The sequence below is a fragment of the Elaeis guineensis genome, chromosome 6 (genome assembly GCF_000442705.2).
Source record: "Elaeis guineensis isolate ETL-2024a chromosome 6, EG11, whole genome shotgun sequence".
Taxonomy (NCBI): Eukaryota; Viridiplantae; Streptophyta; class Magnoliopsida; order Arecales; family Arecaceae; genus Elaeis; species Elaeis guineensis.
Window position 1 is genome coordinate 83,132,911 of NC_025998.2, and position 144,179 is coordinate 83,277,089.

Here is a 144,179-nt window from a genome sequence, read left to right on the forward strand (position 1 = left end):
TAGCACTCCCGTGGAGGGCTGATTGGTCCGAGGGGCTTCGTGTGGACCATCCATAGAGACCGGACATTTATGAGGCTGCTCAACATCAGTGAGAACTTTATATCATGCTTACCAACAGTAGAGATTATCAACCTATGAAAAGAAGATGAGTTCTAAATTTTACCTACATAATCTAAAGGTTAGATCAAATTCTGGACATCGATATGATCGATGCAGTTTTCTATTTTATTTCAAATTTTATATATAAATTTTTTATATCATAGATCCTTAATGATAGTTTAGATCTGATCTAAGATATGTTTAGAAGATTAAAATATTTAATCTTTTACTATTTCACTATAAAATTTTAAAAATACATACTTTGAACTATCCATTTTTCCTTCATTTGATACATGACAATCATCGAAAAAAATCTAAGAGATGCTTCCACAGATGGACTCTTTAGAATATTTTTTTTTATGATTCTTTAATGCGTCACATAGCTTCTCATGGAGTAATTTTTCTCCACCACCCATCAATGACTTTTGGCCATTCAACAGCCCAAAATGAAGGCACTAACTTGCTGATGGCATGAAAAAAATCTTAAATTAAAATGTGGCATGACACTAGGATTAGAGTCCTTTACAAGTTGGACTCTTGGCCAGGCGCATGGATCAGATTGGCAAGATTTTCAACTTCCACAAATTTTCATGATTAAACCAGAAGGTGTTTTAACCTTAGAAGAATTTCTTGCACTAAAAATTAAGTAAGAAATCATTAAAAAAAATTTCATCATGGAACATTGGATAAGCTCGATGAAGGGGCATCCCATCTCATAGGATGCGAAATCTATTTCTGCGCACAAAGACTGCACCAATGCGGAAGAAAAATTCTTGATGCATGGGGACCAAGTTTCATGGCTCCAAATTTTTGGTACATGCAACTAAGGGCTTAAATTAATTCAAACTCAAAATTGGTTTGAATTAATTTTGCTTTAATTAGCCCAATCTAGAATCAATTTTGAATCCAATTTGAAACAGAGAGCTAGTTTTTGCAACATTTGCAAGCATGTCTATTTTGCAAACATGATCTAATCCAATTAGACCATTGATCAATTTTCTTTGTATGTGACCCATTAAATTTTATATCTAGCTAGTAATGGATTTGAGTGCAAGTCGATTTGATTTGATTAGAATTTACTCTAACAAATCTAGATCCAATTGAACTAATCCGATTTTAGCAATTAGAACTCTTTCTAATTGACGATCGAATTAAACTCTTTAATTCGATCAAATCCACAAGACAATATTGAAATCTAGAAATATATCATATCTATCTAAAAGATATAAAATTTTTATAAAAATACTAAAAATATGTTTCAATAAAAAGTTATCATGCAATTCAATTCTGCGATCTCTTTGCACCCCGAATATGACTCTGGATGTGGAATGATGTCAAATCTAATATCGTATTCATATCTCTCTTAATATTTAATGATGATTTGATTAATGAAATATTAGAATTTTTTTTTAATTTTTATTCTGCTTTGATCAAAGGCTTCCTGAATCATCAATCAATCAAAGTAAGTAGGATGCAATCTCCTCTTACCAAGAGTGATCGATTCCATATTGACCTACTCACAACCACCATATACATTTCACTATATCCAGAATACCCCATACATGACTAAGTCATAAATAAGTATGAATCAAAAGTATTGATTCATGTATACAAGGTTCTATGGTAGTCTCAGATCAAAGGATTACATGCACAACTCCCACTATAAGAAAACATCTTTTGATGGGTAAGTAAATTCTATAAGATATTTCTTAAGTCGGATCAATCAGTAAACTCATTCTTTAATGAGCACCCACTTCTTTATATTAGTGTCTCACACAAGTAGCTTATGAGATCAGCCACCCTCTCCATCGAGCATACATAGGAAGTGCTAGTCTATCCAAAATATTGATCCCCTACTCAATACTCTTATGACTAGAAATATTTTTGTTGGTGCAAAAATCCGCATGCGCCGGAGAAGCTGGAGTCGGGGAAGCCGCGGTCGCCGCCGGGACCTGCAAGGGAAGTCAAAACCAGAGGTGGGGTTGCTCCGGCAAGACCCTCCGACGCTCAAGTCAGTTCTCTGCCTCAACAAGAATGGAGTGCTCGAACGGAGAATTTAGCAGAGTTTTGAGATAAAGAAGAATGAGATTAAAGAATAACGTATCTGGATCCCCCTTTTATAGACGGAGGAGGCAACAGATTGATGGCGACGTTTGTAACCGCCTGGTAGTGGGCCGCCCATGGTCAGGGGAATTGATTGCGAAAGATAGTGGAGCAGGCACGTGGCCATCGTCATAGCCCGCCACGTAGGGCCTGTTGCAGGTAGTGGAGCGGTGTCCGTTGCCGCTAGTTGTCAGCGAGTAGTGGGATCGTGCAGCACCTGCCACAAGGAGCGGAGCAGCATCATAGCTGTTGGCACAGCCTGTCAGAGAGTAATGGGTCCGCCGCAGGGGGTGATGGAGCCGCACGAAATCCGCTACAGGAAGTGGAACAGGATCATGGTTGTTATCATGATCTGCGAAGGGAAGCGGATCTGTTGATCGAGGCTCGACAGTGGTCGGAGTTCGGCCTTTGTAGGAGTCCGGGAGGAGTCCCCCTTTCGGTCGAGGTCGTGGGTGGAGTCCGGCTCCAGCAGCTGATACTGAAGTCGGAGACTGAGGTCGGAGCTTGGCTCCCGTAGGAGTCCGGGTGGAACCTGGCTCCCGTAGGGATCCGGACGGAGCCGCCCTGCTGTCGATGGCAGAGCCCGGCTCCCGTAGGAGTCCGGGCGGAGCCATTCTGCTGTCGATGGTGGAGCCCGGCTCCCGTAGGAATTCGGGCGGAGCCGTTCTGCTGTCGATGGTGGAGCCCGGCTCCCGTAGGAGTCCGGGCGGAGCCGTTCTGCTGTCGATGATGGAGCCCGGCTCCCGTAGGAGTCCGGGCGGAGCCGTTCTGCTGTCGATGATGGAGCCCGGCTCCCGTAGGAGTCCGGGCGGAGCCGTTCTGCTGTCGATGATGGAGCCCAGCTCCCGTAGGAGTCCGGGCGGAGCCATTCTGCTGTCGATGATGGAGCCCGACTCCCGTAGGAGTCCGGGCGGAGCCGTTCTGCTGTCGATGGTGGAGCCCGACTCCCGTAGGAGTCCGGGCGGAGCCATTCTGCTGTCGATTTCGACTGCGGGTATTTTATAACCCAACACCAGTCCCCCTACTTTCGAGTTTGAATTTCAAGCGAAGGAAGTACACACAGAGAGAGATGCGCGCAGTCGAAATCGTCCCTTCGAACCTTGCGCACTGCTGCCCCCATTTAATGCGCGTACGTCAGAGTCTGTTTTTCGGTGAAGGTGACTTGAAAAGTTTTTTCAGAACCCCCGTTGAAATGCGATCCCAAGCGTCGCCCTACGGGAATTCGTGAGCGGTCAACCCTTGGTGGCGGTGGAGGGGATAAGCGCGCCACGTGGCACACACCAGTTGGCCCTGGAATACCCGCTGCCATAACTGCGCCAGGATCCATTGGCTATTTAAACCCCTCAGTCCCTTCGTGGTTTCATCCTGGCACTGCCCTTTCATCTGAGAGTCCTGCTTCTCTCACCCCAGTCCCTGTCTCCTTCCCTCACACCATGTTCTCTACTCGGGGGGCTGTTCTTGAGGGAATTTTTAGGGTTTGGAGGAAGGTGAGGAGGAGAATGGCGGCCGTTGAGAATTTCCATCGTTCTAAAGGGAGCTCAAGGAAGAATTCCTTCAACAACAGGGGTTTAATAACGGGGGCGGTCGGTGAAGTTATTCTGCCTGCGAATCTCGGAGTAGCAAGGCGGGGTGATACCGGTCAAGAGGGCAGAATAGCCGTCATAAGCCATGACGGGATCCTTGACGCCGTCGGGGCCGAGAGACCAGAGGCGGTCGGCGTCGACGGTGGGGTAGTAGAACTTGTTGCGGGGACGGTGGAAGTAACGCATGCCGACCTTGCCGGAGCGTCTCGGGTGGCGGCCGTCGTTGCCCCCTCCGCCCCCGGGGATCTACCCCACCCCTTTCCCGCTAAGGTTGGGACTTCGGGAACAGAATGAGGCGAGATGGGCGAGAGCTGTTACACGCACTGGAGAATGCGACTGAGAAGGATAGAGACAGAGTTCGTAGCTCGGAGCGGTCTCCGGTTCGTCCTGCCCGAACCGTGCTCGCGAGACTTGCGATGACGTGTATCTTCTTCTTTTTTTTTCCTGACCCACCGGGTCCTGTAACGTGTATTTCTGTTAAATGAAAAAGTGATTTCAGTACCTTGTTTGCATCTTGTGTTAAATAGTTGTCTGCCGAACTTCTTCATTTTCCCTTCCTTCTCTTTGTCTGTGTTACGTCGTTCCAAGGTCGTCGGCGACCTTTTCAGCTCATGTGGGGTCGTCATTCGCCGAGCTCCTTTTCGGCTTTTATGCCGTTCGGGGATACCCACTTGTCAGGTTTGCTTGGATTTTTTTTTTCTGCTGAAGTCGGGGCTAAGTTCGGCACCCTTGATAGTCCGAACGGAGAAGCCCTCCAGAAGTTGGAGTAGCTCGGTTCTCGTAAGAGTCGGGGAAAAGTTTTTCTGCAATCAAAGTCATAAATAAAGCCTAGCTTCCGTAGAAGTTCGGGTGGAGTTGTCCTGTAGCTGATGTTGACGGTAGAGCCCGACTCCCGTGGGAGTCTGGGTGAAGTCTTTTTTGCGGCGGAACCCAGCTCCCGTAAGAGTCCGGGCGAAGTCTTTTCTTTGCCGTGGGAACCCGGCTCCCGTAGGAGTCCGGGTGAAGTCTTCCTTGTCGTAGGAACCCGGCTCCCGTAGGAGTCCGGACCTTCCACTTTGCTCATGTCAGGATGAGGTTCTCCTCCTGTTCCTGACAGGGTTGTGGGGGCACATCAGGGCATTGCAAGGCCTCTCCCCCCATCCGGTCTAAAAGAATCGGGCCTTCGACTTTGCTCAAGTTAGGGCGAGGTTCTCCTCCTGTCCCTAACAGGGCTGTGGGGGCACATTAGGGCATTGTAAGGCCTCTCCCCCCATCCGGTCTAAAAGAATCGGGCCTTCGACTTTGCTCAAGTTAGGGCGAGGTTCTCCTCCTGTCCCTAACAGGGCTGTGGGGGCATATTAGGGCGTTGCAAGGCCTCTCCCCCCATCTGGTCTAAAAGAACCGGGCCTTCGACTTTGCTCAAGTTAGGGCGAGGTTCTCCTCCTGTCCCTAACAGGGCTGTGGGGGCACATTAGGGCGTTGTAAGGCCTCTCCCCCCATCCGGTCTAAAAGAACCGGGCCTTCGACTTTGCTCAAGTTAGGGCGAGGTTCTCCTCCTGTCCCTAACAGGGCTGTGGGGGCACATTAGGGCGTTGCGAGGCCTCTCCCCCCATCCGATCTAAAAGAACCGGACCTTCAACTTTTGTAAGGTTGCCCTCTCGTTTTTGATACCGTCTGCTTGAATTGTCCCAAGACAAATGGGCACGCATTTTTTGATTAGGATGAGATTACTGGTAGTACATCTGTAAGTTTTTTGAGCTCCAAGGTTGCGGGAGGTCTGCTCCTCCGAGCTCCTTAAGATAATAAGTTCCAGGCCGGACTACTTCTTTGACCTCATAGGGTCCCTCCCAGTTTGGGGCAAGCTTCCCCTGGCCCTGTGGTTGTGAGACAGCAGCTCGTCGGAGCACTAGATCCCCTGCTTTGAACGCCTTGTTCTTGACTCGGGCGTTGTAATATCGGGCAACTTTCTGTCTGTAGGCTGCCATCCGAACCTGAGCAATCTCCTGCCTTTCTTCCAGTAGGTCGAGGTTGGCTCTGAGGCTTTGCGCGTTTTGGGGTTCGTCGAATGCCACGACTCATGCCGACGGGAGTTTAAGCTCGATCGGGATGACGGCTTCCGTACCAAAGGCTAAAGCAAAGGGAGTCTCTCCTGTAGGCAACCTCTGGGTGGTCCGATAAGCCCATAGCACATGATAAAGTTCGTCTGCCCAAGTCCCTTTTGCTTTTTCGAGCCTGGTCTTAATCCCATGCAAAAGGGTTCTGTTTGTTACCTCGGTTTCGCCGTTTGCCTGAGGATGGGCCACTGATGTGAAGTTGTGGGAGATGTTTAGATCTTCACAGAATTCAGCAAATCTGACTCCCGCGAATTGCCGTCCATTATCAGTGATGAGGGTTCTAGGCAAACCGAACCTACACACGATCGATTTCCAGACGAAATCCTGCACTTTTGCTTCTGTGATTTTGGCTAGTGGCTCGGCCTCGACCCATTTGGTGAAGTAGTCGATTGCTACAAGGAGGAATTTCCTTTGACCAGATGCCATGGGAAAGGGGCCAAGAATATCCATCCCCCATTGCGCAAAAGGCCATGGGGCACTCAAGGGTGTAAGCTCGGTAGCAGGTTGTCTCTGGACATTGGCGTATCTCTGACATCGATCACACTTTTTGACATATTCGATTGAATCACGATGCATTGTTGGCTAGTAATACCCTTGGCAGAGTAGCTTGTGGGATAGAGACCTGGCACCCAAATGGCTTCCGCAGGCTCCCTCGTGTACTTCCCATAAAGCGTAGTCAGCTTCTGAGGGTCGGAGGCATCTCAAGAGAGGCAAGGAGTACGATCTTTTGTACAATTTGCCCTCATAAAGGATGTACCGGGAGGCTTGATTTCGGAGTTTCCGGTCCTCTTTCGCGTCCTGGGGGAGAATCCCATCTCTAAGATAGGTTATCAGCGGGTCGACCCAGCTGGGCTCGTGGTCGATCTCCATTACGAGTCACGGTTCCTCCATACTCGGATGCTTTAGAACTTCAAAGAGGACGCCTTTTGGCAATTCGGCCGGAGCCGATGTCGCCAGTTTGGAGAGAAGATCAGCTCTGGTGTTCTCCGACCTTGAAATTTGCCTGATGTCGAAATTGCCAAAGGCAGGGGTGAACTCCTTCACCTTCTCAAGATATTTGGCCATACTGTCCTCCCGTGCTTCGAAACTCCCACTGACTTGCCCCACCACAAGTTGGGAATCGCTGTGCACCCAGAGTTGACCTATTCCAAGCTCCTTAGCGATCCTCAATCCTGCGATCAGAGCTTCATACTCCGCTCCATTGTTTGTTGCGGGGAATTCGAAACGCAGAGCGTACTCCACAACGACTCCCTCCGGGCTGGTCAAGATTAGGCCTGCACCCATGCCTGCCATGTTGGAAGATCCATCCACATGGAGGGTCCAAAAGCTATCGGAGGAACTGGCTTCTTCGTCGGGGGAGTTCGGTTGAGTCTTCAGGTCGTCAATTTTGCTTTGCTCAGGTTCGGCCTCCTCGGGGATGGTGCATTCTACTATGAATTCCGCCAATATCTGGGCTTTTATGGCCGGTCTAGGTTTGTAGTTGATGTCGAATTCTGTGAGCTCGATTGCCCATTTCGCCATTCTCCCGGAGATATCAGCTCGGTGCAAAACCGCCTTGATCGGTTGGTCGGTGAGTAACGTCACCGTGAGCCCTTGAAAGTAAGGCCGGAGTCTCCGAGCTGCAATCAACAAGGCGTAGGTCAGTTTTTCTAATTTAGTATACCTGGTCTCGGCGTCCCTCAACACGCGACTGATGTAGTAGACCGGTCGCTGGACTTTCATCTCCTCTTTAACAAGGACAGCTGCAAGGGCCATGGGAGAGACCACCAGGTACAAAAATAATTCCTCCTTAGGCTCGGGCTTCGCCAGCAGTGGGGGCGAGCTAAGGTAGCTTTCCAATTCTTCGAATGTCTGTTGGCATTCAGGGGTCCAACAGAAGTTCTTCGGCTGCTTGAGGGTTTGAAAGAAGGGCAGACATCGTTCGGCCGACATTGCGACAAAGCGATTAAGAGCCGCAACTCTTCCTGTGAGGCATTGAACCTCCTTGATCGATCTTGAGGCAGTCATATTTTGGATGGCGCAAATTTTCTCTGGATTGGCCTCGATCCCGCGCCCTGATACCATGAAGCCCAGGAACTTTCCTGAGGTTACCCCAAAGGCACATTTGGTTGGGTTCAGCTTCATTCTATACTTTCGAAGAGCGCCAAAGGTTTCCTCGAGGTCGGCGACATGATTTCTGGAAGACCTGCTTTTCACGAGCATATCGTCCACATAAACTTCCATGTTTCGGCCGATCTGCTCCTTGAAGATTTTGTTCACCAGTCGTTGATAGGTTGCGCCCGCATTCTTGAGGCCGAACGGCATAACCCTGTAGCAGCAAAGGCCGCGATTAGTGATAAAAGTAGTCTTTTCTTCATCTTCCGATGCCATTCTAATCTGGTTATAGCCGGAGAATGCGTCCATAAAAGTAAGAAGCTCATGGCCCGAGGTAGCATCCACCAGTTGGTCGATCCTGTGAAGGGGGTAACTGTCCTTTGGGCAAGCCTTATTCAGCTTTTTGAAGTCGATACACATCCTCCACTTGCCGTTTGCTTTCTTGACCAAGACAACATTGGAGATCCACTCAGGATAATTGACCTCCTTGATGAATCCGGCCTTGAGAAGTTTATCCACTTCCTCGGCTATTGCCTTCTGCCTCTCCGGGGCATGACTCCGGATTTTTTCTTTTGTTGGCCGATGTTTAGGGTCGACCACCAGATGATGTTCCATGACTTCTGTGTCAATTCCCGGCATATCCGCCGGGACCCATGCGAAAACGTCCGCATTCCTCTGGAGGAAATCCACGAGATGCGTCCGCACCTCCTCCTCCAGGTTGGAGCCAATTAACACCACATGCTCCGCATTCCCATCATTCAAAAGAATTGGTATTAGGTCCTCGACCGGACCGCCCCTCTCTTCAGTGAGGTCATCGCGCGCATCCAACCCGTCGACTGGACAGAGGTCCGCTTGATCGCTTCTTTGCAGGGCTATATTGTAGCAGTGCCTGGCCAGCGCTTGGTCTCCCCGGACTTCTCCGATCCCCTTGTCGGTGGGGAACTTCAATTTCAAATGGTAGGTTGAAACAACGGCTCTGAGGGTGTTGAGGCCGGGTCGGCCAAGAATTGCATTGTAGGCAGATGGCGCCTTTACCACCAGAAAATTCACCAGGGCTCTGGACTGCTTTGGATGTTGACCCGCGGTCACAGTTAGGCTATCATTCCTTCCGTCGAAACGGCGTCACCAGTAAACCCTATCAAGGGGGAGAAAATCGGCCTTAGATGACCGCCAAGAGTGGCCATTCTCGAAAAGGCACTGTAGAATAAGATGTCGGCCGAACTTCCGTTGTCGACGAGAATGCGACGGACGTCATAATTTGCTATGTTCAAGGAAACTACGACCGCATCGTTATGAGGGAATTGGATTCCCTGGGCGTCTTCTTCAGTGAAGGCTATGGGCTCTTCAACTTTTTGCCGCTTGAGGGGTGCAGCTGACGTGTTGATTGCCCCCTGCCGGGATTCCCCCGAGATGACGTTGACGGAATCCGGCGAAGACTGGTCATCCGGCCACCCCTTATCGGCGACCATAGCCAGGGGTAGCCATGCAGAAACTTCGCGAGAGGGCATCGGATGGGGAAAAGAGGATTGGATGCCGGAAAAGATGGCCGAAAGCGGGTCCGTTGAGCGCTCCTTCAAGAACAAGGGTGCTACGAAGACACAAACCCCTTCTTCTAGCGCCAATCCTGTTGGTGCAAAAATCCACATGCACCGGAGAAGCTGGAGTCGGGGAAGCCGCGGTCGCTGTCGAGACCTGTAAGGGAAGTCTAAACCGGAGGTGGGGTTGCTCCAGCAAGACCCTCCGACGCTCAAGTCAGTTCTCTACCTCAATAAGAATGGAGTGCTCGAACGGAGAATTTAGCATAGTTTTGAGATAAAGAAGAATGAGCTTAAAGAATAACGTATCTGGATCCCCCTTTTATAGACGGAGGAGGCAACGGATTGATGGCGACGTTTGTAACCGCCTGGTAGTGGGCCGCCCATGGTCAGGGGAATTGATTGCGAAAGATAGTGGAGCAGGCACGTGGCCATCGTCATAGCCCGCCACGTAGGGCCTGTTGCAGGTAGTGGAGCGGCGTCCGTTGCCGCTAGTTGTCAGCGAGTAGTGGGATCGTGTAGTACCTACCGCAGGGAGCGGAGCAGCATCATAGCTGTTGGCACAGCCTGTCAGAGAGTAATGGGTCCGCCGCAGGGGGTGATGGAGCCGCACGAAATCCACTACAGGAAGTGGAACAGGATCATGGTTGTTATCGTGATCTGCGAAGGGAAGCGGATCTGTTGATCGAGGCTCGACAGTGGTCGGAGTTCGGCCTTTGTAGGAGTCCGGGAGGAGTCCCCCTTTCGGTCGAGGTCGTGGGTGGAGTCCGGCTCCAGCAGCTGATACTGAAGTCGGAGACTGAGGTCGGAGCTTGGCTCCCGTAGGAGTCCGGGTGGAGCCGTTCTGCTGTCGATGGTGGAGCCCGGCTCCCGTAGGAATCCGGGCGGAGCCATTCTGCTGTCGATGTTGGAGCCCGGCTCCCATAGGAGTCCGGGCGGAGCCGTTCTGCTGTCGATGATGGAGCCCGACTCCCGTAGGAGTCCGGGCGGAGCCGTTCTGCTGTCGATTTTGGCTGCGGGTATTTTATAACCCAATAATTTTAAATCAAGAATTTAAAGACTTTAGGTCTCATAGGTATGATCTCATCATAACCGTAAATTCATTGCCCTGATTTATAGAGTTCATCATAATCATTATAAAAGTAAGATGCAGCATATGATGAAAAATACCTTTTATTTATAAAGAGTCAATATATGAGTCTGGAAGATTATAAGAAAAATCCATCAAAATATAAATTTTGATTGACTTGTAGGGTATATTCTTTTCAATCTCTCACTTGTACTAAAACAAATTATCTTTATATTTTATCCCCATACAATCAAAGTGGCGATCAAACTGCTGCTATGGTAGAACCTTAGTGAACGGGTCTGCTATGTTGGTTTTTGTTTCTATTCATTCAATGACCACATCTTGTCTTTCGATTATTTCATGAACGAGATGAAAGTATTTTAGAATGTGCTTGGATTTATGATGAGATCTTGATTCTTTTGTTTGAGCAATTGCTCTAGTATTATCACAGTAAAGTGGTACTGAATTATCAATCTCAGAAACAACATCCAATTCAGTGATGAACTTCTTCATCCAGACAGCTTCTTTGGTGGTTTCACTTGTAGCTATGTACTCTGCCTCAGTGGTTGAGTCAGCTATAGTCTGCTAGAATTTTTTTCAACTAACAGCTCCACCATTAAAAGTAAAGATACATCCTGAACTAGACTTGCTATTATTAGGGTTTAATTAGAAACTAGAGTCAGAATAACTTTCTAGTTTTAGATTAGATCCTCCATGTACCAGAAAAATATCTTTAGTCCTTCTCAAGTACTTAAGAATATTTTTCACTACTTCTCAATGATCCTCTCCTGGATCAGCCTGAAATTTACTAACTATGCCTAAAGTATAGGCAATATCAGGCCTGGTACATAGCATAGAATACATGATCGACTCTATTACCGAAGCATAGGGAATAGAACTCATTCTATTTTTCTCTTTCAGTATTTTAGGAGACATTTTTTTAGAGAGATATATGACTTGACTCATGAATAAGTAACCTCTTTTACTCCCATCTATGCTAAACCTTTTTAGCACTAAATCTATGTATCTGGATTGGAACAAGCCCAACATCCTCTTAGATCTATCCCTATAGATCTTTATACCTAGTATATAGGATGCTTCGCCCAAATCCTTCATAGAAAACTTACTTGATAGCCATGTCTTGACTGATTGTAACATTAGGATATCATTCTCAATAAGAAGCAAGTCATCCACATATAAAACTAAGAAGATAATGGTACTCTCACTAGTCTTCTTGTACATATAAGGTTCATCTATATTTTTGATAAAGCCAAACTCTTTGACTGTAATATCAAAGTAGATGTTCCATCTCTTTGAGATCTGCTTTAATCCATAAATAGATTTTTTAAGCCTACATACCTGATTTGCTCTAACTTTTGAGACAAATCCTTCTGGCTGAGACATATAAATCTCTTCCTCAAGATAACCATTAAAGAAGGTGATCTTCACATCCATTTATCAAATCTCATAATCATGGTATGCTGCTATTACAAGCATAATCCATATAGATTTGAGCATGCCAAGAGGTGAAAATATTTCATCATAATCGATACCTTGTTTCTGTCTAAAATCTTTAGCCATCAATTTGACTTTATAGGTTTCAACTTGGCCTTCTGCTCCATTCTTTTTCTTATAGACCCATTTGTATCTAATAGGGGTCATATTCTCTGGTGCATCAATTAAAGTCCACACTTGGTTGGAGTACATAGAGTCTATTTCAGATTTCATAGCCTCTAGCCATTTGTCTAAGTCCCTACTCATGATGGTTTCCATAAAGGTCAAAGGTTCATCATTCTTAATGATGTGAGCTTCATTATTCTTAATAATGAACCCATATTTTATAGGTGCATTCTGCACTCTATCCGATCTTCAGAGAGAAGGTGTATTTTATGGTTGTACTTCATTAATAGATATTTTTGATTGAGGATCATCTTGTGCTTGCATTTGTAGGTCTTAAACTTCTCCAAATTCAATTTTCTTCTCACTGCCTCATTCTAGGATAAACTCTTTTTCCATAAAAGTAGCATGTTTACTGATAAAAAATCTTTTGTTTAGTAGGATGGTAAAAGAAGTATCCTATATCCTCTTTAGGATAACCTACAAACAAGCATTTATCTGTCCTAGCACTCAGCTTATGTCCAAAATTTTTTTTAACATAAGCTGGACAGCCCCATATCTTAAGATATTTAAGATTAGGCTTCTTTCCTCTCCATATCTTATATGGAGTGCTTGGCATAGATTTTGAAGGTACTCTATTCAGGATATAGACAGTAATTTCTAGGGCATATCTTCAGAAAAAAATAGGCAAGTCTGCAAGGTATATCATAGACTACACCATATCTAATAAATTATGATTCCTCCTTTCTGTTATACCATTTAGCTGTAGTATATAGGGAGGGATCCATTCAGAGAAAATTTTATTTTCTTTAAGATGATCTAAAAATTTATTGGATAAGTATTCTCCTCCTCGATTAGATCAAAGAATTTTAATATTTTTTTTAGTTTGTTTCTTGATCATACTTTTTGTTGGTGCAAAAATCTGCCTGCGCCGGAGAAGCTAGAGTCGAGGGAGTTGCGGTCGCCGCTGGGACCTGCAAAAGAAGTCTAAACCGGAGGTGGGGTTGCTCCAGCAAGACCCTCTGATGCTAAAGTTAGTTCTCTGCCTCAACAAGAATGGAGTGCTCGAACGGAAATTTTAGCAGAGTTTTGGGATAGAATTTTGAGCTTAGAGAATAACGTATCTGGGGTCTCCCTTTTATAGGCGGAGGGAGCAACAGACTGATAGCGATGTTTGTAACTGTCTGGCAGTGGGCTGCCCAGAGTCTGGAGGAGTTTGTTGCGAAGAGTAGTGGAGTGGAATCGTGGCTATCACCGGGACATGCCACGTGGAGTCTGTCGTAGGGAGTGGAGCGGCGTACGTTGTCGCGACTTGCCAGAGGATGGAAGAATTGCATGGTATCCATCGTAGGAAGTGGAGCAGAGTCATGGCCGTTACTGCGGTCTGCCAGGGAGTAATGGAGCTGCGTAGAATCCACCGCAGGAAGTGGAGCAGAGTCGTGGCCGTTACTGCGGCCCGCCAGGGAGTGATGGGGCCGTGCAGAATCCGTCGCAGGAAGTGGAGCAGAGTCGTGGTCGTTGCTGCGGCCCACCAGGGAGTGCAGGCCTGGCAGCCGAAGTTCGGTTGGGGTGTCTGGCGGAGAAAGGTGGTTAGCTACCTATCTGAGAGGAGCTCGGAGTCTGACTCCTATAGGAGTCCGAACGCAGTCTTCCTTCAGTCAATGTCGGGGAAGAGGTCCGGCTCCCATGGGAGTCCGGACGGAGTCTTCCCGCAGCCAGAGTCAGAGATGAGATCTGGCTCCCGTAGGAGCCCGAGCAAAGTCTACCTGCAATCAAGACCGAAGTCCGACTCCCGTAGGAGTCTGGACGAAGTCTACCTGCGATTGGAGTTGTGGGTCAAGTCCGGCTCCCGTAGGAGTCCGGACGAAGTTTACATGCAATTGGAGTCGTGGGCGGAGTCCGGCTCCCGTAGGAGTACGGACGAAGCTTGCCTGCAGCCAGAGTTGTGGGCGGAGTCTGGCTCCCGTAGGAGTCTGGATGAAGTCTGCCTGCAACCGGAGTCGGGGACGAGGCCCAGCTCCCGTAGGAGTCCGGGCGGAGTCTGCCTGCAGTCGGAGTTGGGGATGAGGCCCGGCTCCTGTAGGAGTCCGAACGAAGTCTTCCTGCAATCAAAGTCAGGGGCGAAGTTCGGCTCCCGTAGGGGTCCAGACAAAGTCTTCCCGCAACTGGAGTTGGAGACGAGATCCGGCTCCCGTAGGAGTCTGGGCGGTGCAATGGGAGTTCGCCATCTGCAGCCGAAAGCCGGAGGAGTCCTGCGAGGGTCAATCCTGTTAAGAACTTCGGCTGAGGGTATTTTATACCCAACACCAGTCCCCCTACTTCTGAGTTTGAATTTTGAATGAAGGAAGTATAGAGAGATTGGCACAACCGAAGTTGTCCCCTTGAATCCTGTGCACGATCGCCCCCAGATATTTTAGCATTAAATGCGCACGTGCTGGAGTCTTTTCGAATCGGGGCGATTCGAAGGGACCTTTTGAAATTCTCACTGGTACGTTGGCTCAGGTATGGTGCAGTAATGGCTCTGTCAACCGTCAGCAGCTTTTAGCCACCTACCGTGGCAAGTGGGACACGTGTCGAGCGCGGGCCGGTCTGGGGGGATTCGCGATCATTATGGCACCGGATCCCAGGGTCTATTTAAACCCGCCCTTCCGCCTTTAGGGGCCCTATTCTGCCCGAGAGTTCTATCGGTGTCTGCCTTTTCTTCGAGAGCCCTGACCCTCCTTGGCGTCTTCCTTGGCCCTAGGCGTCCTTCGAGTCGTCCCTATCCTCGCCCCTCTGCATCCTTCAGAGCGATCAAGGTTAGTCCCGGAACCTTTGTCTTTCTTCTTGCCATTTAGGGGCCTTTTCTCCTCCATTTTCTTCTGTCGCATTCTTCTGATTTGGTCTCCCGCAACCCCTCATTCCTTATCCCGCTTGATTTCTCTGGGATCTTTAGGGTCTTCATTTGAAATCATTCGAAATATCTTCCGGCACCTCTGCTTCCAGCGGTTCCGAGAGTTCTTCTGCCTCAGCCCCCTAGGAACCCCACTCTATAGACGAACCCACAACTGGGGCTGGGCTTCGCTCGGTTTTTGCATCGGGTGCCATTCCCTGCTCCCTGACTCCGGATGAACTCCTACTGATAAGGATTCAGTATGGAGTTCCTCCGAAGTACGACCTGGAGCTTCCTGGCCCCTCCGATCGGGCTAGCACTCCCCCACCCGATCGTTTCTGCCTGTATCAGGAGGCCTTCTGTGCTAGACTCTGGCTTCCGCTTTCGCCCTTTGTCGTCACCCTTTTCCGCTTCTTAGATATCTTCTTAGCTTTAGTTGCTCCGAATTTCTTTAGATTTTTGATAGGGTTTCTCTCCCTTTGCCATGTAGTTGAAGTTCAGCCATCCCTTTCTTTGTTTAGGTATTTTTACACCTTCAAGCATTACCCTTCGGTGAAAGACTGGTGGTATTTCTTCCTCTAGTTTGGCAAGAAGGGGTTATTGAAAGGTGCTCCCTCTTCAATCCACAACTGAAAGGGAAAGTACCTCTTCGTCCACTGCCCGACCTTGAGGCTTGGACTGCCCCCTTGGGGCTCTGAAGGACTCTATCCGTCGGGCTCCCAGCCTTGGGGAGGATGACCTCCAGGCCACCCGGAAGCTCCTTGCCTATTCCGCTCCTTCCCTTCCCAGCCTTCTGAAAGAGCAATTTTTGTTCAACATCGGCCTGAGCCCCCAGGATCCCGTGAGTATTCCATCTTTTCTTTTCTCTTCTTTTCTTCCGTCCTTCTTTTTTTTCTCTCTTTTTTATTTCGTGTGGCACTTCTTCCTTTTTCCCCCCATCACCAATTTTTGATTTGATTTTTTTTTTTTTTAGGAATGAACGTCGAGGCAGCACGGATGCTCGCCCGGGGCCTCAAGGCCCACAAAAGGAAAGGCACCGCGGCCTCCGGATCAGCAAAGAAGGCCAGAGTGGAGGAGACGAGCTCAGCTGCACCCATTCAGGTGGCCCCCACGGTCGACGTTCCTTCGGACGCCGAACCATCAGCTCCCCGGGCCTCTTCAAGGAGTCCCCCCACTGGGGCTCCTGTTTCGGGGGTCCGTTCCACAGAGGTGCCCATAGTTGAGAGGGGGAGGAGAAGGAAGTTGGTGGCCCACAAGGTGAGTAGCCATCGAGCCACCATTGATGAGTCCCTCGGTTCCGAAGAAGAGCCAGAGAATCCCTTCAATAACAGGGACTTGATCAAGCGGTTGATCGACGGCTGCATTCTGCCTAAAGTCATCGAGAGGATCGATCGCGTCGATTCTGAGCAGTGGGTTTGGGACTCCCTAGGGTCCTTTCTCGAGGTAAACAAATCTTCATTTAATTGGCTTTTCGATCCTTATTCTGATCCCCTAGCCGTCCTTGCAGATTGGGTACCAACTCCTCGCCAATATCAAGGCGACGAACCGGGCGAGGAGGGATGCCATCCAGGCGGAGGAGCATCGTTGGGCCGAGGTCGCTCACCTCAAAGAAAAGGCAGCCGAAGTAGTTACCCTCCAAGAGGCCCTGGAGAAGGAAAAGCAGGCTCGGGAGGAAAAAAAGCAGACCTCGGAGGAAATGGTGAGGAAGGCGGAGGCCGAGGTCGCCAACTTGGCGGAGCAGATTTCGATCTTGGTCTCGAAGGCCAGGGCTCTTGCAGTGGAGGAGTTCAAGGCCTCTACGGAGATGAGGGACCTGAATGTCAAGTTCGGCCAAGAAGCATTCATCAAGGGATTCGAGCTCTGCTAGGAGAAGGTGGCCAGGAAATTTCTCGAGCTCGATCTCAGCTTCTTGGGTGAAAAATCTGAAGATGAGGCCGGCTCGTCTCCTGCTGCTACTGCCACCGTAGCCCCCCTCCCAGGGACACCGAGCTCCCCAACTCCTGCTTTTGAGGTCTGAGACCTCCGACCTTGTATCTTTCTTTTACTACAATTTTTTTCTTTCCTTTTTGTCTTTAAGAAATATTCAATCAATAAAGTTGAATTTCTCATCATGGATGGCTTCTCTTCTTCTCCTTCCTCCTCCTTTTTTATTTTTCTTTCTGTAATGAGACGCGCCTTGATGCTTTTGTCTCCCGATGGCAGTGTCCTACCGAAGTGCTTCCCCTACCACAGGAGATTTCACTGAAGTCCACGATCCAGCGGCTGAAGAAGGAAGTCCTTCATTTGACAAAAAGGTCGAAGAAGATGGAAGGCGAGCTTCGCAGGTTGAGGGAGAGTCACTCTGAAGCCGCTGCAAAGACCACCCACTTTCAGAATCTCCATGTGAAGGGGATCATGGAGTACAGTCGGAGGATGGCGAACTTTGAGAAGGAGCTTGAGGAACACAAGAAGCGCGCCAGCAATCAAATTTGGGCTCAAGCTGCCAAGATCAGTTCTCTTAGGGTGGAGCTGTCGGCTGCCCAGGAGAGGATTGGCCAGCTGGAGGGAAGTTCATCCCGACTTTTGACTCGAGCCGACAGTGATCGAGAGTGGTCGAAGAAGGTCTCCGACCTCCAGCAATAGCTCCAGGATGCCGAGGCGAGCTATGATGCGTACCGGGCCGGCTGGCGCAAGCAGGTGGACAAATATAAGGGGAGGCTCTGGATGGCGACCGACGATGTTGCCCGCCTTCGAAGGCAGCTAGCTGAGGGGGCTCAATCTGCTTCCGCTCGGGATTTCGACGAACTTCAATCCCTGAGGAGGACCGCAGAAGAACTATCCATCGCTCTTGGGGAGGGGAAGGCCGAGCTGCAGCAATTGAAGATCCAACTGGTATGCGAGCAGTAGGCCGTCAAGGATGTAGAGGTGGAATTCGAGGTCCTGAGAAAAAGGTGTCGAGAGGTGGAGAATGAAAGCCAGTGATTTCATCGAAGATACATGGAGATATTAAGGAGAGAGAGGGAATTGGAAGCAGAAGTCGAATGTTTAAGGCATTCCCTGGCGAGGGTCGAAGCCGAAAGTCTGAGGTCGGAGGAAGCTGCGTCCCCCTAGGGCTTTTTTTGTCCTTTGTTCTTCTAAGTGTCCCCTTTCATCATTTGTCTGTTTGTCATCGCCGTTGTTGCTGTCGTTGTTGTTTTTGTTGTTTTGTTTTTGTTCCTTTAGCCTTCTGGGCTTTGTAGTATATATTTCGCGAATGAAATGAAAAGAAGATTTTGTGTTACCTCATCCGTGCATTGTATTAAATTGTCGCCCGCCAAACTTCTTTCGTCTTTTGACTTGTTCGACGTCGACGTTGTTTGGAGGTACCCAGTCGTCGCCACACTGATTTGCTTTTCCTGTCACCCATGGTCGTAGGCTCGAGCTTGGTGGTCCGAACTTCGTATTACCTCAAAGGAATCATTATTTTCTTGACCTGTGTCAGGAGCCTTCTTAGAGGTCGGGGATGTCTGGCAGGAACTTCTCATCTTTGTTGAGACAAGGTTCCCTAGGTCCTTGGTGTAGTTTATCTTTCATCTATTGCCGATGTAGCTCGTCGCTTTTTTTTTTAATTTTCTTCCTCTTTTCGGAGTGAGGGTCCTACCCTTGCTCTTTGTGGGGTTGCGTAGAAGTGTAGAGGTGCCATTGAGGGGACTTTTCTCCTTATCTAATTTTGTTGGGCGATGGGGTTTTTGTCATCGTCAGGATGAGGTTCTCCTTCTGTTCTTAACGTAGTCGATCTCAGCTCAGGTTAGGATAAGATTCTCCTCCTGTTCGCAACAGGGCTGTGGAGGTGCATAAGGGCCGTTGCAAGGGCCTCTCCCCCCATCCGGTCTAAAAAAACCGGGCCTTTGACTTTGTTCATGTCAGGACGAGGTTCTCCTCCTGTTCCCCAAATGGCTGTGGGGGCACATTAGGGTATTGTAGGGCCTCTCCCCCCATCCGGTCTAAAAGAACCGGGCCTTTGACTTTGCTCATGTTAGGATGAGGTTCTCCTCCTGTTCCTAACATGGCTGTGGGGGCACATTAGGGTGTTGTAGGGCCTCTCCCCCCATTCGGTCTAAAAGAACCGGGCCTTTGACTTTGCTCATGTTAGGATGAGGTTCTCCTCCTGTTCCTAACATGGCTGTGGGGGCACATTAGGGCATTGTAGGGCCTCTCCCCGCATCTGATCTAAAAGAATCTGGCCTTTGACTTTGCTCATGTTAGGACGAGGTTCTCCTCCTGTTCCTAACATGGCCATGGGGGCACCTAAGGGCCGTTATATGGGCCTCTCCTCCGATCCGATCTTAAAATAATCGGACTTTTATTTTGCTCATGTTAGGATGAGGTTCTCCTCCTGTTCCTAACATGACCTTGTTTTGATTGTTTGAAGGGGTTATCCCCCGTCGTAACAAGTCCATGCCAAAAAGGGAAAGACATGCAAAGTCGAAAGAAATTTTGATTCAAAGCAAAGTCGTTAGTAATACATTTACAGGTTTTTCGAGTCCCATGGTCGTGGAAGGTCTACTCCTCCTTGAGGTCTCCCGGTGATGGAGTTGATGGTCCCGATTGGAGGTTGATCTCCGGGCTGCTCTTCCCTCTTCGGTGGTTCAAGTGGCGGCAGGGCCCTTGGCCGATCTTCTCTACCCTCAGGCCGGCACCTAATGAACCTATCGAGTCGACCTCACCGGATGAGCTCATTGATCTCATCTCGAAGCTGGATGCATTCCTCCGTGTCGTAGCCGTGGTCGTGATGGTAGAGGTAGAACTTGTTAGGATTGCACTTCCCGGGGTGTGTGCGCATCCTCTCTGGCCTAGGGAGCTGCTCTCTGACCTTCATCAGTACTTGAGCTTTTGATGCATCGAGGGGGGCATAGTTGCGGAACCTTCCTGGGGGAGAGCCCCACCGAGCTCGACGCTCTGGGCTTCCCTGCCTGCGTGCTCGTGGAGGAGTCTGGGTGCGCTTGTGCCCGGGAGGAGTTCGAGAACGGGGCCGAGCTTCTCTCACCCCTTTTTCGACTGTGGGCTTACTCGAGTCTCCCGCCTGCCGCTCTCTCACGGTCTCCTCATCCTTCATCTTGAAGGCTTCTTCCGCTCGGGCATACCCTTCGGCTCGAGCCAACAGGTCAGCAAAATTCTTGGGGTACTTCTTCTCCAGGGAGAACAAAAGGTCATTCTTCTGAAGGCCGCTTTTCAAAGCGGCCATTGCTACCGACTGGTCCAAGTTTTGGACCTCCAGTGCGGTGACATTGAAGCGGTTGATGTAGGCCCGAATGGACTCCCCCTCCCTCTGCTTGATGTTGATGAGGGACTCCGAGCCCTTCCGGGGATGCCGGCTACTAACGAAATGAGCCACAAACTGGTGGCTCATCTGATTAAAGAAAAAGATGGTATCCGACTTCAGTGTCGAGTACCAGTTTCTCGCCGCTCCCTTCAAGGTGGATGGGAAGGCTCGGCATAAGATGGCGTCGGGGGCGCCATGAAGCAGCATCATTGTCTGGAAGGCCTCTAGGTGGTCAATCGGGTCTGAAGTCCTGTCGTAGCTTTCGAATTGAGGGAGCTTGAAGTTTGGAGGCATTGGCTCCTGCATGATCATTTGAGAAAAGGGAGGGTCAGTACTAATATCCTCACCATAAGCGGGGGGAGCATGGCGGAGTTCTTCGATCCGTCGGTTCATCTCCTGAAGCCTCCGGTCCAGGAAATCCTCTCGACTACGGGTCTCGAGGGTCCTCTGGTAGGGTGGAGGCAGAGATCTTTCAGGGGTGGAGTCGTGGTCCGATTGGGGGCTTTCCACCCTTGGATTCATCTTTCTGGGAAAGACTGGGCGGCTGACCCAAGTGGCCCGTCCCACCATCGGATTTTGGAGTTCTGGCGATGCTCTTTTCAGTCGCATTGATGCCTGCGGCTGTTGCTGCTGTTGCATGGCCTGCACAGCTTCAGTGAGGCCTCTGACCTACTGCACCAGTTGGTCGAATTGCTCTGTGCCAACTGTCATTATCGAAGGAGGAGGTAGAGGCTGGGAGATCGGAGGTGAGGCCGGAGCCTGAGACCTGGCCGCAGAGGTCGTGGATCGCCGTGTGGATGCTTTGCGGGTAGGCATCGGGCGAAGATCAAGTAGGAAAAGGAGGGGTGGATGTCGGAGAAGATGACCAGAGGCGGTCCTGTTGAGTACTCCTTTAAGAATAAGGGTACTGTGAAGACACAGCCCTTCCTCTAGTGCCAGTTCTGTTGGTGCAAAAATCTGCCTACGCCAAAGAAGCTGGAGTCGAGGGAGTCGCGGTCGCCACCGAGACCTGCAAAAGAAGTCTAAACCGGAGGTGGGGTTGCTCCGACAAGACCCTCCGACGCTCAAGTCAGTTCTCTGCCTCAACAAGAATGGAGTGCTCGAACGAAAATTTTAGCAGAGTTTTTGGATAGAATTTTGAGCTTAGAGAATAACGTATCTGGGGTCCCCCTTTTATAGGCGGAGGGAGCAACAAACTGATAGCGATGTCTGTAACCATCTGGCAGTGGGCTGCCCAGAGTCAGGAGGAGTTTGTTGCGAAGAGTAGTGGAGTAGAATCATGGCTATCAGTGGGACATGCCACGTGGAGTCTATCACGGGGAGTGGAGCGGCGTCCGTTGTCGCGACTTGCCAGAGGATGGAAGAATCGTGCGGTATCCATCGCAGGAAGTGGAGCAGAGTCATGGCCATTACTGCAGTCTGTCAGGGAGTAATGAAGTCGCACGGAATCTGCCGCAGGAAGTGGAGCAGAGTCGTGGCCGTTACTGTAGCCCACCAGGGAGTGATGGGGCCGTGCGGAATCTATCGCAGGAAGTGGAGCAGAGTCGTGGCCGTTGCTGCGGCCCGCCAGGGAGTGCAGGCCTGTCGGCCGAAGTTCGGCTGGGGTGTCTGGCGGAGAGAGGTGGTTAGCTACCCATCTGAGAGGAGCTCGGAGTCTGGCTCCCGTAGGAGTCCGGATGCAGTCTTCCTTCAGTCGAAGTCGGGGATGAGGTCTAGCTCCCGTGGGAGTCCGGACGGAGTCTTCTCGCAGTCGGAGATGAGATCTGGGTCCCGTAGGAGCTCGGGCAAAGTCTACTTGCAATCAAGGCCAGGGGCGAAGTCTGGCTCCCGTAGGAGTCTGGACGAAGTCTACCTGCGATTGAAGTTGTGGGTGAAGTCTGGCTCCCATAGGAGTCCGGACGAAGTTTACCTGCAATTGGAGTCGTGGGCAGAGTTCGGCTCCCGTAGGAGTCCGGACGAAGCCTGCCTGCAGCCGGAGTTGTGGGCGAAGTCCGGCTCCCGTAGGAGTCCGGACGAAGTCTGCCTGCAACCAGAGTCGGGGATGAGGCCTGGCTCCCGTAGGAGTCCGGGCGAAGTCTGCCTGCAGTCAGAGTTGGGGACGAGGCCCGACTCCCGTAGGAGTCCGGATGAAGTCTTCCTGCAATTAAAGTCAGGGGCGAAGTCCGACTCCCGTAGGGGTCCGAACAAAATCTTTCCACAGCTGGAGTTGGAGACGAGATCCGGCTCCCATAGGAGTCCGGGCGGTGCAATGGGAGTTCGCCATCTGCAGCCGAAAGCCGGAGGAGTCCTGTGAGGGTCAATTCTGTTAAGAACTTCGGCTGAGGGTATTTTATACCCAACACTTTTATACTCTTTAAATTTATCAAAGACTTCGAATTTATGTTTCATAAGATATACATATCCAAATCTAGATAAATCATCAGTGAATGTTATAAAATAAGAGTATCCTCTTCTAGCTTCTATTGTCATAGGACCATATACATCAGTATATACAAGTCCTAATAACTCACTTATCCTTTCTCTATGTCCACTAAATGGAATCTTAGTCATTTTTTTCATAAGACAAGATTCATAAGTTCCTAATGATTCATAATTATAAGGATCAAAAAAATTTTCTTTGTATAATTTGTTAATCTTTGTCTCACTTATATGACCAAGTTGATAATGCCAAAGTAAAGTGTTATTTATCTCTTTTTTCTTTTGCTTTCTATTTTCATCAATATGAAAAATATTGTCATTAGATAGAACCAGAAGACCATTATTAACAATGCTATGATAAAGAATTTTATTAGAAAAAGAAATTAAGCAACTATTGCTCTTTTCATTAATTTCATAACCTTGTTGCAATAGCAACGGTATAAAAATAATATTTCTAATGATTTTAGGCATATAATAACAGTTTACTAGCTCTAAGATCTTCTTAGAAGGTAACTTCAACATATATATCCCTATAGCCTCTTCTTGTATGGACTCTCCTCTAGCATCGTAGAGCTCGAAGTCATCCTTCTTCAACAATCTAATATTCTGCAGTCCCTATAATGACTTGCAGATATGAGAACCATAGGTGGTATCCAATATCCAAAAGTCTAAATTGGAAGAACTTAATGACAAAATTATATATATCTTATACATACCTTTTTGTGAGTCACTCGCACCAGCCTTAACAGTTGTAAGATATAACTTGCAATTCCTTTTCCAATATCCTGCCTTGCCGTAGTGAAAGTAGATACCCTATCTGGAGACTTTCTTCCCCTTCCTCTTCATCTTGTCACCCTTAGGGTTTAGTACTTTCTTTGAACCCTTAAAATTTGACTTCTTAGAGTTTTTACCCACAAGAAGTGGAGCCTTTTCTTTCTTTATATGACTCTTAGCTGTCTTGAGCTTATTCAATAGCTCAGGCAAGGAGGTCTTCAGTTTGTTCATGTGATAATTCATGATAAATTAAGCAAACAACTTCGAGATAGATTGCAGGATCAAATTTTGACTTAATTCTTCATCCATCACAAAACCTAGTTGACCCAATCTGGTGATCAGATCAATGACCTTCAGGACATAGTCTTGTATGGATGATCTCTCAATCATTCTATCATGAAATAACTGCTTAGATATCTCATATCTAGCAGTTCTACTCTGCTCTCCATACAACTCTTTAAGATTGAGGAGCATGGATTGAATATCCATGCTCTCATGCTGTCTCTACAACTCATTGCTTATAGAGGCCAGTATGATGTACTTGACAGTTAAACTATCATTCTTCTACATCCTGTATGTGGATACCTCCTCTTCTATGGCATCATCCCCAACCTCTTATGGTTCGAAGATATCAAGAATATAGGAAAGCTTCTCCTGAATGAGTATAATTTTTAAATTTCTCAATCAGTTCACATAATTGATATCGATCAACTTGTTGGAATCTAAAATTTTTCGTAATGATAGTAAAGATGCCATTTATAGAATTTAATCTATAACGAATAAAGAGCATTACATAAGCAAACAACTCATGTTGACTTACATAATTAAATTAGATCTTTAGATTTAATTGTACCTCCCACTATTTTATCGAATATCATAATCCTCTAATATGATGAACAAGATATATTGCATATTTATTTTAGCGGGAATGAGACCCAAATTTCTCATAATGATCTTGTATTAACACAACAAACCCTTATGAGTTCATAGGTAGAAAATTTTTTCCAATTATATCTCATGCAATTCTCAATATTATATCTTAGCCTCTAAAATATTATTAGCCTTGTGTTAACACAACGAGCTATAATATTTTAGTCAAGTAAGATCATTTCAATACAATCAAATTTGAATATAACTGCCCTTGTGTTAACACAACAAAGCAGTACATCCAAAATTACCGTAAGCATCTTCTATGCACCAAAATTATGTTATATCAATCCTTATGACAAGCCATATGGTAACATAATAAACTAGCCATAGTTCATGATGTAACATTAACCTAGCATGAAAGAAGGCCCCTAGTAGTGTTTTCAATATTAAGATTTTTCAATATCAAGATCACTTAATCAAATTGGCCAAGTAAGTAAGATAGGGGTCCCCCTGTTGCTTTTCTTAGATACCAATAAATTGATCAGATCAGATAATAAAACCAATTAAAGAATCACCTGTAGCACTTTTTTAGACATCATTTGATCAATTGATCAAGAATTGATTAACCCATAGTTGCATATCACTACCACTTAATGTAATTTTTAATGAAGACTTTTATTTGGTCTCATTCACATTCTAACTATATAATGCTAATTTATGTATTAGCATTAAAGCATTCTATATGTGCAAGTGTAACATATGGACATTCATCATCCTAGGACAACCTTACAGCATAATCCCATTATGCTAGGACAACCTTATGTCAAGATGATGAAGTGGCAAATCATATATGCATCATTTCATATCATCATATGAAAGTATAATAGATGGCATAAATTATTTTATAGCATGAATCATACAATGTGTCACATAAATATTATGTATATATGATTGAACCAATCAAGGCCGGCTCTGATACCACTGTAGGATTTCAGGATGGGTATGCACAGTGGAAGCATAAGGATTTTAAAAATTTAAATTAAAAAATTTTAAATATTAAAACCTTAAATTAATATTTTTTTGATGATTAACAATTATATATAACATATATTCAAAATTAAATTCAAGCTATAGAAGAATACTTGCAGTGCTTAATCCAAATTCTAGTAGAACCTCCACTAGGCGCCCAAGTGTTCGCCCTCCAACAGTGATCCACACAGTGCTATGATCAGGACACCAACTCTTTGAGATGATTTTTTCTCCAAAATTTTCACTCTAAAACTTTTTTTGAGCACTAGAACCTCAAGACCCTCTTCCTCTTCTCCAAGCCTTCCCATCCCTACTTTTCTTCTCTCCTAGTCTTTATTAATTCTCTTCCTAGGCTCTTATCCTAAAATTGGATTTGTCCTTACTATTTTTGAATTTATCCTAATAAGAGAAGAAAGATACTAATTGGATAATAGGGAGAGTGTATAAGAAAGAAGAGATAAGAGCAATTTTCTGAATGAATCAAATCTTCAACGCAGCCCCCTTTAAATAGTTAGAGATGAGGTGCTCTCAGATTTGATTCGCACCCTCTCCACGCACCATCTCGCTTCCATTAGAAAATCTCATACCCCCTAATAAATTTTCACACCCATCTAGAAGGTTTTGACATATGACAATTGTTGGTGCAAAAATCCGCCTGCGCCGGAGAAGCTGAAGTCGAGGGAGTCGCGGTCGCCGTCAGGACCTGCAAAAGAAGTCTAAATCAGAGGTGGGGTTGCTCCGGCAAGACTCTCCGATGCTCAAGTCAGTTCTCTATCTCAACAAGAATGGAGTGCTCGAACGAAAATTTTAGCAGAGTTTTGGGATAGAAAATAGAGCTTTGAGAATAACGTATCTGGGGTCCCCCTTTTATAGGTGGAGGGAGCGACAGACTGATAGCGATGTCTGTAACCATCTGGCAGAGGGCTGCCCAAAGTCAGGAGGAGTTTGTTGCGAAGAGTAGTGGAGTAGAATCGTGGCTATCGCTGGGACATGCCACGTGGAGTCTGTCACGGGGAGTGGAGTGGCATCCGTTGTCGTGACTTGCCAGAGGATGGGAGAATCGCACGGTATCCATCGTAGGAAGTGGAGCAGGATCATGGGCATCATTGCGATCTACTAGGGAGTAATGGAGTCATGTGAAATCCATCGCAGGAAGTGGAGCAGAGTCGTGGCCATTACTGCGGCCCGCTAGGGAGTGATGGGGCCGCGCAGAATCCGTCACAGGAAGTGGAGCAGAGTCGTGGCCGTTGCTGCGGCACGCTAGGGAGTGCAGGCCTATCGGCCGAAGTTCGACTGGAGTGCCTGGCGGAGAGAGGTGGTTAACCACCTATCTGAGAAAAGCCCAGAGTCTAGCTCCCGTAGGAGTCTGGATGAAGTCTTCCTTTAGTCGAAGTCGGGGACGAGGTCCGGCTCCCGTGGGAGTTCGGACGGAGTCTTCCCACAGTGGGAGTCGGAGATGAGATCTGGCTTCCGTAGAAGCCCGGGCGAAGTCTACCTGCAATTAAAGTCAGGGGCGAAGTCCGACTCCCATAGGAGTTTGGATGAAACTTACCGGCAGTTGAAGTTGGGGACGGAGCCCGGCTCCCGTAGGAGTCCGGACGGAGTCTACCTGCAGCCAGAGTCAGGGATGAGGTTCGGCTCCCGTGGGAGTTTGGACGGAGTCTTCCCGAAGCTAGAGTCGGAGATGAGATCTGGCTCCCGTAAAAGCCCGGGCGAAGTCTACCTGTAATTAAAGTCAGGGGCGAAGTCCGACTCCTGTAGGAGTCCGGATGAAACTTACCAGCAGTTGAAGTTGGGGACGGAGCCCAGCTCCCGTAGGAGTCCGAGCGGAGTCTACCTGCAGTTGGAGTCATGGGCGGAGTCTGGCTCCCGTAGGAGTCTGGGCGAAGCCTGCTTGCGATCAGAGTCGGGGACGAGGCCCGACTCCCGTAGGAGTCCGGGCGAAGTCTTCCTACAATTAAAGTTAGGGGTCAAGTTTGGCTCCCGTAGGAGTCCGGACGAAACTTACCAGCAATTGATGTTGGGGACGGAGCCCAGTTCCCATAGGAGTTCGGGCGAAGTCTACCTGCAGTTGGAGTCATGGGCGGAGTCCGGCTCCCGTAGGAGTCCGGGCGAAGTCTGCCTGTAGCCGGAGTCGGGGACGAGGCCCGGCTCCCGTAGGAGTCCGGGCGGAGTCTTCCTGCAATTAAAGTCAGGGGTGAAGTCCGGCACCCGTAGGAGTCCGGACGAAACTTACCAGCAGTTGAAGTTGGGGACAGAGCCCGACTCCCGTAGGAGTCCGGACGGAGTCTACCTGCAGTTGAAGTCATGGGCGGAGTCTGGCTCCCGTAGGAGTTCGGGCGAAGCCTGCCTGCGGCTGGAGTCGGGGACGAGGCCCGACTCCCGTAGGAGTCCGGGCGAAGTCTTCCTACAATTAAAGTCAGGGGCGAAGTCCGGCTCCCGTAGGAGTCCAGACGAAACTTACCAGCAGCTGAAGTTGGGGACGGAGCCCGGCTCCCGTAGGAGTCCGGGCGGAGTCTACCTGCAGTTGGAGTCGTGGGTGGAGTCCGACTCCTGTAGGAGTCTGGGCGAAGTCTGCCTGCAGCTGGAGTCGGGGATGAGGCCCGGCTCCCGTAGGAGTCTGGGCGGAGTCTTCCTGCAATTAAAGTCAGGGGCGAAGTCCGGCTCCCGTAGGAGTCCGAACAAAACTTACCAGCAGTTGAAGTTGGGGATGGAGTCCGGCTCCCGTAGGAGTCCGGACGAAGTCTTCCTTCAGTCGAAGTCGGGGATGAGGTCCGACTCCCGTGGGAGTTCGGACGGAGTCTTCCCGCAGCTAGAGTCGGAGATGAGATCTTGCTCCCATAGGAGCCTGGGCAAAGTCTTTCTGCAATTAAAGTCAGGGACGAAGTCTGGCTCCCGTAGGAGTCTAGACGAAACTTACCAGCAGTTGAAGTTGGGGACGGAGCCCGGCTCCCGTAGGAGTCCGGGCGGAGTCTACCTGCAGCCGGAGTCGGGGACGAGGCCCGGCTCCCGTAGGAGTCCGGACGGAGTCTTCCTGCAATTAAAGTCGGGGGTGAAGTCCGGCTCCCGTAGGAGTCTGGACGAAGTCTTCCCGCAGCTGGAGTTAGAGACGAGATCCGGCTCCCGTAGGAGTCCGGGCAGTGCAATGGGAGTTCGCCATCTGCAGTCGAAGGTCGGAGGAGTCCAGCGAGGGTCAATCCTGTTAAGAACTTCTGCTGGGGGTATTTTATACCCAACACCAGTCCCCCTATTTTCGAGTTTGAATTTCGAATGAAGGAAGTACAGAGAGGTTGGCACAGCCGAAGTTGTCCCCTTGAATCCTGTGCACGATCGCCCCCAGATATTTTGGCATTAAATGCGCACGTGCTGAAGTTTTTCGAATCGGGGTGATTCGAAGGGACCTTTCAGAATTCCAGCTGGTACGTTGGCCCAGCTACGGCACAGTAATGGCTCTGTCAGTCGTCAGCCATTTTTAGCCGCCTATCGTGGCGAGCGGGATACGTGTCGAGCGCGGGCCGGTCTGGGGGGATTCGCGATCATTATGGTGCCAGATCCCAGGGTCTATTTAAAGCCGCCCTTCCGCCTTTAGGGGCCCTATTCCGCCTGAAAGTTCTATCGGTGTCCGTCTTTTCTTCGAGAGCCCTGACCCTCCTTGGCATCTTCCTTGGCCCTAGGCATCCTTCGAGTCGTCCCTGTCCTCGCCCCTCTGCATCTTTCAGAGCGATCTAGGTTAGTCCTGGAACCTTCATCTTTCTTCTTGCCATTTAGGGGCCTTTTCTCCTCCATTTTCTTCTGTCGCATTCCTCTGATTTGGTCTCCCACAACCCCTCGTTCCTTGTCCCACCTGATTTCTCTGGGATCTTTAGGGTCTTCATTTGAAATCATTCGAAATGTCTTCCAGCACCTCCGCTTCCAGTGGTTCCGGGAGTTCTTCCGCCTCAGCCCCCCAGGACCCCCACTCTGTAGATGAACCCGCATCTGGGGTTGGGCTTCGCCCGGTTTTTGTGTCGGGTGCCATTCCCTGCTCTCTGACTCCGGATGAACTCCTACTGATAAGGGTTCAGTATGGAGTTCTTTCGGAGTATGACCTGGAGCTTCCTAGCCCCTTCGACCTAGCTAGCACTCCCCCATCCGATCATTTTTGCCTGTATCAGGAGGCCTTCCGTGCCGGACTCTGGCTTCCACTTTCGCCCTTTGTCGTCGCCCTTTTCCACTTCTTAGATATCTCTTTAGCTTTAGTTGCTCCGAATTCCTTTAGGTTTTTGATAGGGTTTCTCTCCCTTTGCCATGTAGTCGAAGTTCAGCCATCCCTTTCTTTGTTTAGGCATTTTTACACCTTCAAGCGTCACCCTTCGGTGAAGGACTGGTGGTATTTCTCCCCTCAGTTTTGCAAGAAGGGGTTACTGAAAGGTGCTCCCTCTTCAATCCACAACTGGAAAGGGAAGTACCTCTTCGTCCACTGCCTGACCTTGAGGCTTGGACTGCCCCCTTGGGGCTCTTTGAGGGACTCTGTCCGTCGGGCTCCCAGCCTGAGGGAGGACGACCTCCAGAATACCTGGAAGCTCCTTGCCTATTCTGCTCCTTCCCTTCCCAACCTTCTGAAGGAGCAATTTTTGTTCAACATCGGCCTGAGCCCCCAGGATCCCGCGAGTATTCCATCTTTTCTTTTCTCTTCTTTTCTTCCATCCTTCTTCTTTTCTTTTTTCTCTTCTCTTTTTTTTTTCTTTTCTCTTTTTTTTTTGTGTGGTACTTCTTCCTTTTTCACCCCATTGCTGATTTTTGATTTTATTTTTTTTTTTTTTTTTTTTTAGGAATGGACGTCGAGGCAGCACGGATGCTTGCCAGGGGCCTCAAGGCCCACAAAAGAAAAGGCACCGTGGCCTCCGGATCAGCAAAGAAGGCCAGAGTGGAGGAGACGAGCTCGGCCGCACCTGTTCAGGTGGCCCCCACGATCGACGTTCCTTCGGACGCCGAACCATCGGCTCCTCGAGCCTCTTCTAGGAGCTCTCCCACTGAGGTTCCCGCCTCAGGGGACCACATCGAGGTGGTGCTCGGGGTTGAGAGGGGGAGGAGAAGGAAGTCGGTGGCCCGTAGGGTAAGTAGCCACCGAACCATCGTTGAAGAGTCCCTTGGTTCTGAGGGGGAGCCGGGGGAGAATCCCTTTAATGACAAGGATCTGATAAAGCAGCTGATTGATGGCTGCATCCTGCCCGAGGTCGTCGAGAGGATCGATCGCATCGATCCTGAACAGTGGGTTTGGAACTCCCTGGGGTCCTTTCTCGAGGTAACAAATTCACCCTCCCCCTTCCCTTCATTTAATTAGCTTCTTGTTCTTTCGTTCTGACCTCCCAGTCGACCTTGCAGATCAGACACCAGCTCCTTACTAATATCGAGGTGACGAACCGGGCGAGGAGGGATGCCATCTAGGCAGAGGAGAGTCGTCGGGCCAGAATCACTCGTCTCGAGGAGAAGGCAGCCGAGGTAGTCGCCCTCCAAGAGGCCCTGGAGAGAGAAAAATGGGCCCGAGAGGAAGAGAAGCAGACCTCGGAGGAGACGGTGAGGAAGGCGGAGGCCGAGATCGCCAACTTGGCAGAGCAGATTCTGATCCTGGTCTCGGAGGCCAGGGCTCTTGCAGTGGAGTTCAAGGCCTCTGCAGAGATGAGGGATCTGAACGTCAGGTTCGGCCAAGAAGCTTTTATCAAGGGATTCGAGCTCTGCCAGGAGAAGGTGGCCAAGAAATTTCCCGAGCTCGATCTCAGCTTCTTGGGTGAGGAATCTGAAGATGAGGCTGGTCCCTCTCCTGCTGCTACTACTGCCACAGCCCCCCTCCTAGGGACACTGAGCTCCCCAACTCCTGCTTCTGAGGTCTGAGACCTTCGACCTTGTATCTTTTTTTTACTATAATTTTTCCTTTCCTTTTTGTCTTTAAGAAGCATTCAATCAATAAAGTTGAATTTCTCGTCGTGGATGGCTTCTCTTCTCCTCCTTCCTCCTCCTTTTTTGTTTTTCTTTCTGTAATGAGGCGCGCCTTGATGCTTTTGTCTTCCGATGGCAGTGTCCTGTCGAAGCGCTTCCCCTACCACAGGGGATTCCGTTGAAGTCCACAATCCAGCGGCTGAAGAAGGAAGTCCTTCATTTGACAAAAAGGTCGAAGAAGATGGAAGGCGAGCTTCGCAGGTTGAGGGAGAGTCACTCTGAAGCCACCGCTGAGGCCACCCGCTTTCGGAACCTCCATGTGAAGGGGATCATGGAGTACAGCCGGAAAAAGGCAAACTTCGAGAAGGAGCTCGAGGAACATAAGAAGCACGCCAGCGACCAATCTTGGGCTCAGGCTGCCAAGATTAGTTCTCTCAGAGTGGAGCTGTCGGCTGCCCAGGAGAGGATTGGCCAGCTGGAAGGAAGTTCATCCCGACTTTTGACTCGGGCTGACAGCGATCGGGAGTGGTTGAAGAAGGTCTCCGACCTTCAGCAACAGCTCCAGGATGCCGAGGTGAGCTATGATATGTACCGGACCGGCTGGTGCAAGCAGGTGGACGAGTACAAGGGGAGGCTCAGGATGGCGACTGACGAGGTTGCCCACCTTTGAAGGCAGCTAGCTGAGGGGGCTCAATCTGCTTCCGCTCGAGATTCTGACGAACTCCAATCCCTGAGGAGGACCGCAGAAGAACTATCCATCGCTCTTGGAAAGGGGAAGGCCGAGCTGTAGCAGTTGAAGATCCAACTGATGTACGAGCAACGGGCAGTCAAAGACACGGAGGCAGAATCCGAGGTCCTGAGAAAGAGGCATCGAGAGGCAGAGAATGAAAGTCAGCGACTTCATCGGATGTTCCAGGACATGCTGTTGAAAAAGAGAGAGCTAGAAGAAGAAGTTAAAAATTTGAGGCAGTCCTTGATAAGGAGTGAAGCAGATAATTCGAGGTCGGAAGGAGCAGAGCTTCCCTAGGGCTCTTTTTGGCCTTCTATCTTTCCATGTATATATTCTCTCTTTTGTTGTTTTTGTTCTGTTCTTGTGGTTTTGCTTTTCTTCCTTTAGCCTTCTGGGCTTCGCAGTGTATATTTTGTGAATAAAATGAAAAGGAAATTTTGTGTTACCTCATCCATGCATTGTATTAAATGGTCGTCCGCCAAACTTCTATCATCTTTTGACTTGTTCGACGTCGACGTCGTTTGGAGGTGCCCAGTTGTCGCCACGCTGATTTGCTTTTCCTATCATCCATGGCCGTAGGCTCGAGCTCGGTGGTCCGAACATCGCATTACCTCAAAGGGGTCATTATTTTTTTGACCTGTGTCGGGAGCCTTCTTAGAGGTCGGGGATGTTTGGCATGAACTTTTTGTCTTTGTTGAGATGAGGTTCCCTAGGTCCTTGGTGTAGTTTGTCTTTCATTTATTGCTGATGTAGTTCGTCGCTTTTCTTCTTAATTTTCCTCCTCTTTTCGGAGTGGGGGTCCTCCCCTTGCTCTTTGCGGGGTTGCGTAGAAGTGTAGAGGTGCCATTGAGGGGACTTTTCCCCTTATCCAATTTTGTTAGGCGACGGGGTTTTTGTCATCGTCAGGATGAGGTACTCCTTTTGTTCCTGACGTAGTCGATCTCAGCTCAGGTTAGGATGAGGTTCTCCTCCTATTCCCAACGGGACTGTGGGGGCGCATAAGGGCCGTTGCAAGGGCCCCTCCCCCATTTGGTCTGAAAGAACCGGGCCTTTGACTTTGCTCATGCCAGGACGAGGTTCTCCTCCTGTTCCCGACATGGCTGTGGGAACACATTAGGGCATTGTAGGGCCTCTCCCCCCATCCGGTCTAAAAGAACCGGGCCTTTGACTTTGCTCGTGTTAGGATGAGGTTCTCCTCCTGTTCCTAACATGGCTATGGGGGCACATTAGGACGTTGTAGGGCCTCTCCCCCCATCTGGTCTGAAAGAATCGGGCCTTTGACTTTGCTCGTGTTAGGACGAGGTTCTCCTCCTGTTCCTAACATGGCTGTGGGGGCACATTAGGGCATTGTAGGGCCTCTCCCCCCATCCAGTCTAAAAGAACCGGGCCTTTGACTTTGCTCATGTTAGGATGAGGTTCTCCTCCTGTTCCTAACATGGCCTTGGGGGCACCTAAGGGCCGTTATATGGGCCTCTCTCTCGATCCAATTTTAAAATAATCGGACTTTCATTTTGCTCATGCTAGGATGAGGTTCTCCTCCTGTTCCTAACATGGCCATGGGGGCACCTAAGGGCCGTTATATGGGCCTCTCCCCCAATCCGATCTTAAAATAATCAAAATTTTATTTTACTCATGCTAGGACGAGGTTCTCCTCCTGTTCCTAACATGACCTTGTTTTGATTGTTTGAAGGGGTTATCCCCAGTCGTAACAAGTCCATGCCAAAAAGGGAAAGACATGCAAAGTTGAAAGGAATTTTGATTCAAAGCAAAGTCGTTAGTAATATATTTATAGGTTTTTCAAGCCCCATGGTCATGGAAGGTCTGCTCCTCCTTGAGGTCCTCTGGTGACGAAGTTGATGATCCCAATTGGAGGCTGATCTCCGGGCTGCTCTTTCCTTCTCGACGGTTCAGGTGGCGGCAGGGCCCTTGGCCGATCTTCTCTACCCTCGGGCCAGCGCCGAATGAACCTATCGAGTCGACCTCACCAGATGAGCTCCTCGATCTCATCTCGGAGCTGGATGCATTCCTCCGTGTCATGGCCGTGGTCGCGATGGTAGAGGCAGAACTTGTTAGGATTGCGCTTCCTGGGGTGTGTGCGCATCCTCTCTGGCCTAGGGAGCTACTCTCTGACCTCCATCAGTACCTGGGCTTTCGATGCATTGAGGGGGGCATAGTTGCGGAACCTTCCTAGGGGATAGCCCCGTCGAGCTCGGCATTTCGGGCTTCCTTGCCTGTGCGCTTGCGGAGGAGTCTGGGCGCGCTTGTGCCCGAGAGGAGTTCGAGAATGGGGCCGAGCTTCTCTCACCCCTTTTTCGACTGTGGGCTTACTCGAGTCTCCCGCCCGTCGCACTCTCACGGTCTCCTCATCCTTCATCTTGAAGGCTTCTTTTGCTCGGGCATACCTTTTGGCCCGAGCCAACAGGTCAGCAAAATCTCTGGGGTACTTCTTCTCCAGGGAGAACAAAAGGTCGTTCTTCTGAAGGCCGCCTTTCAAAGCGGCCATTGCTACCGACTGGTCCAAGTTTCGGACCTCCAGTGCGGCGACATTGAAGCAGTTGATGTAGGCCCGAATGGACTCCCCCTCCCTCTGTTTGATGTTGATGAGGGACTCCGAGCCCTTCCGGGGATGCCGACTGCTAACGAAATGAGCCACAAACTGGTGGCTCATTTGATCAAAGGAAAAGATGGTACCCGGCTTCAGTGTCGAGTACCAATTTCTCGCCGCTCCCTTCAAGGTGGATAGGAAGGCTCGGCATAAGATGGCATCGGGCACGCCATGAAGCAGCATCATTGTCCGGAAGGCCTCTAGGTGGTCAACTGAGTCCGAAGTCCCATCGTAGCTTTCGAATTGAGGGAGCTTGAAGTTTGGCGGGATTGGCTCCTGCATGATCATTTGAGAAAAGGGAGGGTCAGTACAAATGTCCTCACCATAAGCAGGGGGAGCGTGGCGGATTTCTTCGATCCGTCGGTTCATCTCCTGAAGCCTCTGATCCAGGAAATCCTCTCGACTACGGGTCTCGAGGGTCCTCTGGTAGGATGGAGACAGAGATCTTTCGGGGGTGGAGTCGTGGTCTGATTGGGGGCTTTCCACCCTTGGATTCATCTTTTCGGGAAAGACTGGGCGGCTGGCCCAAGTGGCCCATCCCACCGTCGGATTTTGGAGTTCTGGCGATGCTCTTTCCGATCGCACTGATGCCTACGGCTGCTGCTGCTGTTGCATGGCCTGCACAGCTTCAGTGAGGCCTCTGACCTACTGCACCAGTAGGTCGAATTGCTCCACGCCAACCCCTGCTGTCGGAGGAGGGGGTAGAGGCTGGGAGACCGGAGGTGAGGTCGGAGCCTGAGATCTAGTCACGGAGGCCGTGGATCACCGTGTGGATGCCCTATGGGGATGCATCGGGCAAAGACCTAGTGGGGGAAGGAGGAGTGGATGTCGGAAAAGATGATCAGAGACGGTCCCGTTGAGCGCTCCTTTAAGAATATGGGTACTGCGAAGACATAGGGCCCTTCCTCTAGCACCAATCCTGTTGGTGCAAAAATCTGCCTGCGTCGGAGAAGCTGGAGTCGAGGGAGTCGCGGTCGCCACCGGGACCTGCAAAAGAAGTCTAAATCGGAGGTGGGGTTACTCCGACAAGACCCTCCGATGCTCAAGTCAGTTCTCTGCCTCAACAAGAATGGAGTGTTCGAACAAAAATTTTAGCAGAGTTTTGGGATAGAAATTAGAGCTTAGAGAATAACATATCCGGTGTCCCCTTTTTATAGGCGGAGGGAGCGACAGACTGATAGCGATGTCTGTAACTGTCTGGCAGTGGGCTGCCCAGAGTCAGGAGGAGTTTGTTGTGAAGAGTAGTGGAGTGGAGTCATGGCTATCACCGGGACATGCCACGTGGAGTCTGTCGTAGGGAGCGGAGCAGCGTCCATTGTCGCGAGTTGCCAAAGGATGGGAGAATCGCACGGTATCCATCGCAGGAAGTGGAGCAAGATCGTGGGCATCATTGCGGTCTACCAGGGAGTAATGGAGCCATGCAGAATCCCTCGCAGGAAGTGGAGCAGAGTCGTGGTCATTACTGTGGCCCACCAGGGAGTGATGGGGCCGCATGGAATCCATCGCAGGAAGTGGTGCAGAGTCATGGCCATTGCTGCGGCACGTCAGGGAGTGCAGGCCTGTCGGCCGAAGTTTGGCTAGAGTGCCTGGCGGAGAGAGGTGGTTAACTACCCATCTGAGAGGAGCCTGGAGTCTGGCTCCCGTAGGAGTCCGGACAAAGTCTTCCTTCAGTCGAAGTCGGAGACGAGGTCCGACTCCCGTGGGAGTTCGGACGGAGTCTTCCCACAGCGGGAGTCGGAGATGAGATCTGGCTCCCGTTGGAGCCCGGGCGAAGTCTACCTGCAATTAAAGTCAGGGGCGAAGTCCGTCTCCCGTAGGAGTTCGGATGAAACTTACCGATAGTTGAAGTTGGGGACGGAGCCCGGCTCCCATAGGAGTCCGGGCGGAGTCTACCTGCAGCCGGAGTCGGGGATGAGGTCTGGCTCCCGTGGGAGTTCGGACGGAGTCTTCCCACAGCTGGAGTCGGAGATGAGATCTGGCTCTCGTAGGAGCCAGGGCAAAGTCTACCTGTAATTAAAGTCAGGGGCGAAGTCCGGCTCCCGTAGGAGTTCGGACGAAACTTACCAGCAGTTGAAGTTGGGGATGGAGCCCGGCTCCCGTAGGAGTCTGGGCAGAGTCTACCTGCAGTTGGAGTCATGGGCGGAGTCTGACTCCCGTAGGAGTCTGGGCGAAGCCAGCCAGCGGTCGAAGTCGGGGATGAGGCCCGGCTCCCGTAGGAGTCCGGGTGAAGTCTTCCTGCAATTAAAGTCAGGGGCGAAGTCCGGCTCCCGTAGGAGTCCGGACGAAACTTACCAGCAGTTGAAGTTGGGGATGGAGCCCGGCTCCCGTAGGAGTCCGGGCGGAGTCTACCTGCAGTTGGAGTCATGGGCGGAGTCCGGCTCCCGTAGGAGTCCGGGTGAAGTCTGCCTGCAGCCGGAGTCAGGGATGAGGCCCGACTCCCGTAGGAGTCCGGGCGGAGTCTTCCTGCAATTAAAGTCAGGGGCGAAGTCCGGCTCCCGTAAGAGTCTGGATGAAACTTACCAGCAGTTGAAGTTGGGGATGGAGGCCATATCCCATAGGAGTCCGGGCGGAGTCTACCTGTAGTTGGAGTCATGGGCGGAGTCCGGCTCCCGTAGGAGTCCGGGCGAAGCCTGCCTGCGGCCGGAGTCGGGGACGAGGCCCAGCTCCCGTAGGAGTCTGGGTGAAGTCTTCCTGCAATTAAAGTCAGAGGCGAAGTCCGGCTCCCGTAGGAGTCCGGACGAAACTTACCAGCAGTTGAAGTTGGAGACGGAGCCCGGCTCCCGTAGGAGTCCGGGTGGAGTCTACCTGCAGTTGGAGTCATGGGCGGAGTTCGGCTCCCATAGGAGTCCGGGCGAAGTCTGCCTGCAGCCGGAGTCGGGGATGAAGCCCGGCTCTCGTAGGAGTCTGGGCGGAGTCTTCCTGCAATTAAAGTCAGGGATGAAGTCTGGCTCCTGTAGGAGTCCGGACGAAACTTACCAGTAGTTGAAGTTGGGGACAGAGTCCGACTCCCGTAGGAGTCCGGACGAAGTCTTCCTTCAGTCGAAGTCGGGGACGAGGTCCGGCTCCCGTGGGAGTTCAGACGGAGTCTTCCCGCAGCTGGAGTCGGAGATGAGATCTGGCTCCCGTAGGAGCCCGGGCGAAGTCTTCCTGCAATTAAAGTCAGGGGCGAAGTCTGGCTCCCATAGGAGTCTGGACGAAACTTACCAGCAGTTGAAGTTGGGGATGGAGCCCGGCTCCCGTAGGAGTCCGGCCGGAGTCTACCTGTAGTCGGAGTCAGGGACGAGGCCCGACTCCCGTAGGAGTTCGGGCAGAGTCTTCCTGCAATTAAAGTTGGGGGCGAAGTCTGACTCCCATAGGAGTCCGGACGAAGTCTTCCCGTAGCTGGAGTTGGAGACGAGATCCGGCTCCCGTAGGAGTCTGGGCGATGCAATGGGAGTTTGCCATCTGCAGCCGAAAGCCGGAGGAGTCCAGCGAGGGTCAATCCTATTAAGAACTTCGGTTGGGGGTATTTTATACCCAACAACAATCATCAAGAAAAAATTCAAGAGATGCTTCGCGCAGAAGGACTCATCAAAATATTTTTCTCGATGATTCTCTGATGCATCGTGCAGCTTCTCATGGAGCAATTTTTCTCCACTACCCATCAGTGAATTTTGGCCATCCAATGGCCCAAAATGAAGGTACTAACTTTTTGATTATGTAAAAAAAATCTGAAATTAAAATGTGGTGTGACACTTGGATTATAGTCCTTCACAAGTTGGACTCTTGGTTAGGCGCATGGATCATCTCGCTTCCATTAGAAAATCTCATGCCCCCTAATAAATTTTCACACCCATCTAGAAGGTTTTGACATATGACAATCATCAAGAAAAAATTCAAGAGATGCTTCACGCAGAAGGACTCATCAAAATATTTTTTTTGATGATTCTCTGATGCATCGTGCAGCTTCTCATGGAGCAATTTTTCTCCACCATCCATTAGTGAATTTTGGCCATCCAATGGCCCAAAATGAAGGTACTAACTTTTTGATTATGTAAAAAAAATCTGAAATTAAAATGTGGTGTGACACTTGGATTAATGTCCTTCACAAGTTGGACTCTTGGTTAGGCGCATGGATCAGATTGGCAGGATTTTCAAATTCAATCAATTTTCACAATTAAACTAGGTGTTTTAACCTTAGAAGGACTTTTTGTACTCAAAATTAAGTCAAAAATCATCAAAAGTTTTTTTTCATCATGGAACAATGAATAAGCTAGAGGAAGGGGCATCCCATCTCATGGGATGCAAAACCAATTTCTTCACACAAAGACTGCACCCACGCACAAGAAAAATTCTTGACATATGGAGATCAGGTTTCATGACTCCAAATTTTTGATACATGTAGCCAAGGGTAGACCCAACTCAAATCCAAAATTATTTTGAATTAATTTGACTTTAATTAGCCCAATCTGGAATCAATTTCGAACCCAATTCAAAATGGGGAGCTAGTTTTTGCAATATGTGCTAGCATGTCTGTTTTGCAAACATGATCTAATCCAATTAGACCCCTAATTAATTTTCTTTATATGTGACCCATTGGGTTCCACATCTAATCAGTAGTGGGTCTGAGTATAAGTTGATTTAATTTGATTAGAATTTAATCTAATAGATCTAGATCCAATCGAGCTAACCTGATTTCAGCAATTAGAACTCTTTCTAATTGATGATCAAATTAAATTTTTTAATTCAATCGAACCTACAAGACAAGATTGATATCTAGCAACATATCATGTCTACTTAAAAGATGTAAAATTTTAATAAAAATATCAAAAATATCCTTCAGTGTAAAGTTACTATGCAATTCGATCCTACGATCTCTCTGCATCCCGAATATGACTCTGGATATAGAATGATGTCAAATTTAATATCATATTCATATCTCTCTTAATCTTTAATGATGATTTGATTAATAAAATATTAGAAACTCTTTCTAATTTTTATTTTACTTTGATCAAAGACTTTCTGAATCATCAATTGATCAAAGTAAGTAGGATGTGATCTCCTCTTACCAGAAGTGATCGATTCCATGTTGACCTACCCATAATTTCCATACACATTCCACCATATCCAAAATATCCTGTACATGACTAAGTCATAAATGAGTATGAACCAAAAATATAAATTTATGTATACAAGATTCTATGGTAGTCTCAGGTCAAAAGATTACATGCACAACTCCCACTATAAGAAAATATCTTTTGACAGTTAAGTAAATTTTATAAGATGTTTCCTAAATTGGATCAATTTAGTGAACTCATTCTTTAATGAGCACTCACTTTCTTATATTAGTGTCTCACACAAGTGGCTTATGAGATCAGCCACCCTCTCCATCGAGCATACATAGGAAGGGCTAGTCTATCCAGAACATTGATCTCCTACTCAATACTCCCATGATTAGAAATATTTTAAATCATGATTTTTAGGATTTTTGGTCTTATAGGTATGATCTCATCATAACCGTAAACCCATTATCTTAATTTATGGAGTTCATCATAATCATTAGAAAAGTAAGGTGCAGCATATGATGAAAAATATCTTTTATTTATAAAGAGTCAATACATGAGTCTGGAAGATTACAGAAAAAATCCATCGAAATATAAATTTCGATTGGCTTGTAAGGCATATTCCTTTCAGAATCCACACAGACTGTAAATGGATCTGAGTATGGCTCGGTCAATCTATGTGCATCTATGGGTAGATTTTTAACTAATTATTTCTTTAAATAATTTTTAATAATTAATTTTGCCTCAAACTTTACTTCAGCAGGTATGTGGTGTCTCCACTGAATATTCTGATTAGGTCTAACTATTAACATGACCATACTCAGCACATCTAACTGAGTGATTAGGCCTGAGTGTGGCTCGACCAACCTGACCACCCATCAAAGAGACACAATTGAGTTATCATATACCAAATGATAATTCCAATATTAGATAAGCACCAGGCATGTGGTGCCTTTAATGATTATTCGACTATTGGATCGATTAACATCTAACATAATGGGAGGCTATGATCTAGTTATCTTCATAACTATTTCATTTTAAAGATCTAATAATTTAAAAAAATTATTTACATATTTATAAAAACAAGAGGAGATTGATTAGCTAATCATAATCCTCCCACTGACTTCATAAAGCCATCAAGAAAGACTAAAGACAAGTCAGTCCAAAAATACTTAAATCAGTCAAAATTGATTTTTCTAGCTAGCATGGGTCAATCCGAATCATTAAGTGATCTAATCAAAGTTAGATCTACTACATTGGCCAGGTAAGTTGAAACCGACAGGAGGGTCCTCGTTTCTTTCTTTAGTTAAACACCAACGTAGTTGACCAGGAAAGAGCATAGTCTCAATTAAAAATTTCATTCAATCACTTGCCTTAGACACCAATTGATTTATCTATTTTGATTTAATCAGCTACAGACTTGGATTCGATCACTAAGCGAACAATCAGGGCCATTTGATCTAATCAAAGATATGAACTTGATCAACTATAACTATTGTATTTGATCTAGAGTATCCTTGACCTAATCTAAATTAATATTTGGTTAGATTTGATCAATTACTCAATTTAGTCTATTAATTTTTTAATTCTAATCCTAGATCTAATCCAGTTAAAATGATCTGATTCAAGCTAACTCATAGCCTCATATTTTATGCAATGTTATTAGATCTTAAATTCATAATTCTAGATCTAAATGATTCAACTTTTAATTCTTAATTAAGTTTAGAATTAACATGGGTTTAGGTTACATTTTGAAACCATTTCACAAGTAAACACCTTTGCACTAAATTTTATGCATAAATATTTGGTTCTGAAATTTGAGTTGACTCACCCTTGGACCTATTGGAGAATGATCCTGACTCCTCCCATGGACCTTGGGTGCAGCGGAACCAGCAACGAACAAATCTGGAGACTTCTGGACTCGATCGAAGGCCCTTGACGAAATCAGCCTGGTTGCTGTCTTCTTCGTCAGCCTTTCATTCCAGATGAAGAACACCTCTGAAATCAGCTCTAAAAAATCCAAGATCTGGTACCCAACTAGTTCAGGCCTGGACTGAGGTCTTGCAATTCATAGATCTCAAATCGAGATATTCTAGATAGGAAATAAGGTAGATGGAGATAGACCTTGCAGATCTGTCCTACTGCAGCCTTTCCTGTAGATCTGTTGATGAAGATCTCACCCGTGCCTCAAACGACCTCAGATCAACTCCAGATCTGAGAGGAACTTGTACCAACCTCTTCTCAAGAGATTTCAAGTCCTGGACCTGATGTTTGGACAGCTGCAAGAGAAGGAGAAGAGAGAGAGTTGGCGGCACAAAGGGGGAGGGGCTAGCGCCTCCCCTGCTTTTCTTTCCTTTTTGGGACCTGGTGACAAGAAACCCTAGGGTTTCTTGCTCCTGAGGCATGGAGAATAGCTAGAGAGAGAGGGAGAAGAGAGAGAGAGAGATTTGGGAGAAAGAGTTTTGTATTCCTTGGCTTAATCAAACCTATACAGTGCATGTATATATAAACACAGGGTCAAGTGATCCAAACCCAAAACTCCCTTGACCAACTCTATGGGAGATTAGGTTAACCCAAGCCCATGTACACCCATGACTCAACCTAATCTCACCTAGCCTAGGCCCAGACCTGGCCCATATACAGTTGGTCCCTTGAGGTCCACATAACCTGACCTCAAGAACCCGAAAGGCCCATAGCCTTTCATTCTAGGGCCCAACTAGCCCTAGAGCCTCATGAATGATAGACCTTAGCCTTAGCCTTGGTCCCCTGGACCTTGGGCACACCACCTGGATCACAACAATCTCCACCTTGGTGTCCCAAGGCCTCAACCAGCTCCACTCTGTCCATCAACCGAATCAGCTCAACACATCTCTGAAAGCTGTCCCGTAGAAGTACCTTCGTAAGTGCATCAGCTGGGTTCTCCTTGGTGTGTACCTTTACCAGCTCTACCTCACCATCCTCCACAAGCTCCTTGATCTGATGATACCGAATGTCGATGTGCTTTGTCCTTGCATGATAGACTGAGTTCTGTGCTAATAGAAGTGCACTCTGGCTGTCACAGTTTACTCTAATGGCCTCTTGAGTAAGGTCCATCTCCGTCAACAAATCCTTCAGCCAAATTGCCTCCTTAGCTGCTTCTGTCAGCCCGATGTACTCCACCTCTATAGTGGATAGGGCCGTGATAGGCTGCAGACTCGATCTCCAAGAAATAGGACCTCCATACAGGCTAAAGATGAAGCTTGTCGTAGACCTCCGGGTATCCACATCTCCACCGAAGTCTGCATCTACATAACTACCAATCAGCCCCTGAGCCTCGCTGGACATGTCAGAGTATCCCACTGCACCTCTTCGCTATCCGTAGCAGATGCCAACTTCAACTGATCCTGCCATGTATCTGAATATCCACTTCAGAGCTCTCTAGTGCTTCCTGCCAGGCTGCACCATGAACCTGCTAACCTGACTCACTGCATGAGTGATGTCTGGCCTACAACAGACCATCACATACATCAAGCTCCCAAATCCTGAAGCATAAAGAACCGTCTCCGTCTCCTGAGCCTCCACCTCAGTCTGTGGCGCCATGGTCTTCGAGAGTCTGAAGTGACCGACAAGTGGCAGCTCCATCGGCTTTGCTCCATTCATCTCGAACCTCTCTAAGACCTTCTGTATATAGCCCCCCTGAGATAGATGCAGCACCCTCCAGGCTCGGTCTCTGAAAATCTCCATGCCTAGGATCTTCCTTGCAGGGCCCAAATCCTTCATCTCAAACTCCCGAGATAAGGATGCCTTCAGATCCTGCACAACCTTCCTACTCTTGCATGCTTTAAGCATGTCATCCACATACAAGAGTAGGAACATCCTAGAACCATCCTCAAGAGACTGAACATAAATACAGGGATCAAACTCACACCTGGAAAGTCCAATGCTGTGCACATAGGAGTCGAACCGCTTGTACCATTATCTCGACGACTGCTTCAGCCCATACAGCGACTTCTGCAACAAACAAACCTTTCCCTCTGATCCTGGATCCCTGAAATCGGGTGGCTGCTCCATGTAAATTCTCTCCTCCAAATGCCCATGGAGGAACGTCATCTTGACATCCATCTGCTCCAGCTCTAAATCTTGAGCTGCTACAATGCTCAGCAACACTCTGATGGAAGTATGTTTGACGACGGGAGAGAAGACCTTGCTGAAGTCGATGCCTTCCTTCTAGGAGTATCCCTTGGCCACTAACCTCACCTTGAATCTGATACCTCCCTACTCTGAAGGCCCTTCCTTGCGACTGTAGACCCATTTGCAGCCAATGGGCCTCTTCCCCTATGGCAACTGCACCAATCGCCACGTCTGGTTCTGGTGGAGAGACTGCATCTCCTCGGACATCGCTTGGATCCACCACTCTCTGTCCTGGCTCTCAATAGCCTCCTGATACGTATATGGGTCTCCATTCGCTGTCACCAGGGTATATGACAGCATCTCCTCGAAGCCATATCGATCCGGTTGCCTGATGGTCCTCTTGGGCTTGTGTAGGGCAACACCGATATCAGTCCTCGATCCAGCTCGCTCCTACTGGACCACTCCACCTCGATCATCCATCCGAGTCCTCTCCACTTGTGGAGACACCTTAGGTAGGTTCTCCTCCTGAATGTCATATCCTGCCGTAGTACCAGCAAGAGGCAAAATCAAAGAGGTAAGCTGTCCAGTAGCGCCCTGTTGGACCTCCTCCTGCTCCTACTGCTCCTCCATGCCTGCTCGCCTCCGTAGGACTGACTCCTCATCAAAAGTCATATTTCAACTAATGATGACCTTCTTTTCCAAGGGATCCCACAGCCTGTATCCCTTAACTCCTCGCGGATAGCCTAGAAACACCATCTTGCGTGATCTGGCATCTAGCTTGCTCCGCTCACCAGCTCCAATGTGCACATAGGCCGTGCACCCAAATACCCGTAGATGGCCCAGCCCAACTGTCCTACCAGAGCACACCACCTCTGGAAGCCTGCCATCCAACCTGGTGTGAGGTGATCGATTGATCATGTAACCCACTGCGTCAACTGTGTCAACCCAGAATGCCTTTGGAAGCCCTGCCTGCAGCCTTATGCATCGTGCCTTTTTCAGAAGTATTCTGTTCATCCTCTCGGCCACCCCATTCTGCTGTGGAGTCCCCTTAACTGAGAAGTGTCTCCTGATCCCACACTCCTCACAGTAGTCCTGGAACTCTCTGCTGGTGTACTCCCCACCATTGTCTGACCTCAGACACTTCACGCTCCTCCCCTGCTCCTTCTCCACCTCAGCTCTCCAGATCATGAACTTGGTAAAGACCTCAAACTTCTCTCTCATAAAGTAAATCCAGAGTTTCCTTAAGAAATCATCAATCAGGGTCATAAAGTATCTGGCCCCATTCCTAGCTAAAACTGGGGTTGGTCCCCACACATCCGTGCGTACTAACTCCAGAGGGGCTGCACTATGGGTTGTACTGATGTTGAACTGAACTCTCCTCTGCTTTCCCATTTGGCAAGGCTCACAGATCTCCCCTGTAGCACCATCCTCTAGATCAGAGATGAGTCCTCTCCTGCTCAACTCCCTCAGCCCCTTGTCACCCATGTGGCCTAGGCGGTAGTGCCACATCCTGTAAGCCCCCTGCTAGTCCTGTGCTGCAGGTGCTGCATCAGACTCTCCGGTCACCACAGATCTCTCCATGCGATAGAGGTTATTGTCCAACCTCCTGCCTCTCATCACTACCATAGATCCATTGGAGATGTTTAGTACTCTGCTTTTAACCCTACTACTGAAGTTGTATCCATTGCTCTCCAAGTAGCCTAGTGACACCAGATTCTTTTCCAGCTCTGGGACATGCTTTACATTTATCAATATCCTCACAATCCCATCAAACATCCTCACCCTGACTGTCCCTATCCCAACCACCTTGCAAGGATGATTGTCGCCTAGAGTCACTAATCCCTCATCTATCTTGGTGTATGTCGGAAACCAAGACCTGTGTGGTGTGTAATGATGTGAGCATGCAGAGTCTAGTGTCCACTCCTCTGTGTAATGCCTGTGACCATCTGATACCACAAGTAGACCATCCTCCACCTGCTGCCCAACAACTGCACTCACTGATTCTAAGCTACTTCTTTCTCCCTTCTTGCTCTTCCATAGTGGACATTCTCACTTGAAGTGCCCGAACTCATTGCACTTGAAGCATTTCATCTCTTTCTTTCCCTTCCTGGACTTGGACCGCCCCCTGGACTTGCTTCTACCTCTGCCTGTCCTCTCCCCTACTGCCAAACCCTCATGGGGAGCCCAATCTCTGGTCAACTTTTCCCTTTGCTCATTAGACCTCAGCACCGAGACCATGTCCTCATATTCCAGAGTCTCCTTGCCGTAGAGCAGTGTAGTCACCAAAGAGTTATATGATTCTGACAGCGAACACAAAAGCAACAGGGACTTATCCTCCTCATCCAGCTTCACCCCGATATTCATCAACTCCGTGCACAACTGGTCAAACCTCTGAATGTGGCCAATCACATCAGATCCCTCTTGCATCCGAAGACTGTACAACCTTTTCTTCAGCATTAGCTTGTTGCACATATTCTTCTCCATATACATGGTGTGCAACTTCGACCAAAGGCCCTTCGGGGTCTTTTCTTCCAGCATCGAATACAACGCCGCATCCACCAAACATCCTCTGATCACCGAGCATGCTTTCTTCTCCAACGATGCCCACTGTCTATCTGTCATTTCCTCAAGCTTCTCATCCAAAGCCTGAACCAGATCTGCTTGCACCAGAAGATCCTCCACCCAGATTTTTCACATGGAAAAATTCTCCTTACCATCAAACTTCTCAAATTCGACCTTCATATTGCTGCCCATGACTGGATCCAAGCCAAACAAGCAATATAAAATCAAGAAGTGTAGAATATACCTTGATGGTACCTTGCTGAAAATTTTTACCACTTGGGATCTTCAACTTCTCATGCTTGGAACCGCTTCCTCACCACCGTGGCTCTGATACCAACTATTGGAGCATGATCCTGGCTCCTCCCATGGACTTTGGGTGCAGCAGAACCAGCAACAAATAAATTTGGAGACTTCTGGACTCGATCGAAGGCCCTTGACGAAATCAGCCTGGTTGCTGTCTTCTTCGTCAGCCTTTCATTCCAGATGAAGAACGCCTCTGAAATCACCTCTAAAAAATCCAAGATTTACCCAACCAGATCAGGCCTGGATCGAGGTCTTTCAATTCATAGATCTCAAATCAGAGTATTCTAGATAGGGAAGAAGGTAGATTGAGACAGACCTTGCAGATCTGTCCTGCTGCAGCCTTTTCTGTAGATCTGTTGATGGAGATCTCACCCGCACCTCAAACGACCTCAGATCAACTCCAGATCTGAGAAAAACTTGTATCAACCTCTTCTCAAGAGATTTCATATCCTGGAACTGATGTTTGGGTGACTGCAAGAGAGGGAGAAGAGATAGAGTTGGCGGCACAAAGGGGGAGGGGCTAGCGCCTCCCCTACTTTTCCTTCCTTTTTGGGACATGGCGGCAAGAAACCCTAGGGTTTCTTGCTCTTGGGGCATGGAGAATAGCTAGAGAGAGAGGGAGAAGAGAGAGAGAGATTTGGGAAAAAGAGTTTTGTATTCCTTGGCTTAATCAAACCTATACAGTGTATGTATATATAAACACAGGGTCAAGTGACCCAAACCCAAAACTCCCTTGACCAACTCTATGGGAGATTAGGTTAACTCAAGCCTATGTACACCCATGAATCGACCTAATCTCACCTATCCTGGGCCCAGACCTGGTCCATATATAGTTGGTCCCTTGAGGCCTACATAACCTAGACCTCAAGAACCCGAAAGGCCCACAGCCTTTCAACCTAGGGCCCAACTAGCCCTGGAGCCTCCATGAAGCCCTCATGAATGATGGACCTTGGCCTTAGCCTTGGTCCCCTGGGTCTTGGGCACACCACCTGGATCACAACAGGATTGAGCTGACTCATCACAGTGGGTCGACTAAGTTCTGAGACATAGTCGACTCACTGAGATGAATAGTAACATTCATTTTCTACCTACACAACTGAGTTGGCTCAGCAGGAGATTGAGCCTACTGATGAGGGTACTGAATCGACTCAAAACAGAATTGAGTCAACTCAGCAGGCAATATAACAACACATTGCAGAATTTTTAAAATACATATTTTTGCATAACCATTAATAAAATCAATCATAAATCATTTTTAAATCTAACTTAAACTTATTTATGATTTTAGACTTTATTTTTTATGATCAAAATAATTTTATTCATAATGATTAGATGTTACTTTGTTTCACACAATGCATCACATACAATAGATCCTAGGACTTTTAGATCTAGGGTTTTGTATAAAAATAAATTTTCTTCCTTTCATGGTTCTTCTTCGTGAAATATCATAATGACACCCCTACACGTCATAAGAGAATCCATAGAATGGGAAAAGAGGATCTTTAAACCCTACTTGTTCTAATGATCGGATTGCCTGGAGATACATAATCAGAGTACTAAGCTACAGAGATATCTAATCTAACATATCAAATATATAACTGATCAAATATTAGATCTAAGCATAAAAACCATTTAGATCTAATCTAAATAATGAGAAATTAGATCTATACATGCATATATATTTATGTCATATCGAACCTAGGCTCTGATACCAATTGCAAGAAACATAGGCAGTTTCATGCGTTAAAATTTTTAGCGGAAGTAGACTAGATTAAATATTTTTATTTACTATGCATGCATTAGATCAAATCTAAAACTACCCACTAAGGATCATATAACATGAATAATATGTATAATCCAATTTATTAGCACTATTGATCATATCAATATGGGATAGTAGATCACATCTACGATACACTAGATCATATCTATTTTGAGTTCAGATCTCATACCAGAGTGTGGATAGTTGATCACCATAATTATCAACTATGGTAATGGATTCTTTCTGATATCGAGCAGTCACATAGAGCATCTGACCTCTACAGAATATACATATGAAGCCCTGATGCTGATCGATCTCTTTAGGAGTGCTAGCTCATGCAAAGACCTTTATGATGGTTGATCTGATTTCTTTTTGAATCTCATAGATTCTTTTGAAGCTGAAGATAGATTTAGGAGGATGATGTGGTGGAAGACTTGAAGGAAAAACTAGCTTTTTTCTTATAAGATCTTCCAGATCTAATGAGATCTGGGGTGGAATATTTAAAAAAAATTATCCTATGATATTTCAGATCTAAGATATATTAGATCTAATTCTTATTATCTGATATTAAATCTAAAATTAAATCTAAAATCATGAAGAATAGAGAAATACCTCTAGGATAACTAGATTACCCTGTAGATGATCGCAGCAATGCCCGAGGTTCTAAAATAGTCATGCAGTCGCTTGGCCTCTACCGATATCCACTTGAGCAGGATCTGGATCTTTTTCTCCTCATAAATCTTTACTCCAAAAATTAGATCTGGATCTGATCTGGAAGATCTTCAAAAGATCTTATGAAGCTGGAGCAGCAGCTTCTCGACAAATCTCTGCAGCCTTCTAATCAAAGAGCCACCACGCCTTGGACAAGCACCAGATGGATGCCCAACCTCTTGGACGTGAAGAGAGGACGGAGAGAAGCAGAGGGGGCATGGAGAAATGGAGAGAATTCAGGCTTTTGCTGGTTATTGAGCAGAGTCACTGAACACTAGGTGCAGACAGGGTTTAAATAGATCCTGCTGCACCACATAGTGTCACATCATTCGATCAATCAAAAAATTTTAATTAATTCTGAAAAAATTTTGATTGGTGGAGTGATGTCATCTAATCATATCAAATAAGAATTCCCACAATTCCACCTACTGATGGTGCCAACACTGGATAAGCACAGTGAGATTGGCACCCCACAATCCAAGTTGATCAAGGGATCAGAGTCCTCATCTCATGGGACTCTATCCTTATCCACTTGGGGCGCACACCATATCTGATTATGGCACCCACTTTGAGGGTAAAATTAGTAGGTGGACACTCCATAAAACTCTCCAATGACCTCTTGCCAAGTGGCCTTCAGTCCAAGGTTCATAGGTCAACGTTTGACCAATGTCCTAAAACGAAAATGGTAGGTGACAAGAATTAGCAGGTGTTGTCTTAAATTCATCTCATGAATTAAGACAAGTCCTTTCTGAGCTGGACTAGCTCCAGTCAAATTGTGAGAAACTTTCTCAAGATTCTCTGGGTTAGTCAAATCATATTTGGCTCAATTGAGATAGAAAAGATTACACGAGGAGAAAGTTAGGCTCAATCATTTGCTAGCACGATTTCCTTGAACCTAATTGGATCTAATCCAAATCAATCGAACTGGGCTAGCTCAATTGATGACATCCAGATCCTAACTCTTGTTTGTGTGACCCAGTTAGGTTCATTTTCATATGGTAATGAGACATGTCATGGTCTCATCATCGAAACTCCTTTCGATGGACCAGAACTCTTCTGATTCAGACAATTAGAATGATCGATCATCAAGATCATTCTAATTGCTCCCAAAATCCATCAGTGACACCTAGCAGTATATGGTGGCAACCCATCAGAAATAAAGATGAACCTCTTAGTGTAGCTACCTATGTGATTGAGTTCTTCTATCATGAGTCCCGACTGAATTAGGGTTAAGGTGAACTCGTGAAACCCAACATCAGTCATATGAATCAATCGATTGATCCAAGTCTGATGTGAAACCTTAATGGAAAAGTCTTTTCCATTATTTCACTCTGCCATGGCCATGGACTTAAGAACTCAATCTTTCGATCATTATAGGACTACTCCTCTTATCTATCGAGGTTGATAGATCTCACCTTGGTGCAATCTGGTTCCTACAATGAATATGCTATAGCCAATATACACCTCAGGGTTTCGAATGGCTAGGAAATTGAGTTATGGTGTAGTAAAACTATAACACACTCAAGATGAACTGTAGATGTACCTCAGATCAAAGAACTAGACACACAGCTGTAGCATCGGGCTAGTCATCGACGAGAAGGTAGACTTCCTTATGATTGCTCGAGGTGGTCACGCTCAGTACTCTCATTCTCAATGAATACCTGTACTCTCACTCCGGTGTCTCCACATCGTATACTTAAGATACATCTACCCTAAGAAAGCGATCGTACACCAACCTTTTGGATCGATCACCATCCTTATGATGATCCAATGGTCAAGAGCTGTTTATGAGTTAGTTATGTAAATTCATGCCTTAAATTTTTAACTCTTGAAAATATGAATTAACATTCCTACTAACTCAAAGGATGTATCACAGACATAATGTATATAATGTGATAGTAGAATAATTTTTTTATTCATTTATAGTTAAAATTATAAATTTACCCTTACATTTGTATAGGAATGTGTCAGCCAATCTGGCATCTAGGGCACACATCTAACAAACTCCCACTTGACCTAATGCCAATTGGCTACATATCTAAGTCCCATCTTCTCAAGGTGGGCTTCAGTCTTCTGCTGGCCTAATGGCTTTGTCAGTGGGTCTGCCACATTGTCTGTGGAGTCAACTCTCTTATCCTCGACATAATCTTTTTTGAAATAATCACGGATCAGATGGAATCACCGCTCGATATGCTTGGACTTCTGGTGAGACCTTGGCTCCTTAGCTAGAGCTATGGTGCCATTATTGTCACAGTAAAGAGGAATGGCATCCGATGACATCACTCCAAGCTCTGGGGCAAACTTCTTATACCAGAATGCCTCCTTCGCAGCTTTCAATACAGCAATATACTCTGCCTCCATGGTGGAATCAGCAATCACCATCTGCTTAGAACTCTTCCAACTAACTGCACCACCATTGCAAATGAACAGACTCTCAGATGTTGACTTTCGATCATCTATATCAGACATAAAATCTGAGTCTGTAAATCCCAGAATCTGGAGTTCTCCATTCCCAAAAACTAGAAACATATCCTTAGTCCTTCTCAAGTACTTAAGGATACATTTCATAGAAGTCCAATGCTCTTCACCTGTATTCGACTAATATCTACTTGTGACACTCACAGCATGGGCTATATCAGGTCGTGTACATAGCATGGCATACATGAGGCTCCCTATTACGGAAGCATAAGGGATCTTGCTCATGCGTTCAATCTCCTCAGGTGTGCTAGGGCACATCTTTTTGGAGAGATAAATGCCATGTCTAAAAGGTACTAAACCTCTTTTGGAGTTTTTCATGCTAAACCTTTTTAGCACATCCTCTATGTACATCTTCTGTAAAGTCCCAGCATCCTATTTGGTCTATCTCTATAGACCTTAATACCCAGTATAAATGATACCTCTCCTAGATCTTTCATAGAGAACTCCTTAGACAACCATATTTTGACTAAGGTCAACATGAAAATATCATTCCCAATTAGGAGGATGTCATCTACGTACCGTACGAGGAAGACAACTGCGCTCCCACTGACCTTCTTGAACACACATGATTCCTCTTCATTTTTGATGAAATCAAATATTTGGATCACGTCATTGAAATGAGTATTCCAGCTCCGAGATGCTTGCTTAAGTCCATAAATAGATCTTTGCAGCTTGCAGATCTTGTGATCATCCTCACTGGATGTGAAATCAAGCGGCAGTTCCATATAGATATCTTCCTCAAGATATCTATTTAAGAACGCCATTTTCACATCCATCTACCATATTTCATAATCGAAATAGGCTGCAATAGCAAGCAATGTGCGGATGATTTTTAGCATCGCTACGGGCGAAAAGGTATCCTGATAGTCAATGCCTTCGCACTGACTATAACCTTTCGCTACGAGCCTAGCCTTGAATGTTTCCACATTCTCATCTGCACCTATCTTTCTCTTAAAGATCCATTTACACCTAATAGGTACAATAACTTCAGGTGGATCTACCAAGGTCCAGACTTGATTTGAGTGCATCGAGTCAATTTCTGATCTCATTGCCTCTAACTATTTCTCGAAGTCGATATCTAATATCACCTCGTCATAGGTCTTGGGGTCATCACCATGAGCCCCATTTTTCATGAGAAATATTTTCTCTACTTTTTTTTGTATAGTACCTAAGTACTTTTCAGGAGGATGGAAAATCCTAGTCGATCTATGAGGTGGAAGAGGTTGCGTTAGGACTAGTTCTAATTGATTGGGTTCCTCAGGTTCTTTAGCTTGTTGCTCTTGGGAGACATTCTCCTTAAGCTTAATTATTCATTCGATTCCACCATCTTGAATAAACTATTTTTCAAAAAAAATAGCATGTCGATTCACAATCATATTGTGATCTTTCAAAATATAGAAATAGTATCCTAATGACTCTTTAGGATATCCTATGAACCAATCTCTAAAAGACCTAAACTCTAACTTGTCCGCCTGCTGTCTCTTGACATGAGCTGGACAACCCCAAATTCTGAGATGACTCAGACTTGGCTTCTTACCATGCCATATCTCATACGGTGTGGTAGGAACAATTTTAGAGAAAACCCTATTCAATTCATATATTGCTGTCATGAGATAATATCCCCAAAAATACTCAGGGAGGTCCATGAAGCTCATTATGGAACGGATCATATCTAATAGGGTCCGATTCCTCCGTTCTGAAACTCTGTTGAGTTGTGGCATTCCAGATGGAGTCTATTGAGAGACTATGCCATTGTCTTTAAGATAGTCTAGAAACTCCCGACTAAGGTATTTGCCTCCTCGATCTGATCAAAGAATCTTAATGGGCTTTCCTGTTTGTTTTTCTACTTCATGTCTGAATTCTTTAAACTTTTCAAAGGCTTCAGACTTGTATTTCATTAGAAACACATATCCGTACCTAGACATATCATCGGTGAAGGTAATGAAGTAGACATAGTTGCTTCTAGCCGGCACATCAAATGGGCCGCATACATCTGTATATACTAGGGCATGTAGGTCTGTGGCCCATTCCCCATGTCCTATAAAAGGGAGCTTGGTCATTTTGCCTTGAAGGCATGATTCACAAGCTGGATATGACTCAAAAGTCAACGGACTCAATATCCCAAATTTTTCTAATTTGTTAACCTTGTCTTCCGCTATATGACCTAGCCTTAGGTGCCACAGATACCTATCATTTAGACTATCTCTAGGCCTTTTAATTCCCATGGTATTCATATTTTGCTCGATATGAAATACAGATACATCAATATGTAGCTGATAGAGACCATTAATAAGAAAATCATTTGTAACTTTATTATTTTCATAAAATATGTTACAATGATTCTTATAAAAGCTAATCACATAGCCTTCTTGTGCTAAACATGAAACAGAAATCAAATTCCTGCTTACTGTAGGCACATAATAACAATCTCTAAGAACTAAATCTAATCCTAACAGTAATCACAGAGAGTAGGTTTCCACGGCCACAGCAGCAACTCTTGCTCCGTTTCGGACACGTTGGATCATATCTCCATCCCTCAGCCTCCTGTTCTCCTCAAGACCCTGCATAGAAGTGCACAAATGAGCACTAGAACCAGAGTCAAGTACCTAACTAGATGCAGAGGAAATCGTAAGATTAGATTCTATAATGAGCATTCCTCCAGAAGGACCATCCTTCTTGTTCTTCAGGGTGGTCAGGTACTGAGGACAGTTCCACTTCCAATGGCCGTCTGAATTGCAGTGAAAATATTTTTCCTTTTCAGTAGCCTTCTTCATCGATTCTGTCTTCTTCTTTCCATCCACCTTCTACTTCTTTGCAGACTTCTTCTTCTTTCCAAAAGACTTTCTCTTGAAAGAAGTCCACTCCACAGTAAGGACTGAGCCTTTTGAACCCTTCAAAGAAAGCTTAGCCATAACAAACATGTTCATTAACTCAACCAAGGTACACTGCATCTTATGCATATGAAAGTTCATGATAAACTGACCATATGCATCAGACAAGGACTGAAGGATCATATCAATCTAAAAATTCCTGTCTAAGATGACACCAAGCTTCTTAAGCTCCTCAAGGTCCTTAATCACTAACAAACAATGATCTTGGACTGACTACCCATCACATATTTTAGCCTTAAAAAGCCTTTGGCAGACTTGATACTTGGCTGTGCGATTTTATTCACCAAACAACTCTTGTAGGTGAGCCAACATTTGGCGGATAGTCATAATATTCTCATGCTGGCACTGCAAGTCATCAGACATGGCAGCCAACATGTAGTACCTGGCTTCGTTATCGTCATCTGTCCACTTTTCTAGTGATGCTCTCTGTTTAGCAGTCGGACGTGCTGGTATGGTAGGTGGGTCCTGGTCCAAGATATGAGTCAGTTTCTTGAAATTCAAAATAATTCTGTAGTTCCTTAACCAGTCTTTGAAATTAGGTCCAGTCAATCTGTGGGTGTCAGTATTTTGGTCAGGGGGTTGGACGCAGACATGTTTCCTGTAGAGAGTCAAAAGTTTCTAGTTAGATTTTGTAATCAGACTTAATCAATTTGTTTAGAGATTTTATTTTTAAACAAATTAGGCTCCCATTATTTTTTCAGATCCCTATACTCCCTAGGTACAGATATGAAAATCTTCGTGATTAGTGATTTTTAATGGGTGGTGCGGTCTCACCGACTGGCTCACCACCTCACCTAACAGTTATTGGTGATAGGTCAACCGATGAGTGGACAACTCTTATCCAATGATTTTCTAATCATGGTGCACCTAAAACTTGATCTCTAATTCATAAAGCTCACCGTGCTTAGAATATTGCTCAAATCCTTAGTTAAGTCAGACCCACCATTTGCACGAATTAGATTCCTGATTGGGTCCCTCACCGTATCCGAAATATTGAGCACAACCCATCCTCTAATCTGTAGCATCCAATGCCTAATGGATATGGTTGCATCTTCTCGGTGCAACTGAGCCACTGTAACCAGTCAAAAATAATCAACCCTGGAAAGGGCACGCACATCCACAATGGTGGAAGATCTTAGACTTAATATTTTCTTAGGGAGATTTAGTTTAGGTCTCATTAAACTTGACTTGACATAGTCATAACAATTATGACTAACCTAGTGACATGGGTTAGCTCGAATTGTTAGCCACCACAAATTAGAATTGGGTCAGCACATATGGCCAGGTAAGTGAGATCGGTGGGAGGGATATGCCATTAACTTGACAAGAATGCATTCGAGTCGAGTAGCTCCCAATTAAAAACCAGTCGGTCACATCTGCCCAACTTACCTTAGACACCAAATTGTTGAACCAGAACCAATTGGGTTAGCCTACAATCCAGGCTCTAACCACTGAGCCAAATTAGGTTTTAACATGATCGAGTCACATCTAAATGTGATTTGACCTTGACCTAGACTTAATCCTATTAGGTTGGTCAATTATTAGCTTTCATGATCCCACCTAATCAACTTTTGATTCGTTTGATCAACCGCTAGACCTAATTGAGCTACCCAAGTCTGAACCCAATTTTATGAAAATGGCTTAGATCTGAAATTCTCAATTTTAGATCTAATTTGATTTCATAGGCTTAATTCATTAATTAAGTCTTGGGTTCATAAACAAAACGTGTAAAATAAATCCTAGGATTTCAGGATCTAGGATTTTGCAGAAAAGTAAATTTTGATTTCTGATTAAGGATGAATGCGCAGCACCCCTACAAGCCATAAGAACACCCCATTGAATGGGAGGAGAGGGTCTTAAACCCTATTTTGTTCTTATGATTGGACGGCCATAGGGAACACCTTAATCAAAAATATTAATTTAAACTACAAAACTAGTTAGATCTAAGTTACATATCATAAAAATAATTTTAGATCTAACTTATACATGCTTTGCATACATCTCATATATTAAAATCTAATCTAATTAGTATGCTTTCAGATCTGATACATCACATATAACATCTGAAAAATAAGATTTAAATTGAACTATTCAATATGAAATCTATTCTAGAGAGTTACTAGAATAATTCTACAACTAGTCTAGACATGCAATAGATCAATCTTATGAATTAATTAAATTTTATTTTTTATTTTTTGATCTGAACATAATATTTATAACATCAAAAAAATAGAGAATAAATTTGATCTAATTTATATTTTAATCATATTAAAATATAAAACTATAAAACTATTCATAGATTAAACTATTCCTAGTCTAATCATGCATCTCATACATGTTAGATCTACTTAGATTTAATTTTAATTTTTTTTGATTTTAGATCCTATCACATCTGATGTGACATCTAAAATCTATCAATATCAGATAAATAAAAATAAAAATTAGATCTAAATTAGATCTGAAATAGAGCCATCAATCTAGCTCTGATACCAGTTAAAGGAAAAACCGATTTTTTTCTTGTAGGATCTTCCAAATCTAATGAGATCTGGGATGAAATATTTTAAAAAAATTATTCTATGATATTTTAGATCTAAGATCTATTAGATTTAATTTCTATTATCTGATATTAAATCTAAAATTAAATCTAAAATCATGAGAAATAGAGAAATACCTCTAGGATAACTAGATTACCCTGTAGATGATCGCAGCAATGCCCGAGGTTCTAAAATAGCCACATAGTCGTCTGGCCACTATCGATATCCACTCAAGCAAGATTTAGATCATCTTCTCCTCATAAATATTTGCTTCAAAAATCAGATCTAGATCAGATCTGGAAGATCTTCAAAAGATCATCTGAAGCTGGAGCAGCAGCTTCTCCATAAATCTGTGCAGCCTTTTAATCAAAGAGCCACCATGCCTTGGACAAGCACCAGATGGACACCCAACCTCTTGGATGTGAAGAGGGGAGAGAGAGGAGTAGAGGGGGCATGGAGAAGTGGAGAGAATTCAGGCTTTTGCTGGTTATTGAGCAGAGTCACTGAACCCTAGGTGCAGACAGGGTTTAAATAGACCTTACTGCGTCATGCAGTGCCACATCATTCGATCAATCAAAAAAATCTAATTAATTCTGAAAAAATTCTAATTGATGGAGTGATGTCACCTGATTATATCAAATAAGAATCCTCACAATCCCTCCTACTGTTGGCACCAACACTGGATAAGCACAGTGAGAATGGCGCCCCACAGTCCAAGTTGATCAAGGGATCAGAGTCCTCATCTCATAGGACTCTATCCTTATCCACTTGGGGCACATGCCATATCTGATTATGGTGCCCACTTTGAGGGTAAAATTAGCAGGTGGACACTCCACAAAAACTCTCCAATGACCTCTTTGAAGTGAATTTCATTACAGGGATAAAATGATAATTTTAATTTTTTTTCAAAATTATAATTTTAAAGTAAAAATTATTAATTAATCTAATTAATTAATATGTATTACTTCTGCATAAAGATATAAATATGATATATATAGCATACATTTAAATTTAAAATTTAAACTTCTACAGTAAATGTTTTACTATTATGTGTTCAGAACACATTACCTTCGTGCAGGCAGTTGATCGCTGCAGTCTGATCACCATCGGGAAGGTCTGATCATTACAATGTAGTCACACAGTATGTCTGACCTCCACAGATCATCTACATGAAGCTCCCAATCTTATCGGCTCCTCACGAATGCTAGTTCATTACAGAATCCTTTCGACGGCTGATGTTGATCAAACTCCTTCGATCAGTGTCTACCGACTCCTCAGATGCTCTGGATCATCAGTAAAGGTACTTGAGAGATTGATGAAGCTCTCTCTGAAGTTTGATGGGCTCATGACACTCGTAGCTCACCTTCTCACTTCCCAAACCCTAGGCAGAAACCCTAGGGTACTCTCAGAAAAACCCTATGCCCTTTCTGTTTCTTTTCTTTTCTCTTCTTTTTTTTTCTTTTATTTTCTCACGCACAGAGCCTTTCTCATGCCACCCTTTCTTTCATGGATCAGATTTCACATTCCCCACCTTCTCTCTCATTTTAAAATGGTGCAAGACCGCATCTTTTCAGTGTTTTCACCGCGTGAGAGGATAATGCTAGGTGGTTGCTTACTTGAATTCAAATTGAATATGAATTCAAATGCCAACCAACCTATCCTTATCCACTCAAGGTGTGAGAAGAGAAGGGGTGTGGGTTCTTTGTGCATGGAGAATTTACATGAGAAACTTTTTCTTATGTAGAAAATGGGGTGCATAAAAGGATAAGGTGGCGCATGGATTGGTTGCCCATTCAAATTCAAACATCATTTGAATTTGAATGGCCAACCAACCAATCTTTATCCACACAAGTGGTGCACAAGGGAGGGCATGGGAAGGCTTCTGCATGGGAGAAAATTCATGAGAACTTATTTTTCATGAATTCAAATAGGCACAGGTGAGGTGAGGTGGCGCAGGGAGATAAGTAGAGGTGGTTTCAAATATTAAATCAACCTAATTGAACTAACCTTATTAAAATAGGTTAGGCACAATTAGACTAAGTTAAACTCAATATAATTAAGCTTAATTAGGGTCAATAAAATTCTAATCAAATTAGGAATTGACTAAGCCCAACCCTTGATCAGATCAGGGACCAAACCACCTTGGCGATAAGGTCAACTCTTAATCTAATCGGGTCAAACCCAACTGAATCCAATTCAATTGGACTTGATTCAAAAATAATTACTCAATCAAATTGAGTTAATTACCGATCAAATTATTAATTAAATCTCTCATAAATACTGAGTCCAAATCTGATGGGCAATCGGGCATCAAAGTCCATCGATATGAAATCTTGATCGAAGAGTCCCAAACCAGTGGGACTCTTGACCCCGATACCCAAAATGTGTGGAACTCATGATCAGAGAATTTTGATTCTCGATTACAGAGTCTCAGACACATAGGACTCAAAGTCTCCGAGCATTAGGACTCTTGGTCGAAGAGTCCTAGTCCAGTGAGACTCTTCACCAGCCATCAGATCAGATAGGAACCTCTAATGTGTGTGACCCCGCAGGTTCGAACCTAAGCTGGTAGCATAGGAACCAATTCTTGTACTAATCGAAGTGACTATCTAGTAATGGTATCCGACATTCGGATAGATCGAATAGTCACAGTCGCAACATTCAGAACCTACGCGAATATGGTTACTGTATAATTCATCCCTTTTGACCCCTATGTATAGGACGACTCAGGGTTAAACTGTCAACCCTGATCAGATCATCCAAATCATGCTCAACTCAAAGAGTCCTCTGACTCCTCGCTAGGACTACCCTGGCCAAGGTTTTGTTAAATTGAAACACAACTGTACACAACTCCTGAACTGGAGTGGTCAATTTCATCTTGACACACGCACCGACAAGTCAAGTACTTGACTACACCCAGCAGCCTTCCGTCATTGAATTAGAAATTCAAGTAGTCCAGTGCCTAAGTGCAGTGAGTTGCTTGCAAGTCACCGTGGCGGTCTCAGCTCAAAGGGACAGTTATACCCATATCCCATCGGAGCAAATCTTGACAGCAGAAAAAGCTCTGGAGTCGGTCACGTTAAGTGCAGATGTACCCTTACATCTCACCTGTATGCCATACCAGTGTCTCTACACTCCTTGGTTAAGAGGACAACCAACCCATATGGCAGACAATGACCTATGCTTGATAAATGTTATTGTTCTTAGTAACAACATTTCATTTGATCGCGATCAGGTTTAAGGACTAAATGATAAATCCTCCTTTGTCGAGTCTAAATAGTCCTAAGGACTTCACCACAACACAGGAGTTCATTAAAAGATGAAACAATTTGTGATAAAAAATATCAAAATAACTTTTATTAATTTATAATTCATATACTAATACAAGAAAAAGCACAACTATCAACAGGCTAACGATTGGCTTTGGGAGACTATTCCCAACACTCTTGTCAAGTGGCCTTCAGTCCAAGGTTCATAGGTCAACATTTGACCAATGTCCTAAAATGAAAATAGTAGGTGACAGAAATTAGCAGGTGTTATCTTAAATTCATCTCATGAATTAAGATAAGTCCTTTCTGAACTAGGCTGGCTCTAGTCAGATAGTGAGAAACCTTCTCAAGGTTCTCTGAGTGAGTCAAATCACATTTGGCTCAGTTGAAATAGAAAAGATTACACAAGGAGAAAGTTAGGCTCAATCGTGTGCTAGCACGATTTTCTTGAACCTAATTGGATCTAATCCAAATCAATCGAACTGGGCTAGTTCAATTGATGACATCCAGACCCTAACTCTTGTTTGTGTGATCCAGTTAGGTTCATTTTCATATGGTAATGAGATATGTCGTGATCTCATCATCGACATCTTCGAAACTCCTTTCAATGGATCAGAACTCTTCTGATTCAGACAATTAGAATGATCGATCATCAAGATCATTCTAATTTCTCTCAAAATCTATCAGTGATACCTAGCAGTATATGGTGGCAACCCATCAGAAATGAAGATGAATCTCTCAGTGCAGCTACCTGTGTAATTGAGTTCTTCTATCATGAGTCCCGACAGAATTAGGGTTAAGGTGAACTCGTCAAACCCAACATCAGTCATATGAATCAATCGATCGATCCAAGTCCGATGTGAAACCTTAATGAAAAACTCTTTTTCATTATTTCACTCTGCCATGGCCATGGGCTTAAGGACTCAATCTTTCGATCATCATAGGACTACTTCTCTTATCTACCGAGGTTGATAGATCCCATCTTGGTACAATCTGGTTCCTACAATGAATATGCTACAGCCAACATACACCTCAGGGTTCTGAATGGCTAGAAGATTGAGTTATGGTGTGGTAAAACTATAACATACTCAAGGTGTACTGTCGATGTACCTCAGATCAAAGAACTAGACACACAGCTACAGTAAGCTAGTCATCAACGAGAAGGTAGACTTCCTTATGACTACTCGAGGTGGTCACGCTCAGTACTTTTATTCACAACGAATATCTATACTCTCACTCCGGTGTCTCCACATCATAGACTCAAGACACATCTATCCTAAGAAAGTGATCGTACACCAACCTTCCAGATTGATCACCATCCTCGTGATGATCCTATGGTCAGGAGCTGTTTATGAGTTAGTTATGTAAATTCATGCCTTAAATTTTCAGCTCTTAAAAATATGAATTAACATTCCTACTAACTCAAAGGATGTATCATAGACATAACGTATACAATGTGATAGTAGAATAATCCTTTTATTCATTTATAGTCAAAATTATAATTTTTTTCTTACATTTGTACCGGAATGTGTCAGCCAATCTAGCATCTAGGGCACACATCTAACAAGACTGTGAAGAGAGGACAAATTCTAATCTCACTTTTCTCTATTTTCAAAACCCTAGAATCAGAATCCAAGGGAACCCATTAAAGAAACTCACACCCAAGAGGAAATGTATATCCTTTGTTACATGCATAAAAGGCCCTACCCACTCTCGGTTTCATGCCCCTACTCAGAAACCTCTTTCATGGTAAAAGACCAACACATTTTGTCACACAAAATTGGATCCTTCTTAAGGTTGGTGGTAAGGAGTGGATAGGATAAGATAATGATAATTTTAGCTAGAATCAAATTCAAACAAAGCTTTATCCAAGTTGAATTCAAATCAGATTTGAATTCAATTTAAACCAAGCTCTATCCTATCCAAATGGGTGATGAGAAGGGATGAGAAACCTTCTGCTTGGCATGAAGAAACATCATGCAAAATCTACATTTTGCATGAACAAGATGGGCGTGGATACAGTGGTTGGCACTAGGGTTTGAGTCCAATCCAATTGGACTCCAATTTGTTCCAATCCAAATCAAAATTGGTTAGACACAAATAGAAGGTTAAATCAAATCCAATTAGGCATCTAATTATCTCAATTAAATCTTAATCCAATCAAAAATTAATCAAGTCCAAGACCAAATTAAATTAGGAATCAATCACCCTTAGCGATTAGATCATCTAATAACCTAATCGGATCAAACCTAATTGAATCTAATTCAGTTGGACTTGATCTAAATTTTATTACTCAATCAAATTGAGCTAATCAATAATTTAATTATTAATTAATTCTTCTATAATTTGCTAACTCTTAGTAAATTATTTTATTGTAACTTTTGCATAAGGTTAACCATCAATCATTTTGATGATTATACACTGAAATAATTTTTAATCGTTGATCAGCCACCTGATCAGATAGAAACTTTCATTGTGTGTGACACCATAGATTTGAACCTAAGTTGATAGCATAGAAATAAATTTTGATGCTAATCAAAGTGACCATCTAGCAATAGTACCCAATGTCTAGATAGGCTGAATGATTGCAAAGCAATATTCAAGAACTCTAGCATATGGTTACTATATAATTCATCCCTTTGATCCTCAATGCTCAGGATGACTTTTGAGTTAAACTGTCAACTCTTAATCAGTACATTCATAATGTGTCTCAACCTCATAAATTTTGTGACTCCTCATAAAAACTATCCTGGTCAAGATTGTGCTGAATTGGAACACAATGTAGCACTATTTTCTAAAACTAAAAGCTGTCAATTCCATCTTGACTCATACACCGACTTCGTAATACTGATTGTGTCCAAAAATTTTTCATCACTGAATTAAAAATTCAGATAGTCTGGCACCAAAGCATAGTGAGTTGCTTGCAAGTCACCATGGTGATATCAGATCGGAGAGATACTTATACCCATATCCTTTACGAGCTACTCTTAATACAAGAGTGCTCCATAGTTTGATCACATTAAGTGTAAATATACTTCTACATTTTATCTATATGCCATATCAGTATCTCTACACTTCTTGGTTACAAGGACAACCAATCCATATGGTACACAATGACCTATATTTGACAAATGCTATCATTCTAGTAATAGCATATTGTTTGTTCGCAAACAAGTTTAAAAACTATACGATAAATCCTTCTTTTCGATTGAAAGTAGTTCTAAGGGCTTCATGATAACACAGGAGTTCATAAAAGAAGATACACAATTTATGATGAAAAATATCAAATAACTTTTACTAATCAATAATTCATATATAATTTATAAAGAGCTTAATCATTTACAACTTGATGATTGGCTTTAGGACATATTTTCTAACATCAAGAACCTGAAATCAGATAGGGAAGAAGGACACCCAACCTTTGGATGATGGATGGTGGAATGCCCAACCTCTTTGGATGTTAGGACATGAAGAGCTAAAGATGTTTGAAGATAGGGCATGTAAGAAGGAGGTGTGGAAGTTGGAGGCACTGATTTTGTGATCTGAAAATCATGTTAAGAGACCAAGGGAGGCATCTCTTAAATAGGTGAGTTGTTTGGGTTCGAGCCAAAAACTAATTTGGTTCAAAGATGTCCTCCTAATGTATTAGGATTAGTCTTTTAATTCATCCAATTGATCATGCCTAAAAGGGATAAGGGGGCCACCAACTACTGGCACCCTCTTGGAGTTCTTCATGCGGGAAAACACACGGAAAGTGGGAGTAGCACGTCCGCCCCTCTCTTCCTTTCTTTCTTACATGTTCCACCATATGGGACGCCCCATCTTGATCCAATCAAGTGGCACCCCTTCTTGGTCAAGAGGTTAGTCAATTAGGAGATTAGGCCCCTTTCTTAGCTTTATCTAAACCTATTTGGCACTCAACATTTCGAGCACATTAAATCCAATTCAATTAGGTTAATTGCAGGTGATTGACTTGAATTAATTCTTATTAAATAAGCAATCCAAGTCTCAAAAGGAATTATGTTTAACTATGTGCTAGCAATATTCCCTTAAACCCAATAGGATTTCTCCTAATCTAATTGCAACTTCATAAGCCTAATTCTTTATTTCAGGTCAAATCCCTTTATTGTGTGACTCCATAGGTTCAATTTTATCTAATAGTGAGATATACCTTGATCTCTATCATAGTATCATTGAAACTCTTTTCAATGGATCAGAATAATTTTACTCTAACTCAACAAAGATCGTCGATACTAAACAATCCTAATGAGCTCTCACAATCCATCAGTGACACCTAGCAGTATCTAGTAGCAATCTAGTAGAACCAAAAAAGAATCTCAAAGTATAATTTTCATGTGATTCAGTTCCTCCATCATGAGTCTCGACTAGATGGTAGGTCATAGATAAATCATCAAACATTATTATCAGTCATATAATAGATTCGATTAGCTCAAGTTCAATTTTAATTTTTATGAAATTTTTTTTTCATCAATCATATTGTTATGGCCATAGACTTATGGACTTGGCCTATCAAATCTCATAGGATCATTTTTTTCTATCAAGATCAATAGATTCTTTCTAAATATGCATCCTACTCCTACAGTAGTCCAACTGTCACCAATATACACTGCAAGGACTCAAAGAGGTCATGTTTCTGTGTAGTCAAACTCTAGTAGCTTCGTTGTGAGTAATCATACCATCGTAGGTCAAAAGATCATTCACACAACTACAGCATCAAGATGATCACTAACAATTAAATAGAAATCTTCATGATCTCTCGTATAGTTATGCTCAGTACTAGTTATTCTCTAATAACTACCCGCACTTACCACTCAGTATCTTTATACTGTAGACTAGAGACTCATTTATCTCAATTGAAGTGATTTCTGTATCGGTCTATCTGGATCAATTGCCATCCTTATGATGATACTATGATTAGGAGCAATTTAGAATTTACTTATATATGCCTCTAATTCTCAACATCATGAGAATATGTATCATAAGCATTAATTCTATGGATGATTCAAGGACACATCTACTAGATGCATGTCCTAGAAGCTAATTGTTGGATGATATATTTTTATTCTATGACACATATTTATACTTAAACTATTGATTTAATTAATAAATGATAAATTTTATTTTTCATTCAAGTGTTATATGTCCTTGAATCTGTTGAAAAAGTATCCCAAAGCCAATCATTAGACGATTATGCTCATCTTGTAAATTATATATGAATTTTTATTAATAAAAATTATTTGGTATTTTCATTACAAATTATCCATCTTTGAACATTGATGTTGTAATGAAGTTCTTAGGACTATAATTAATTGACAAAGGAAGATTTGTCGTAAAGTCCTTAAAAATATTCGTGACCAAATGATATGATATTAATAGGATGATAGCATTATCGAGTATAGGTCATTGCGTGCCATATGAGTTAGTTGTCCTATTAACTAAAGAGTGTGGAAACACTATTATGGCATGTAGATAGAATGTAGAAATATATTTGTATCGAATATAGCCATATGTCAAGCACTCTACTGTCAAGAGTAGCTCGTGAAAGATGTATGTATAAGTATCCCTCCGATCTGAGACCACCATGGTGACTTGTAAGCAACACATTGTACTTTAGTATCAAACTATCTAAATTTTTAATTTAGCAACACATTGTACTGGATGCAGTCAAGTACTTATCAAGTCTGTGTGTCAGTCAAAATAAAATTGATCCCTCTGAATTAGTAGAAGATATGCATCAGCGTATTTTAATTCAATAAAATCTTGATCAGGATAATCTATGAGATAGATTTGAAAGATTGAAATATAATGTGGTCGACTAAATTAAGATTGACAGTTAAACCCTTGGTCGCCTTGAGCATTTGGGTCAAAGGGATGAATTATATGGTAACCATATGCTCGTAGGTTCTAGGAGGTTACTTTGCAATATTTTGACCTATCCAGTCATTGGATTATTATTGCTAGATGGTTACATCGATTGGTGTAGAAAGTTATTCCTATACTACTGGCTTAGGTTCGAACCTATGGGGTCATATGTGAAGGAACCAGATCTAGAATTTCAGGATTAGATCTTGAAACTTTTTCAAGATCAGGCAGTGGAAGACTAAAATAAATCAAAATTTATTTTTTAAAATCATAGAATCTCTAGATCTAAGATTCTATTACATGATTATTACATAGCATTAAATCAAAAATTAAAATATATAGAGCATGAACTACATGTTGATCATATCAACATGTTTCTATACTACATCTAATGTATGTATTAAACAATAGATCAGATCTATTACCTTACAAGTTAGATATTTCAACCTTACTGATCCAAACTTGAGGATGATGTTATAAACCGTACATGCATCCGGTCTCTAGGAGTCATCCACACGAGCCCACGAATCTCGATCAGAAGTCCTGCTTCAGGAAATCAGCACAGTATGCTAGTACTGTGCTCATCCTTCTTCGATGGTTGATCAGGTGCCTCCTTCTTCTTGATTTGAGCTCTTTTAAAGATGAGAAGTAGGAGGAGGAGTTTTAGATCTGAGACGCTCTCAGAAAAACTTAAGATGAAGGAAGGGAAGAGATGAAACTAACAACCTTAGAAGAAGACCCTCTTCTTCTTCTCTTTACTCTCTCCTAGACACCCTTTCTTGTGTCTATTATATCTCTATGACCCAAAGGTATTTCTCTTTGATTTTTGGATGCCCCAAAGGTCTCTCAAATCTCTATAATCATCAAAAATTTTATGAAGAAACTCATTTTATAGAGAGAGATATGATAGAGTACTTATCTAGGTCAAATACCTAGTCAAGGCTTATCCAAACATGGCAAGATAAGGGGCGCCTAACTCTTGAGTGCCTCCTCCATATTGAAAGAAATATGCCCTATAAGCCCATCAAAATATATAATTTGATGGATATTCTTTTGTCTCCCAACTCATGTACTGATGTTTTAAATAAATAAAGGCATTTAGTTCATCATATGCTGTGTCATATTTTTGATTATGATGAATCCTATAAATTAGGGCTATAGTTTTAGGGTTATGATGTGATTATACCAGTGAGACCTAAAATCTTAAAATCCTAATTTTAAATATTTCTAGTCGATGGAACATTGAGTAGGGGATCAATATTTTCGGTAAGACTAGTACATCCTGTGTATGCTCGGTGGAGAGGGTAATTGATCTTATAATTACTTGTGTATGACACTAATATAAGGATGTAAGTGCTCATTAAAGAATGAGTTCACTGAATTGATCTAATTAAAGAACATCTGATGGAGTCTTATCTACATGTCAATAGATGTTTCTCATAGTGGGAATTGTTCATGTAAATCTTTTGACCTGAGACTGCCATAGAACCTTATAAGCATGAATCCATATTTTGGATCATACTTATTCATGATTTAATCATGTATGGGGTGTTCTGGATATGATGGATTACTTATGAAGGTTGTGAGTAGGTCAATATGGAAACGATCACTCCTAGTAAGAGGAGATCGCATCCTATCTGCTTTGATCAAATAATGATTCAGGAAGACTTTGATCAGAGCATTATGAAAAATTAGAAATGGTTTCTAATATTTCATAAATCGAATCATTATTATCTAATCGAGAGAAATATGAATATAAAATTGAGTTTGATATTTTTTCATACTCAAACTTATATTCGGGATGCAGGATGATCGTAAGATCAAGTTGCACGATAATTTTCCACTGAAGGATATTTTTGGTATTTCTATCAAAATTTCATATCTTCTAGGTAGACATGATACGTTGCTAGACATCAATCATATTTTTTGAGTTTGATCGAATTCAAGAGTTTAATTCGATCATTAATTAGAAGCTGTTCTGATTGATCGAAACGAGTCAACTTGATTTGACCTAAATCGGCTCGGTTGTGTTCTAACCAAATTAGGTCAAATTGCACCCGAACTCACTGCTGACTAGATGTGGAACCCAATGGGTCATACACAAAGGGAATTGATCATGGGTTTAATTTGATTAAACCATGTTTGCAAGTTGAACATGCTAGCACATGTTGCAAACCCTAGCATCTAGATTCGAATCGGATTCGAATCGGGTTCCGATTTGGGCTAATTTAGAACCAATTTGAGCCAAATTGGATTTGATCTTGAAATAGATTTGAAGTATTTTGATTGGGCTTACTGTTGGGTGCCAATAACTAGGGAACCATATGCCTAAGAGTCTCTCTCTTGGCGTGTGGATTTAAATCCATGCGCATGTGCCACATGGTGCATGGAGGGAGTTGGCGCCCCTTATCTTGGTCTTATCCATTTTTTATCCATGGATTTTATTCTATGAAAGTTTTCAAAAATCTTAGGAGGTGCCTAAGAGTCCTTCTGAGTATTAAACTCCACGTAGAATAGTTAGGAGAAGAGATAAGGATGAAGCCATGCGCCACCCTTTGGAAGCGCCCCTTTGGACCAAGTCAAATCTCAAGGTTGTTTTGAATTGTTCCACACCCCTTATCTCTTCCACCCTTTCTAAAGTTGGCACCCTCTATCTTGGCCATTGGATGGGCTTCCTTCCAGATCTAAAGGTATGGGTTGATGGTGCCAATAAGAGAAGCATTGCGACTTCTCATTTGAACACCGTAAGTTGAGTTCGAAGAGTCCTTCTGAAATAAGGCGCCTCTTCAACCCAACTTTGATGTCCACATGGCTTTTTCTCATCAAATGGAGTGTGAAAAATTGAGAGGAGGCATGAGATGAGGTGTGAGTGGGCGTGAGATGCTTGGTTTGCACCCCTACGTGCAATGTAAATAGGGGTGCATGCCGAGGAGTCATCGCTCATTCCAAACTCTTCCTTCTTTCTTACAATAGGCTCTTCTTGTCCAATTCTCTTTATTCTTCTTCTCTAGCCTAGACAAGGTTCTGATAAAGGACAAGAAGTCTTCCAAAAGGCTTAGAGAATTATAATAAAAATTAAGGTGATAAGGAGCATGAAAGGAAGGCAAGAAAAGATCCAACAGTGTGACAGTAAAGCCAAGAAAGGAGATTCTACCCAAATTGTATTTAAATTCTGATAAATTAGAATTTAATTACAGAGAATTTTTAATTAAGTGCTAGTGGATTGATCGAGTCCTCATGTGAATCAACGTTGGAGGGTGAACACGTGGGCACCTGATGGAAACCCTAACGGATTGCTGCCGGCGACCAAGCACAAATTAGGGTTTAGTGATAAGAGGTATGTTTCTATACCTTATATTATGATATTAATGCATATTATATGGTTTAAATTCTTATAAGATAATCTTGGAGTTAGATTTTGATTTTATGATTTCATAATAATTGCTTTGAAATCCATGCTTCCGCCTTGACACCAAACCCTACACTTATTTTGTGCGTGGACCACCAGCAAAGGGTACACAATATGCACCCTAAAAGTCACAAAAATTCTAAAAAGAATCTGAATAAATTCAGTGCAAAAAGGAAAGAGTTTTGGATTTCTAAAACTCTATCTCAAAGAATTTGAAATCCAAACTTATTCCTACTTTGATTTGATCCACAACCACTTTTTATGTATGAAAGAAAAGAGAACCTATTGGACATAGGAAAAACCTAGGAGAGGGCTTTTGTTGCACAAAATAAGAGGGCATTGGCATGGAATAAGAGAGAGGGCATAGGGGGGGCTTATGTGGTGCAAGATGGAATCCTAGTTTTACTAGGATTCTATCTTATAACTTGTTTTAATTTGGTTTCTCAAATCAAATCAAACCAAAATTAGATCAATTCAATTAAAATAGGTCTTAACCCAATTAAGAACTTAATTTAATTAGATTAAATTAAATGTAATCTGATTTAATTTTTAATCAAATAGAAATTAGGTTGACTCAAGTCCTAATTGAACTAGGACTAGTTTTTTTCTTGCACTTGGCTTATCCAATAAATCAATTGAACTTGATCTAATCAAGACCAAACTAAATCTAATTAAATCATATTCAATTAGACTTAATCTCAGCCCATTGGCTTAATCAAATTAAATCAATTAGCAATCGAATTGCTAATTGATCCTCCTGCAATACTTGCACTAGGTTAAATGTCAATCGTATTGATCATTTAACCATAGAATGATTCTTAATCGTTGATCAACCATCCGATCGGATTATGAACTCTAATGTGTGTGACATCATAGGTCTGAACCTAAGTTGATAGTACAAGAATAAATTTTTATACCAATCAAAGTGACCATCTAGCAATGATACCCGAAGACGGATAGGTCAAATGTGTAGAACAACATCCTTAGAACCCATACGGATATAGTTTCCATATAATTCATCCCCTTGACCAAAATGATCATAGGACACCTCAGAGTTCAACTGTTAACTCTGATCAGATTGTCCACATTGTATTTCAAAATATCAAATCCATCTGATGGATTATCCTGGCCAAAGTTTTGCTAAATTGAAATACAGTGACTCATTCTTCTCCAACTCTTGGAGTGGTCAATCCCATCTCGATCACACTCTGACTTTGCAAGTACTTGACTATGCTCAGAAGCCTTCCATCACTGAATTAGAAATTCAGTTAGTCCAGTACCAAAGCACAGTGAGTTGCTTGCAAGTCATTGAGGTGATCTCAGGTCTAAGGGACACTTATAACTATATCCCATCAGAGATATTCTCGATAGTAGAATGCTCTGGAGTTGGTCACGTTCAATGACGATGTACCTTTATATCTCACCTATATGCCATACCAATATCTCCATACTTCTTGGTTAAGAGGACAACCAACCCATATGGCCTACAGCGACCTATGCTCGATAGAAGTTGTCATCCTTATTAACAGCCTATCATTTGGTCATGAACAGTTTTAAGAACTAATCGATAAATCCTCTCTTTATCGAATCTAAATAGTCCTAAGGACTTCATCATAACAACGGAGTTCATTAGAAGATAAAATCTTATAATGAAAATGTCAAATATATTTTATTTATTAACAAATCAATTACCATACTTGGTTGCTCAACCATCATCAGCTTGACAATTGGCTTTTGGGACATATTTTTCAATAACTCCTACTTATCCTAAAGCCACTCGGCACAGTATCTAATACCCATCTTCGGCTTGTGGTTGTCGAACTCTTTTATTGCCAGGGCTTTAGTGAAGGGGTCAGCCAGGTTCTCTTTTCTGTCGATCTTTTGAAGGTCGAAGTCACCTCGATCCATAATCTTTCGGACCAGGTGGAAGCGGCGCAAAATATGCTTCATCCGTTGGTGTGCTTTGGGTTCCTTCACCTGAGCTATGGCACCAGTGCTGTCATAGTAGAGTAGGACCGAACCATCGAGGGAGGGTGCTACTCCGAGCTCGGTGATGAATTTTTTTAGCCACATAGCTTTCTTTGCGGCATCCGATGCTGCGATGTACTCTGCTTCACAAGTAGAGTCTGCCACAGTGTGCTGCTTCAACCTCTTCCAGCAGATGGCTCTACCATTCAGAGTAAAGAATAACCTGATACGCTTCTACTGTCATCATGGTCAGATTAAAAGCTAGAGTCTGTGAACCCCACAAGTTTCAAATCTGACTCGCCATAAACCAACCATTGGTCCTTAGTATTTCTCAAATACTCAAGGATGGCTTTAACCACTTTCCAATGGTTTTCTCTAGGATCAGATTGGTATCTACTCACTACTCCAAGTGAGCATGCCATATCTGGTCTTGTACATGTCATGGCGTACATGATAGATTCCACGGCTGAAGCATATGAGACTTTACTCATACGCTCTCTCTCTTCAGGAGTTGTTGGACAATTCTTCTTAGAGAGAAAAATTCTATGGCCTATCGGTAGATAGCCCTTCTTGGAATTCTCCATGCTGAACCTCTTCAGCACAGTGTCTATGTACGTGGACTGGGATAACCCAAGCATCTTTTTAGATCTGTCCCTATAGATCTTCATCCCTAGGATGTAGGATGCTTCACCCAAGTTCTTCATGGAGAACTGCGATGACAACCAAACTTTTATTCTCTGTAGTACAGGGATGTCATTCTTGATTAAGAGAATGTCATCCACGTACAAGATAAAGAATACCACAACTAAATCATTTGCCCATTTATAGATGCATGGCTCTTCTTCATTCTTAACGAAGCCATATGTTTTGATCACCTTATCAAAATGCATGTTCCAACTCTGAGAAGCTTGCTTCAATCTATAAATGGATCTCTAAAGCTTGCACACCTTGGACTCATCTGTGGATGTAAACCCCTCAGGTTGTATTATATACACCTCTTCGGTCAGCTCTCCATTCAGGAAAGCTGTCTTTACATCCATTTGTCAGATTTCATAATCCAGATGGGCAGCTATTGCAAGCATTATCCGAATAAATTTGAGCATTGCCATAGGAGAAAATGTCTCATCATAGTCAATATCATAACGTTGACGATACCCCTTGGCAACCAGATGGACTTTATAGGTCTCCATCTTTTCGTTTGCACCCATTTTCCTTTTGAACACCCATTTACACCTAATGGGTTTAACTCCTTCAAGTGGGTCAACCAATGTCCATACATCGTTGACCTTCATGGACTCCATTTCAGATTTCATGGTTTCAAGCCATTTTTCAAAATCAGATCTCTGCATTACATCCATATAAGTGATCAAATCCTCATCGTTCTCATCGAGTTTGATGGGATCACCGTCCCGGACTAAGAAATCATAGTATCTGTCTGACTAACGTGGTACTCTATCGGATCACCTTAATAGTGTAGGTACATTAGCCTTTGGATCTGATCCAATCAAATCCGACTCAGGTTCAGCTATTGGTGTCTATCTTTTTACCTGTTGAACTTCATCAAGTTCAACCTTAGAGGCAACGATTTCTTCACCAAGAAACTCTTTTTCTAAAAAGATTGCCTTAAGGCTGACGAATACCTTTTGTTCATCAGCATGGTAAAAAAAATATCTTTTGGTCTCTTTGGGGTACTCGATGAATGTGCATTTATCAGACCTAGGTCCAAGTTTGTCTGTGACTAATCGTTTGACATAGGTCGGGCACCCCCAGACCCTAAGGTGTGAAAGTGCTGGCTTACATCCTGTCTATATCTCATATGGAGTCTTAATTATGGACTTACTTGGAACCCTATTTAACAAATAATCAGTCGATTCGAGTGCATATCCCTAGAAGGATATCGACAAGCTGGCAAAACCCATCATGGATCGGACCATGTCTAACAGAGTCCGATTTCTCCTTTCAGACACACCATTATGCTGTGGTGTTCCTGGAGGAGTCCATTGGGAGAGAATCTTATTCTCTCCTAGATATGTGAGAAACTCACTAGAAAGATATTCTCCTCCTCGATCAGATTGAAGAGTTTTAATGCTCTTCCCAGTTTATTTTTCTACTTCACTTCGGAATTATTTGAACATTTCAAATGAATCCGACTTATGTTTCATCAGATAGACATATCTATATCTAGATAGATCATCCGTGAAAGTTATGAAGTAGAAATATCCACCTCTAGCACTTGTGCTCATGGGCCCGCATATATCAGTATGTACTAGGCCCAAGAGCTCAGTAGCTCTCTCACCTTTTTTAGTAAAAGGTGACTGGATCATTTTATCAAGAAGACAGGACTCACAGGTTGGAAGTGATTCACAATCACTGACTTCGAGGATTCTCTCTTGAGTCAACCTATTTATTCTGCTTTTGTTTATATGACCTAGCCTATAGTGCCATAAGTAGATATCCGACACACTATCTAATCTAGAGTGCTTGCCAGTTGAATAGACTACATTAACAGGTTGTGATAACATATACACACCGTTGTTCAAATATCCACAAAAAATAGTAACACCATTCATAATGATATTACAAACTTATTTTTTTATTGCAATTTCATAATCATTTTTGGCCAGAAGGCCTACAAAAATGACATTTAAAAAGAAACTGGGATAGAAATGACAATTATTAAGAATAACGATATGGGATTTAAATACAAGTTTCAAGATTCCTAATGCTAGAACTAGAACTGATCTTCCATCTCCAACATTTAGGAACCTCTCGCCTTGCTCGAATCTCCTACTGATCTGCAACCCCTACATCGAATTGCAAATATGGTAAGGGCTATCGGTATCCAATACCCAGTCAGTTATATCACAAATAGAGAAATTACAAGGAGTTATCATATAAATACCTTGCCCAGCAACAACTTACTGCTTTCTCTGATTGTTCGGATCTAGGGAGGCAATGTACTGGGAACAGTTCCTCTTCCAGTGCCTCTGCTTCTTGCAAAAGAAGCATTCAGCTTGACTCTTATCAGGCTTGATCCTTGTGGTCTGGCCCGGCACTAATGTCCCAACCTGAACTTGTATCTTTTTTACTTTCTTCTTCTTATTCTTCTTCCCTTTATTAAAGGGTCGAGAACCAGAAGACGAACCTCTCACTAAGTTCACCGACTCCTTATGGAGTTGGTGATCCTTCTCTAAGTTCGGAAGCAATCCCAGTAACCTGTGGTAGTTCACTTCAAGCTTTGTCATTTCATAATGAGTGAGGAATGAGAGATAAGACTTGGGCAGCAAGTTTAGTATTGCATCCTTCCCAAGTTGCTCATGCAAGAAAAAGTCAAGCTTGCTCAATCATTCCATCAGCTCAATCACGTACAATACATGATCAGTGACAGAGGCACCATCCCGTATTTTAGTATTGAAGATGGCACAACTAGTCTTGTGCCTCTCCGCATCATCGGGTGTGCCAAAGGCATCCTCCAAAACTTGAAGCATGTCCTTTGGCTGAGCTATTTCGAATCTGTGATTGAACTTGTCACTCATGACAGCCAGCATGATACAGTGCATCGTGGTCCGATCACTGAGCCACTTCTGATAAGTGTCTCTGACTGTTCCACGTGCATTGGCAGTTGGCTCTTTAGGTACAGAATCCATTATCACATATAGGATCCATTCATGCTCCAGGACTATCTTCAACTTTCGATACCAGCTACCGAAGTTGGGTCCCACCAACTTATCATTGTCCAACAATGATCGGAGTGATAGGAAAGTGGCCATATCTGCTCAAAAGAAAACCATAACCTAATTAGTAATTGATTCATTAAACCTAAAGATTTAAACTTTAATCAAAAAGTTTCTCCCACTATTTTATTCGAATTGATAGCCTCTACATCCAATTCGAGGAATTACTCTAATTCCTTAGTGCGTACTAGAATCCACTTGGACTGCACACAAGCCCAACATTGGTTGGCCAACCCATGCATATCTAAGGGTAGGTTCATAACCAATTATTTCTTCAAATAATTTTTAGTAATTTTAATTTTACCCCAAAAACCTAATCAGTAGGCTTTGGCCTCCACTGTAAAGATCCGGTTAGGTCCAACCATTAACATGACCATATTTGGTACATCTAACCAACGAATGATTAAGCCAAACTTTGGTTGGCTCACCTAACCACCATTAGGGAGACACTTCCAAGTCATCATATGATGAGTGATAATTTTATTAGTCAACAAGCACTAGGCCTTTGGGTCTGCAATGATTATTGAGTTAATGGACTCATTATCAAACACCTTAATGAGAGGCTATGACTCAGTTATCTCCATAACTTTGTCATTTTAAGGACCTAATAATTTTAGAGGATTTAAATGATTTAAAGGATGAGGTCAAATAAACTAACTTATCATGATCCTCCCACTGGCTTCACCAAGTCAGCTTAAGGGAGACCATTAAAAGGGCTGGTCTAGGAGCACCTAAATCAGTCACACTGATTTTCTAGCTGACATGGGTCAGCTCGAATAGTCAAGTGATCCGATCAAAACATAATTTCACCAAGAGACCAGGTAAGTTCGATCAGTGGGAGGGTTGGCCAAAGCTTGCCTTAGACACCATAAAAAATGGCCAGGTAAGCGGGCTCCCAATTAAAAACCACCGGTCTGGTTTATCTTAGACACCAATTGATTTAATTAGTTTCGATTAGATCAACCTAACAGTTCATACTAGACCGCTTAGCCAAGAATCAAGTTCATTTGTTTCTCGTTAAAGATAGACTTGACCAACTACAACTATTGTAATTGATCTAGAGAATCCTTGACCTAATCTAAGACAATAATTGATTAGATTTAGTTAATTCTCTAATTAAGTCCATCTTTAATCTAACCATAGGTCTAACCCAATTAATGGACCTAATTCCCACTAACCCATTAACCCAATGTGTTATGATTTGTGTCTTAGGTTCTTCAATTCACAGTCCTAGAACCTAATCAAACAACTTCTTAATTTTTAATTAAGTTTTGGGCTGAGGGTTGGGTTCGACTTTTCAAAAATAATTTTTATATTTATAAAATAATTTTATAATATGGTTCTACCAATCATATTTCATGTTTGATTTATAATTAAGATGCAAATGAAATAAACATGAAACTACTTTAGATCTAATCTAAACAGGTTCATATAATTAAAATAATTTCAACTTTAAATAATTTTTTTGCATAAAAATTATTAACAAAAAGATTTTATTTTGAATTTAAATATTTTTTAAATCTAATAAATTATAAATTTAATCTAGATTATATCTAACAAATTTATAATTAAAGATAGATCTACACGAAAAAGGACAATTTTTGCACTGTAAGGGGTAAACCTTACAGCAGGACAACCTTACAGTTCGTGATTGATCTAAAATTTTAATTTTAGATTTAATAATTATATTATAAATTAGATCTAATCTAAAAAATAATCTAAGCATGTATAAATAATCATGTAATAAACAACCTGGCTCTGATTCCAATTGAAGGAACCAGATCTAGGGTTTCAGGGTTTGATCTTAAAACTTTTTCAAGATCAAACAGTGGAAAACTAAAATAAATAAAATTTTATTTTTTAAAACTAGAGAATCTCAAGATCTAAGATTTTATTACATGATTATTACATAGCATTAAATCAAAAATTAAAATATATAGAGTATGAACTATATGTTGATCATATCAACATGTTTCTATACTACATCTAATGTATATATTAAACAATAGATCAGATCTATTACCTTGCAAGTTAGATATTCTAACCTTGCTAATCCAGGCTTGAGGATGATGTTGCAAACCACACATGCATCCAATCTCTAGGAGTCATCCACACGAGCCCACGAATCTTGATCAGAAGTCCTACTTCAGGAAATCAGCACAGTATGCTAGTACTGCACTGATCCTTCTTCGATGGTTGATCAGGTACCTCCTTCTTCTTGATTTGGGCTCTTCCAAAGATGAGAAGTAGGAGGAGGAGTTTTAGATTTGAGATGCTCTCAGAAAAACTCAAGATGGAGGAAGAGAAGGGATGAAACTAACAACCCTAGAAGAAGACCCTCTTCTTCTTCTCTTTACTCTCTCCTAGATACCCTTTCTTGTGTCTATTATATCTCCATGACCCAAAGGTATTTCCCTTTGATTTTTGGATTCCCCAAACGACTCTCAAATCTCTATAATCACCAAAAATATTGTGAAGAAACTCATTTTATAGAGAGGGATATGATAGAGTCCTTGTCTAGGTCAAATATCTAGTCAAGACTTATCCAAACATAGCAAGATAAGGGGTGCCCAACTCTTGGGCACCTCCTCCTTATTTTCATGCATGGACCACCAGCAAATGGTGCACAATATATGCCCTAAAAACCATAAAAATTCCACAAAAATCTGGATAAATTCGGTGCAAAAAGGAAAGAGTTTTGGATTTCTAAAACTCTATCTCATAGAATTTGAAATCCAAACTTATTCCTACTTTGATTTGATCCACAACCACTTTCCGTGTATGAAAGAAGAGAGAAAACCTATTGGACATGGAAAAGACCTGGGTGAGGGCTTTTGTTACACAAAATAAGAGGAGATTGGCTTGGAATAAGAGAGAGGGCATGAGAGGGGGGCTTATGTGGCGCAAGGTTGAATCCTAGTCTTACTAGGATTCTATCTTATGACTTGTTTTAATTTGATTTCTCAAACCAAATCAAAGTAAAATTAGATTAACTCAATTAAAATAGGTCTTAATCTAATTAGAAATCTAATTTAATCAGATTAAATTAGATTTAAATCTGATTTAATTTTTTAATTAAATTAGAAATTAGGTTGATCCAAGACTTAATTGAACTAGGACTAGTTTTTTCTTGCACTTGGCTTATCCAATAAACTAATTGGACTTGATCCAATCAAATCCAAACCAAATATAATTAAATTATATTCAATTAGACTTAATCTCAGTCCATTGACTTAATCAAATTAAATCAATTAGCAATCAAATTGCTAATCGATCCTCCTGCAACACATGCACTAAGTTAAATGTCAATCGTATTGATCATTTAACCCTAGAATGATTTTTAATCATTGATCAACCATCTGATCGGATCATAAACTCTAATGTGTGTGACCTCATAGGTCTGAACCTAAGTTGATAGTATAAAAATAATTTTTTGTATCAATCGAAGTGACCATCTAGCAATGATACCCGACGACCAAATAGGTCGAATGTGTACAACAACATCCTTAGAACCCATGCGGATATAGTTTTCATATAATTCATCCCCTTGACCAAAATGATCATAGGACACCTTAGAGTTCAACTATCAACTCTGATCAAGTTGTCCACATTGTATTTCAAAATATCAAATCCATCTGATGGATTACCCTGGCCAAGGTTTTGCTAGATTGAAATACAGTGACTCATTCTTCTCTAACTCTTGAAGTGGTCAATCCCATCTCGATCACACTCTGACTTCGTAAATACTTGATTATGCCCAAAAGTCTTCCATCACTGAATTAGAAATTTAGTTAGTCCAGTACCAAAGCACAGTGAATTGCTTGCAAGTCACTGAGGTGATCTCAGATCTAAGAGACACTTATACCTATATCCCATCAGAGACATTCTCGACAGCAGAATACTCTGGAGTTGGTCATGTTCAATGATGATGTATCCTTACATCTCATCTGTATACCATACCAGTGTCTCCACACTCTTTGGTTAAGAGGATAACTAACCCATATGGCCTACAGCGACCTATACTCGATAGAAGCTGTCGTCCTTATTAACAGCCTATCATTTGGTCGTGAATAGTTTTAAGGACTAATCAATAAATTCTTTCTTTATTGAATCTAAATAGTCCTAAAAACTTCATCATAACAACAGAGTTCATTAGAAGATGAAAGCTTATGAAAAAAATGTCAAATATATTTTATTTATTAGCAAATCAATTACCATACTTGGTTGCTCAACCGTCAACAGCTTGACGATTGACTTTTGGGATATATTTCTCAAAAGTTAATCCTATACTACTAGCTTAGGTTCGAACTTATGGGGTCATATGTATTAAAAAATTTGATCAGATCTGATGGCTGAAGAGTCTAACAGGATTGTGACTCTGGTGAAAAGTCCTACTCGGACTAGGACTTTGGGGGAGAGTCCCACTGAAACTGAGACTACCATTTTTAGAGAATTAATTAGTAATTAGATTACTAATTGACTCAATTTAATTGAGCAAAGAGCTTTGAATCAAGTCTAAATGAATTAGATTTAGTTCATCTCTGATTGGGGTTGATATGATCGAACTCAATCATAAGAAAAATTTGATCCTGATTCGATTAGTATTTTAACTGGACTAATTCCTAATTGGATTAAAAATTTGATGAGATATTTAAGTTTCTAATTGGATTAGATTTATTTTTATTAGTGAGTTCAATCCAAATTTGATTTGGATTAGAATCAGAATTAAAAATGAAGAGTCCTTGTCAACTTAGACTCTATTCTTATTTTCTGCACCACCCCTGGATCCATGCCAATTTCTCCATGCCTAATTGGATTTGGATTGTGATATTTGGTGTCATGATAGTGGATCCAATAAGGGTGGGTTGCTATAGCTAATGAGTTATAATATTATCTCTTGCTTGATTTGAATAGGATCTGAATTAGAGATAAGAGGTAAACTAGAAAAAAGATTTTTTGTATATAAAATATTGTTAGTGTCATATTAATTCTTCTCTTGTTTCTCTTGGACAATAATTTAATGTGTGAGACTCTAGAATCCTTCTCCACATTCTAATAATTTTTTTGAAACTTTTTGGGATTGCAAAAGGAGGTTTTGGCATTGACTCTTGGTGCTCTTCTTTGGAAAACCTTAATTCCTAGTCTATAAAAAGGGGTCCTCTCTCTTGGATGTCCTATGATCATTCCCTTGGTGTTTTCTATTTCTAGAGCCTCTTGTCCTCATCTTTGATTCCTCCTCTTGATCTTCTCTAGCTTTGGAGTGTCCAAAGTGTTGGGAATAGTATTCCAAAGCCAATCATCAGCCTGTTGATGGTTGTGCTCATTTTTATATTTGTGCATGAATTATGAATTAATAAAAATTATTTTGGTATTTTTTATCTCAAAATATTTTATCTTCTAATGAACTCCTATGTTGTGGTGAAGTCCTTAGGACTATTTAGACTCGACAAAGGAGGATTTGTCATTTAGTCCTTAAATCTGTTCGTGATCAAATGATACGTTGTTACCAAGGACGACAATGTTTATCAGGCATAGGTCATTATGTGCCATATAGGTTGGTTGTCCTCTTAACCAATGAGTGTGGAGACACTGGTATGGCATACAAGTGAGATGTAAGGGTACATCTGCACTGAACGTGACCGACTCTGGAGCTATTTTTGCTGTCAAGATTTGCTCCGATAGAATATGGGTATAAATATCCCTCTGACCTGAGACCATCATGATGACTTGCAAGCAACTCACAGCACTTAAGCACTGAACTACCTGAATTTCTAATTCAGTGACGGAAGTGTAGGAACCAGATCTAGGGTTTCAGGGTTAGATCTTGAAACTTTTTCAAGATCATACAGCGGAAGACTAAAATAAATCAAAATTATTTTTTAAAATTAGAGAACTCCAAGATCTAAGATCCTATTACATGATTATTACATAGCATTAAATTAGAAATTAAAATATATAAATATAGCATGAACTACATGTTGATCATATCAACATATTTCTATACTACATCTAATGTATGTATTAAACAATAGATCAGATCTATTACCTTGCAAGTTAGATGTTCTTACCTCACTGATCTGGGCTTGAGGATGATGTAGCAAGCTGCACATGCGTTCGGCCTCTAGGAGTCATCCACACGAGCCCACGAATCTCGATCAGAAGTCCTGCTTCAGAAAATCAGCACAGTATGCTAGTACTGCGCTGATCCTTCTTTGATGGTTGATCAGGTGCCTCCTTCTTGATTTGGACTCTTCCAAAGATGAAAAGTAGAAGGAGGAGTTTCAGATCTGAGATGCTCTCAAGAAACTCAAGATGGAGGGAGGAAAGATAAGAAAAACAAACAACCCTAGAAGAAGATCCTCTTCTTCTTCTCGTTTCTCTCTCTAGACATCCTAATTTGTATCTTTTATATCTCCACGACCCAAAGGTATTTCTCTTTGATTTTTGGATGGCTCAAAGGTCTCTCAAATATCTATCTTTTCGAAAATTTCATGAAGAAACTCTTTTTATACAGATAGATATGATAGAGTCCTTGTCTAGGTCAAATACCTAGTCAAGGCTTATCCAAACATGGCAAGTTAAGGGGCGCCCAACTCTTGAGCACCTCCTCCATATTTTCATACATGAATTACTAGAAAAGGGTGCACAATGTATACCCTAAAAGCCATGAAAATTCCAAAAAAAATTTGGATAAATTCGGTGCAAAATTGAAAGAGTTTTGGATTTCTAAAACTCTATCTCATAGAATTCGAAATCCAAACTTATTCCTTTTTTATTTGATCCAAACCACCTTCCATGTAAGAAAGAAGAGAGGAAACCTTTTGTGGACGTGGGAGAGACCTGGGAGAGGGCCTTTGTTGCATAAAATAAGTGGAGATTGGCATTGAATAAGAGAGAGGGCGTGGGGAAGGCTTATGTGGCGCAAGGTGGAATCCTAGTCTTACTAGGATTCTATCTCATGACTTGTTTTAATTTGGTTTCTCAAACCAAATCAAACCAAAATTAGATGAAACCTAATTAAAATAGGTCTTAACCCAATTAAAAATCTAATTTAATCATATTAAATTAGATTTAAATCTAATTTAATTTTTTAATCAAATTAAAAATTAGATTGACCCAAGTCCTAGTTGAACTAGGACTAGTTTTTCCTTGCACTTGGCTTATCCAATAAACCAATTGGACTTGATCCAATCAAGTCCAAACTAAATTTAATTAAATTATATTTAATTAGACTTAATCTCAGCTCATTGGCTTAATCAAATTAAGCCAATTAGCAATCGAATTGCTAATCGATCCTCCTGCAACACTTGCACTGGGTTAAATGTCAATCGTATTGATCATTTAACCCTAGAATGATTCTTAATCGTTGATCAACCATTCGATCGGATCATGAACTCTAATGTGTGTGACCTCATAGGTCTTAACCTAAGCTGGTAGTACAGAAATAAATTTTTGTACCAATCGAAGTGACCATCTAGCAATGGTACCCAACGACCGGATAGGTCGAATGTATAGAACAACATCCTTAGAACCCATACGGATATAGTTTTCATATAATTCATCTCCTTGACCAAAATGATCATAGGACACCCTAGAGTTCAACTGTCAACTCTGATTAGGTTGTCCACATTGTATTTTAAAATATCAAAACCATCTGATGGATTATCCTGGCCAAGGTTTTGCTAAATTGAAATACAGCGACTCATTCTTCTCCAACTCTTGGAGTGGTCAATCCCATCTCGATCACACCTTGGCTTCGTAAGTACTTGACTGTGCCCAGAAGCCTTCCATCCCTGAATTAGAAATTCAGTTAGTCCAGTACCAAAGCACAATGAGTTGCTTGCAAGTCACTGAGGCGATCTCAAGTCTAAGGGACACTTATACCTATATCCCATCAGAGACATTCTCGACAGCAGAATACTCTGGAGTTGGTCACGTTCAATGATGATGTACCCTTACATCTCACCTGTATGCAATACCTGTGTCTCCACACTCCTTGGTTAAGAGGACAACCAACCCATATGGCCTACAGCGACCTATGCTCGATAGAAGCTATCGTCCTCATTAACAGCTTATCATTTGATCGTGAACAGTTTTAAGGACTAATCGATAAATTTTTTCTTTATCAAACTTAAATAGTCCTAAGGACTTCATCATAACAATGAAGTTTATTAGAAGATGAAATCTTATGATGAAGATGCCAAATATATTTTATTTATTAACAAATCAATTACAATACTTGGTTGCTCAACCGTCAACAGCTTGACGATTGGCTTTTGGGACACATTTCCCAATAACTCCCACTTGTCCTAAAGCCACTCGGCACAGTATCTAATACCCATCTTCGACTTGTGGTTGTGAAACTCCTTTATCGCCAGGGCTTTAGTGAAGGGGTCGGCTAGGTTCTCCTTTCCGTCGATCTTCTGAAGGTCGACGTCACCTCGATCCATGATCTCTCGGACCAGGTGGAAGTGGCGCAAGATGTGCTTCATCCACTGATGTGCTTTGGGTTCTTTCGCCTGAGCTATGGCACCAGTGCTGTCGTAGTAGAGCAGGACTGAACCTTCGAGGGAGGGTGCTACTCTGAGCTCGATGATGAATTTTTTAGCCACACAGCTTCCTTCGCGGCATCCGATGCTGCGATGTATTCCGCTTCACAAACAGAGTCTGCCACAGTATGCTGCTTGAAACTCTTCCAGCAGATGGCTCCACCATTTAGAGTAAAGATATAACCCGACACGCTCCTGCTGTCATCATGGTCAGATTGGAAGCTAGAGTCTATGAACCCCACAAGTTTCAAATCTGACTCGCCATAAACCAACCATTGGTCCTTAGTATTTCTCAAATACTTAAGGATGGCTTTAACACTTTCCAGTGATTTTCTCCAGGATCAGATTGGTATCTACTCACTACTCCTAGTGAGTATGCCACATCTGGTCTTGTACATATCATGGCGTACATGATAGATCCCACGGCTGAAGCGTATGGGACTCTACTCATACGCTCTCTCTCTTCAGGAGTTGTCGGACAATCCTTCTTAGAGAGAGAAATTTCTTGGCCTATCGGTAGATAGCCCTTCTTGGAATTCTCCATGCTGAACCTCTTCAGCACAGTGTCTATGTACAAGGACTGGGATAACCCAAGCATCCTTTTAGATCTATCCCTATAGATCTTCATCCCTAGGATGTAGGATGCTTCACCCAAGTCCTTCATGGAGAACTGTGATGACAACCAAACTTTTATTCCCTATAGTGAGGGGATGTCATTCTCGATTAAGAGAATGTCATCCACGTACAAGACAAGGAATATCACAACTGGACCATTTGCCCATTATAGATGCAGGGCTCTTCTCCATTCTTAATGAAGCCATACATTTTGATCACCTTATCAAAATGCATATTCCAACTCCGAGAAGCTTGCATCAATCCATAAATGGATCTCTGAAGCTTGCACATCTTAGACTCATCTGTGGATGTAAACCCCTCAGGTTGTATCATATACACCTCTTCGGTCAGCTCTCCATTCAGGAAAGCTGTCTTTACATCCATCTGCCAGATCTCATAATCCAGATGGGCAGCTATTGCAAGCATTATCTGAATGAATTTGAGCATTGCCACAGGAGAAAACGTCTCGTCATAGTCAATACCATAACGTTGACGATACCCCTTGGCAACCAGACGCTCTTTATAGGTCTCCACCTTTCCGTCTGTGCCCCTCTTCCTTTTGAAGACCCATTTACACCCAATGGGTTTAACCCCTTCAGGTGGGTCAACCAATGTCCATACATCGTTGACCTTCATGGACTCCATTTCGGATTTCATGGCTTCAAGCCATTTCTCAGAATCAGATCTCTGCATTGCATCCATATAGGTGATCGGATCCTCATTATTCTCATCAAGTTCGATGGGATCATCATCCCGGACCAAGAAACCGTAGTATCTGTCCGGCTGATGTGGTACTCTATCGGATCGCCTTAATGGTGCAGGTACATTAGGCTCCGAATCTGATCTAATCATATCCAACTCAAGTTCAGCTATTGGTGTCAGTCCTTCTACCTGTTGAACTTCATCAAGTTCAACCTTAGAGGCAACGGTTCCTTCACCAAGGAACTCCTTTTCTAAAAAGATTGCCTTAAGGCTGACGAACACCTTTCGTTCATCAGCATGGTAGAAAAAATATCTTTTTATCTCTTTGGGGTACCCTATGAATGAGCATTTGTCAGACCTAGATCCAAGTTTGTCTGTGACTAATAGTTTGACATAGGCCGGGCACCCCCAGACCCTAAGGTGTGAAAGTGCTGGCTTACGTCCTATCCATATCTCATATGAGTCTTAATTACAGACTTACTTGGAACTCTGTTTAACAGATAACAGGCCGATTCGAGTGCATATCCTCAGAAGGATATGGCAAGCTAGCAAAATCCATCATGGATCGGACCATGTCTACCAGAGTCCGATTCCTCCTTTCAGACACACCATTATGCTGTGGTGTTCCTGGAGGAGTCCATTGGGAGAGAATTCCATTCTCTCCTAGATATGTGAGAAATTCACTAGAAAGGTATTCTCCTCCTCGATCAGATGAAGAGTTTTAATACTCTTTCCAGTTTATTTTTCTACTTCACTTCGGAATCGTTTGAACATTTCAAATGAATCCGACTTATGTTTCATCAGATAGACATATCCATATCGGATAGGTCTTCCGTGAAACTTATGAAGTAGAAATATCCACCTCTATCACTGGTGCTCATGGGCCCGCATACATCAGTATGTACTAGGCCCAAGAGCTCAGTAGCTCTCTCACCTTTTTCAGTAAAAGGTGACTTGGTCATTTTACCAAGAAGACAGAACTCATAGGTTGGAAGTGATTCACAATCACTGACTTCGAGGATTCCCTCTTGAGTCAACCTATTTATTCTGTTCTTATTTATATGACCTAGCCTACAGTGCCATAAGTAGATATCTGACATACTATCTAATTTAGGGTGCTTGCCAGTGAATAGACTCTTATCGGGCTTGATCTTTCTGGTCTGGCCCTGCACTGATGTCCCAGCCTGAACATGCACCTTCTTCTTTCTTCTTCTTATTCTTCTTTCCTTTCTTAAAAGGTCAGAACCAGAAGACGAACCTCCCACTAAGTTCACCGACTCCTTGTGAAGTTGGTGATCCTTCTCAAAGTTCTGAAGCAACCCCAATAACCCATGGTAGTTCTCTTCAGGCTTTGTCATTCTATAATGAGTGAGGAATGGGAGATAAGACTTGGGCATGAGTTTAGTATTGCATCTTTCCCAAGCTGCTCATGCAAGGGAAAGCCGAGCTTGCTCAATCATTCCATCAGCTCGATCATGTACAATACATTATCAGTGATAAGGCACCATTCCGCATTTTGGCGTTGAAGATGGCACAACTAGTCTTGTGCCTCTCTACATCATCGGGTGTGCCAAAGGCATCATCCAACACTTGAAGCATGTCCTTTGGCTGAGCCATCTCGAATCTGCGACTGAACTCATCACTCATGACAGCCAGCATGATACAGCGCACCATGGTCCGATCACTGAGCCACTTCTGGTAAGTGTCTCTGACTATTCCACGTGCATTGGCAGCTAGCTCCTTAGGTGCAGGATCCATTATCACATATAGGATCTATTCATGCTCAAGGACTATCTTCAACTTTCAGTACCAGCTACCGAAGTTGGGTCCCACCAACTTATCATTGTCTAACAATGATCGGAGCAATAGGGAAGTGGCCATATTTACACAAAGGAGAACCATAACCTAATTAGTAATTGATTCATTAAACCTAAAGATTTGGACTTTAATCAAAAAGTTTCTCCCACTATTTTATTCGAATTGGTAGCCTCTACCTCCAATTCGAGGAATTACCCTAATTCCTTAGTGGGTACTAGAATCCACTTAGACTGCACACAAGCCCAACTTTGGTTGGCCAACCCATATACATCTAAGGGTAGGTTCATAACCAATTGTTTCTCTAAACAATTTCTAGTAATTTTAATTTTGCCCCAGAAACCTAATCAGTAGCTTTGGCCTCCATTGTAAGGATCAGTTAGGTCCAACCATTAACATGATCATACTTGGTGTATCTAACCAACGAATGATTAAGTCCAACTTTGGTTGGCTCACCTAACCACCATTAGAGAGACACTTCCAAGTCGTCATATGATGAGTGAAAATTCTATTAGTCAACAAGCACCAGGCCTTTGGGTCTGCAATGATTATTGAGTTAATGGACTCATTATCAAACACCTTAATGGGAGGCTATAACTCAGTTATCTCCATAACTTTATCATTTTAAGGACCTAATAATTTTAGAGGATTTAAATAATATAGAGGATGAGGTCAGATGAACCAGCTGATCATGATCCTCCCACTGGCTTCACCAAGTCAGCTTAAGGGAGACCATTAAAAGGGCTGGTCTAGGAGCACCTAAATCAGTCACACTGATTTACCTAGCTGACATGGGTCAGCTCGAATAGTCAAGTGATCCGATCAAAACATAATTTCACCAAGAGGCCAGGTAAGTTCGATCAGTGGGAGGGTCTGCCAAAGCTTGCCTTGGACACCATCAGAAATGGCCAGGTAAGCGGGCTCCCAATTAAAAACCACCGGTCTGGTTTACCTTAGACACCAACTGGTTTAATTAGTTTCGATTAGATCAACCTAACAGTTCGTGCTAGACCGCTTAGCCAAGAATCAAGTCCATTTGGTTCTCGTTAAAGACATGGACTTGACCAACTACAACTATTGTAATTGATCTAAAGAATCCTTGACCTAATCTAAGACAACAATTGATTAGATTTAGTCAATTCTCTAATTAAGTCCATCTTTAATCTAACCATAGGTCTAACCCAATTAATGGACCTAATTTCACTAACCTATTAACCCAATGTGTTATGATTTGTGTCTTAGGTTCTTCAATTCACAATCCTAGAACCTAATCAAACAACTTCTTAATTCTTAATTAAGTTTTGGGCTGAGGGTTGGGTTCGGCTTCTCAAAAAATAATTTTTATATTTGTAAAATAATTTTACAATATGATTCTACCAACCATATTGTATGTTTGATTCATAATCAAGATACAAGTGAAATAAACATAAACTACTTTAGATCTAATCTAAACAGGTTTATGTAATTGAAATAATTTCAACTTTAAACAATTTCTTTGCACAAAAATTATTAACAAAGAGATTTTATTTCAATTTAAACATCTTTTAAATCTAATAAATCATAAATTTAATCTAGATCATATCTAACAAATTTATGATTAAAGATAGATCTACACAAACTAGGACAACCTTTGCACTGTAAGGGATAAACCTTACAGCAGGACAACCTTGCAGTTTGTGATTGATCTAAAATTTTAATTTTAGATTTAATAATCAGATTATAAATTAGATCTAATCTAAGAAATAATCTAAGCATATATAAATAATCATGTAATAATGAACCTAGGCTCTGATACCAATTGTAGGAACCAGATCTAGGATTTCAGGGTTAGATCTTGAAACTTTTTCAAGATCATACAGCGGAAGACTAAAATAAATCAAAATTATTTTCTAAAATCAAAGAATTCCTAGATCTAAGATCTTATTACATTATTATTACATAGCATTAAATCAAAAATTAAAATATATAAATATAGCATGAACTACATGTTGATCATATCACATGTTTCTATACTACATCTAATGTATGTATTAAACAATAGATCAGATCTATTACCTTGCAAGTTAGATGTTCTAACCTCACTGATCTAGGCTTGAGGATGATGTAGCAAGCTGCACATGCATCCGGCCTCTAGGAGTCATCCACACGAGCCCACGAATCTCGATCAGAAGTCCTGCTTCAGGAAATCAGCACAGTATGCTAGTACTGCGCTGATCCTTCTTTGATGGTTGATCAGGTGCCTCCTTTTTCTTGATTTGGACTCTTTCAAAGATGAAAAGTAGAAGGAGAAGTTTTAGATCTGAGACACTCTCAGGAAACTCAAGATGGAGGGAGGAAAGATATGAAAAACAAACAACCCTAGAAGAAGACCCTCTTCTTCTTCTCGTTTCTCTCTCTAGACACCCTAACTTGTATCTTTTATATCTCCACGACCCAAAGGTTTTTCTCTCTGATTTTTGGATGGCTCAAAGGTCTCTCAAATATCTATCTTCTTCGAAAATTTCATGAAGAAACTCTTTTTATGCAGATAGATATGATAGAGTCCTTGTCTAGGTCAAATACCTAGTCAAGGCTTATCCAAACATGGCAAGTTAAGGGGCGCCCAACTCTTGAGCACCTCCTCCATATTTTCATGCATGGATTACTAGCAAAGGGTGCACAATGTATACCCTAAAAGCCATGAAAATTCCAAAAAAAAATTGGATAAATTCGGTGCAAAATTGAAAGAGTTTTGGATTTCTAAAACTCTATCTCATATAATTCGAAATCCAAACTTATTCCTTTTTATTTGATCCAAACCACCTTCCATGTAAGAAAGAAGAGAGGAAACCTTTTGTGAACGTGGGAGAGACCTGGGAGAGGGCTTTTGTTGCACAAAATAAGTAGAGATTGGCATTGAATAAGAGAGAGGGCGTGGGGAAGGCTTATGTGGTGCAAGGTGGAATCCTAGTCTTACTAGGATTCTATCTCATGACTTGTTTTAATTTGGTTTCTCAAACCAAATCAAACCAAAATTAGATCAACCTAATTAAAATAGGTCTTAACCCAATTAAGAACCTAATTTAATCAGATTAAATTAGATTTAAATCTGATTTAATTTTCTAATCAAATTAGAAATTAGAATGACCCAAGTCCTAGTTGAACTAGGACTAGTTTTTCCTTGCACTTGGCTTATCCAATAAACCAACTGGACTTGATCCAATCAAGCCCAAACTAAATCTAATTAAATTATATTTAATTAGACTTAATCTCAGTCCATTGGCTTAATCAAATTAAGCCAATTAGCAATCAAATTACTAATCGATCCTCCTGCAACACTTGCACTGGGTTAAATGTCAATCGTATTGATCATTTAACCCTAGAACGATTCTTAATTGTTGATCAACCATCTGATCGGATCATGAACTCTAATATGTGTGACCTCATAGGTCTGAACCTAAGCCGGTAGCACAGGAATAAATTTTTGTACCAATCGAAGTGACCATCTAGCAATGGTACCCGATGACCGGATAGGTCGAATGTATAGAACAACATCCTTAGAACCCATGCAGATATAGTTTTCATATAATTCATTCCCTTGACCAAAATGATCATAGGACACCCCAGAGTTCAACTGTCAACTCTGATCAGGTTGTCCACATTGTATTTCAAAATATCAAATCCATCTGATGGATTACCCTGGCCAAGGTTTTGCTAAATTGAAATACAGCGACTCATTCTTCTCCAACTCTTGGAGTGGTCAATCCCATCTCGATCACACTCTGACTTCGTAAGTACTTGACTGTGCCCAGAAGCCTTCCATCCCTGAATTAGAAATTTAGTTAGTCCAGTACCAAAGCACAGTGAGTTGATTGCAAGTCACTGAGGCGATCTCAAGTCTAAGGGACACTTATACCTATATCCCATCAGAGACATTCTCGACAGCAGAATACTCTAGAGTTGGTCACGTTCCATGATGATGTACCCTTATATCTCACCTGTATGCCATACCAGTGTCTCCACACTCTTTGGTTAAGAGGACAACCAACCCATATGGCCTACAGTGACCTATGCTCGATAGAAAGCTGTCGTCCTTATTAACAGCTTATCATTTGGTCGTGAACAGTTTTAAGGACTAATCGATAAATCCTCTTTTTATCGAACTTAACTAGTCCTAAAGACTTTATCATAACAACGGAGTTCATTAGAAGATGAAAGCTTATGATGAAGATGCCAAATATATTTTACTTATTAACTAATCAATTACAATACTTGGTTGCTCAACCGTCAACAGCTTGACGATTGGCTTTTTGGGACACATTTCCCAGCAGGAAGGCTGCTGGGTGTAGTCAAGTACTTGACTTGTCAGTGCGTGTGTCAAGATGGGATTGACCACTCCAGTTTTAGAGCTGTGTACAGTCGTGTTTCAATTTAGCAAAACCTTAGCCAAGGTAGTCCTAGTGAAGAGTCACAGGACTGTTTGAGTTGAGCATGATTCGGATGATCTGATCAGGGTTGACAGTTTAACTCTGAGTCATCCTAAACATAAGGGTCAAAAGGATTAATTATATAGTAACCATATTCATGTAGGTTCTGAGTGTTGCGATTGTGACTCTTCAACCTATCCGGACATCGGGTACCATTGCTAGATGGTCACTTCGATTAGTACAGGAATTGGTTCCTGTGCTACCGGCTTAGGTTCGAACCGGTGGGGTCACACACATTAGAGGTTCCTATCTGATCTGATGGCTAGTGTAGAATTCTATATGTTTGAGACTCAGTGATTGAGAATCAAGATTCTCTGATCATGAGTTCCACAGATTATGGGTATCGGGGTCAAGAGTCCCACTGGTTGGGACTTTTCGATCAGGGTTACATATCGATGAATTCTGATCCCCGATTGCCCATCAGATTTAGACTCAGTATTTATGAGAAATTTAATTAGTGATTTGATCATTAATTAACTCAATTTGATTGAGTAATTATTTTTGGATCAAGTCCAATTGAATTGGATTAAGTTGGGTTTGACCCAATTTGGTTAAGAGTTGACCTAATCATCAAGATCGTTTGGTCCCTGATTTGATCAGGGGTTGGGCTTAGTCAATTCCTAATTTGATTAAGATTTTATTGAGCCTAATTATGCCTAATTTAGTTGGATTTAAATTAGTCTAATTGGACCTAACTTATTTGGTTCAATTAGGTTGGTTTAAATAATGAAACCACCTTGACCCAATCTCCATGCGCCACCTCACTTCCATTGCACCCATTTGAATTCATGAGAAGGAACTTCTCATGAATTATTTCCTCATGCCAAGCCCTCTCCACGCCCCACTTTAATGTGCCAAATGAATGGATAAGAATGATTGGTTGGCCATTCAAATTCAAAATAAAGTTTGAATTTGAATGGGCAATCAATCTTTGCACCTTATCCCTTTTTCTACGCCCCATTTATTACATGAGAAAAGGTTTCTCATGAAATCACTCCATACACAATTTAAGCCACGCCTCACGCCTTTAGTGGATAAGGGATGAGTTGGTGTCCATTTGAATTCAAAATTTGATTTGAATTCAAATGTGCAATTACTCATCTTTATCCTTTCTTTTGGATAAGACGTTTGACGTTGTTATAAAAGGAGGAGAAGAGTGGGGCATGTAAGAAGAAGATTTTTGGAGAAAAATTCTGGGGTGTGAGGAAGTCTTGTGCATGAGAAGAAAGTCCATATCCTTCCAAGAGAAAAAGAAAGAAAAGAAAGAAAAGTGGGTGCAAGGTTTCTGGTGAGTTTCCTAGAGTTTTAGCCTGGGGTTCGGGAAGTGAGAAGGTGAGCTACGAGTGTCATGAGCCCATAAATTTTAGAGAGATCTTCAACATCCTCTCAAGCACGTCTGTTGATGAATTGGAGCATCCGAAGAATCGACAGACATCGATCGAAGGAGTTCGATCAGCATCGACCGTCAAAAAGGCTCTACAACGAGCTAGCACTCGTGAGGAGTCGATCAGACCGAGAGCTTCATATGGACAATCCACAGAGGGTAGACACGCTGTGTGGCTATATCGCGATGATCAGACTCTCCCGATGGTGATCAGATTGTGGCGATCTACTACCTGCATAAAGGTATTGTGTTCTGAACACATTATAGTAAAGTGTTTACTGTTCGAATTTGAATTTCAAATTTGAATGCATGCATGCTATATATCATATTTAGATCCTACTGTAGGGTAAATTCATATTAATTAATTAAATTAATTAATATTTTTTCACTGTAAAATCATAATTTTGAAAAAGTTTTAAAATTATCATTTTACCCCTTCACTGAATTTCGCTACAAATGGTATCAGAGCGGGTTCTTAGATATGATATATATATTTGCATGCGTAGATTAAGTTGTAATCTAAAAGTTTAAATTTAAAATTTGAAATTCAAAATTTTAAAATTTGAATTTTAAAATTTGAAATTCAAAATTTAAAATTTTAAAAAAAATTGAAATTCAAAAATTTGAAATTTGAAATTTGTTTAAAATTTGAAATTCAAAATTTAAATTTTGAAATTTAAATTTTGAAATTGATATATTTAGATATACTTGATCCAAGTAGCAAGTAATCGAATTGGGTTGGTTGCCATGGCCGTCCGGTCATAGGAGAAAAGCAGGGTTTAAAGGCCCTCTCCTCCCATTCGATAGGGTCTCCTATGGTGGTAGGGGTGCCGCTGCAATTATATTCCATGCAAATGAAGCAGCGAAAGAAATTAATTATAAAGGTTCAATTGTGAAATTTATCATGAATGTGTTAGATTAGATCTAAAGGAATATTCCTGATTTCTTTTGATTGAGTTATTTTCTGTTATGTAATTAGCAATAGGATTGCTATTTATGAAATGTGCTGATCTATTTGTGAAATGAGTCAACATACTTGGTGAACAGAAAATAAAATCTTTCAAATTTGAAAATTATTTTTGAAATGCCAAATTCTGACCTATCAGCCCAAATACTTAATTAAAAGAATTAAGTATTGTCTAGTAGGTCTAGAATTATGAATTAAGACCTAAGACAATTGCATAAACTTGTGGATCAATGGGTTAGATGGATTAGGTCCATAATTGGGTTAGACCTAAGGTTAGCTTAAAGAAATGGACTAAATTAGAGTAATTGGTCAAATCTAATCAAAAGTTAAATTAGATTAGGTCAAGGATACTCTAGACTCAACTCCAATAGTTGTAGTTGAATGGGTCCATGTCTTTAACTAGACCAAGATGGACTTAATTCATGGCTACGTGATGGAATCCTATTTACTAAGTTGATCAAATTAAAACTAATGAACCGGTTGGTGTCTAAGGAAGTTTGGCATTTTGACCAGTGGTTTTTAAGTGGGAGCTACTCACAGTGATTCGATCTCTGACAAGTTAATGGCTTATCCCCACCACTGATCTCACTTACCTGGCCAACCTGATGAATTAGGTTTTCATTAAATTACTTGGTGATTAGGGCTCACCCATGTCATTAGGTAAATCTGTTTGACTGATTTAGGTGCTCCTAATGCTAGCTTTAATTAAATTCTTTTTAATCTGACTTGGTGAAGTCAATGGGAGGATTGAAATTGGCTGGATATTTTCTTCTCATCTTTCCTTTAATAAAATCCTCAAAAATTATTAGGTCCCTAAAAATGATTAAGTTATATTGATAACTAAGTCATAGCCTCCCATTAAGTGAGTGATAATGAGTCCATTAGTTTAATAATCATTGGAGGCCCAAAGGCCTGGTGCTTATTGACTAATGGAATTATCATTCATAATATGATAATTTGGTTTGAGTCTTTCTGATGGTGATCAGGTTGGCCGGCCAAAGTCGGGCCTTATCATTTGTTGGTCCGATTCATCAAATCAAATCATGTTAATGGTTGGACCTAACCAGATCTTTTCAGTGGAGGCCAAAGCCTACTGATTAGGTTCTGGGGCAAAATCAATTATTAAAAGTTGTTTAGAGAAACAACTGGTTATGAATCTACCCATAGATACACATGGGTTGACCAACCAAAGTTGGGCTCATGTGTAGTCTGTGTGGATTCTAGTACCCACTAAGGAATTAAAGTAATTCTCGAATTGGAGGTTGAGGCTACCAGTTCGTAAAAATACTGGGAGAAACTTTAGACTAAAGTCTAAGTCTTTAGTATTAATAATTTATGTACTAATATAGGTCTGATTTTCTTTTATGCAACTATGGCCACTACCCTATAGCTTCGGTCATTATTAGATAATGACAAGCTCATGGGACCTAATTTCGATAGCTGGTATCGAAAATTAAAAATCATCCTTGAGCATGAGCAGATTCTTTATGTAGTAATGGATCCGGCACCTGAGGAGCCAGTCCCAAATGTTAGAGGGACGGTCCAAGACACTTATCAGAAGTGGTTCAACGACCGCACCACTGTTCGGTGCATTATGCTGGCGGCAATGAATGATGAGTTCAGCCGTAGGTTCGAGAACGTCCAGCCACAGGAGATGCTTCAAATGTTGAACGACTCCTTTGGCATGCCTGACGATGTTGAAAGGTACAAAACTAGTTATGCCATTTTCAATGCTCGGATGAGGGATGGAGCCTCAGTCACTGATCATGTACTGTACATGATCGAAATGATTGAGCACCTTAGTAAACTGGGTTTTCCCCTGCACAAGCAGCTCGGTAAGGATGCGATCCTTAATTCTCTGCCCAAGTCCTTCCTTCCCTTCCTTACTCATTTTCGAATGACAAAGCCTGCAGTGAACTACCACGGCTTGTTGGGGTTGTTGCAGAACTTTGAGAAGAATCACCAGCTCCATAAGGAGTCGGTGAATGTTGTGGGAGGGTCTTCTTCTGGTCATCGACCCTTTAAGAAAGGAAAGAAGAACAAGAAGAAGAAGAATAAGAAGGTGCAGCTGCATACTGGGACGTCTGCACAGGGTCAGACCAAGAAGTGCAAGTCTGACCAGAGCCAGGCGGAGTGCTTCTTTTGCAAGAAGCAGGGGCACTGGAAGATGAACTGTCCTCTATACATTACCTCCCTGGACCCGAACAGGCCGAAGAAGAAGCAAGGTACTTATATGATAACACCTTGCAACTTTTCATTTGTGATACTACTGCTTGGGTATTGAATATCGGAAGCCCTTATCATATTTGCAATTCGATGCAAGGTCTGCAGGTCAGTAGGAGATTTGATGAAGGCGAGAGATTCCTGAACGTTGGAGATGGAAGCAAAGTTCCAGTTCTAGCATTAGGAATCATGAACCTTGTAATCAATTCTCGAAACATAATTCTGAGTGAATGTCACTATTGTCCAAGCTTTTTATTAAATATTATTTCTGTAGGCCTTTTGGCCATGAGCGGTTATCAATTTTTAATAAAAGGAAACATTTGCAATATCATTTTGAATGGTGTTACAATATTTGTTGGACAACTTAATAATGGAATTTACTTTCTATCATAACCTGTTAATGTGGTTCAAACCTTCGGTAAATGCCCTAGAATAGATTATGTGTCAGAAGTCTACCTTTGGCACTGTAGGCTAGGTCATATCAATAAGAACAGGATAAACAGGTTGGCTCAAGAAGGAATTCTTGAAGTAGGTGATTGTGAATCACTTCTAATCTGTGAGTCCTGTCTTCTTGGTAAATTGACCAAATCACCTTTTATTGGAAAAAGTGAGCGAGCCAGTGAACTCTTGGGTTTGGTACATTCTGATGTATGTGGACCCATGAGCTCAAGTGCAAGAGGTGGATATTTCTACTTCATAACCTTCATAGATGACCTATCGTGGTATGGGTATGTCTATTTAATGAAGCATAAATCGGAGTCATTTGAAATGTTCAAACTATTCTGAAATGAGGTAGAAAAACAAACTGGAAAGTGTATTAAAACTCTTCGATCTGATCGAAGAGGTGAATACCTTTCCAATGATTTTCTAACATATCTTGGGGAGAATGGGATTCTCTCTCAGTGGACTCCTCTTGGAACACCACAACATAATGGTGTATCTGAAAGGAGGAATCGGACCTTGTTGGACATGGTTTGATCCATGATGGGATTTGCTGGTCTATCAATCTCCCTCTGGGGATATGCGCTCGAATTGGCTTGTTACCATCTAAATAGAGTTTCGAGTAAGTCTGTAACCAAAATACCATATGAGATATGGATAGGACGAAAGCCAGTACTCTCGCACCTTAGGGTTTGGGGGTGTCCGGCTTATGTTAAATATTTAATTATGGACAAGCTTGGACCTAGGTTTGACAAGTGTAATTTTATAGAGTACCCAAAAGAGATCAAAGGGTATTACTTCTACCTAGTTGATGAGCAAAAAGTGTTTGTCAACCTTAAGGCAATCTTTTTGGAAAAGAAGTTTCTTGGTGAAGGGACTGTTGCCTCTAAGATCGAACTTGACGAAGTTCGGTAGGTGGAAAAATTGACATAAGTTGCTAAACCTGAACCAGATTTGGTTAGATCAGATCCGGAGCCCATTGTTCAAGCACCCTTAAGGCGATCTGGTAGAATACCATGTCAACCGGACAGATACTATGGTTTCTTGGTCCGGGATAGCGATCCTATCGAACTTGATGAAAATGATGAGGATCCGAACACCTACATGGATGCAATGCAGAGACTCGACTCTGAGATATGGCTGGAGGCCATGAAATCCAAAATAAAGTCCATGAAGGTCAACGATGTGTGGACATTGGTTGACCCACCCGAAGGAGTAAAATCCATAGGGTGTAAGTGGGTCTTCAAGAGGAAGAGGGGTACAGACGGAAAGGTGAAAACCTATAAAGCCCATCTGGTTGCCAAGGGATATCGTCAACGTTATGATATAGACTATGACGAGACATTTTCTCCTATGGCAATGCTCAAATCCATTCAGATTATACTTGCGATAGCTGCCCATCTGGACAATGAAATCTGACAGATGGATGTGAAGACAGCTTTCCTAAATGGAGAGCTGGATGAAGAGGTGTATATGATATAACCTAAAGGATTCACATCCACAGATGAGTCTAAGGTGTGCAGGCTACAGAGGTCCATTTATGGACTTAAGCAAGCATCACGGAGTTGAAACATATGTTTTGATAGGACGATCAAGATGTATGGCTTCGTTAAGAACGAAGAAGAGCCCTGCATTTATAAGTGGGCTAATGGTCCAGTAGTAGTATTTCTTGTATTATATGTGGATGACATTCTCTTAATCGGGAATGATGTCCCTGTATTACAGAAAATAAGGATTTGGCTGTCGTCACAGTTCTCCATGAAGGATCTGGGAGAAGCTTCCTACATCCTAGGGATGAGGATCTATAGGGATAGATCTAAAAGGTTGCTTGGTTTATCTCAGTCTACGTACATTGATACTATGCTGAAGAGGTTCAGTATGGAGAATTCCAAGAAAGGCTATCTTTCGATAGGCCATGAAAATTCTCTCTTGAAGAGGGATTATCCGACAACACCTCAAGAGAGAGAGCGTATGGGTAGGATTCCATATGCTTTGACAGTGGGATCTATCATGTACGCCATGACATGTACACGACCAGATGTGGCATACTCACTAGGGGTAGTGAGTAGATACCAATCTAATCCAGGGAAGAATCACTGGAAGGTTGTTAAAACCATCCGAAGTATTTAAGAAATACTAAAGACCAGTGGCTTGTTTATGGTGAATCCGACTTGAGACTTATAGGGTTTACAGACTCTAGTTTTCAGTCTGATCACGATGACAGTAAAAGTGTGTCGGAATTTATTTTTACCTTTAATAGTGGGGCTATCTGCTGAAAAAGTTTCAAGCAGCACACAGTGGCTGATTCAATTTGCGAGGTGGAGTATGTCGCCACATCAGATGCTGCCAAAGAAGCAGTGTGGCTGAGAAAATTCATCACCGAGGTTGGAGTAGCACCCTCTCTTGTTGGTCCAGTTCTGCTCTACTGTGATAGCTCTGAAGCCATTGCTCAGGTGAAGGAACCAAAGGCAAACCAGTAGATGAAGCATATTCTATGTCGCTACCATCTCATCCGAGAAATAGTAGATCGAGGTGACGTCGATCTTCAGAAGATCGACGGAATGGAGAACCTAGCTGATCCATTCACTAAAGCCATTACGGTGAAGGAGTTCGACAACTACAAGTCAGAGATGGGTATTAGATACTACACCGATTGGCTTTAGGCCAAGTGAAAGATTGTTGGGAATAGTGTCTCAAAGCCAATCGTCAACCTGTTGATGGTTGTACTCATTTTTATATTTATACATAAATTATGAATTAATAAAAATTATTTTGATATTTTACATCATAAAATGTTTCATCTTCTAATGAACTCCTATGTTGTGGTGAAGTCCTTACGACTATTTAGACTCGACAAAGGAGGATTTATCGTTTAGTCCTTAAATCTGTTCGCGACCAAATGATACGTTGTTACCAAGAACGACAATGTTTATCAAGCATAGGTCATTGTGTGCCATATAGGTTGGTTGTCCTCTTAACCAATGAGTGTGGAGACACTGGTATGGCATACAGGTGAGATGTAAGGGTACATCTACACTGAACGTGACCAACTCTGGAGCTATTTCTACTATCAAGATTAGCTCCGATAGAATATGGGTATAAATATCCCTCCGACCTAAGTCCGTCACGGTGACTTGCAAGCAACTCACTGCACTTAGGTACTAAACTACCTGAATTTCTAATTCAGTGATGGAAGGCTGCTGGGTGTAGTAAAGTACTTGACTTGTCGGTGCGTGTGTCAAGATGGGATTGACCACTCCAGTTTAGGAGCTGTGTACAGTCGTATTTCAATTTAGCAAAACCTTGGCCAAGGTAGTCCTAGTGAGGAGTCACAGGACTGTTTGAGTTGAGCATGATTCGAATGATCTGATCAGGGTTGACAGTTTAACCCTGAGTCATCCTAAACACAGGGGTCAAAAGGATGAATTATACAGTAACCATATTCATGTAGGTTCTGAGTGTTGCGATTGCGACTCTTCGACCTATCCAGATGTCGGGTACCATTGCTAGATGGTCACTTCGATTAGTACAGGATTTGATTCCTGTGCTACCAGCTTAGGTTCGAACCTGTGGGGTCACACACATTAGAGATTCCTATTTGATCTAACGGCTGGTGTAGAATCTTACATGTTTGGGACTCAATGATCGAGAATCAGGATTCTCTGATCATGAGTTCCACACATTATGGGTACCGGGATCAAGAGTCCCACTGGTTGGAACTTTTCGATCAGGGTTACATATCGATGAATTCTGATGCCCGATTGCCCATCGGATTTGGACTCAGTATTTATGAGAGGTTTAATTAGTGATTTGATCACTAATTAACTCAATTTGATTGAGTAGTTATTTTTGGATCAAGTCCAATTGAATTGGATTCAGTTGGGTTTGACCAGATTAGGTTAAGAGTTGACCTAATCATCGAGATGGTTTGGTCCCTGATTTGATCAGGGGTTGGGCTTAGTCAATTCCTAATTTGATTAGGATTTTATTGAGTCTAATTATGCCTAATTTAGTTGAGTTTAAATTAGTCTAATTGGACCTAACTTATTTGGTTCAATTAGGTTGGTTTAAATAATTAAACCACCTTGACCCAATCTCCATGCGCCACCTCACTTCCATTGCACCCATTTGAATTCATGAGAAGAAACTTCTCATGAATTATTTTCTCACGCCAAGCCCTCTCCACGCCCCACTTTAATATGCCAAATGAATGGATAAGGATGATTGGTTGGCCATTCAAATTCAAAATAATGTTTGAATTTGAATGGGCAATCAATCTTTGCACCTTATCCCTTTTTTTATGCCAAATTTATTACATGAGAAAAAGTTTCTCATGAAATCACTCCATGCATAATTTAAGCCACGCCTCATGCCTTTAGTGGATAAGGGATGAGTTGGTATCTATTTGAATTCAAAATTTGATTTGAATTCAAATGTGTAATTACTCATCTTTATCCTTTCTTTTGGATAAGACGTTTGACGTTGTTATAAAAGGAGGAGAAGAGTGGGGCGTGCAAGAAGAAGATTTTTGGAGAAAAATTTTGGGGCGTGAGGAAGTCTTGTGCATGAGAAGGAAGTCCATATCCTTCCAAGAGAAAAAGAAAGAAAAGTGGGTGCAAGGTTTCCGTTGAGTTCCCTAGAGTTTTAGCCTGGGGTTCGGGAAGTGAGAAGGTGAGCTACGAGTGTCATGAGCCCACAAATTTTAGAGAGATCTTCAACATCCTCTCAAGCACGTCTGTTGATGATCCAAGCATCCGAAGAATCGACAGACATCGATCAAAAGAGTTCGATCAGCATCAACCGTCAAAAGGGCTCTACAACGAGCTAGCACTCGTGAGGAGTCGATCAGACCGAAAGCTTCATGTGGATGATCCGCAGAGGTCAGACACGCTGTGTGGCTGTATCGCGATGATCAGACTCTCCTGGTGGTGATCAGATTGCGGTGATCTACTACCGACACAAAGGTTTTGTGTTCTGAACACATTACAGTAAAGTATTTACTGTTCGAATTTGAATTTAAAATTTAAAGGCATGCATGCTATATATCATATTTAGATCCTAGTGTAAAATAAATTCATATTAATTAATTAAATTAATTAATATTTTTCTACTGTAAAATCATAATTTTGAAAAAGTTTTAAAATTATCATTTTACCCCTACACTGAATTTCGCTACACAAAGTACTTGAAGGAGGAGGAACAAATCAGCTATCGAAGTTGCTTGCAGGCTAGCACCTCCAAGTCCCTGATTTGTGCCTGTCTTCGTGTGGATCTTCCTGTAGAAATCAATGACTCTGTGTGGCTGTGAGTGATCTAATGAACATCTTCTTTAATAATTGGACCAGAAGAGATTAAGATCAAATTTGTTTGATAATGATCCCTAACTTATTTTGATTCTTATGGTAGATCTAATAGTTAGATCTAGAATTTCAGCATCGATGAGATTGATGTGATTTTTATTTTCAGATCTAAAGTACATATTTTTATATCAATGATTATGATGTGGTAGTCTAAGATAGGATCTTATGCAAATGATTAGGATTAAATTATTTAATCTTTTATTTCTACTACATAAAAATTTTAAATTGCATGTACTGTACTATCGTATATTTTCTTCAACTGGTATCAAAGTCAGGTTGTTTCTATTTAGATTTGATGTTCTGAGTAACAAAATACTCAGATTAGGTAATCATCAAGCTATCTGATCATAGGAGTAAGTAGGGTTTTATAATCCTCTCCTCCCATTCAATGGGATGTTCTTCATGGCATGTAGGGGTGCCACTGTTAGATCCCATGAAGAAGAAAGCGAAAGGAAAAAACTTACTTTCTTATAAAATCTTAGATCTTGAAACTCTAAGTATTGTTGTATATAATGCAAGTTGCAAAGAAACTAGTTACATCTAATCTTGATTAATCAAAATTATTTTGATTTAAAATTATAAAAGTTTAGATTTGATCTAAAAGCTTTTATGATTTGATGTAAAAAGTTTACATAAAAAATTATTTTTAAAACCTTAACCATGTTGATGCAAAACTTAATTACGAATTAAGTGTTAAATTTTATAGATTTAGAATTATGATTTAGATCTAATGATATTGCATAAAATATGGGGCATGGGTTAGCTCAAATCAGGTCCTTCTCTTTAATTGGGTTAGACCTAAGGTTAGATCAAAGAATTGATTGACCATGTAGAGAAATTGATTAAGTCTAACCAACTGTTGAATTAGATTAATCAAGATTTCTCTAGTACAATAGTTATAGTTGGTCAAGTCCATGTTGAGCTCCAGTGATACAGTGGAATGTAAATTTCAAAAATTTTTATATGCATTCAACAATTGAAAATAAGTTTAACAATTAAACTAGATTATCGGAACACAAAAGCCCTAGAAATACCTTGATGATTGCAATCAAATAACATAAGCATGAATAATAAGAAGAGATCAGATGTCATATACCAACATGAAGATGATGATTTGGTAATTTTGAAATCTCCACAAGACTTCAAAGTAGAAGCCCTCCAACGATGATCCTCATGAGACTTATCAGAGCCCTTCCCAATTTGAAGTAGTGCTACAGCCTTCTTTGTAAGTCCGCTGCAGATCATCCTTCGCAAGAATAGATTGCACCACCACTTGTATACCTTTGAGACCTTCACTAGAATCACTCTAAGAATCATTTTTCAAATAATCTTACCACATAAAATCAAATTAAATATTCAACACTTGAACAATCTGATTTTAGGACAAGCATCATATGCTTTCCATTTTCTCTTTCCTTCCTTTCTATTTTTCTTTCTCTCTTATTTTTTATCTTTTTTTAGACTTTTTCTTATCTTTTTATTCTTCATTTCCATGACTAATCACCAAAAATTTTTTCATGTTTTTCACCTAGGACATGCCCCCTTTATATAAGAAGGAAGGGGTGCCTCCAAGGGATGCCAACAATTGCCATCCCATTGAATTCAATGGCGATTAATTTCCATTTAAGAAAATTGGTTGAGTTTTTAAATCTGTAGAAAAACTCTCCTCTATGCACATAATCCAAGGTGCCATTTGATGTCACCACCCCTTAAGAAATTGCATGGAATAAAAGAAAATAAATGAAGAAGTTAAGAGTTTAAAGAGAATTGGACTCTTCCATTTCTCATTGCATAAATGAATAGGTGTCCCATTAATTTTTGGACTGGAGTTCCTTCCAAAAGAAGGACTCTTCCTCCTTTTTCATGTCTACATTTCCTAAGGGTCATCACATGGCATGAGAAATAAACAAAACACATGGAAATTAAAGGAAGAAACTAAGAAGCTTCATTAAGAAGGACTCTTCTTCTTAACGCTAAAATTGAATGGGTGGAGCTTTTATTTGGCATGTGGCTTGGCATGGAAGAAGTTTATTTTTTATCAAACTCTTCTATAAAAATCAGATAAGCCACCTATTAATTAGATGGTTCAAACCCAATCATATTAGGTCAAGGCAACAAGTTAAAGGTTAGCACAAACACTTTTGCACTAAACCCAATTGGGAACTTGAGTTTATTCATGTGCTAGCAATTCAATTAACTCATTGAATTTACAATAAATCCAAATAGATTAGACCAAGATCAAATTTTTATTGTGTGTGATCCATTGGGTTCCAAATCTAGCCAGTAGTGGATCCAAACTCTTGACATAATCCTAATTCAATTAGATTAGGTCAGCTCAAGAGTCCCAATCAACTAGAACTCTTTCTAATTAATTTATAAATTAAACTCTTTTAATTCTGACGAGTCCACAAGTCAAGATTGACATCTAGCAACATGTCATGACTATCCAAAATTATCCTTCCAAAATTTGATTAAAATATCAAAATTATCCTTCCGTGGTGAGTTACCGTGCAATTCTATCCTTCGATTATACAACATCCCAGACAGACCATGGGCATAGAATCATATCAAACTCAAATATCTATCCATATGTATCTCGATTTGATGATGATAACTCGATTGATGAACCAGTAGAAATCTTTTCTACTGTTCATCCCTACTCTGGCTAGAGACTCTCAGAGTTATCATCCTATGAGATTACATAAGATGTTCTCTTCTCCTACACGGAGTGATCGATTCCTTGTTAACCACTAACAACCTCCATGCACACTTCACCATATCTAGAATATCTCATGTACATCTCAAAGTGGCATGCTAGGTAATAAACTAAAGTAAGGTTCCATATACACAAGGTACCATGGTGATCTCAGGTCAAAGGATTACATGCACCACTCCCACTAGAGAACCATCTGTCGACATACTATAAGGCTCCATCAAATGTTCTTTCTATGGGTTAGTTCAGTGAACTTATTCTCTAATGAGGATCTACATCCTTGTATTAGTGTCACTACACAAGTGATTGTGAAATCAACCATCCTCTCCATCAAGCATACATGGGATGTACCAATCTTTTTGGTATCATCAATCTCTGACTCAATGATCCAATGATTGAGAATATTTTAGATTTAAGCTATCAAGATTTTAGATCTCACTGGCATGATTTTATCATGGCCCTAAAATCATTGCCCTAATCTATGGAGTTTATCATAATCATAAAAAATATGATGCAGCAAATAATAAAATAAAATATCTTATGAATAAAAATAACTAATATCATGTAAATGAGTAGAAAGATAATACAGAAAAGTCTCTTCGCATCACCGATGTGATTGGCTTGCAAGACACTATTCTTTCAATCTTTCACTTGCACTAAAGTCAATCGCCCCTGTACCTGATGCCCATGCAATCAAGGTAGCGAACACACTGCTGTTGTATTAAAGGCTTAGTGAACTGGTCCATTATGTTATTTTTTATATTAACTCATTTTATGATCAAATCATGAATTAGGTGAAAGTGCCTAGGATATACGTGGATACCTGGTGAGATCACACCCAACTCAATGATGAACATTTTCATCAGGCGACTTTTTTTAGCAATCTTTACCAACAGTATTTAACTAAGTTAAACACAGTTTGCTGTTTGAAATTATTCCAATTCACTGCTCCTCTAATACTTCTCAAGCACTTTGAGAATGCTTTTCACAGTTTTCAAAAGATCCTATCATGGATCTACCTGAAATCAATGATTATGCACAAGGCATAAATCACATCAGGCTTGGTACATTGAATATATGGGTAAGTAAACACTTTTACATCCATTCATATTGAACCCCTTCAATATAAAATCTATTTACCTAGACTGAGACAAGCCCAGCATCCACTTATATCTATCACTATAGATGCCAAGTATATTGGATGCTTAACCCAAGCCTTTTCTATGAAAACTTTTGTGATAAGTATGTCATTGATCAAGTGCAATATCGGAACATGCTTCCCAATATGATGTATGTCATTCACATACAAATATCAAAAAATTAGTGGGACTCCCACTTGTCTTCTTGCACACACATAGTTCATCTATATTTGATAAAGTCAAATATTTTGACTATGTCATCAAAAGAAGTAATACCTACTCCTCAATGCCTGCTTTAATTCATAAATGCATTTGCCCTCCCACTATAGACAAACTCTCTAGATCATGTGCAACAATAGCAAGCACAAATCTGGATTGACATTTCTGCTAGCAACCTGTTGGGTCATACCCATAGATGCTTTAACCATAGTCCATACTTGGTTGATGTACAGGGAGTTCATTTCGGATTTTATGATTTCATGCCAACTGTCAGAGTCTCTACTCATGACAATCTTCGAATATGTCAAAGAAAATATCATTCTTAATGATGTATGGTGTATCATCATTCTCAATGATAAATTTATATTTTGAGTGGTACATTACACACTCAAATTGACCTTCGGTGAGAAGGTGTATTTCATGGTTGTGTCTCATCAATGGGAAAGGATGCAATCCTAAACTCCCTATCGAAGTCCTACCTGTCATTTTTCAGTCATTTTGAAATGACAAAGCCTGTAGTTAACTACCACAATCTGTTGAGGTTGCTACAGACTTTTGAAAAGGATCACCAGCTGCACAAAGAGACAGTGAATTTAGTGGGAGGATCTTCTTCAGGTAGTCAACGTCTCTTTAAGAAAGGAAAAAAAAGAAGAATAAGAAGATGCCTGGTGCTAGGAATCAGACCCAGAAACTCAAGTTCAAGGCTGATCAAAGTCAGGCAGAGTGCTTCTTTTGCAAGAAATAGGATCACTAGAAGAGAAATTATCCTCAATATATCACTTCTTTTGACTCGAACAGACCAAAGAAGAAGAAGCAATCAGTTGCTGGATAAGGTACTTGTATGATAACACCTTATAACTTCTCTCTTTTTGATACAATGATCTAAGTATTGGATACTGGTAGCCCTATTTACATTTGCAATTCATTGCCGGATCTTCAGATCATTAAGAGATTTGAAGATGGTGAGAGATTTTTGAATATTGGAGATGGAAGATCAGTTCTAGTTCTAGCCTTAGGAATTATCAAGCTTGTATTCGAGTCTCAGCACATTATTCTTGATGAGTGTCATTACTATCTTATTTTTTTTTAAAATATCATTTTTGTAGATTTTTTGACCAATTTCAATTATAAAATATCAATAAAGAAAAACTTTTGTAATATCATTTTGAATGGCACTATAATTTTGCGTGGATAGTTGAATAATGATATTTATGTTGTATCTAAACCTAATATAATGTACATTTTAAATAAATATCCTAGAACAGATGATGTCACAGATGCCTACCTTTAGAATTGTTGATTAGGTCATATCAACAAGAATAGGATGAACATGTTAGCTCAAGAAGGGATTCTTGATAAAGATGATTATGAATCGTTACCTATCTATAAGTCTTGTTTGCTTAAAAAGATGACCAAGTCACCTTTTACTAGAAAAAGTGAATGAGCTAGTGATATGCTAGGTCTGATACATACTGATGTATGTGGACCCATGAGCACATGTATCAGAGGAGGGTATAGCTATTTTATTACGTTCATAGATGACCTATCTAGGTATGGATACGTCTACTTGATGAAACACATGTCTGAATTATTTGAAATATTCAAACGGTTCCATAATGAGATAGAAAAATAAATTAAAAAAATATTAAATTTTTTTGGTCTGATCGAAGAGATGAATATCTCTCCAGTAAATTTCTGATATATCTAGGAGAAAATGAGATTATCTCCCAATAGACCCCTCCAGAGACACCACAGTATAATGGTGTCTCAAAAAGGAGGAATCAACTCTTGTTGGACATGGTTCGGTCCATGATGGGGTTTGCAACTCGGTTGATCTCCTTTTGAGAATATGTACTTGAAACAGTCTGTCTTGTATTCAATAATATTTCGAGCAAGTTAGTTAGTAAGACACCATATGATATGGTCAAGATGTAGGCCGGACCTCTCTTACTTTAGGGTCTAGGAGTGTTCGACTTATATTAAATGATTACAAACTGATAAGCTCAGTCCTAGGTCTGATAAGTATAATTTCATAGGGTACCCCAAGAAAATAAGGGGATATTACTTTTACCTGCCTACTGAACAAAAGGTGTTTGTCAGTAGTAAGGCATACTTTTTGAAAAAAAAAATTCTTTAGTGAAGGAATAAGTACCATTAAAATCAAACTTGATGAAGTTTGACAGGTTGAAGAATCGACACCAATGATTGAATCTGAACTAGATTTGATAAGATTAAACCCAGAGTCCAATGAATAAACATCCTTAAGGCGATCTGGTAGAGTACCGTGTCAGTCGGACAGATACTTAGATTTCTTAATCTGTGATGGAGATCTTGTTGAACTCGATAAAAATAATGAGGATTCAATTATCTATATGGATGCGATGCAGAGGTCTGACTCTGACAAATGGCTTGAAGTCATGAAACCAAAATGGAGTCCATGAAGGTCAACAATGTATGGACATTGGTTGACCCATCTGAAAGGATTAAACCCATATGGTGTAAGTGGGTCTTCAAGAGAAAGAGGGGCGCAAACGAAAAAGTGAAGACCTATAAAGTTTGTTTGGTTGCCAAGGGTTATTGTCAGTATTATGGTATTGATTATGACGAGATGTTTTCTCCTGTAGCAATGCTCAAATCTATTCGGATTATGCTTGCGATAGTAGCATACCTAAACTATGAAGTCTGATAGATGGATAAGAAGATAGCTTTCCTAAATGAAGAGCTGAATGAGGAAATGTATATGATACAACCTGAATGGTTCACATCTACAGATGAGTCCAAGGTGTGCAAGCTTTAGAGATCTATTTATAGATTGAAACAAGCATCTCGAAGTTTGAACATATATTTTGATAAGGTGATCAGAACGTATGGCTTCATTACGAATGGAGTAGAACACTGCATACATAAGTGGACAAATGGTTCAATAATTATATTTCTTATGTTGTATGTGGATGACATTATCTTAATCGAAAATGATGTCCCTGCATTATAGGGAATAAAAGTGTGGCTGTTGTCATAATTCTTCATGAAAGATCTAGAGGAAGCAACCTACATCCTAGGCATGAAGATCTATACGGATATATCTAAGAGGCTGGTCGGACTCTCTCAATCTACGTACATAGAAACCATGCTGAAATGATTTAGCATAGAGAATTTCAAGAAAGGCTATCTTCCGATATGCCAAAGAATTTTTCTTTCGAAAGGAGATTGTCCGTATGAGTAGCATTCTATATGCTTCGACAGTGGGTTCTATTATGTACGTCATGATATGTACGAGATCAGATGTGGCATACTCATTAGGGTAGTGAGTAGATACCAGTCTAATCCAGGAGAAAACTATTGGAAGGTCATTAAGACTATTCTTAATTATTTGAGAAGTACTAAGGATCAGTGGCTTGTATATGGTGAAACTAATATGAAACTGATGGGATTCACTGACTCCAGCTTTCAATCAGACCATGATGATAGTAAGAGTATGTTGGATTATATTTTTACCCTAAATGGTGGAGCAATCTGCTAAAATAATTTCAAGTAGCATACTGTGGTAGACTCTATTTGTGAAAAAGAGTATATCGTGGCATCCGATGCTGCGAAGGAAGCTGTATGGTTGTAAAAGTTTATTAATGAGTTCGGAGTGGCACCCTCCATTGATGGCCCTGTATTGTTATACTGTGACAATACTAGAGCCATTGCTCAAGCCAAGGAGCAGCTATCACCTTATCCGAGAGATCGTGGATCAAGGTGACATCGACCTTTAGAAGATCAACAAAAAGGAGAATCCGACCAACCCATTTACTAAAGCTCTCAAAATCAAGAAGTTTGATGATCACAAGTCGAAGATGGGTATTCGATACTGTACCGATTGGCTTTAGTCCAAATGAGAGTTGTTAAAAAATATGTCCCAAAACCAATCGTTAGATGATTGTGCTCATCTTATAAATTATATATAAATTTTTATTAATAAAAATTATTTAATATTTTTATTATAAATTATCCATCTTTGAACTTTTGTATTGTAATGAAGTCCTTAAGACTATAATTAATAGACAAAGAAAGATTTATCGTTATGTCCTTAAAAATGTTTGCAACCAAATGATATGCTATTAATAGGATGATAGCATTATCGAGTATAAATTGTTGCATACCATATGAGTTTGTTGTCCTCTTAACTAAAGAGTGTGGAGACACTATTATGGCATGCAGATGGAATGTAGAAGTACATTCGTATCGAACATGACCATGTGTCCAGCACTCTGCTGTCAAAAGTAGCTCGTGAAGAATATGGGTATAAGTGTCCCTCCGATCTGAGACTACCATGGTGATTTGTAAGCAACTTATTGTACTTTTATATCGGACCATCTGAGTTTCTAACTCAGTGACGGAAGGCAACTAGGTGCAGTGAAGTACTTATCAACTTAATGTGTGAGTCAAGATAGAATTGATCCCTCTGAATTAGTAGGAGATATGCATCAGTGTATTTTAATTTAGTAAAATCTTGATCAAGGTAATCCATGAGATGGATTTGAAAGGTTGAAATATAATATAGTCGATTAAATTAGGGTTAATAGTTAAACTCTAGGTCACTTTGAGTATTTGGGTCAAAGAGATAAATTATACAGTAACCATATGCCAGTAGGTTCTCGAAGGTTGCTTTGCAATACTTCGATCTATTCGATTATCGAATCATCATTGCTAGATGGTTACATTGATTGGTATAGAAAGTTATTCTTATGCTATCAGCTTAGATTTGAACCTATGGGATCACACTCATTAGAAGATTTGATCAGATCTGATGGTTGAAGAGTTCAATTGGATTGTGACTCTGGTGAAGAGTCCTACTCGGACTAGGACTCTGGGGAAGAGTCCCATTCGGATTGGGACTCTACTATTTTTAGAGAATTAATTAGTAATTAGATTACTAATTAACTTAATTTGACTGAGCAAAATATTTGGATCGAGTCTAATGAATTAGATTCAATTCGACTCTGATTGGGTTGATATGATCGAACACAATTATAAGAGAAATTTGGTCCTAATTCGATTAAGATTTTGACTCGACTAATATCTTATTAGATTAAAAATTTAATGAGATATTTAGGTTTCTAATTGAATTAAGATCATTATTTATTAGTGGGTTCAATCCAAACTTGATTTAGATTAGAATCATAATTGAAAACGAAGAGTCCTTGTCAACTTGGACTCTATCCTTATCTTCTGCGCCACACCTTGATCCATGCCAATTTCTTCATGCCTAATTGGATTTGGATTGTGATTTTTGGCATGATGATTGTAGACCCAATAAGGGTGGACAGCTATAGCTGATGAGTGATAATATTATCTTTTGCCTAATTCGAATGCGATCCAAAATAGAAATAAGAGATAAACTTGGAAAGAGATTTTTCATATATACAATATTATTAGTATCATATTAATTTTTTTCTTATTTTTTCTAAAGAATCCTTTGGTATGTGAGACTTTAGAATCATTCTCCATGTTTTAATAACTTTTTAAAAAATTTTTGGGAAGCCAAAAGGAGGTTTTGGCATAGACTCTTGGTGCTTTTCTTTGGAAAACTCTAATTTCTAGTCTACAAAAAGGGGTCCTCTCTTTTATGTAGGGAAGCATGGTGGATTTTGTGTATGTATTTTTAAAAATTTATAGTAAAATATATATAAATTAAATAATTTAATCTATAATGCATATATAGATCAAATCTAAAATCATCATACAGGATCTATGACATAAACTAATATGCATGTATCTAAAACTGAAATTTAAAATTCAACAAGTATAGATCATATCTATGTGTAATTAGATTATACTTAATTTATAATTAGATCATATTTAAATATTAATTGAGATCAAAATCTTATATCTGAGTAGATCACCGCATTCAAAATTCATGATACTTGATTCTTTAGGATGCTTGGCAGCCATACATGCATCCGGCCTTTACGAGTATCCACATAAAGCCCTTGTGCTAATCGATCTCCTCGAAAGTGCTAACTCGTGAAAACATCATTCTTTGACTGATCTAAGAAAAATCACAAAGATGAAGAATAAGAAAATCTTTTCTTTTTTTATTCTGGATCTATGCATCAGATCTCTACAATAGAGATCAAGAGAAAAACTTTTTCTTCTCAATTTTTTCATGCATAAGAGAGAACCTTTCTCACTTCTTTTCACACCCTTGAGAAGAACTTTTCTTCTCTAATTTTCTATGATAAAAATTAGATTTAATCTAATTTTTTATACTAAAAATTATATAGATTCTTGAGCCCTAAAAAAATTAAAAAGAGGGATCCAAGAGAAGAACTGTTCTTCTCTCTTCTTCTCCCTTTTTCTCCTTGATCTAGAACTCTAGGAAGCTCCAAACACCCAACCAATTTTTTTTTGATATTTTATCTTTAAACTTTTATATTAAAAATTAGATTTAATTTAATTTTTATCTTAAAAAAATAAAAAAAAATTGAAAGAAGAACTCCTTTTTCTTCAAGGCTGCGCACAAGAAAGAAGACCCTTCTTCTTCATTCTCTTTCTTTTGTTGGAGAAAAAAAATTTCTTTCAATTTTCTATTGTAAAACCAATAGATGAGCCTCTATTTGATACCTAAGAACCAATAATAAAGCCTCTGAAAAATCTTTTCCAAAGAGACATGGAGAAGGGGCTTGGTGTGTGGATGTTGGGGCGTCCAACTCTTGGATGCCCCCTCCTTATTTTTGGGCGACAACAAAAGGAGGACGTCTCTCATCTCACAGAAGAAAGAAAGGGGGCACGACACTTCTTGATGGGGTGTGAGGAATTTCTACATGAAGAGAGGTGTGGAGGCATGGAGGATTAAATAGGCACATGGGTTGGTTTAGTCCTGTTGGGTATAAAATAACCCTAGTTGAAGTTCGTAAAAGGCCGACCCTTCCAGGGCTCTTCCGGCTTCCGACCAAGTGTGGCATCTTTCCGAACTCCCCTGACCGTCCAAGCTTCCATAATACCATCCGGACTTCTCCAATAATGAGCTCCTCCATTCGTCTACCGGACTGCTCCAAATGCTCTTTGAGCTTCACTATCAGCCGATTTTCTACAGTGATCGTCTATTCTCCGAATCTCTTTATTCCGAACTTCATCAATGTTCGAGCTTCTCCGACAGTAGGATTTTTACAGTAACCAGACTCCATCCAAGTTTCTACGATGGTCGACCACCTTTCAGATTTCATCCGAACTCCTACAAGAGCCGGATCCTGGCCGAGCTTCTATAGTGGATGGATCACAAATGAACTTCTACAATGGGACAGGCTCCACCAGTCGGGTCTCTACCCCGAGCTTCTATAATAAGCGAACTTCATTCAGACTCCTACGAGAGCCGAACTCCATCCGAACTTCTACAACAGAATTGAATCCCGGACTCCTCCAATGTTCAACCTTCAATAGTGTCCTCAAGACTCCTCCAGTGGACGAACCTCCACAAGCCATCCGAACTCCACTGTCGGTCGACCCTCTGTCGGATTCCTCATGAAACTGGATCTCTCCGACGGACAGTCCTTAGATGAGCTTCTACATCAGGCAAACTCCAGACGGGCTCCTCTAACAATCAGACTCTTACCGGACTTCTCCAACAGAAAGTCTTCGTCCGAGCTTCTACAGCAGATGACTTCTGCCTGCAGCATCAGCATCCAAGGCACTCGACAATAGTAGATTCGTCAGCAACCTCAAAAATATTTGAGCTTCTCTTAGATTACAGAGATAGAGAGCCATTCTGCTCTGTCAGACATCCCAGCCGAGCTTCCACCATCAGGCCCGAACTCTCTGATAAGTCGCGACAATGGCCACTACCCCACTCCACTCTCTGTAACAGATTTCACGTGGCCCCACTACTCTCTGGCAAGTCACGACAACAGACACCACTTCACTCTCCATAACAAACTCCATGTGGCCCTGAATGGCCCCCTAATGCCACTACTCTCCGTAACAAACTCCGCGTGGCCCCGAACGACCCACTACTAGACGGTTACAGACGTCACTGTCAATCAGTTACGCTCTCCATCTATAAAAAGGGGATCCCTACATACATTCTTTCCTAAGCTCTAAACTCTATCTCGAAACTTTGCTAAAATTTCATTCGAGTGCTCCATTTCTGTTGAGGCAGAGTACTGACTTGAGCGTCGGAGGATCTTGCTGGAGTACCCCCAACTCTGGTTTAGACTTTCCTTGCAGGTCCCGACGGTGGATGCGATTCCCTTGACTCCAGCTTCTCTGGCATCAGCAAAATTCTGCACTAACAGAATTGGTGCTTGAGGAAGGGGCTGTGTCTTCACAGTATCCTTGTTCTTAAAGGTGTACTCAGCGGGATTGTCTTCGGTCATCTTCTTCGATATTTTCTCCTTCTTCTCCCACCAGATCTCCACCTGATGCCTCCCCAAAAGGCATCCACCAGGCGATCCACGACCTCCACGGTCAGATCTCAGCGAGACCCACAAGCTCCAGCCTCTTCTCCAGTTTCTCAAGCTCCTCCTCCTTCGGCAACGACAGTCGACATGGAGCAGTTTGACTTGCTGGTTCAACAGGTCAGAGGCCTCACCGAAGCAGTGCAGGCCATGCAGCAGCAGCCGCAACAGCTGCAGGCATCAGTGCAGCTGGAAAGAGCATCGCCAGAGTTTCAAAATCTGACGATCGGGCGAGCCACTTGGGCCAGTCACCCTATCTTCCCCGAAAAGGGGAAGCAGGAGGTGGAGAGCCCTCCGTCCGATCACGATTCCACCCCCGAAGGGTCCCTACTTCCATTCCACCAGAAGACCCTTGAGACTTACAGTCGAGAGGACCTCCTAGATCAAAGATTCCAGGAGATGAATCGGCAGATCGAAGAGCTCCGTCATGCTTCCACTGCTTACAGTGAGGACATCTGTACTGACCCTCTTTTCTCTCAAATGATCATGCAGGAACCAATCTCGCCAAACTTCAAGCTCCCCCAATTTGAAAGCTACGATGGGACCTCAGATTCGGTTGACCACCTGGAGGCCTTTCAGATAATGATGCTGCTCCATGGCACGCCAGACGTCATCCTGTGCCGAGCTTTCCCATCCGTCTTGAAGGGAGCAGCAAGAAATTGATACTCAACACTGAAGTCGGGTACCATCTTTTTCTTTGATCAGATGAGCCACCAGTTTGTGGCTCATTTCGTTAGCAGCCGGCGTCCCCGAAGAGATTTGGTGTCCCTCATCAACATTAAGCAAAAGGAGGGAGAATCCATCCAAACATACATCAACCATTTTAACGCCACCATAATGGAGGTCCGAAATTTGGACCAATCAGTTGCAATGGCCACCTTGAAGAGCGGTCTTCAAAAGAACGATCTTCTATTCTCCTTGAAAAAGAAGTATCCCAGGGACTTCACTGATTTGCTGGCTCGGGCCGAAGGATATGCCCGAGTAGTGGAAGCCTTCAAGATGAAAGACGAGGAGGCCATGAAGGAGCGGCAGGTGGGTGATTCCAGCAAGCTCGCAGTTGAAAAAGGACCGGGTGAAGCTCGGCCACATTTTCGAACTCCACCTGGACACAAGCATGTTCGAACTCCCCCCCGAGCAAGTAGGCAGAGGAGCCCGGACCGCAAGGTTTGACGGAGCTCTCCCCCAGGAAGATTCCATAGCTACACCCCCCTCAATGCTTCGAAAGCTCAAGTGCTGATGGAGGTCAGGAAGCAACTACTAAGGTCGAAAAAAATATGCACACCCCCCGAAAAGTATAATCCTAACAAGTTCTGCCTCTATCATTATGACCATGGCCATGACACGGAGGAGTGTATTCAGCTTCGAGATGAGATCAAGGAGCTCATCAGATGAGATTGGCTCGACAGATTCATTTAACGTCGGCCTGAAGGTAGAGAAGATCGACCGAGGGCCCTACCACAATCGGAGCTACCAAGGAGGGAGGAACAGCTTGAAGATCGGCCTCCAATCGGGATCATCAACACCGTCTCTGGAGGACCCCGATGGGGAGCAAACCTTCCTCGACTATGGGATTCAAAAAATCTATGAATGTATTTCCAATAACTTTTTCTTAAATAAAAGTTTCTTTCATATTCGCATATCTTTACTTTTGGCATGAGCTTGTAACGACAGGAAGTAGCTCCTTCAGACAATCAAAATTAAGCATGTCAGGAATAGGAGGAAAACCTCATCCTGACACGAACGAAGGTCCGATTATTTAGAGATCGGATGGGGGGAGAGGCCCATGCAACAGTCCTTATGTGCCCCCACAGCCATGTTAGGAACAGGAGGAGAACCTCATCCTAACATGAGCAAAGTTGAAGGCTCGGTTATTTAGAGACTGGATGGGGGGAGAGGCCCTTGCAACAGCCCTTATGTGCCCCCACAGCCATGTTAGGAACAGGAGGAGAATCTCGTCCTAACATGAGAAAAGTCGAAGGCCCAATTATTTAGAGACTGGATGGGAGGAGAGGCCCTTGCAACGACCCTTATGTGCCCCCACAGCCATGTTAGGAACAGGAGGAGAACCTCATCTTAACATGAGCAAAGTCGAAGGTCCGATTATTTAGAGACCGGATGGGGGGAGAAGCCCTTGCAATGGCCCTTATGCGCCCCCACAGCCCTGTTAGGAATAGGAGGAGAACCTCATCCTAACATGAGCAAAGTTGAAGGCCCGATTATTTAGAGATTGGATGGGGGAGAGGCCCTTGCAACGGCCTTTATGTGCCCCCACGGCCCAAACATGAGCTGAAATTGACTGTGTCAGGAACAAGAGGAGAACGTCGTCCTGACACAAACGAAGACCTGATCGTTCAAGATCGGATGAGGGGGGAAGTCTTCTCAACGGTTTCTCTACACCCCTACAACCCCGTTAAGAGCAGAGAAAAAATCCTCACTCAAACACAAAAAAAAAGGTGGAAGAGAAAAAGAAAAAGCGATGAGCTACGCCGGTGATAAGGAAAAAGCAAACTACATCAAAGATACAAGGAACCTTATCTCAACGAGGAAGGAGATCCTTATCAAAAACCCTCAGTCTCTAAGAGAGAACCCGACACTGGCAAGAGAGAATCGACTTCCTCAAGGTAACGAGAAGTTCGGGCCCCTAAGCTCGAGCATCGGAAGGAAGCGTCAAACTTGAGTGGCCTCAAAAAGACCTTCGGTCTGAACAAAAAAGGACAAATCAATACGACGATGATCAAGAACCTTCAAATAACGTCAACATCGAACAAGACAAAAGATAAAAGAAGCTCGATAAACAACAACTCAAAGCAAGAATAGACAAGGAATGAGAAAATTCCTTTTCATTTCATTAGTAAAGTGTGCATTACAAAGCCTTTGAAGGCCAAAAAAGAAAAATGACAAGAAAAGAAAAGAATACATGAAAGAACAAAAGGTAAAAGAAGCTCTAAGGAAGCTCAGCTTCTTCCAACTTCAAGCTCTCGGTTCCAGTCATTGTCAGGGATTGCTTTAAGTTTTTGACTTCTTCTTTCAGTTCCTTCTTTCTTAAAAGTATCTCCCAGTACATCTGGTAGAACCACTGTCTTTCACCCTCCAACTCCCGAAGCCTCTTCTTCAGAATCTCGGACTCCGCCTCGGCATCCTTGACTGCCTACTGCTCGTAGGCCAGCTGAATCTTCAGCCACTGCAGTTTGGCCTTCTCCTGCCTAAGGGCCACGGACAGTTCTTCCATGGTCCCCCTCAAGGAGAGGAGCTCATCGGAGCCTTGTGCAGAGACAGCCTGGATTCTCTCAGACAACTACCTCAGAAGGCAGGCAACTTCGTCAGTCGTCGACTTGAGCTTCCTTCAGTAGTCGTCTATTTGCCCGCACCAGTCGACTTGGTAGGTGTTGTAGTTTGCCTCGATGTCCTGCAGCTACTTCTGAAGGTCAGAGAATTTCTTCGACTAGTCTCGATCGTGGTCGGCCTGAGTTGCGAGCCAGGATGAGCTCCCTTCCAACTGATCGATCTTCTCCCATGCAGCCGCCAGCTCGACTTCAAGGGAGCTGATCTTGGAAGCCTGAGTCCAAGATCGTTCACTGGCATGTTTTTGGAGTTTCTTAAGCTCCGTCATGAGGTCAGCCTTCCTCCGAGTGTAGTCCATGAAACCCTTTTTATGGAGGTTCCGAAAGTGAGTAGCCTCCGTAGTGACTTCCGAATGACTCTTCCTCAGTCGGTGAAGTTCGTCATCCAGCTTCTTTGATTTCTTCGTCAAGTGATGAACTTTCCTTCTGAGGTCCCGGATCATCGAGTTCAGAGGAATCTCCTGTGGTAGGGGAAGAGCTTCGATAGGGCACTGTCGTTGGAAGACAAGAGCGCCACAACACAAGTTAGTGCCAGAAAACAAAAGGAAAGAAAAAGGAGGTAGAGTAAGACAAAGGAGCTCTCTGTAAAGAAGAATCCGGTTTCATTGATTAAATAGTTCTTAAGTACAAGAGAATGAGGAAAAGTTGCAACAAAAAAAAATGAAGAAGAAAAGAATACAAAATTAGAGGTTTCGGACTTCTGGGGTAGAAGTGGGGGAGCTCGGTGCCCCTGAAAGGTCGGCCGCGGCAGTCGAAGAAGTCTCGACTGGAGGAAGACCGGCAGCAGCTTCAGAAGGCCCAGCTTCATCATCGGACGCCTCATCCAGGAAGCCGAGGTCCAGCTCGGGAAACTTCTCGATCACCTTCTCTTGGCAAAGTTCGAAGCCCTTGATGAAGGCGGCCTGGCCGAACTCGACCTTCAAATCCCTCATCTTGGAGGAGGTTTTGAACTCCTCCACTGCCCGGACCATTGCCTCCGAGACCAGGGTCGAGATCTACACCTTCAACTCGAAGACCTCGGCCTCTGCTTTCTTTCTCTCCTCCTCCAAGGTGGCCCTCAAGTCTGTCGAGGTCTGCCCCTCCTTCTGCAGTACCTCTTAGAGACTTGCGACTTTGGCAATCTTCTCCTTGAGGCGGGCAGCCTTGGCCAAGCGACCTTCCTCCACTTGGGCAGCCTCCTTCCTAGAATTGTTCATCGCCTTGATGTTGGCGATGAGCTGGTGTCCAATCTGCAAGAGCAGCCAGGGAGTCAATATAAAAGCTGAAGAATAAGCAAAGTAAAGAGGCGAGAAGAAGGAGTAAATTGACCTACCTCGAGAAAGGATCCCAGAGAGTCCCAGACCCGCTGCATAGGATCGGTGTGAATGATCCTGTGGACGACCTTGGGCAGGATTCACCCGTCGACCAATCTCTTTATTAGATCCCTATTGTTGAAAGGATTTTTCCTCGGATCTTCTTCGGAGCCATCGGCCCCCTCGATGGCAGCCCTGCTGCTGCGGCTCTTGCGGGCCAATGTCTTCTTTCTCCTTCTCCGTTCAGCCCCCGATGCCTCCTTGGGTTGGGCCTCTAGAGCGGGAACCTCGATCGAGGGGCTCCTTGAAGAGGACCGGGGGACTGCGAGCTCGACGTCGGAGGGAGAGTCGATGGCAATGGCCGCCTGGATAGGCATGGTCGAGCTGGTCTCTTCTGCCCTTGTCCTCTTCGCCGCCCCCGAGGATGCTGCACCTTTCCTTTTGTGGGACTTGAGACCCTGGGTTACCATTTGAGCTGCGTCGGCATCCATATCTGCAGTGAATGAGGATCGACACAGCTTAACAAAAGAATAAGAAGAAAGGGGAAGCAGTGAATAAAAAAAAATATATATATATATAACAGTACCGGCAAGGTTGAGAGGGCTTAGGCCGACGTTAAACAAGAGTTGTTCCTTCAGGAGGTTGGAGAGAAGAGGAGCTGGATAAGCCTTGAGTTTTTTGGAGGCTTCAATGTCTTCCTGTCCCAGACTAGAAGCCCGATGGATGGAATCCCTTAGGGAGCCCCAGAGAGGCAACTTCGGCTATGAAAACTTTTCTGTACTTCCTTCATTCGGAATCCGAAGTCGAAAGTAAGGGGACTGGTGTTGGGTATAAAATAACCCCAACCGAAGTTTGCAAAAGGCCGACCCTTCCAGGGCTCTTCCGGCTTCCGACCTTGTGTGGCATCTTTTTGAACTCCCCCGACCATTCGAGCTTCCATAATACCATCCGAACTTCTCCAATAATGGGCTCCTCCATTCATCTATCGGACTGCTCCAAACGCTCTTTGAGCTTCACTATCAGCCAATTTTCTACCGTGATCGACTATTCTCCGAATCTCTTTACTCCGAACTTCTTCCGAACTTCGTCAATGTCCGAGCTTCTCCAACAGCAGGATTTCTACAGTAACCAGACTCCATCCAAGTTTTTACGATGGTCGATCACCTTTCGAATTTCATCCGAGCTCCTACAGGAGCCAGATCCCAGTTGAGCTTCTATAGTGGATGGATCACAGATGAACTTCTACAATGGGATAGGCTCCACCAGTCGGGTCTCTACCCCGAGCTTCTATAATAAGCAGACTTCATCCAGACTCCTACGAGAGCCAGACTCCGTCCGAACTTTTACAACAGAATTGAATCCCAGACTCCTCCAATGTTCGACCTTCAACAATGTCCTCAAGACTCCTCCAGCAGACGAACCTCCACAATGCCATCCGAACTCCACTGTCGGTCGACCCTCTGTCAGATTCCTCATGAAATCGGACCTCTCTGACGGACAGTCCTTAGACGAGCTTCTACATTAGGCAAACTCCAGACGGACTCCTCTAGTAATCAGACTCTTATCGGACTTCTCCAGCATAAAATCTTCATCCGAGCTTCTACAGCAGATGACTTCTGCCTATAGCATCAACGCCCAAGGCACCTGAAAATAGTGGATTCATCAGCAACCTCGAAAACATTCGAGCTTCTCTTAGATTACAGAGATAGAGAGCCATTCCGCTCCATCAGACATCCCAGCCGAGCTTCAGCCGTCAGGCTCGAACTCTCTGGCAAGTCGCAACAATGGCCACTACCCCACTCCACTCTCTATAACAGATTTCACATGGCCCCACTACTCTCTGACAAGTCGTGACAACAGACACCACTCCACTCTCCATAACAAACTCCACATGGTCCTGAATGGCCCCCTGATGCCACTACTCTCCGTAACAAACTCCGCATGGCCCCGAACGACCCACTACCAGGCAGTTACAGATGTCGCTGTAAATCAGTTACGCTCTCTGTTTATAAAAAGGAGACTCCCAGATATGTTCTTCTCTAAGCTCTAAACTCTATCTCGAAACTCTGCAAAAATTCCATTCGAGTGCTCCATTTCTGTTGAGGCAGAGTACTGACTTGAGTGTCGGAGGGTCTTGCCGGAGCACCCCCAACTCTGGTTTAGACTTTTCTTGCAGGTCCTGATGGCGGACGTGATCCCTCGACTCCAGCTTCTCCGGCATCGGTGGAATTCTGCACCAACAAGTCCTATTCCAAATAGGATTCAAGATCTTTTTCAACTCTAACTAATTGTTGAACCCAATCCTAATCAATTTAGAAATTAGTTATAACAAACTAACTAATTGGATACTAATCCAATTATGAAACCAATTAGGCCCCAATTTAATTGGAGAATTAGTAAGATTAAAATCCCATTGATCTAGGGATTGATTCTTAATGGATATCAGGGAAGTTTTTGATAATAGGACTTGATCCAATCAAGCCTATTATCTAATAGGATTTGATCCAATCCAAGCCTATATTAAAACTAATTGAATCATATTCAACTAAGAATTTGATTGGCAACCCTGAGATCAATTGGAACAAGTCCTGTTATCAATAGGGCTGCATCCAATCAATGCAAAGCCAATCTAATTGAATCTAATTCAATTAGATCTAATCCAATCCCCATTGCTCAATCAAATTGAGTCAATTAATAATCATATTGTTAATTAATTATTTCTCTAATATTCCAACCATTAGTAAATTATTTATTGCAAGCTTTGCATAGAATTAATCATCAATCAAATTGATAATTAAATCCTTCAACGATTCATAATCATCGATCAGTCATTTGATCAGACAGGTACTTCTATGTGTGTGACCCTACAGGTTCAAACCTAAGTCGGTAGCATAAGAATAATTTCTGTACTAATCGATGTAACTATCTAGCAATGGGATCCGATATCTGTAAGGGCCGAATGTATGCCCAGCAATACTCTAGAACCCATGTGGATATAGTTGCCGTATAATTCATCTCTTTGACATTTGATGCTCAAGGATGACTAAGGGTTAAACTGTCAATCCAAAAAAAATGGTCCACATTATTTCTCAACTTTAAAAATCCTGTGACTCCTCACTAGGACTACTTTGGCCAAAATTTTGCTAAATTAAAATACAATAATGTATCATCTCAAATTTTACTTAAAGTGATCAATTCCATCTTGACTCACACTCAGACTTCATAAATACTTAACTGTATCCAAAAATCTTCCATCATCGAATTAAAAATTCAGGTAGTTCGACATCAAAGCACAGTGAGTTGTTTGCAAGTCACCGAGGCAGCCTCAGGTCCGAGGGATACATATACCCATATCCCATCAGAGCAACTTTTGACAGCAGAGTGCTCCAGAAGTAGTCACGCTTAGTAAAATATACTCCTACAAATCACCCATATGCCATACACATGTCACTACATGTCTTGGTTAAGAGGATAACCAACCAATATGGCATACAATGACCTACACTCGATACAATTATCATTTTTATAACAATTGTATCATTTGGTCACAAGCAGGATTTAAGAACTACTCAATAAATCCTCCTTTATCATTTTGAAAGTCACTATAAGGACTTCATCATAATATATGAGTTCTATTTTGAAAGATGTATTCCTTATGATAGATCTTACTAGATAACATTTATCATTTTATAATTTATATACTTGTATAGAGCACAATCATCTACAATCTAGATGATTGGCTTTAGGACACATTTCTCAACAACTTCCATTTGGAATAAAGCCAATCAGATCGATATCAAATATCCATCTTTCATTTTAGATCATTAAACTCTTTACATCCTATTGCTCTAGTCAATGGGTCTATCAAGTTCTCCTTTCAGTTAATATTTCTAAGGTCAACTTTATTTTGATCTTATCAAACAAGATCATTGCAATACATAAAGTGTTTGATTCTCAGATGGAATATCAGTTCTTCAGCTTGAGCTATGGCTCCAGTATTACTGTCAATATAGAAGGACTAGACCATCAATAGAGGGTGCCACTCCATACTCACTCATAAATTTTTATAACCAAACAACTTCTTTACCAGTATCAAATACTGCAAAGAATTCTATATCGCAAATAAAACTGGCTACTGTATATTGCATTGAACCTTTCCAGCATGTCGCTCCTCTTTTTAAGATAAAAATACAATTTGACATAACTTTGTCATTTCGATTCGACTAAAAATTGTAATCAATATTTCATAGATTTTAAGTCAGACTCTCCATAAAAAATGAGCCATTGGTCCTTAGTATTTTATAAATACTTAAGGATGGTTCTCATAACCTTCCAAACTTTTATAGAGAACAGAGATAACAACCAAGCTTTTATTCTCTGTAATATAGGGATGTCATTCTCGATTAAGAAAATTTCATCCAAATAGTATAAAGAATAATTTTACAGAACTATTAGTCTATTTGTACATATAAGATTCTGCTTCATTCTTAATGAAGCCATATGTTCAAAATATATGTTTCAACTCTGAGAAGCTTGATTCAATCCAAATCGACATGAGGATTGTCATAAAGAAATCATCTTGTTATAGTCAATACTATAACTTTGATGAAATTCTTTGACAATCAGATAGAATTAATAGGCCTCCACCTTTCCGTCTGCACCTCTTATCCATTTTAAAATCTACTTACACCCTATGGGTCTTACCCATTCAGGTGAATCAATGAATGCCCATACAAAGTCGATCTTTATAGACTTCATTTCAGATTTAATGGCTCCAAGCCACTTCTTAAAGTTAGATTCCTGTATAGCATCCATTTGGAAGATCAAATCTCCATCCCAAATCTAAAAATCAAAGTTTTTGTTCGACTGATATGGTGCTCTACCATATCTACTCAAAGATGTCTTTACATCGAGCTCTGGATTTAGTCTAATCAACTTCGATTTTGTTGTTTTATATTAGAGTTAGTTCTTCTACGTATCAAACTTCACTAAGTTTGCTCTTAATGGCATCCATTTCTTCACCAAAAAACTTTTTTTTCAAATAAAAATATGTTAAGATTCATGAACATCTCATATCCATCAAGAAGATAGAAGAAATATCTTTAATATAATATTTATTAGATCAAGATCTAAGTTAGTCAGTTTGTGAATATTTTACATAAGTTTGACACCCCAAACCCTAAGGTAAGAGAGCATCGAATTAACTAGGTCCATGTCTCATATAGAGTTTTGGTAACCGATTTGCTCAGAAATTTTCTTAAGCATATATCAAGTAGTCTCTAAAAGATAACCTCAGACAGACCAGCAAACCCATAATGGATCGAACCATATCTAACAAAGTGTGATTTTTTCTTTCAGACACCCTTTTAAACAGTAGTGTCTTAGGAGAGGTCCATTGAGAGAGAATCTAATTTTCTCTTAGATATGTCAAAACTTACTATAAAGGTATTTACTTCATCGATCAAACCGATAAATTCTAATACTCTTTCCAGTTTGTTTTTATACCTCATTATGAAATCATTTGAATATTTCAATCGATTCAAATTTGTGCTTCATAAGTAAGACGCACCAATGCCAAGATAGGTCATCAGAGATTTTAATGTCGTAGTAAGCCCTCTTCTGGCACTCATGTTCATGAGTGTAAATACATCAATATGTACTAAACTCAGAACATCGCTGGCTCATTCACCCTTTCTAATAAAAGGTGATTAAGTCAACAATGCCAAAGGTAGGCTTCAATGATATTATCTAATCTAGGATGCTAGTCCAACATGTACATTATACTAACAGGCTATGGTATTATGTTTATGTCATTTTTAATTATCCACTTATTATGTGGTATCATTCACAATGATATTACAATAATCATACTTATTGACGCTATCAATAAGATTGGATAATAGTGACAATCACTTAAAATAACATCTTTAAGGTTAAAAATAAGTTTGATGATTCCTAATGTTAAGACTGGAACAGACTTCTATCTCTTACATTTAGGAGTCTTTGATCGTTTTCAAATCTTCTACTATCTTGAAGTCTTTTGCAACTATTTACAAATGTGACTTATACTATCGGTATCCTATACCCAAATAGTAGTATTACCAATAGAGAAACTTTAAAGAGTTATCATATGACTATCTTAACCAGCAACCATTTACTGATTTTTCTTTTAAGCCTGTTTGGATTAGCCTGAGATTTCTTGATCAATTAGCTCAAAAAAAATACTCAACTTCTAATATTGGCTATCGAAGTTCGATCTGATAATATTTTCACTGTCTAACAGTGAAGAGAGTGATAATTTTCTAGCCATTTCTGAAAAGAAAATAATTGACCTATCAGTATATGAACTACTTTAAGCCTAAAGACTTACTTTAGTCTAAAGGTTCTCCCACTATTTTATATGAATTGGTAGCCTCTACCTCCAATTCAAGGAATTACCTTAATTCCTTAGTGGGTACTAGAATCCACACAGACTGCGTATAAGCCCAAAGATAGTTCGGTCAACCCATATGTATCTATGGGTAGGTTTTCAATCAATTATTTCTTCAAACAACTTCAAGTATTTAATTTTGCCCTAGGTTTCATTTCAGTCGGTGATGGGTCTCCACTGAAAGTTTTGATTAGGTCCAACCATTAACATGAACCTACTCAGTGATTCTAGCCAAAGAATGATCAGACTCAAGGATGGCTCAGTCAATCTGACCACCATCAGATAGTTCAACAGAGTTATCATATGATGAATGATAATTCTATCATTCAGAGAAAACACCAGATGGATGGTGCCTGCAATGTCAATATGAAGTAATGGACACATTACCATTCATCTTAATGAGAGGCTAGAGACAAGTCGATCCAATCGACAAGTCGATCTAGGGTACCTAAATTAATCATATTGATTAACCTTAACAATATGGATCAACTCGAGTCACCTAACGATCTAATCAGCCTAATGACTCAGGCTCAACCTTTGAGCCTCAATCAAGGTTTATTTGGTTTAATCAAAGATATGGACTCGATCATTTACAATTATTATTTTTAATCTCGAGTATCCTTGATCTAATTTAAATCAACTATTAGTTAGATTGGATCAACTACTCTTTTTAGTCTACCAAGTCTTTGATTCTAACCTTAGGTCTAACCCAATTAAAAAGAACTAGATTTAAACTAATCCATGCCCTATGTTTTATGCAATGTTATTAGATCTTTAATTATAATTCTAGATCTAAAATATATTTCTTAATTATTAATTAATTATAGCATCAACATGGGTTAAAATTATTAATTGAAACTATTTTAATTTTATAAAATAATTTTACATCAATTTTATGCAAAATTTTTTTGATCTGAAAACTAGATTGACTCACCCCTAAACTAAGTTAGATCATTTCAGTGGGTCGACTAAGTCTGATACTTGATCGACTAACTGATCATGAATAGTAACCATTACTGTTTGGCTTGAGATAATTGGGTTAGATCAGTCAACACTGAACCAATAAAAACAGGACATTGGATCGACTCAGTTCAAAACTAGTTGGCTCAGTTGGCATGCCAATATGTATCACATAGTTTTAGATCTAAAAATTTTGACATAAACTAAAATAAAACCAATCATAACAAATTTTAGATCATATCTAAATATTTTATAATTTAAAATTTTATTTTTATGATTAAAATTATTTTAATTATATATATTAGATATTTTATTTTTCATACAATTTATGCTTTGTATCACATACAACAAATCCTCGAGTTTCAACATCTAGGGCTTTGCAGAAAAATAAGTTCTTTCTTTCATATTTTTCTTCATGGGACCTCACAATGGCACCCCTACATGCCATGAAGAGCATCTCATTGAATGGGAAGAGAGGGTCATGTAACCCTACTTGCTCCTATAACCAGATGACCTGGTGATTACCCAATCTGAGTACTTTACTACTCAGAATATCTAATCTAATTCACATATCATATATGCAAAAATTTAGATCAAATCTAAATTATATTAGTTCTAATTTTACATTAGATCATATCAAAAATCAGATTATAACACATCTCATGTACTGCTAAATTTAGATTTCAACTCTACATGCATATATGTTCATGTCATAATGAACCTTCGCTCTGATACCATTTGTAGGGAAGTATGGTGGATTTTATGCATGTACTTTTAAAAATTTATAGTAAAACATATATAGATTAAATAATTTGATCTACAATGTATGCATAGATCAAATCTAAAATCACCATATAGGATCTATGACATGAACTAATATGCATGTATCCAAAACTAAAATCTAAAATTCAGCAAGTATAGACCATATCTATGTGTAATTAGATCATATTTAATTTATATTTATATCACATCTAAATATTAATTAAGATCAAAATCTCATACCTGAGTATGGATAGTAGATCATCGCATCCGAAATCTATGATACTTGATTCTTCATGATGCTTAGCAGCCGCACATACATCCGATCTCTACAGATATCCACAGGAAGCCCTTATGTTAATCGATCTCTTCAAAAATGCTAGCTCGTAACGACATCATACTTTGGGTGATCTAAGAAGAATCACAAAGATGATTGTTGGGTACAAAATATCCCCCGACCGAAGTTTGTAAAAGACCAACCCTTTCAGACTTCTCCGACAATGAGCTTCTCCATCCATCTACCGTGCTGCTCCAAAGGCTCTCTAGGCCTCACTGTCAGCCGACCTGCTACAGTGATCAACTATTCTCCGAACTTCTTTCAGACTCCATCAATATCTGAGCTTCTTTGACAATAAGATTTCTACAGTAATCAGACTCCATCCAAGTTTCTACGGTGGTCGACTGCCTTCAGGATTCCAATCGAACTCCTGTGAGAGCCGAACTTCTACTACGGGCGGTCTACTCCGAACTTCTACTACGAGCAGTCTACTCTGAACTCCTACAGTAGACTTCAGCCGAGCTTCTTCATAGTCGGATCCCAGATGAGCTTCTACCATGGGGCGGGATCCACCGACCAGGTCGTTACTCTGAGCTCCCACGACAACCGATCTTTGATCGAGCTCCAACAATAAGCAGCCTCCTTTCGACCTCCCACAAGAATCGGACTCCGCTCGAGCTTCCACAGCGAATGGATTTTGGATGAGCTTTTGCAACGGATGGACTCCGACAGCTGGATTCTTACAATGATCGATTGCCTCCGATGTCTGCCGAACCTCTCCAGTGCCATCCGAAGTCCATCGCCGGCCGACCCCCCACCAGATCCTTCATGAAATTGAACTTCTCCAACAGATCATCTTCAGACGAGCTTCCACATCAGGTGAATCCCAGATGGACTTCTCTAGCAATCAGATTCCTACCGGGCTTCACCAACGGAAAGCCTCCATATGAGCTTCGATAGCAGATGACTCCCACCTGTAGTATCAGCGCCTAAGGTATCCGACAACAGTAGACTCATTAGCAGCCTCAGAGACATTCGAGCTTCTCCCAGATCGATGGGATAGAGAGCCATCCCGCTCCATCAGATGTTTCAGTCGAGCTCCAGCCGACAGATCTGAACTCTCTGGCAAGTCACGACAATGGCCACTACCTTGCCCCACTCTCTGCAATGAATTCTGCGTGGCTCCACTACTCTCTGGCAAGTCGCGACAATGGACACCACTCTACTCTCCATAACAAGCTCTACGTGACTCTGAACGACCCCTGACGCCACTACTCTCCATAACAAACTCTGGGCGGCTCTGAACAACCCACTACCAGGCAGTTACAAATGTCACCGTCAATTAGTTACGCACTCTGTCTATAAAAATGGACCCCCAGATACGTTCTTCTCTAAGCTCAAAAACTCTATCTCAAAATTTTGCTAAAATTTCCACTCGAGCACTCCATTTCTGTTGAGGCAGAGTACTGACTTGAGCGTCAGAGGATCTTGTCGGAGTACCCCCAACTCCGGTTTAGACTTCCCTTGTAGGTCCCGACGGCGGCCGCGGTCATCTTGACTCCAGCAACTTCAGCTTTGGCAGAATTCTACACCAACAACTATGATGAAGCCTTCTCACTAGTGGCTATGCTCAAGTCTATTAGGATTTTGCTTGCTATAGTAACATACTACGATTATGAGATCTAGTAGATGGATGTCAAGACTGCATTCCTTAATGGTAATCTAGAAGAAGAAGTCTATATGACTCAGTCAGAGGGATTTGTCTCAAATAGGAGGGCAAACCAAGTATGCAAGCTAAAGAGATCCATCTATGGATTAAAACAGGCTTCGAGATGCTGGAACATCTGATTTGATATGATAGTCAAAGAGTTTGGCTTTATTAAAAATGAGGATAAACCATGTGTGTATAAGAAGATAAGTGGGAGTGCTGTTTTCTTCTTAGTTTTGTATGTCGATAACATATTGCTCATTGGGAATATATCCCAATGATGCAATCGGTCAAGATTTGGCTATCAAATAATTTTTTTATGAAAGACTTGGATGAAGCATCCTATATATTGGGTATAAAGATCTTTAGAGATAGATCTAAAAGGATGTTAAGCTTATCCCAATCACAGTACATAGATTTCATATTAAAGAGATTTAATATGGAGGCTAGTAGTAGAGGTTACCTGCCAGCAAGTCATGGTATATGTCTCTCTAAGAAAATGTATCCTAAGACACTAGAGGAGAGAAAGAGAATGAATGAAATCCCTTATGCTTCAGCTATGGGATCAATTATGTATGCCATACTATGTAGCAGGCTTGATGTAGCTTATACTTTGGGTGTAGCTAGCAGATTTCAGACTGATCCAGGAGAGGATCATAGGAAAGCAGATGATAGCAAGTCAATATCAGGATATATATTTATCCTAAATGATGGGACTGTGAGTTGGAAGAGTTTCAAGCAGCAGATAATATTTGACTCAATTACTGAGGCAGAGTACATCCTGCTAGTGAAGCCATTAAGGAAGCTGTCTAGATGAAAAAATTTATTATGGATTTAAGAGTCATTCTTAAGAATGAAGGATCGATGTCACTCTATTGTGATAATACTTGGGCTATTATTTAAGCTAAGAAATCTAGGTCTTATTATAGATCCAAGTACATCCTTGGATGCTTCCATCTCATTAGAGACAAGATGTTGTCCTGGAGTGAGTAGATAGAAAGAACAATATAGCAGACACATTCACTTAGGCCATACCACAGCAGCTAAATGATTGTCATCTTGATTGTATGAGATACAAAGGTGATTGGCTTTAGTGCAAGTGGGAGATTGAAAGAAGAGTGCCCTATAAGCCAATCACAAGTGTATTGCAATAGGACTTTTCTTTATAATTTTTTAACTTATGTAATAATATTTATTATTTGAGATATTGATTCATCATATTAGCAGCTTCTTATTATGACTAAGATTATAATAAACTCCAAAGATTAGGGCAATGATTTTAGAATACATGAATGGATCATGCTAGTGAGATCTAAAATCCTAAAATTTTAATTTTAAATATTTCTGATCATAGAAATATTAAGTCGGAGATCAATATTCTGGATAGACTGACACATCCTATGTATGCTCGATGGAAAGGGTGGCAGATCTCACTAGCCACTTGTGTGGGATACTAATATAAGGATGTGGGTGCTTAATTGAGAAATGAGCCCACTGAATTGACTTGATAAAAAAGAACATCTTATGGAAACCTTACTTGTATGTCAAAGATGGTTCTCTAAGTAGAAGTTGTGCAAGTGATCCTTAGACTTGAGATCACCATGAAATCTTATGCACATGAATCCATATTTTGATTCATACTCAAGCATAGCTTTAAGATATGTACGGGGTGTTCTGGATATGGTAGGAGCATGTACAAAGGTTGTGAGTAGGTCAATATGGAATCAATCGCTCCTAGTAAGAGAAGATCGCATCCTGTGTATTCTCATTGTAGATGACTCAAAAAAAATCTTTTGGCCAAAAGTAGGAAGGAGATTAGAAGAAGTTTCTAATACTTCTTCATTAGAGTCATCATTGATTAATTAAGAATCAATATGAATATGTGTTTGAGTTTGACATGATTCCATACTTATGAACATATTCAAGGTGTTGGGATGATCGAAGGATTGTATTACATGGTAACTTGCCACTGAAGGGCATATTTGGTATTTTTATCAAATCTTTATATCTTCTGAATAGTTATGATATATTGCTAGACATCAATCTTGACTTGTAAATTTTTGATCGAATTAAAGAGTTTAATTCAAACACTAATTAGGAAGAGTTCTAATTACTGAAATCGGATTAGCTTGATTGGACCTAAATGGTTAGATTAAATTTTAATCAAATTAGGTCAACTTGCACCCGTAACTATTACTAGCTAGATGTGGAACTCAATGGATCACACACATATAGAAATTGGCCAAGGACTCTTTTTAAAAAGGTTGATTAGAATTTTGGATTCAATCGGGGTTCCGGTAAGCATGCTAGCACGTGTGGAATCCCTAGCTCTTTTAGAGATCAATTTGGTCTCATGCCTTGCTCATTAGCTAGCCTAATTTGATGGGCATTTGGGTCAGGTCAAGCCACCTATAAGAAGCTAAAAAAAGGCACCATATCTAGTGTACATTCCAAATAACTAAGAGTCCAACTTAAGAAGGACTCTTGGTGCTAATATGCAGAATGCATGCGCACTTTATTTGTGATGTGTAGAAGGACTAAAAATCCTTCTATTTTGGGCCTCTATTTTTTATGGCAAGTAGCTTAGATGATGAGCCACCTAGTTCACCTTTTGAAGTATAAAAAATCTATCAGATTATACATAAAAAAATTGCTCGAATCATTGCTGCATGCATGCTAGATTTTTCTGGATGTGTGAAGGGATGAAAAGACTCCTTCTGTTTAGGGAGTCTTAAGTGATTTTTTATCTGATAATTTTTGTGATAAGGATCAATTTTAAGCACTTATCACGTGATAAAAATCTAAAAAATTATCACATTAAGAAAGGTTGCTTTTCACACCCTTTTCTGGGCACGCATGTGTGTGACAGGGAGAAGGTGCTCACGCATCTCTTCGATGAAGAGTCCTTGTCACATATGAACTCTTATCCAAATAATGTGTCATTAAGTGATGGCCTTCTATTTGAATAAAGGTTTATGTGGCAAAATTTCACACTAATTAGATGTGTAAAGAGATGCGAAAAGCATCTTGTTCTGGGCATGCATGCATGAGAAGGCAAGAATCGACGTATCACCTCCTGAAGAGTCCTTCTATTTAAGGACTCTCAGATAAGTGATATGAGGACTTGATATATCTTTTCAGATGAGGCTGCCTTCTCTATTAGTGCCCCACCTGGTGTTATAAATAGGGGATGACAGATGGGGTGATCATTCAATTCTTACATCCCCTATCCACTCCCTCTCTTACAATTCTAGGTTTTAAGGCAAGGCTTATTCTTTTAAGACAAGCCTAATCCTAATAACTCTAAGGGTCTAAAAGGATTAGAAAAAGGTGGTCTAGTCTAGTGGATGATTTAGAAAGGTTCAGACTCAGATCTAGAGGAAGATCTGATCGATTGGTGGCTAGTTGAGTTCTAAAGGCTAGAACTCTTGAAGCAAGGTGAAGAAGAAGCACTGTCTTTGGTTCAATTTTTGTGTGGATCACCGTTAGAGGGCAAACACTTGGATGCTTCATGAAAATTGAATTAGCATTACAGATATTCTTCTAATCTAAATTTATTTTATTGTACTTTGATTGATATAGTCAAGAGTTTCTGGGCTTTAGGGTTTTCGGTGCATCGAGTATTTTTAATAAAAATTTTAAACACCTAATCCTTTCGCTGCACCATCAGAAATCAATAGCCATATTGGAGAAGACAGACTCAACAAACTGAAGAAAGATGGTCTTCTTGGATCATTGACTTTCGAGTCTTATCCAGTTTGTAAATCATATCTTTAAAAAAAATGATCAAGCTGACCTTTATGGGATAAGAGAAAAGGGCTACTAAGATATTAGCCCTGGTATACACTGATGTGTGTGGTCCATTCGACGTACAAGATAGAGGTGGCTATATCTACTTTATAACCTTTATTAATGATTATTCACGATATAGATTTATGTATTTGATGCATCGAAAGTCTGAAGCTTTTTAAAAGTTCATGGAGTTCAGACATGAAGTAGAAAAATAGACTAGAAAACCCATAAAGGTTCTTCGATCAGATCGAGTAGAGGAATATCTTAGTGGAGAATTTCGGGCCTATCTCTAGGATAATGGCATAGTCTCATAGTGGACTTCTCTAGAAACATCTCAACTCAATGGAGTATCTAAAAGGAGAAATCGAACCCTATTAGATATGGTCTAGTTCATGATGAGCTTCATAGACCTTCCTATTTTTCTCTGGAGACATGCATTGCTTACTGCGATTTATCTTTTGAATTGAATTCCCTCTAAATTCATTCCTACTACACCATATGAGTTATGATAGAGTAAGAAGCCAACTATTGGGTACTTCAAGATTTGAAGATGTCGAGCCCATGTCAAGCGACAGCAGGCGGATAAGTTAGAGGCTAGATCTTTTAGGGCTCATTTTATAGGATATCCTAAGAAAATTATGGGATACTACTTCTATCTTCCTGAGGATCACAATGTGATTGTAAGCCATCATACCGTATTCTTGTAAAAGGAGTTTATCTAAGATGGAGGCAGTGGGAGGAAGATTGAGCTCGAAAAGAAAGTCTCTGAAGAGCATCAAGTCTAAGAATCTAAACCCTGTAATGAGCCAGTAGATGTGATACCTCCTCCACCTCGTAGTTCAAGTAGGATCTCCTATCCTCCTAAAAGGTACTTAGATATTCTTACAGAGGATTTAGAGAAAGCATTCCTTGTGGGAGTAGGGACATTAGGAATGATCCTAAGACCTATGATGAGGCAACATTAGATATAGACTCTGAAAAATGGATGAAAGTGATAAAGTCAGAAATTGACTCCATGCATTTCCACTGATTTGGTCCTTAGTAGATCTACCTAAAGATATTGTACCTATTGGGTATAAATGAATTTACAAAAAAAAAATTGCATCAGATGGTAAGGTAAAAACCTATAAGGCAAGGCTAGTCGCCAATGGTTATAGTCAATGTGAAGGTATTGACTATCATGAAATCTTTTCGTCCATGGCCATACTGAAATCTATCCATGCTCTGCTTGCGATAGCAGTTTTTTATGATTATGAAATTTGGTAGATGGATGTGAAAACTGTCTTAATAAATGGATATCTTGAGAAAGATATCTATATGGAGCAGCCTTTAGGTTTCACGTCCAGTTATAGTGATCACAAGATCTGCAAGTTGCAAAGATCCATATATGGACTCAAGCAAGCATCTCGAAGTTGGAACACTCACTTTAATAATGTGATCAAAATATTTGATTTGATCAAAACTAAAGAAGAGCCATGTGTGTATAAAAAGGTCAGTGGGAGTACTATCACATTTCTTGTATTATACATGGATGACATCCTCCTGATTGAGAATGATATTCCCATGCTGACATCGGTCAAAGTATGATTATTGAAAGAGTTCACCATGAAAGACCTTGGAGAAGCTTCCTATATTCTTGGTATAAAGACCTATAGAAATAGATCTAAAAGAATGATAGGACTCTCACAGTGAATGTACATAGAGGAGGTACTGAAGAGGTTCAGCATGAAAAACTCCAAGAGGAGTTTTTTACCCTTTAGACATGGCATTTATCTCTTTAAGAAGATGTATCCTGACACACCTGAGGAGATCCAGCATATGAGCAAGATCCCTTATGCTTCGATAATAGAGAGCCTCATGTATGCCATGTTATATACACAACCTAATATAGCCCTTGCTGTGAGTGTCACGAGCAGATATCAGGCAAATCTAGGTGAAGAATATTAGATTGCTATTAAAAATATCTTTAAGTACTTGAGAAGGACTAAGGATTTAATGTTGATTTTTGATGGAGGATTGAAGCTGAAAGTTGAGGGATACAACGATTTAGACTTCATGGCTGATATCGATGATAGAAAGTCTAAATTGGGGTGTATCTTTTTATGCAATGGTGGTGTGGTCAGCAGAAGAGTTTCAAGCAGCCGATCATTGCAGATTCGACAATGAAAGACAAGTATATCACCACCTTTGAAGCTGCCAAGGAAGCCTTTCGGTTCAAGAAGTTCGTTGCAATGTTGGGTGTGATGCTATCAAATGCCATTGCACTGTACTACAACAACAATGGCACCATAGCCTTCGCTAAGGAGCATAGATCTTACTAGAAGTCCTAGCACATAGAGTGGCAGTTTTACATCATATATGAATACCTCGAGAAGAAGTTCGTCAAGATGCAGAGAGTCGACTCTGCACTGAATGTGACAGACCTACTGACCAAGCCCCTCAGCCAGTAGAAGATCGAAGCTCACCATGAGAAGTGAAAGAATAAGTGTCCTACAAGCCAATCACAAGGGTTATGTGATGGAACTTATTCATATATTCTTCTAATTCATGTAAAGATATTTATTTTTGATATAAATAAAAATGAGCTATTTTTAATTCATCATTTCAGTTGTATCTTTTTATATTAAGGATTATGATGAACCCCATAGATTAGAATAATAATTTTAGAGGACATGAATGAGTCATGCCTATGAGATCTAAAACTCTAAAATTCAAATCTTAAATATTTTTTATCGTAAGAATGTTGAATCGGGGATCAATGTTCGAAAAGACTGGCACATCCTTTGTATGCTTGATAGAGAGGGTGGCTGATCTTACAAGCCACTTGTGTGGGGATATTAATACAAAGGTGTGGGTGCTCATTAAAGAATGAGTTCACTAAATTGACCCATTAGTAGAGAATATCTTATGGAGTCTTACTTACATGTCAAAAGATAATTCTCTGAGTGAGAGTTGTACAAATAATCCTTAGATCAGAGACCACCATGGAATCTTGTACATATGAATCCATATTTTGATTCACACTCAAACATGATATTAAATTATATACGGGGTGTTCTGAATATGATGGAGTGTGTACGGAGGTTGTGAGTAGGTCAACAAGGAATTGATCACTCTTAGTAAGAAGAGATGACATCCTACGTATTCTTTTCTCTTGATAAACTCAAGAAGACTTTGGCCAAAGCAAATGAAGGTTAGATAGGGATTCTAATAATTCATTAGAGTTATCATTGATTGATAAAGAATCAATAAGAATATGTATTGAGTTTGACATGATTCTATACTCATAAACATATTCAGGATGTAGGATGATCAAAGGATTAGGTTACACGGTAACTTACCACTGAAGGATATATTTAATTTTTTTCATCAAATTTTACATCTTCTAGATAGTCATGATATATTGCTAGACATCAATCTTGACTTGTGGGTTTGATCAAATTAAAGGTTTAATTTGGTCACAAATTAGACAGGGTTCTAATTACTGAATTCAGGTTAGCTTGTTTCGAACCTAAATTGATTAGAAAGGATCTAATCAAATTTGGTCCACTTGCATCTGGACCTACTACTAGCTAGATGAAAAACTAAATAGATCACACACAAAAGAGACTAATCAAGAATTTAATTGGATTAGATTAAGTTTACAGAGTTAACATGCTAGCACATGTTGCAAACACTAGCTCTTAAAATCGAATCGATTTTGATTTCGGTTCTAATTTGAATAGAATTAAGTTAATTAAGATCATGATTTATTTAGATCTAATTTAGGTTAGCCAAATTTGGCATGTAATTGAATTCCTCTTATTTTGTTTGGCCTAATTGGATTGGGTTAGCTTTGAGTTGGTGTTATGGATAGATATGGACTAAAAAGTCCATTTGGTTATGGACTCTTAACCAAACACCCACGCCACCTTATTTTTAAGTTTTTCTATACCTAAAAGAGCTAAATGATGCCTCCAATATAAGCCTTTAAATGGCATGAAGAGTTGATATGTGGTGGAGAAGGAGGGCGCCACAAATTGATGCTACACGACTCTTCGAAAACACCTATAAAAGATCGCATGGACTCCTTTTGCTTTAAGTCTCTTAGACACCACTTATATTAGATAATCTTTTGATTTTTATATATTTAAGGAAAGAATTTCTATATGTAAAAAATTGAAAATAATCAGATTAACAAAAAGATGCTTATCGCAATTTTATTGGGCGCATGCGAAAGAAGAATAAAACGTCGTATTTGATAAGAGAGTTTCACCTACAGAAGGACTCTTATCGGATATGACTTTTCCTCTATTTAGGATGTGGAAAGACCTCTAAAATTTGATTTGGGGCATGTGGATTGGATAACACCCGTTGATAGGTGTCTCCACACTAATTATAAATAGCGTGGAGTCTCCGGTGTTTTGGTATTCAGAAGTCTATCTCTTCTTTCTTACATTCATCTCTAGTTTGTCCAATTTCTTTCTTCCTTTCCTTGTTAAGACAAGTCCAAATATAGTAAGGGCAAGTTTGAATTAGGACAAGGGCTTAGGAAGATAGTAAAGGAAGACAAAGAGATAAGAAAGGTAGAGAAAGACAAGCCAAGGGAGGAGGGTGTTCAAAAAAACACAAGAGGAGTGTTGTGCTATCCAAATTAGAGAAGAAAAGTCTTGAAAGAGCTTGTGTCTTGATCCAATTTCTATGTGGATTACCATTGGAGGATGAACACTTGGACGCCTAGTGGAAGCTCTGTCAAAATTTTTTGGATTTAGCGATACAGGTATTCTTCTATATCTTCTGTAGTGTCATGCATGTTTAGATATATGATTGTTAATCACCAAGGAGGTCTTAACTTAGGGTTTGATAATTATAAATTTATTATGAAAAATTATAAAATTCATACTTTCACTGTGCTATCATAACCCAACAGTGGTATTAGAACCAACCTTGATTAGTTCAATCACATGAGCATGTCTATATATAGAATTATATATACATGCGAGTTGGATGTATATGATATACTGTATGTGTTATATTATGTAAATAACTTTGTTATGATTTATTTAATATATATTTGTTAGATCATAATCATGTAGTTAAATTTTTAAGGATGTGCTTGTGACCACTAAAGTCCTCATAAAAAATTATATTAAGTCGTAGTGATCAGAACCAGTGGCTAACCAATTCTTGAGTCGATTAATCAATTGGTGTCTAGGCAAGTGTTAAAGGTGGTTCTTTAATTGGTTTCATTGACTGACCTGGCCAATTTATTAGTGTCTAAGAAAAGCAATGGGGAGACCCCCACCTACTTATCTAACCAATTGGGTTAGTCTAAATCTTGAATTTGGTTTGCTCAGTGTTTATTACACTACTAAAGCCTTCCTTCATGCTAAGATGATTATTATTTTAAGAACCACAGTAAATTTATTGTGCTATTCACAAAACTTACTATAGGACTAATATAATAAAATCTTGGTGCATTATGAATGCTTATGGCATATTTGAATTATTATTGCTTTATTGTGCTATCCACAAGAGCAATATTAATTTCAAATATGCCTATATGGAAATGAAGGGTTTCACTTAACTAAAATATTATGGTTTATTGTGCTATCCACAAGACTATAAATATTTTAGAGGTAGTTTATGTTGAGAATATAATTGAAAAAGTTTTCTTACCTTTGATCTCACTGAAGTTTGTTGTGCTATCCATAAGACTTCTTTGAGGAATAAGGATCTCAACCCCACTAAGAGACCGATTTAGGGTTTCTTGTGTTGGGAATAGTATCCCAAAGCCAATCGTCAGCCTGTTGACGGTTGTGCTCTTTCTTGTATTAGTATATGAATTATAAATTAAATAAAAATTATTTTGGCATTTTTCATCACAAATTATTTTATCTTCTAATGACTCCTGTGTTGTGGTGAAGTCCTTAGGACTATTTAGACTCGATAAAGGAGGATTTATCGTTTAGTCCTTAAACATGTTCGCGACCAAATGATACATTGTTACCAAGGACAACAACATTCATCAAGCATAGATCATTATCTGCCATATGGGTTGGTTGTCTTCTTAACCAAGGAGTGTGGAGACACTAGTATGGCATACAGATGAGATGTAAGGGTACATCTGTACTGAATGTGACCGACTCTGGAGCTTTTTCTACTATCAAGATTTACTCCGATGGGATATGGGTATAACTGTCCCTCCGATCTGAGATTGCCACAGTGACTTGCAAGCAACTCACTGCACTTAGGCACTGGACTACCTGAATTTCTAATTTAGTGACGGAAGGCTGCGGGTGTAGGAGTACTTGACTTGTCGGTGCATGTGTCAAGATGGGATTGACCACTCCAGTTCAAGAGCTGTGTACAGTCGTGTTTTAATTTAGTAAAACCTTGGCCAGGATAGTCTTAGTGAAAAGTCATAGGACTGTTTGAGTTGAGCATGATTCGGATGATCTGATCAGGGTTGATAGTTTAACCCTGAGTCATCCTATACACAGGGGTCAAAAGAGATGAATTATACAGTAACCATATTCGCATAGGTTCTGAATGTTGCGATTGTGACCATTCGACCTATCCGAATGTAAGGTACCATTGCTAGATGGTTACTTCGATTAGTACAAGAATTGGTTCCTGTGCTACCGACTTAGGTTCGAACCTGTGGGGTCACACACATTAGAGGTTCCTATCTGATCTGATGGCTGGTGAAGAGTCCCACTGGACTGGGCCTCTTCGATCAAGAGTCCTAATACTTTGAGACACTGAGTCCTACATGTCTGGAACTCTGTGATCGAGAATTAGGATTCTCTGATCATGAGTTCCACACACTTTGGGTATCGGGGTCAAGAGTCCCATTGGTTTGGGACTCTTCGATCAGGGTTTCATATCGATGGACTTTGATGCCCGATTGCCCATCGAATTTGGACTCAATATTTATGAAAAGTTTAATTAGTAATTTGATCACTAATTAACTTAATTTAATTGAGTAATTATTTTTGGATCAAGTTCAATTGAATTGGATTCAGTTGGGTTTGACCCGATTAGGTTAAGAGTTGACCTAATCGCCGAGGTGGTTTGATCCTTGATCTGATCAAAGGTTGGGCTTAGTCAATTCTTGATTTGATTAAGATTTTACTGAGCCTAATTAAGCCTAATAGTGTTGGGTTTAATTTAGTCTAATTGTGCCTAACCTGTTTTGATAAGGTTGGTTCAATTAGATTTGAAACCACCTTGACTCATCTCCCTGCGCCACCTCACCTCACCTGTGCCTATTTGAATTCACGAGAAACAAGTTCTCATAAATTTTCTCCCACGCAGAAGCCTTCCCACACCCCTCCTTTGTGTGCCATTTTGAGTGGATAAAAATGGTTGGTTGGCCATTCAAATTCAAATGAAGTTTGAATTTGAATGGGCAACTAATCTCATGCGCCACCTTATCCACTTGTGAGCCACTTTTTCTACATGAGAAAAAGTTTCTCGTGTATACTCTCTACGCACAAAGAAGCCCACGCCCCTCCCTTTTCATGCCTTATGTGGATAAGGATAGGTTGGTTGGCATTTGAATTCAAATTTGATTTGAATTCAAGTGAGCAACCACCGAGCTTTATCCTCTCACGTGGTGAAAATACTGAAAAAATACATCTTGCACTGTTTTTAAAAAGATGAGAAGGTGGGGCATGTGCAATATCTGATCTGAGAAAGAAAGAGTGGCATGAGAAGGCCTTGTGCATGAGATCAAAGTTCAAAAAACTTTCGAGAGAAAAACAAAAGAAAGAAAGTGGGCGCAGGGTTTTCTGAGAGTACCCTAGGGTTTCTACCTAGGGTTCGGGAAGTTAGAAGGTGAGCTATGAGTGTCGTGAGCCCACCAAACTTTAGGGAGAGCTTCGTCAACCTCTCTACTCTCTTTGCTGATGATCCAGAGTATTTGAGGAATCAATAGACACCGATCGAAAAAGTTCGATCAGCATCAGCTGTCGAAAGGGTTCTGCAACGAACTAGCATTCGTGAGGAGCCGATCAGATCGAGAGCTTCATGTGGATGATCTACAGAGGTCAGACATACTGTGTGGCTGTATTACAATAATCAGACCATCCTGACGGTGATCATACTGTGGCAATCAACTACCTACACGAAGGTAATGTGTTCTGAACACATAACAGTAAAATATTTATTGTAGAATTCAAAATTTTAAATTTAAATACATGCTATATATATCATATTTAGATTTTTATGTAGGATTAATAGATGCTAATTAATTAGATTAATTAATAATTTTCACTATAAAATCATAATTTTAAAAAAGTTTTAAAATTACCATTTTACCCTTGCACTGAAATTCATAACAAATGGTATCAGAGCCAGGTTCTAAAATATGATATACATTTACATGCATAGATTAAGTAGTAATCTAAAAGTTTAAATTTAAAATTTAAATTTGGATTTTAAAATTCAAAATTTAAAATTTAAATTTTAAAATTTGAAATTCAAAATTCAAAATTCAAAAATTTGAAATTCAAAATTTGAAATTTGAAATTTAAAATTTGGTTAAAATTTTAAATTTAAAATTCAAAATTTAAAATTCAAAATTTGAAATTCAAAAATTTGAAATTTGAAATTTGTTTAAAATTTAAAATTTGAAATTTGAAATTTGTTTGAAATTTGAAATTTAAAATTTGAAATTTTAAATTTGAAATTTGAAATTTGAAATTTAAAATTTAAATTTTGAAATTGGTATATTTAGATATACTTGATCCAAGTAGCAAGTAGTCTAATTGGGTTAGTTTCTATGGTCGTCCGATCATAGGAGAAAAGAAGGGTTTAAAGGCCCTCTCCTCCCATTCAATGGGGTTCTCCTATGACGGTAGGGGTGCTGATGCGATTATATCCCATACAGATGAAGCAGCGAAAGGACTTAATTGTAAAGGTTCAATTGTAAAATTTATCATGAATGTGTTAGATTAGATCTAAAGAAATATTCATGATTTATTTTGATTGAGTTATTTTCTGTTATGTAATTAGCAATAGGATTGTTGTTTATAAAATATGCTGATCCGTTTGTGAAATGAGTCAACACATTTGGTGAACAGAAAATAAAACCTTTCAAATTTAAAAATTATTTTCGAAATGCCAAACCCTGATCCATCAGTCCAAATACTTAATTAAAAAAATTAAGTGTTGTCTAATTGGTCTAGAATTGTGAATTAAGACCTAAGATAATTGCATAAACTTGTGGGCTAATGGGTTAGATGGATTAGGTCCATAATTGGGTTAGACCTAAGGTTAGCTTAAAGAAATGGACTAAATTAGAGTAATTGGTCAAATCTAATCAAAAGTTGAATTAGATTAGGTCAAGGACACTCTAGACTCTACTTCAATAGTTGTAGTTGAATGGGTCTATATCTTTAACTAGACCAAGATGGACTTAATTCATAGCTATGTGGTGGAACCCTATTTACTAAGTCGATCAAATTAAAACTAATGAACCGGTTGGTGTCTAAGGTAAGTTCGGCAGTCTAACCAGTGGTTTTTAACTGGGAGCTACTCGCATTGATTCGATCTCTGATGAGTTAATGGCATATCCCTTCCACTGATCTCACTTACCTGGCTAACCTGGTGAGTTAGGTTTTGATTAGATCACTTAGTGATTAGGACTCACCCATGTCATTAGGTAAATCAGTGTGACTGATTTAGGTGCTCCTAATGCCGGCTATAATTAAATCCTTTTTAATCTGACTTGGTGAAGTCAGTGGGAGGATTAAAATTGACTGGTTAATTTCTTCTCTTCTATCCTTTAATAAAATCCTCAAAAAATTATTAGGTCCCTAAAAATGATTAAGTTATAGTAATAACTAAGCCATAGCCTCCCATTAAGTGAGTGATAATGAGTCCATTAGTTTAATAATCACTGGAGGCCCAAAGTCCTGGTGCTTATTGACTAATGGAATTATCATTCATAATATGATCATTTGGTTGAGTCTTTCTGATGGTGGTCAGGTTGGCCGGCCAAAGTCGGGCCTGATCATTTATTGGTCAGATTCACCAAATCAAGTCATGTTAATGGTTGGACCTAACCAGATCTTTTCAGTGGAGGCCAAAGCCTACTGATTAGGTTCTGGGGCAAAATCAATTACTAGAAGTTGTTTAGAGAAACAACTGGTTATGAACCTACCCATAGATGCACATGGGTTGACCAGCCAAAGTTGGGCTCATATGTAGTCTGTGTGGATTCTAGTACCCACTAAGGAATTAAAGTAATTCCTTGAATTGGAGGTTGAGGCAATCAGTTCGTAAAAATACTGGGAGAAACTTTAGAATATAGTCCAAATCTTTAGTATTAATAATTTATGTACTAATAAAAGTCTGGTTTTTCTTTATGCAGCTATGGCCACTATCCTGTCGCTCCGATCGTTATTAGATAATGACAAGCTCATGGGACCTAATTTCAATAGCTGGTATCGAAAATTGAAAATCATCCTTGAGCATGAATGGATCCTTTATGTAGTAACGGATCTGGCACCTGAGGAGCCAGCCCCGAACACTAGAGGGATGGTCCGAGACACTTACCAGAAGTGGCTCAATGACTGCACCATCATTCGGTGCATAATGCTGACGGCAATGAATGATGAGTTCAGCCACAGGTTCGAGAACGTCTAGCCGTAGGAGATGCTTCAAATGTTGAACGACTCCTTTGACACGTCTGACGACATTGAAAGGCACAAAACTAGTTGTGCCATTTTCAATGCTCGGATGAGGGATGGGGCCTCAGTCACCGATCATGTACTGTACATGATCGAATTGATTGTACACCTAAGTAAACTAGGCTTTCCCTTGCACGAGCAACTCGGTAAGGATGAGATCCTTAATTCTTTGCCCAAGTCCTTCCTCCCCTTCCTTACTCATTTTCGGATGATAAAGCCTGCAGTGAACTACCACGGCTTGTTGGGGTTGCTGCAGAACTTTGAGAAGGACCACCAGCTCCATAAGGAGTTGGTGAATATTGTGGGAGGGTCTTCTTCTGGTCGTCGACCCTTTAAGAAAAGAAGAATAAGAAGAAGAAGAATAAGAAGGTGCAGCTGCATGCTGGGACATCTGCATAGGGTCAGACCAAGAAGCGCAAGCCCGACCAGAGCCAGACAGAGTGCTTTTTTTGCAAGAAGCAGGGGCACTGGAAGAGGAACTGTCCTCTATACATTGCCTCCCTAGACTCGAACAGGCCAAAGAAGAAGCAAGGTAATTATATGATAACACCTTGCAACTTTTCCAT